The following is a 144,179-nucleotide window of genomic DNA, read 5'->3' on the forward strand; positions in this document are numbered from 1 at the left end:
GTGACATTTTACAATTAATTCAGAACACTGGGCTAATACTAAGAGGGGTTTTAATTATGTGGATGCAACCTCCTGCTTCAGGAATTCCCTTAGTTGCAGTTTGTTGGAAGCTGCAAGAGTATGGCAGAGGGAAGTATAACTCAGTATTTGCCTTGTCTTTACACTCTTTTCTTAGACACTGCTGAGTTAGTGGACAGGCAGAAATAAAATACTTAGCTAGGTGGATCTTTGGTTTGATTAGTTCTTATATATTTGCAGTTTTTTAATATAGTTATACTAATATATCTTTATTTTTATGTCTTAACAGATACAGTAAAAAAATTAGATTATGTTGGAGGTGATCTGGAAGGCTGGATAAAAAAGAAAAATGATATGTAACTATATATCCAGCTATTAAAATATTCAAGATGGTTGTTCCTTCTTTTTAAATGCAAATGCAAGAACCATAAAGCATATGGTAAGAGATGCTCCATCATTTTTAAAGCACGTTTTTGTTAATGTAGAGATGAATTATGCTGCTTTCCATAATTCAGAGATTAGATTTTTTGACATAATTAAGCATATATTGTCTGGTCTTTGAGGCATAGGTTCATGTGTTCACTTTGACTATTTCAGAAATAAAATCAGGTGGGAAGCTACTAAAAATGTTTTGTGCAAGCTCTTAAATGAAAGGGTCTGCTGAGGATTTGCATAATATCTTACTTGTGAAATGTAAAACCAGTCATAAATCATAATTCAATTTATAAGACAATTAAATGCATGTGTTTCTGTTCTCTTTTATGGTTCTTGGAAATTATTACTTTGTATAGCTGGGGAAAGAGGGGCTGAAGAAAGCAGAGAACGAGCACATTAGAATAGAGGGCAAATATCAGGCAGCCACTTCACTGGCATATTTGCTTTTTTCAGTTGGCCTGTGCTCAACTGAAATAGTGCAGCATGCTTCAGATTCCTCATCATTTCTTCTCTTCTTTAGGATGCAGATTGCCTTTTATGTCTCAGGAAACTCAGATTGTTTTGCTGCAATTAATTCCTAGAGATTTTCTATCATTTTACTGTTATTGCAGCTTATGATCCTCAGCAAATCTCTCTGATGAGATAAAGAAAATTCTCTAAAGTGGACAGAATGTTGTTTATAAAACTTACCAAAATATTCTTCATAAATTCTCATTTCAAACTGGGCAAAGGCCTCAACTACGCTGGCAGCAGCATTTTTATAATATATGATGGTCTTAAGGTATACTTTCCAAACAGCATTGCCATAAATGTAAATTTGTTCTAGCCCTACTGTTAGCCCTGCTGTTACGTCAGAATGTATCAATCTTTCGTGGATTACAGACAGATCAATTCTGGAAATACTGTTCTAAATCTAGAAATCCTGAAATAATAACAAAATACTTTTGTGAAAATGTGTGGATGTTACATTACTTGAATCTTTACATTTTATTGCATTCATAGACTTTGTAATAGAGCAGATGGGGTGGCAGGAATCCGGGAAACGGGCAGTTTGGTCCTACCCTGAGCAGTGACTATGTAAAAATGACACTTTTTCCACTCAGGACACCTCTGGTTTTACTATTATTAAACTGACTAAAGTAAGTTTTGACTTCAGCTAGTATTATAGGACTAGTGAGTTGGAGGAATGTCACATCAACAGAATTGTTAATGAAAGACTTCATCCTGCTGAAGCTGATGGGAATGTGCATTTTCTTTTTTTTCACTAAAAGTTAGACCAGACCCTTATTTCTGAAGGTGGAGAGGGATAAGATGTTCAGGAATATGTAATGACCTGGAACTCTGCTTCTATGACTCCAACACAACAGGCCTCACCTCATGCTCTAGATCATAATGTCCTGAACATAATATGCCAGAAACATATTTTTTCAAATGGATAAGCTTTTATTTTATTTCAAAGTAAGAAAAATGGCATTTTGGGGGTAGGAAGAGCTGTATAAAAATGAAGAAGTTTTTGATTCCTATGATTTAGCTTTAGTTAAGTGTGCAGGACTGGAAAGAGAAATTTACTGCCTGCAAACATTACCCCTGCATATTACCCCTAAATCTGGGCTTTAGTTTTGTAGTTCTGACCTTTGTGTCAGGTTTGATTTGGATCCTGGTGTTATTTCTGGAGTCTATGTTTATGTTCATGTCTTGAGGTTTTGGTAAGTAGAACATTATTGTGTATAACTTTTTTTTCTTTTTTATCCAGTTGCTTCACAGACCTGTTTCAGGGATATAACTAGGTATTCACTGCGAAAACTATATTCCTCTATGCTATGTGGTCAGTTCTGCCTGAGGTAACCACCAACAGCCTCTATCAGCTTAATGATGTCACTTCTTGATGGCAGTGCTTCTACTCATGTCAGAGAGTGATGTTAATGTTAGGAAAGAAAAGCAAAATCTTCTCAGCAAGCCTGGTACAGAAAACATATTATGTGTCAATGTGTTTGCTCCCCCTATTCCTCTCTTGGGCTTGATTATCAAGCCTTCATTGTTTTTATTTTGGGTTGTTGTTTCATATGTGATTAAATTTATACAAACTCAGAAGCAGCTTGAGAAGGCAGTGTTGAAGTTAGAGGTGAGCAAGCCTGCATGTTTGGTACCTAACCCATACTTCTACTAGTACAGGAATATTTTTTCAATATCAGTTACATTTCTAAGGTAACAGGGCTTCTGCCACAGACACTTCACCTTTAGGAGGATTTCTCTAATACTCAGTGTCATTTTCCCTAAAGGAAAAGCACTGCAGAATTTAATAACAACTCCAGAGAAAATCATACAAATTGCAGTTCTGTACCTCCAGGACTGAATAGTGATTAATATAACTTCCACATTCTTCTCTAGGTATCTTACTGCATTTTATAGGAAGAATACAATTTTCTCTTGAATTGTAAGGGGTAGTTTAAAGAACAAGGTTGTAACTTCCTTAACAAATGCTTGAAGACCTTCCTATGATGGTTCCTTTTTTAAATTTCATCATTTTCTCTACAGCTTATTTAGTCAAGTGTGAACATCCATTTGTGACAAAACACATTTAAAAAGGGCACTTAATGTTCCAGTTGTCAATACTTGGGTGGATGGGGTTACTTAATATAAATGTATCATACTGGTTCCAAACTATCCCAGACTTCTGGATGAATTGGGTACAATATGTTAACTCAATTGCAATGGAAACATGGATCAAAGAATGTAGCTGGGAGATCTTACTAAAGTATGAGGTTTTATTAAAGTGTCCTTGGTTTTGACTATACCGGATTAAAATGGCTGAAACTTCACTTCTTTGTATCCCTAAAAAAGAAAATTTTACTGGGAAACTGAATCTTCACGGTTTCAGACCTTGATTGTCAATTCTTTTAAAGTATTATTGTCATAAAGAGGTAAGAAAAGCCAAAGCACTCTATCCATTTTTGACACTGACCACCTATTCTAATTCTCTTGAATTTATTACCTGTTTTTGTGTGATTCAGTTTCTGGACTTTATTGATTTAGATGGAGTAAAGCATTATGGAAAGCCCTCAGTTTTAAAAACAGCTTTCCTCCTTTTAAAAGAAATAAAGATCTTTTAGAAATTTTTAGTCCTTGTCATGGGATGAAAGCACACGAAAAAGGTACAAGTTCAAATTTTCCAATCTGCAGGCCAGTGCTGAACTTTCAAAGGAAATGTGTTAATGAAAAGCAATTATAGTATGCCGTAGTGTTTAACTGATCTGTTTCTAGTACTAGTGTCAAGATGCAGAAGACGCATATATGCTGAGCACTAGTATCAACAATTATAGTCCTCTAAACTGAAAATAATCATTGTAAAGACATCTGACACACTTGCTCTTTGGTATATAATAACAAAATTGAGATAAAAATCACTTTTCTTAATTCGTTTATATCATGTCAACACTTGTTTATAATTATATTAATATGGTAAATGAAGCACCCCCTGTTGTGCCACACGAACAGTAAAAATTTTGCATATTGCTATCTTGCATATGTATTACGTTTTGCACTTGGTATTGATAAGGTGCTATTTAATCTCTCAGCTAGGTCAAGGATAGATCCCAGTGCTGTCACTGCTTTTGTGGTGAAGAACTCCCACTCCCTAGGAACTAGGGCTTCAACTTGCAAAGGTAGGCATGAATTTGGAGAAACAAGTATTCAGGAGCTAGTTTGATTTTATGCTGTACTGTATGTGTATTCTTTGTATTACAGTGAAAGTAAAACACATAGCATGCATTTCCACCACTAGTAGAACATACTTTAATCGCAGTGATGAATTTTTTTCATCAGTTTCCAATGTTACAGGTCTCACCACAGATACTGACAGACTCAGAATGAGATCAGCAAGGAAACAGTTTATTACAGATAAATGCAGAAGAGTTGCATTCACTTACAGATTGTTTGGGGGATTCTGAAAGATCCTGTTAATACTATCTATTAAGATAGAGAAGATGTGGAGAAAATGAAATGAATCTTATTTCTCAGTCTGTCTAAGTGAGCAAAGAATTGCCTCCAAAACTGAATGGAGTAAGTCAACAAAGATCACACCAGAGCAAAAAGACAAAAAGCCTAATTTTGCATAATCGTGTCTGAATCACTCTAGATTTGACAGAATGTGTTCCATTCCCTCTCAGCCCTAAGGCCTTATTTACATGGAGCACCATATTAAATATACTGACTGTAATGTACTCTTTCTGGGGTAATCTAAAGTCTCATGGGATATTATTGCAAGGGGACAGCTTACATAGTTGAGTGGCTTCATTGGTTTATATTCAGTTGTTGTTCAGCCTACTGTATAAATGGCATCAAAAGCTATGATACCGCACTGTCAGATCTCTTCATGTCTGTTTATTCTTTGGCAGCCTCCTCATCTCTCAAATAGAGATGAAATTAGAAATATTAATGTGTTTCTAATAAGAGAGATATAAGGCTTAACCCAGGAATACTTGTAAATTGCTTCAGAGGACACCTCAAAGTGCCTAATGTCATAAATTATTGTTTTATATGGTATTTTATGGAGGTGTAACTTTACATAATGGAGGTTCATGGTCAAGCTTTCATGAGTAATATTACCTGCACAATTTGAAGACAGAATTTTATAGAAACCTAGAGGAATTTAGCCATGCCCCATTTCCTTTAGTAGGGTAAGCTACTCCAAGGTTGCTTTTCCTCCTTAAGGATACGAAGCTAGAAATATCATGACACAGATTCTCTGAAATCACAACAATGTAGTTTTATCTGAATGAAAATACAAAAATTTACAACATTTCCGATATCAATTAACACAAACTATCTTCTAGTTATTAGCAAATTAGAGCGTCTTAAGAATTAAGAATGCCCGTAGAGCATCCAAAACTCCGCAGCACCAAGAGGCCTTAAAGCTGTAAGATGCTTAGAAAAACAGCTCAACTTCTCATAGCCAAAAGCGCAATAAATCAAAGAGCAAGTAAACTTTCTGGATAAGCTGGAGCTGATTAAACCCATCTACAGCAAATGAGGAACCATAGACTCCATGCTTTCTCCATCTTTCTGCCCATTTACATCTTAACGACTAAACTGTTTCAGGTTATTTATTCAGCAAAGAAGGAATTGATTTGCAAGCTTTCATTTTGAGTGGTTCTATTAATTCTGCAGGACTGTTCAGGGCAACTGAACACAGCCTTTTTAAGGAGTTTAAAGATTAACAGACCTTTGCAACATTCCAAGGCTGGGAAAGAAGAAAATACATATATTTTGCATGTCATTAATGCAGTTACTACACTGGTTGCTTATAACAAATCTTGCAGTTTATTAATTGTGATACTGCTTTTTCACTTAAAGACCCAAGTTATGAGATTATGAGGAAAAACTCAGATTTCATTAAAAAATGTACTTCTAGTCCTTGTGTTTGTTAAAGTCTTAAAATGTGAAATGAGCTAATTATAAAGGATCTGTTGTTCAGTTGTACTACTTATGCCTGAAAGTGAACATAGCTTAGGGTAAAGCAGAGTTTTTAAAAGGATATGATACAACTATGATTCTTCATGATTCATATATATTCCACTAGGAATAGCCGGTTCTGCTTCTGAATTACTAAAGTTTTTTTAACTTTAAATAACTCAAAAGGTTGTTACATTTTCATTAGTAATACCAGGAAATTAGTGTTATTAATAAAGTACTTCAAGAAAGATTTTTCTATCTAGCATTATCCATTTGAAGCACCAGGTCCTCCATCTCCAAGTCAGACAGATGTATAATATGTAACATGACAATAATGCCATGACTCATCTTTTGCCTTCAAAACGTCTAGGGCTCACTTTATCCTCCACTAAATTGAACACCAGCCCCTTGCCAGCGTGCACCCTTAACCCTGCGAGCTACACGGGCAGCACTCCTGAACCCGGAGCCGCCCGAGCCCTCTTCCGTCCCCTAGAGCCCGTCAGGGGAGCGGGTGATGGCGTCGGCGGCGGTACCGTTATTTAACGGCTCCCCGCGCGGAGGCGGGCAACTCCCCAACCGCCACCCCGCGGGGGACACCCCTCCCTCAGGGGGGTGCGCGGGCGCCGTGAGGACGCCGAGCCGCGGGTTCGAGCCCCGAGGGGGGCAGGTAGCTCCGGGGCGGGGAGAGGGGCAGTTTTACACCGGCATCGCGGGGAGGACGGGGCCGGGCGGCGGGTGGGGGGTCCCGCCCGGGCGCCGCTCGCCGCCGGCGGGCGCGGGCCCGGGCCCAGCGCACATGTGCGGCCGCCCGGCACATGCTCACTGCGCGCGGCGCATGAGCAGAAGCGGCGCGAGGCCATCGGACATCTTGGGCCGCCCGCACGGAGCGGGGAGCGCCGCCGGGCCCCGGGGCGGGAGCAGCCCGCCGCCCCCCGCGCCTCCCGGCTCGGCCGCCCGCCCCGGCGCTGGCTCCCCTCCCCCGCCTGCCCCCGGGCTGCCCAGCGCACCCCTCCTCCCCCTCTTGCATTTGTCTTAATTCTTCTCAGAGACAAGATGGCAACGCCGGCGGCGGTAAACCCTCCCGGTGAGTAGCTGCTGCTGCCGTCGCCCGCTGCGCCGCAGGGAGTCCGTCTCGCCCCAAGTGGCCCCGCCGCACAACACGTCCCTTCCCTCCCCGCCCCCGGCCGAGGCGCCCGGCAGGGCGGGCCGCGCTGCCCCGCCGCGCCGCCGTTGCGTCGCCCTCCCCGGCACCGGCGCCGCGGGCCGCGGCCGCGCCGGGGCGGGCTCGGGGGTGCCGCTGGCCCGCGGGGGTCCCGGGGGCGGCCGGGGCGCGGGAGCCCGGCGGCCGCGGAGCCTCCTCGCGCCTCCGCTCCGCTCCGCCCCGCCCCGCCTCGCCTCGCCTGCCGGCGGCTCGCTCCGAGCCGAGGCGCTGCCCGAACCTTGGCGGCTGTCGCAGCTTCCAGGGGTCCCGCCGCCTTCCCGCCGCTCCAGCCTGTCGCCGTTGTGCGGGGGCAGCGGAGAAGTCAACAGTTTCGCATAAGCATAAGCCACCAAATGGAAGGGAAAGCGAGACAGTGTGTGCTGCTGAGCAGGAGCCAGCCTGGAAGAGTGTCGGTGCGGCAGTGAGCTTTGTGCGCCGAGCCGAGCCGGGCAGGGCTGGCGGACCTGTCTTTGCCCGGGAAAATGAGCGGGGTATAGGAATTTCCTGCCTTAACGTTGGCCAGGTTTTATTGTCGGGAGACATAACTGACTTCGTGAAGCGTTGCTTGGGCTCAGAACAGCGTCTCAAAACTGCCCCGAGCCCGTGTGAGCTCTGTGCCGTGGTTTTGTTTTTTTTTGCCAAAAGGCTCAATAAATGCTTTTTGTTGATATCCATTTATTAAGAGAAGAAACTTATTTAAGCGTTCTCACTGAATTTTTCATGGGGGCAGTCATTCCTTGATGTGACATTCTGTGTGTGTCCATGAGATGCAGCACCTACTTTTGTTAACACAAGTGCATAACGGAGTAAAATGGGTTTGTGTGAAATGCAGGAGTGTGTGTTTTAGAGATGTACTTTGGTCAACTGAAAGTATCCAACACTAAAATCTGCTGGTGTCAGTACTAGCGAGGACTATTTTTTACCAAAAGTGGATTCCAGTTTTTAATTGTTTTAATATGTGGTCACATTTTGTCATTTTTCATACAGTCAGGTTCAATTCTAACAGTTAAGAGTGTGCTTGAGTAAATGAGGACCGATGTTTAAAGGTTGTTCTTTAAATTAAATCCTGCTGTGCTTACTCTTGTGAGTTGTCATGCTGAAGTAGGTGTAATGATATACGCAATTAGTTTGGTTCAGTGGGTGCCAATGAAGTGAGCAGGACCAGACCTTTGCCATTCAGATTAAGTTTTAATATCCGAATTCTACATATTAAATGAAAAACAATATTTAATAAAAGGTTATTTAATGAATACTACTTAGCTTCCAGGCTACTGTGTCATGTATGATAACGGAGAATTTCATTGCACGCACACATAGCTGAAGTAAGTGAGCTGTTATGCCAGCAAAAGTAGAATAGGAACTCCCTTCTTTGGTTTAGATCTGGTTTGCTTTTCTCCTGTCTGCTCTTCCAGGCTATGCACTAGAGGAATAGCTGTGACCCCTTAGAGGTGTATGCTGAAACCACTGAATTATAGTAAAGCCATTGCACTGACCCTTTTTCACCTTCTGTGTTGACCTGCCCACAGTGGAAGTCACAGAAAAGTGTGGTTGCAAGAGATATGCTATGCAGGCACCACAGAGCAGCCTCAGAGCAGTGCTTCAGAGCTGTAACCTGTGAGCCTAGAAATACTCGTCTTGTGAATTTGAGGTGCATTATGAAACTATTGATGAAGCATAAAAAATATGAGGGAAGCAAGAGCCAAGTGTGCTGACTGTATGCATCACTGTGCAACAATTTGCTACGGTTAAAGCTGATTTGCAGTGCGGTCCTCAGACTCTCTTAAACACAGACTGCCAGACCACCGGAAGGATGAGGAAAAGCGTTGGTTTCCTGAAGTGAACCAATATGTACTTCTGTGAGGTTGAGGTTACAGAGCATCTTTTCACTCCTCTCCAGGCAGTTGGAACAGATTTGAGCTGAAAGACAAATTTGCTAACTGTTAATGATCTTCCCACATTCTCAGTACATGAATGTCGCTGTCAGACAAATGTAGCTAAGCATGGACGAAGTCAAAATGAGGAGGTTTTGAGCCATGAAGAGGCGAGAACAGTAGACCTGCAATCTGTATGGTAACACTGTGCTTGCTCTACCAAGGACAGCAGTAGATAAAACTGTATGAAATATCTTGATTTATGCTGTATTTTTTAATATGATTGTCTGTTGCTTGTATTATTTTTTAGATTAACTGCAAAACAGAACAGACAAATAATTGAAAGCTGTAGTGAGAGGATTTTAAGACTGCTTTTTTCTTTTGGGTCTGGATCCTCAGTTGGAGTAAAGTGAAGATAGCTCTATTAGTATTGGTGAAGCTGTGCTGTCTTACGCCACCTGACTTTCTGCTCCCTGATGTTAGGGGAGCACAGTAGAGAGATTAACTTGTTAAGCATCTTTAATGATGATTAGAAATTACAATATGATTAAATTTTTATTAAGCAATTGTCTGGGGTTCTAATAACATTTGATAATTCAGGCAGGACATTAACCTACAGCTACCACAATACAAATACATGTGATTTTAGTCATATTCTAGGTAGCAGAATGGGGAGTATCAGAGACAGAAAAGCTGGGTATTCTGTAATTATGGATGTGGAAGTCTTTAAATGTGGGATGTCCTGTTACCAACAGTGCACTGCTGAACAGAGTGTCATCCTCCCTCTCAGGTTCAGTGCAGTTTTATTCATTTTGTCCGCTGACGATCTTGTAATACAGAGTTTGAATTATGAAAATTCCTAGAAGTAGGAGCAGTTTGGAGCCCTTCCTCGCCAGGGCTCCAGTGGAGTTGCAGTGCCAAGGACCAGACCGGGGACGTGACAGGAGCACGACCGCCTGTGTGGGGCTCTTGGGCTGTGTTTGATCTGAACCCGTAGATCTTTGTGGTGAATGTGTTCATCCACAGCTGCCACTAAACGTTGCACTAACAAAATTGGGGGCTCTGTAAGATCATCATCTTTCTTCCTCTTCCCTCACATTTAACCTTGGGAACGGGATCTGGTTAGAGGTACTTTGTTCGTTTGTCGTAATCTGGATGACTAACTGAAGAGTGAAACACAATACAGGTGTGTGGGAAGCTCATCTGCATTGGCACAAAGCATCAGAGTTAATTTATTTCCTCCTGAAATAAGATTGGCATATTAAATGGGATTTAAGAACAAAAAAACTGTGGAGGTGTAACAGGCGTTTCATAAATTACTGCTTGCAGCAAAGTAACTTGGTGCCATGTCTGTTTTAAATGTGTATATTTTTGGAACGCAAACTTGTCCATAACTGTTTGCTACTTTGGGGTCATATTTTGCTTAATTTGCAGTGAAGTACATGGTATGGTAGTGTTTATAGTAGCCAATTTAGGATGAAAACATAAAACTTTTAGATCAGTATTTTATTTTCCTGAGACATTACTTGCTTAGTCTGACAGATGGTCCCTGGGGGCAGCTTTCTGTCATGAAAGGTGTTGTGAAATGAGCTGGTTGTATCACTTCAGTTCTTCCTGGTGAAGTATCCCTATGTGGAACGGCCAACCTGGGTAGTACCCACAGCTGTACTGCCAAATGCAGCAAACTTGTAAGTCAGATCAGAAGAAATCATGAGATTTAACAAAGGTTATCTAGAGTTACATTGGAAGGCAGATCGCTTTGGATGTGGTTTGGCCACCTTTTAAAATACTGTGACTCATTGGGATTGTATCCTTATATTTAACTTAGAAAAACAATATCTGAGTTGTTACATAATTTCTAAAGCTTGGCTGCTGATTTTTTAATCAGAGAGCCTAACGTCTAAAAGTTTGGAGAATAACATGCCTGGCCAGCAAGGGCATCCACTTGAGGTGTCTTGACACTGAGCAAGATGGTGGGCTGACTGTGGGTACTTTTAGCTTATGGGTAATGCAAGATAAAAAGTACAAGGTTGAACTTCGAAGAAAGAAAATTAGATGATTTTTTTATTTTTTTTTTACTTTCAGTTTGTAATGAGTTAATACCAAATCTTGTGTCTTATCAGTGGACACTTGGTAACTCAGCTCTGTGCCTGAGTTCTCTCTTAGGCAAGCCCATTGCGTTTGGGGAGCTGAGTTTTGTTCCTATCTATTCATTTATCTTGGGAGTTAAATATGGAGATAAATCATTCTCCCCTGTTTCAGTTGGACGTTCATTCAGCTGGAATGAAGTCATTTGTTAGCCAGTCTTATATTTGCTCTCAAGGCACTCAGATACTGGGTGTGTGGAAGAATTTTTATTGATGTATTATTGATGTATTGATGTACTACCGTTCTGTAGTCCTGCAAAGGATTTTGCTTTCTGAAGCTGGCAATCTGGCAATTATTTTTAGCTTTCATACAGCTTTAAAATTGGTGGTTAAAAAAGTCTGCTTCGGTGTTTTAGATTTCAAAATCGTCTGTTCAGCTCTGGAGTCCAAAAGTTACTGTGTTTTATTGCTATAGTAGTAACACCTTTGCTCTTGATTACAATGTAGACTAACCAGTAAACTCCAAAAACAATTTAACAGCATCATGGGGAGTAAACAGAGTGTTACAGTGATGGAGGTTATAATGGACTATAGTGGTTCTGGGATGCAAAAGCAGGGATCTTTTTCTCCTCTGATGTTTCTGTCTTTCTTTCTACAAAATTGGTCCTTATTTCAGTCAAACTGTGGTGTGAGATTATAGCACCTATTGAATTGTTCTGTGATAATGTTTTGACCTTCAGAAGTGTGTACAGAACAATAACTTGCATTAAAGAAATGTATTTTTCTAATATTTCTGATATATAGGGTATGCCAAAGATTTCATTTCAAAGTAGCTCTTTGATCACAGATTATTTCTTTAGATTCTTCATATGCAGCATGTGTTTTGTTTCAAATATTGCTTCAAATGGAATAATGTTTCTCTGTGCCTCTTAATAAAAATCACAAAACAAAACAGATATTGCTGATTTCTGTAATACCAGATGGCATTGCTGATTTTTCTTTCCAGTAAGAAAAATTGCTCTAGAGATTAGGTAGACAAGGAAAAAATAGCCGTTTCAAAACAATCAAGGCAAAATAACACTGTTGATGTGGTGATTATTGTTATTAAGAGGACACAAATGGGGCTGTCATTATGAAGATGAATTCAGAGATTATGCTTAAATGGCGTGTGAAGATCAGATATGTGTATAGTTTAGGGTAATTTTTTTAGACTTATAACTTCATAGCTGCCAAGTGAAAGTGGAAAATGCATTAATTCAGTGCTAACTGAAGAAAGCATAATGTTATTAAAATTTGCAATAGAAATGTGAAAGAGGGGCCTTGTGGCATGGGGATTTAGACATGGGGATTTAGATCTTAGCTGTTGTTGTAGATCACCTGCAGATTTTCCCATCTAACTAGCAAAGTCTTTTTGATGACCAATGGTATTTAGAGATAGATGAGCCAGCTCTGAACAAGTTATTCTGTCTACCAAACACTGTGAAACGCAGAGATGCTGCTTTGGGTGCAGAAGTGGGCAGACACCAACTCAAGCTGGATTCTTTGGTTGACCATAGAGTACGCTTGATAAAGGTTATTTGGGGAAGAAATCGGAAAAGGTAGAGGTGCTTCTGCACCCTTCTGTGAGATACTTTGTGCAAAAAATCAGGTTTATTAGGTCAAACAGGCAAAAAAATTGTAATTTCAGAAATCTGGGATGGATGTTTGGTGTATAAACAATTGGTTCAATTTACTTGTTGCTAGCAGTACTTGCTTTGTTCAAATGTAAAACGTTTCCTGTCACCCCGTGTGTATCCAGCATTCTATTTAATGAGGAAAAGAACAGTTCTATAAAGCTGCTTTTGTACATTCAGATGGCTTCAGTTTATAATCCAAAAAGATAGGTGCACGTTGTGAGTAAACATATAAAGTTAATGGTTTATCATCTTTCATTGTTTAAAAAAAAAAAGTATCAGAATAAATCTGTACTAATTTAGATAACTGCTTATCCAGATTATTATATGGAGTGTTTACTTTATATTTATGAAGTAAAAAGAATTACTATGTTTAGTCACCGTGGTCTTGGAAGATTTTAAACCTGATAGCTGTTTCTTTAACTTTCTTGCTTTTCAACTCCAAATTGTTTTTCCTTTTGACAAGTTAGTAATCCAACTGAATTGATTGAATAAACTAATAAACTGACATGGAGAAAATACCCACTTCTTGTCTACTCCAGAAGGAGCTGTTTTGTCATGAAGTGTTACAGGACTTCAGCCAAGTCTGGTCTGTAAGGTAGATAAGTTATATGGTTTGAAATTTTAGTACCAAACATAGAATGCCAATTTTTTAGCAAGTGCTGATTCAAACTAATTTGGCTAGTCAGGATTTCAAATGGGTTTATGTTTAAAAAGACAACATTAATAAACTTGCTTTTATCCGTTTTGGCTCCATTGTTTACATGGATTGATGGCTGCAGTCATGCAATGGGTAATGCATTAGAAGCAGTTCTCGGAGTAGATATAATTTCCTTTTTTGTGCCCAAAGCACACTAGTGGGCAAAGCAGACTTCACATGGAGAAAGAGAAATCCTTTGTTTTGATACTCTCCATATTGATAACTATTTCTAAACTTTCTGCCTTCTCTCCTTTTTCTCTGCTTTTATTTCCATTTTGCCTAACTTCTGCTTGTATTTCTGTCCTTTGCTCTCAATTCGTGTTCCGCTTGAATGCCTCTCCCTTTCTTACAACTCCTGCAACTACCATATTTCAACAGTGGTGCTGTGCCAGCTATGTTTTGGCCTCTCAGTTACTATTGTGTAAGTGTAAATGAATACTGGCATTGTACTGCTGCTTTTCTCAAGTCTTTCAACAGCTTGTAAGTTCAGTCTCTATTCTGTAGGTAGTGTCTAAATTCTTGCTTAAAGAATAGTGGTACTTTTTTCTGTTCTAAGTATTAACTGTGCTGCCTTCCATGAAACCCAACAGGTGCTGCTAGGTATAATCGCTTTCAAATTAGGAACATATATTATCCTACATCGGCCCTGTATGTATATATGTTGCTATTTTGTTCAAGAACAGCTAATAATGTTAATTTAAAATGTTTAGATTTGGGCTGCTGCTGTTTTTCTCAACTAAATGTCAACTGCATATGACAAATAGAATTATACAAAATAATTATAATTTTTTCTCTAATCAAGCCAAAGGGGTGTAGAATTGTTTAATTACTGGCTTTGCCAGCATACAGATGCAAAGGCTTTTCAGGTAAGTTGCTCATACAGAATGCCTGAAATGGATAGTAATTAACAACTGGCTCTTCATTGGTATGTTAATTACACTGCCATTTGTCCTGGTGCCTGTCCTTGTTTAAACGTTCAGTTGCACTGAACTGGAGCGTTCACTTCCTGGCAAACACAGAATGTATCAGAACAGTTTGACTCTCAGATATATGCAAATATTTTATGGGAAGAGACATGCCAGTAAATCACTGAGCTGCAAAGAACAAAAACACTGGATATTTGTATTCCTCAGAGGTAAAAGCAAAATCTGTTTTTACAGAATATACAGGCCTGACTTTGAAAAATGGCCCCCAGTACTTTCTCAGTAATAATCAAGAAACACAATTTTATACAAGGAGATAATTTTAGGGACTTGTTACTTCTGGCTCTGTCCATTAGTAAAGGCAGGTGGACATCTGGATGCTGTAAAATGCCCTTGCAATTCATGTACTTGTAAAACTCCATTCTCTGTAATACCTGGATGGAAAATCAAACTGAATTGGAGATGCTTTTAAAAATGGGATGAGACAGATTGTTTTGAATGCAAGGAGAAGTAAAGTAACTTCTTATGATTAGATCATATGTTAGTAGTTTCAGAACATATTTAATTTACAGTTTAATTCCTTTGAGACTGCAAATTATCTTTTATTATTTGTATGATGCTTTGCACAGTGCTGCCCCAATCTCCAGATACTACTGCAATAAGTAATAATCAACTACATCTAGCGTTGTTCTTTAAGTTATTCAGTAATGTCCTGAAGAGGGGCAGGGTGGTAAAGTTATGTTACTAACCAGCATGTGAATATGAGGCTAATATTTTAATTTTCTAAGCCTCTGTCGCATGGAAAGTGGTTAATCTTCCCAAAACAGAATGACCCTCATCACATGGCAGAAGTCAACAACCCCTGAAATTGGGCGCCAATTGTGACAGTAGCTGTAGGAAGAGGATTATAGTCATAAAATTAGCTATAAAATGGCACTAGCTACTGTGTGTCAGTGCCCTCTGAGTCACGTTTGATCTGTTTATTGACAGAAAACTTTTATTACTCTCAGTGCTGCAGAGCCAATACAGCTGTCAAAGTAAGAGCTGGATTTGCATGTTTTTTTGTCCAACAGGCAAAGTTGCTAGCTCAGTTCTGGGTCCAACTTTAGGACTTAAAGTGCTGTCAGCTAGATGGCTTGGTTTTGAAATGCTAAATTCTTGTATTCCCAACCACTGAGAGGCAGCTCATTTAACAGCAGCCACAGGAGTCTGTGGAGACTGGCCCTGTGACAGAGGCCAGAAAAAGAGAGGTCAGTGTGATGACTACTCCTGTGAGTCATGTTCACATCACAGTACATGTGGACACCAATGGCTTCTCCTGACTATCTTTTTTAAGAGCATCTTTGAGAGATTGCCTGGCTTTTTGTGAACAGCTGTGCCACCCTGAAAAAGCTCTGTACTTTCTGTACTGAGTAGTGGTTTGACCAGGAGGAAACAAGGCTCTATAATGAAAACCTCCCTCAATTTTTATGGGATTTTCAACTGCCTCAGGAATGCAATACCAAATTATTGGAGGTGTGTAAAGGTTTTAGTGTTCCTGGGATAAATACTCATTCACCAATTTGTCTTTTTGGTGTTTTCATGTAAAAAAAGATGAAGTTTAATTTATTGGGCAGTCAGGTTTGTGGGAACAGCAGCTGTGTCTTAGCTGCATTGCATTGTGAAGGCTTGAAGTATGCATTTTCAGTTTTGAAATTAAAGTAAATGAACCATCACTGAAAGCAATACCGGAGCACTTTCAAACTCTCATATGAAGACTGGAAAATAAGAATACTTTTTAAGTGTGCCCACATGTTCAGAGGTGGACTAGAGTCCTTACAGTTATTCTTCAGCTCCTTTCTTGTGGAAATCTATCAGACCAAGTTTCCATGAAAATAGTTTTGGTGGGAGTTCAGACCGTTAGTGACCATGAAACATAGTTTAGATTGAAGAGATGTCTGTCTGCGCTGCAGGACTTGAGGTTTTGATGGTTGTCCTCCTGCAAATAGGCCAGGACAGCTTGCCTGCCTCTCCCTTCAGTGTTACCGTCCACGGTGCTGAAAGGGCCAGAGGGGCGTATGCTCCATCTCGGCTGCTCCACAGCTCTGATGTAGTTTAAAGGCTAACAGAGGTGGGTTTGAACTACATCTTTGAGTGGTAACCATTAGCAGTTGAGGCGTGAGGACACGTTCTGTTCTCCTTGCTCTCCTGTAGTGGTGGTGATCTCCAGCAAAGAGAACAGTGGACTGCTGGAATTAGGAATGTCTTAAATGAACTTAATAATCTTCCCCAAAGGCCACATGTTAAAGTCCACAGAATCCAGATGTGGAGGTTTCTGCACAAGTACTGCAAAATGTGTAATGGCTCTGCAGATCCTCTGCCAGAAGTTGTCTGATCAGTGACTTAAGATTGATTCAAGTGAAACTGTTTCTCTTGTTATGTAGAAGGTGAGGCTGAACTGGATTCTCACTAAGAACAAAACTGTTAATGTACTGGATGAGACTTGTGCTATGTGGAGTCCCTTCTCCAAAACTAGCCAGTTGCAGATGTTTTAGAAGAAAGTATAAAATTTCCTTCATGGATACTTACAGTAAGACACCAGTAGAAAAGTTTCTTCCTTATTTGTCATTGATGGACATCCTGCAGCACATAGGTTTATACGAGTCTTTTTGGGTCCCCTGTAGGCTATTCAAGTTTGAGACTTGGTTCTTGAATGATGCCAGTTGTTGGTTTTATTTCTTCTAAATGAAACAGTGTTTCTGCACTTGCTGTTGTCTGTGATATCTCTCTGATGTAATAAATGAGCCTGTGCTCTCTGAGATATAGCTGTCTTCTGACTAAACATGTTTCAATACCCGTTTACTCCCCAAACAAGCTAATATTGGAAGTTTCCAATGTGTTTGCTGGCTCAAGACTTAATCTTTTTTTTTTTTTTAAAGGGTGTCCTTCTTCAGCTCCAAAGTAAAGCTCTTTGGTTCTGCTCTGTAAATGAGACTAAGATTTACAAAGATTTTTAACATTTTAATGGACGTTGCCAATCTAAATTTCTTTTGCTTTATTCCTATGGCCTGGAGACAGACATTCAAGCCACATGTATGCTGGCATCACAGCTAGCTTTCTCCATATTCTTCCCTTTTGTTGCTTGTGTTTCTCCTTCCAGTTTCCCTGTGTTTTTAAAAAGGAGGCTGTGTAAATGTATAAGTTGAGTTTGAGGTTAGGCAGCTGTGGGATATCACTGTAAAACAAAATCTTAATGCTGTGGTGCGATAACCAAATTAAAAGATCTGTGGTTTTACTGGTTGGCATTTTGGTGGGGTAGAATCAGTTGGAGATGTGTGGGGGGGTGGAAAGAAGAACATTAACATGAAATTCATGCTGAATTACGTTTTGCTTGAGGAAAACTGTTCATTACTCTCATAGCTGGTACATACTTTTTTTATTCCTTAGCTAAAGAAGTTGTACCTTACTACTTCGATGGAAAGACTGATCTGTCATTAAGAAATTGGTTCTGCCTCATCTGCTGATGATGTGCAAGAACCTTCTCTGCCCTTGGCAGAAGTGAGTAACAGATGGGCGGAATGCCAGCCCTCATTTCACCCTAGGAGAGGCACATGTGTTTCAGAAGATGCAGGGTCAGGGCTTTATCTCTTAGGATGGAACGTGTGGAGGTTAATAATACTGCTTCTGAGTTCAGCTCCAGAGCTCATTTGTGTCTCCACCTATACCCCTGTGTTGGGATTAGTTTTTCAAGACAGGCTTTAGGACAAAATGTTCTTTCATCATCGTTCAATTTAAAACGTCTGTGGTAATTTATGAATAAGAATATCCGAGACCAATAAATTCTCTCTCTGCAAGAAAATTCTTGGCTGTTACAAGCTGCCTGCATTTTTTGGTTTTATTGCTGGCTGGCTGTCTCATGTCTGAGAAGTGGCCAGGGGAAGAGGACAGTCTTGTGATACAAGCACTAGGCAGGATTCGAATTTACCACACAGATTTTCTGCTTAACCTCTGACAAGTCCTGTAATACCCCATGCTCCAGTTTCCAGTCATCTGATTTTTGTTTCCATTTCTCATACCTTCAGTTTGCCTGTCCGAAGACCCTGTATTCTGGGATGGTCTTTCCGTATGCATCTGTGAAATTGGTTCAATTACAAGAGGGTTATAAAATGACCTATTTGTGGTCAACACACATGTTTCTGACCTATTTGATGGTGGAGGGTCTGCCCTGGGGCAAAGAATATATATTTTTTCATTGTGATGCTGTAATTGATAACCTTGTAATAATAGACTTCTATTTCAACCAAATTTATGTTGAATTAGCAAAGAATTTTTCTCCCCTTGGGGAGAAGCAGAGATATAAAAGCAGAACATGCAGCTTATTTCTCCTTGGAAACAGCAGATATTATTTATTCCAGGCACATTAATAACCGTTAACTTGTCTTTGCTTTATACTGTAGGTATGGTCTTGGGAAGATGTAATTTTTTTTTTTTAGTGTCTTAGTAAAATATAGGTGTAAGCATAGATGGGTAGATATTCAAGTGCTGAACTACCAGTGTTCTACGTAACAAGATCTTAATGCAGGTTTTACAACTCACTCTTTACTCTCTTGATTTATGATAGCTTTTGTTACTTAATCTGCCTTTGAAAACATGTTAGTTTTGTCTCAACTAGATACAGTTTGAATTAAAATTGAGAGCAAAATATTCATTGCTTCATACACAAAAGAAATGATTAAACCATATGAAAAATACAGTTCACAGAGTGAAAATGATGAGACATTTTTCAAATGTTTGTTGTATATTTGAGAGCTGAATTTAAAAAGGAGGAAAATACATTTTGTGGGGGGTATTTGGGTCATATGTTAACTCAAGCTGCTCTTTAAATCAAGTCAATGAGCTGTCACTGAAAGTAAATACATTTTCAGAAATGTCCCCATCAAATCATAATTCTTTCTAATGTTGAAATGTAATGGTAAATTATTTGTGGTGATTTCTTGGTAAGTGCATTTGGCTGGTACCAGTTGTTTGCTGTGTCATGTAGAGTTCCCTTAGTACCTGGAGCCTGAGTGCCAGGTCTGCATTCAGAGTAATTTTATATGTCCTTTGTACTTCTCTGTGCTGCTCTTTAGTCAGCAAATACAAATGTTAAAAATTCAGTTTGGTCAATATTTGTAGACAAATACTCAGCTTGTTTTTAACAAACATTCAGTTTGTTTGTAGTGAGTCTTTTTCACTATCGTTCTTTACTTCACCGTTTGACGTATCCACAGAATTGTCTGTATACTTTGGGGAACAAGTGGCTGTAATGGATGTCAAATCATGTTTAATATGAATATGGGGACATGGAAAATAATATTCTGTTATTACATATTTTCATTTGTTTAGTTGTTCACAGATAGAACCTCTAGTGAATTCTTATATTTTGTAATTCAGAAAAAGCAATAACAGCATAGCCTTAGCAGCTGACCATTTCCTCTTGAAAGCCTAGCAAAGCTTACCTGGAAATATAATTCTCTTTTATTTTAAAATTGAAAATTTTGACTAAGACAAAGTATAAGATTCAGTATCATAAAAAGTATTCAGGAAATAGATCTTTGTGAAGAAGTTAGGCAAAAACAAGTGTTCCAAAACTTTTGACAGATTTTTGGGTGTGTAGTAAACCTAAAATAACACTAAGGAATCTTCTGCTGCAAAGCATAGCAGTATTTCTTATTTCCTATGTGCCCATAAAGATTTCCCTTGCACCATATTCCTGGGGTGCTCTATTTGGAGCATGTGTGAGAATAAAAAATTTTAGAAAGTAATGTTAGAAAATGCAGCTACCTTGTGAATTTCCAAACGCCTCTGGGCTTTTATTCTGTTGTTGTTTGCAGACATGAAAGATACAATGCTTGAAACTACCCACAGGAAAGAATGTTCTAAACAGCATAATTAATGGTCCTGGGGCAGTGAAGGGTAGAAAAAGCATCAAGTCCTTTATTTGGAACTTTTTTTTGCTTACAGAAAATTTCAGCTTCTGAGGAGCTCATCTTCAAAGACGAGGATAGCTGCTAATACAGACTGGTATGTTAGAGCAGGTAAAATTTCCAGAGAGGTTCTTAAGGCTGACTCTGCGGAGGCGAGATTGAACATACCCAGGTCTCCCATAGGTGCCAGCTGTAGGTTGAGGGAAGGTGTCCTGCTGAAGTCCAGTTAGATTTGAATCTGCAATTTTCTTTTTCCCAGCCCTTTTCTGTGGCCTGAGAGCTAGGCTGTAGTGCTTGCCAAACTGTGCCTGGAGTTCAGAAAAATATGGTTTAAAGTAATAGCTTACTCAGCCAGCCTATTCTTTTGTACATCTCTATTAAGTCATATGGGGGGTTTGATCCTTGTCTCTGCTATGGAAAAGTGAGGTTAGTTGTATTCTGCCATCTGTAGGGAAAAGAAAAAAGAGAGATGCTAATCAGAAAATCTCCTTTTAATTACTGGAAGCTCAGTAAGGAATAAGAGGAAATTAATATGCCAGATTTGGGCTGGATTTTCAAAACTGGAGTTAAATGTGTGTCCCTGTTCCCCATCCCCAGTTCCCCCCCATTTTTAGACAGAGAACATAGATTTAGATATCTTGAGGAAAGGCAGAAATGAGTAACCACACTTTATTTTTAGAGTATGTGGCGATAACTGCATAGTGATTTCTTTTCAGGATATTTCACGTAAATATTCTTATTCTTGGTGGTAAACTGGGAGGTAGAAACACCTGAAAAGCCAGTTAATTATTATAACGTCAAATAAACATCACTTGCTTGTTGATCAAGCAGAACTGAAGTCATCAGTGCTATCAATAAAATATTGTTTAATGAAAACAGGAGAACTCTAATTACCCAGCAGTGCCCAAGGACACTGTAAATATACTGATAATTAAGTATCTGGTAGTACAGGTTGTTGTTCTGAATGAAATTTTAAATGAACATACCCTTCTGAGGTACACTTTAAAAAATCTTTGTAATAAACAACAACGGCTGGGTGTCTCTGTATGTGCAGGGATATCACAAAGGGCTTGGAAAGCCAGACAGCAGGGCAAATCGGGCTCACAGGCCTCCTGCTCGGCAATAGTGCTCTATTTAGGTAGTTTGACAGTCATCACTTCTTCAGAAATACCTGTTCAGGTCTTTCATGGTCTTCCTTAGAAGTCCCCCTCCATAACTTGGATCAGTGAAATGACCACTGGAGATGATTTCTCTGGGTATTCAACCAATGCTCTGGTGTGGTAACCCCTTCAGTCACAAGGTACCACTTCTGTCTCAGTCTGGCTCCTTACAGTAACAAATTTTTAAATTTAGTGTAAATATTATAAATAGTTGCACCTGTGAAATTAGACCACACTTTCTGTGCTTGTCCACCCCAATGAAAATGGATTATAAGAATATTTATGTGAAGCAATTGTAAGAGGGGACCAGGAATGGATTCATTTACAAAAAAAAATCACTGCTTGTTATTTAAGAAATAACGTGTCAAAGTTCTTCCAACTTGAGCCAAAAGTTGCAGTTGCAAATATTGCCTTGTGCACACATGAAGTCTGATAGCCGACTTTAATGTAATCAGCTTAACAGAAAATATGGACAAAAATCAAGTAATGTTAACTCTCAGGTCACATAAGATGACTTTCATGTGAATTTGGTGCATTTCTAGGTAGGGAAGAAAAGAAAAATAATCAAGAAAAGGCTTTGGATGCCTAGGAAAGCTAGGCTACCCTTGATCCATTTGTTTAAGATCAATCGTAGGTAGATTTAATACCCATTACCTTGAATTCATTGTTTATTTACAGCTATTCAGTGTTTTATGAAGTTGATAGGAGTTGAGAGCACTCAGTATCTCTGTGGGTGGAGTGCACTGTTGTCTTGTTGTGATGGAAACTCTGGAGAACCACAGAATTGATCTTGGTGGGGGTTTTCTTGCACATACCATTGTAAATATTTTGATGGCAGTTTCAAAACAATTGCTGCAAATTGACAGTTGAACTTGTGCATGAGCAAAATAGATAAGGTAGATAATCAAGCATTGATATTTGGCAGGAATCTAAACCGACTTCTACTGATGGAAAAAAATGGCTAGATAGACAACAAGACTACTCCATAACAGTAGTGAAGTATTGATTTTAAATAAATAATAAGATGAGGGAATAAAAATGAAGTTTAAAAAATGGTGACATAGTAATGACAACATAGTAATTGTTCAATAGTTTATCTGCAATTCCTACATAACTGCTTTCTAATAAATAAGAACAGGAATTTATAAAAGCACATGAGCTTGTAAACACCTTTGGACAATTATCTCAAAGATAACATCACAGAACAGGGAAATGAAATGAGGAGTTTGGGGAAGGTCAAATAGTGACAATGGCATCAAACTAGTAATCGGTCATCTAGAGCAAGGATATACTCTGACAAATGTTTAATTTGATTATTAATGAAAGAAAATAATTTCGGTGGTTGGTTAATTTCTTACCTTTGTAGGAGGAGCAAACTTGAGAAAGGTTTTGTGTCTTGCTCATCATGTAAGAACTTAAGAGTAGCTGTCCTGGGTCAGACCAAAGGTTCATCTAGCCTAGCGTGCCTTTTCCAGCACTGGCCGAAAGCAGGTGCTTGAAGGAGTATAAAATCAGGGCAAGCATGTGCGGTACTTCCCGGGTACCTTCCCAGCCTCCAGCCGCGTGTGACCCGGGCTTCTTGAGCCAGGCATGGCATTTGTGCATTTAGTAGCACTCAGTGGATTTCTTTGTTACAATTTTGTGCAGTCTCTACTAAAACCCATGTAAACTGACATCTACAGCTACCTGTTGCAAAGAGTTTGGGGCATCGAGGGAGAGTCATGAGTGGTCAGAAGGGCTTGGCAAAAGTAGTAAGGGTGTAGGGGGATCAAAAAGGTGAAAAGGGACGAGCTGTGGGACAGTTTGAAGGTAGGTGAAACAGTTTCACTTTGCGACTGAGGAGCAGACAAGCTTGGGATGGTTCTGAAGAGGGGACAGGCAATGCAATGGGGGAAGAAATCTAGATTTAGCTGTTCTATTTTATCATGTAGTCATGCAGAAAGCCAGCAAAGGACATCACACTGATCAAGACAGGAAATAAGGAATACTTGGATGAGAGAGTTTTTTTCTTTGCAGGCAAAAGTTCAGTCTTAGCAAGTTTTAGCAATGTGGAGGTAGATGCAACAGACTTTGGCCATAATTTGAATCACAGTAAAGCTGTGTGCAGTGGGTGGTTTGCTTTTCTTTTCCGTTTTATTTTATTTTTTTTCCTTCTACTTCCTCTGGAACAAATTCAGAGTTACCCAGTTGTCTGTTTTCTTTTCTACTGAGCAACAAATGTCAGAATCTTACCAAGTCTTTTAAACTAATAACTAGTGATAAACTTCTGGGGCAGCAGCACATGCAGGTATTTCATCTAATTCAGTATTATGATCTTATTCAGTGTTGTTGTGCCTGGCCTTAATGTAGCTTTAGTTTGTCTTAGAGCTTCCACTTTACCTCCTGGTGTTTTACTGCATGAAATACAGCAAGCTTTGTGTTTTAAAAAGGGAAAAGATGTCTTGTACATGAATTTCTAATTGAATGCCAACCAAAACAAGTTAAATGAAATAGACTTGTTAAATGATGAGTTAATGGACTGAGCATGATCTGTCTCTGGGAAACTTGAAGGAAAGTCATTACACTTCATTATTTTTTCTTCTTCTTGTTTGTTTGCCCAGGCTGGGCGTATGCTTCTTCATTTTTTGTGAGTTCATTAATGGGTTAGCTTTGGTCCCTTTTGCATAACAGAACTGCCATATATTCTATTTGCTAGTTCTGACACAGTAAGTAAAAATTATGGAAAATAAGTTTGAATGTTACCTTCTGTTTCTTGCACACAACTTATAATTATGCAGTTATTTTTGGCAAATACAAAATGTCAGAGGAGGAGGGAGGATCACCATTCATTTTAAATGGAAATGATGCATTGTGTGGGAAGTCTAATTTTTTTGTAATGCAGAATCATTTAATTAGTACTGTTGCCACGTGTCACTAATATCAATAAAATAATATCTATAAAGCCAGGTCAAATTAAGGCAGAAAATATTTAAGTGAAGAATCCTATCTGATGAGTGCATGATTATGTATGTAATGACCTAAGACCATATAGGGTCAGATTCAAGCAGTATAAATGATCCTACTGCTGTTAACTGCAGTTTTACTGTGATTCTTCATGTAAGCTAAAGATCTGCCTCTCTAAATACTCCATCAATTCCTGGAACAGCCTTTCAAAGCCAGATTTTATCCTCTCTGCAAACTGGTCTATCGCAAGTGACTACCCTACTTTCCTGCCCAATTCGCTTCTATGCTTTCCCACTTGCAGCTCTACCTGGTGACTATACTGTCACCAAGTGTTTGAGGCTCAGGTTATGTATTCGATACAGGGTTAGTCCAGGTCTTTGAATTTGCTCCTAGCTTGCTTTTGGTGCACCTGCAGACCTTCCTTCTAAAATGTTGGTCCATCATAATATACAGTGAAAATGTCAGTGATGTTCAGCTTGAGCTAAGTCCCTACTTCTGCAGTGAGGATGGAAACTAGGATACTGAAGTGCTGGCAGCCCTGCAGTGCCTCCTCCCCTCAGTTCCTTGAAAAAGATTTGTGAAGTGTCCCACTTTACTGTGTTATTAGGAAGCATAAGATGGGTCCCCAGATTCTTTTTGTGGAGTGTAGCAGAAATACAGTGACCCTGTGGTAACACAGGTATGGCTTTGCAGTACTCATGTTAGAGGCAGGCCAACATGGGTGCTTAGGTTCAGGTTGACAGTCTTCCAAGTTCATTCTGCAATGAAGATACAAGGCTAGTTTTAATTATGAGGGGGTTTATTGTATTCAGAGATGACAGACAACCTTTCAGAACAGGAGCCATTAAGGCCTCATTTTTAAATTTCCTCCTTATTTTGAATTCCAGAAACCTCTTTGTAGTTAAGGAGGAGGGTCAAAGTTTGTCAGGACTTGTCAGCAAAGTTGGATGTATTGGCTTATTAGAGTGTGTACAAGAATAGCTCATCTAAGCCAGAGAGTGAAGATGCTGAGGAGAAGTAACAGGGAATTATGAATGAGAAATGGAAAAATAGCCAGGGAAAAAACATGGGAATAAGTGAGAAGCTGAAGGTGAATTGGTGCCATGCCATTTGTCAGGGAGACAGGGAGGGAGGAAGGAGCAGGTACCCTCGCCCTCCTTCCCAAACTAGCCTTAGATAGTAATGTGCATCTTCTGCCTGTGCGCCAAGATGAATATTTTCGTCTATAATGCTCTCTGCACTACTTACAGAGGTATGAGTCTAAGCATCATTCTGTTTCATGCAAAAGGGTATTCTGAATTTATTCAGCTATATATAGGCTGTTGGTCATTCAGACTGTGAAGGCATAGACAACTAGATGTGAATGCAGTCCATATCCTTTCCTTACGCCCTTTCCTTATGCCCTGATATCTACGGAAACTGCCATGCCTTTGACCACAGGATATATCTGGATGAATGTGATTATCACAAATGACTGGAATGAAAAAAGTGAATAGCATAAAATCTGGAGGTAAAAATATGAAATATTTTCAAAGTCACATTTAAAATCACCTAGGAGTACTGTATACAATCATTTTCTGTGTTACAGATCATAAGATTGACATTTTCACAACTGTTTTGCGTGTCATGTTTTCTGCATGCCTCATTTTGGATACTTCAGAGAACCTTGATTTTCAGACAGCATTGGCTGCTCATCCTGCAGAAATTTGGCTCCTGTTGTCTCTCAAGCTGAGCATTTAAAATGAGGATTTCCCTGAAGTAGACCAAAACAGTCTTGGCCAGGGTACACTTAATTCTACCTCTGTATCCTATCTTCTCTTGTATGTCCCCTTGATGTCGTTGAGCTGCAAGTTATGCAAAAGAGTATGGTTTGTGCTGAGATTCTAGGACTCCACAAATGCATCTTGTGGACACCACAGTAAAGAATAGAGGCACCATAGAAGTTCTCAGGTCTTTGGCTTTGCAAGCGATTCTCACAGCCTACAGATGGAACATGCAATGGATATCCTGAGGATTTTTTACATTGACCTAATGGCTGTTTAGTATCTCTTACAAAGTCACAGCAGAAAAGCCAGTGGGCAAGATAACTGGACCCCACCCTGGACATGGCCTCTAAACCACCAGTTGGGCCACTTTCTTAGCCTATTTCCGAATGTTTCTGCTGAATAGCCAGTCCCCCAAAATGGTTAGCTTAATTGCATCATTTCCTCCCTTTCATATCAACTTAACGTTCACCTGTGATGCTAGAAGGCTGATGAAGCTCTGATTTTTATTTTTGAAAAGGGAGCATGTCTCTAGTAACTGACAGTATGCCCTAATTTTTCTTCAAGCTTGTGGGGGGAAGCCCCCCCCCCACCACCACCACCAAAGTACAAGGCATCTTGGTGGAGGGGAAATTTTTAATAAAATAGGATTTTTATAGTATTCATAAAAGCCCTATGTTAGTAGCTGTTTCCAGAACCTAAATGGTTAATGTAGAAAATGTTAGTAATTTTGCTGCAAATAAATTGATCAGTATGCAAGACGGTTGTCACTGGCTGAATCATGGTCCACAGTTAAGGTAAACAGATCTGTGATGACATTTTCTGAGCAGAATACCAATGCTGCTACATTTCTTCCCAGAGGTTTCTGACACTTCTTATATGCGGATAAAATTTCTCTCCAAGAAGGTTTTGTTCACAGGAAAGAAATAACATCTTTTTAAGGCTCTTCTTTAAAGGTGGGATTTATTACATTTACTGATTTATTTGTTATGATAATTTGTGTTAAGAGTATCAAAAGGAATGTTTTTGCTTTTCTGCATATCCTGTCTGTACAGTAGATCTTTCTTATGTGAAGTCTATTTTAAAGTATCTGGCAATGGAATGCAAGTATAACAGTATTAATAGAGTTGTCAGGGAACAATGAAAATATTTTTTTGTGATATTCTCTGAAAGTGATCTCTGTTTTTATAGTCTCCATAGTAAACATGCAAAAGTAATGACTAAATATACAGTTAGGTTTCAGCATAGGTGTTTCTGTGGAATATTTTTGGCTGTATGATTGTTTCATATTTTCATTGGCATATTCTAAAGTAAGGAATACAATTTAATTTATTCTTAAATGTCCCTGTGTTAGACAGATAAAACCCTGTGCAATTGACTGCAATCAAAATCTTATTGCTGAGATGCATCTATCTCCTGTATGACTTTAGGCTATAGAAAAATACAGTTTCCAAAGAAGTTCTTGAAATCTGTTTCTTAGAGCATTTAAAATGTGTGTGTAGGTTTCTCTTCACAGGAGAGGGCACATTCTAAATTCCGCATTTACCGTTAGATCTGCATTTACTTTGAGGTGATTGACATCTCAATCGTTTTATGGATTAGCAGTTAAAAATCTGTCACATTTTTATTTATATAACTAGAATCTCATAGGTTTAATCAGATGCTGGTATCTGACTTTAATGCAGTTTATTACAGTAAATACTGGAGGATAAAAGAACACAGGAAGGAGCATGCTCAGTGATACCTGACATGTAATAGAAAACCTGGAACTGGTCATTAAAGTTAATGTCAAAGAGATTCAGATTCCACTGAAGTCAGTGAAAGGATTTCTGTCAACTTCAGCGGACTTGATATTTAAACCTAGCCCTGTTAATATTTTGCACATGTTGATGTGAAGAACATAGTTTGGAATGATTGAATGGCTGAAAATAGTGTGGCTAATAGGTCCTTTTGTGAGATGGACTTAGGAAGTCTTGTCATGCACAGAGTCTTGTTGTATTTCAAGGCTTCACAGCAAGGGGATGTACAGCTGCGGTGTGTTTAAAGAAGCAAAGCAAAAAACATCATCTCCAGAGCTAAATGATTCAAGCTGTGAAGATACCTGACAAAATAGCTGTGCCTCTCTAAAGGGTATCTAAGCAAGTGAGCCAGTTATATATTTGTGCTAGAGAAGAGTTAGAGCTGGATTTCAGTCCATGGTTTTGGGGTGGGGCTTGAGATTTGAAGTTTGGGCTTAAGAGCTGTAGTTTAGTAATCATCCGACTAAAAAGAGAAGTCCAGATTCATCCCTGCATGCTGTACCATCCAGTAATTCTTGTTGTGATTGTGGTTCAGACCGTTAGTTTTACAACTGAAAACAACACCTTCAGTAGTAACAGTAATTTAAATACAGTGACTGCCATGCACATGCATTTTCAAGAAGATATCTTCATGCAATATTTAACCTGTTTTTCATGTTTTGTTTTGGAAAGTGTTTTGTAATCCCTATAGCTAAGTTATATACAGAGCTTTGTAACAAATTTGGGATAAACATGGGATTTATTGGCAATTTGAGGTTAGCCCTATATTTAATGTACATTTGCAGATTGTCTTTTATTTTGAAAAGACCCCAAAATATTTTGGGGGTGACCTACATGCAGTGCTGGAGAACAGCATCATATCAAAGCTTGAAGTGTTCAGCAGTCAGTTTAATTCTGGACAGAAATGTAGGAACTAATTTTGCTGCTTTTACATTGAGCACTGACATTCTCCCAGGATCTCCTCTGGGATCCTCAAAAAGAACATGAGTATTAGTGGCAGAACCAGGCTTGTGGGTGGCATGATGGTGATAAGATCTGTTAAGTCATTAATTTGTAACTGGAAGAGTACTCACTAAAAAAGTCAATGTTTTGCTAAATTTTATTTAATACCATTTCTGTATTCTTTGGTAGATATCTAGGTAGCTTTCTAACTTTGAAATGAAATACTGTGTTTGGTTTGTGTTTTTTTTTTTTAGTATAAAAGCAATTTCTGTTTGACAGTAGGGAACTTCTTTTAAACAGGTATTTTCAGAGTGATGCCATCGTGGTTCTAGATGACTTTCATGAACATTCAGCCTGATCTAATTTTATTTTCTCATCATTACTCCCTCATTCTTCTGTTTTAATTTTGGATTAAGTAAGCAACATTTGTCTTATTTCTGTTGGCAAAAGGGAAGTCCTTCCAACCTGAGAAAGAGGACAGCCTGTTTCCTGATACACATTGCTGCTGAAACACTTCTGTGAGTATCAGGGTTAACATCTGTCTGGATGTGGGTGTAGATGGGCCTGGAAACATAATCTTTATGATTCTTTGTTGACCAAGCAAGCCTGTGTCTTTTTTATACAACCAACTTGACACCTGCTTCTGCTGTGCTGGGCTTTCATTCTAGTTTATGCTGCAACAGAATAACTTCAGTTACCTGCAAGGGGTTGCCCTAAATTTGTTCTGATGTAATTTCAGACAATTGCAGGTTATTCTTCTGATATACTTTTTTTTCCTTTAGGTCTGTTTATCTGATGTGCACTCTATCTTTTTTATAGTACTAGGCTCCTTGGAGTACCTATCTACCACAACATTTCTATCTGAGATTCCAGTCTATTGAAAAAAATTTTTTCTCTCTCTCCTCAAAGCATGCACAGATAGTTTACTTCTTCTCTGGCTCTTCAGTGCTCAGAGAAGCAGCTGACTGTCCCATCATATTTTCTGTTTGGCTCTGCCTTCCCAAATTGGCCCTTGTTTTCAGAGAGAACATGTTTCTACTTTTGTGACCAGCCCACCTTCCAGTCATCCTGCTCTATCTATAAAACCCCTTTTGGAACAGGTAAAAATAGCATCAAAGATCTGGTTCTTTTAGATGCTTGATGATGAGTAGAAATGGAAATAATTTGGGAAGCAGCTTAAATCTGTTCCATCTTCTCCCCAAATGTTCTTGTAAGCTGTAGGGGAAAACAGGGTGCTGCTTAGTTTGTGAGTAGAGTTTATAGCCACAATCTAGTGCTTATGTTTCTGAGAGTCTGTCTAACTTCAGTGATACAGCTGCCAGCGCCCAGGAGACTGCAGCTGAGGGATGGGGCTGCTTTGTTGGCTCTGTCCCTGAAGTCTCCCTTTAGTGCTCTGGTGTCACTGTTTGCACACTGTGACGGGTGTGAGGTTTTGAAGAGGATGGTCCTCTCTGCTGCTCTGGCTGCTGTCACTGATGCTGCTGCTCAGGTCCTGAATGGTCCCAGCTGAGGGGCTTCTGGGAGCTGGTTGCTGCCCTTGTCATTGCTTTCCTTGCTATGTTTGTTACGCAGCTTGAAAGGGACCCGGTCCTCCTGTTTTCTCCATCTTCAGAGCTCAGAATAATTCTTTTATGGTAGGAAAGAATATTGGAAGGGTAACTGCTTTTGTTAGCAGTGTATATCCTACATGCTTGGATTTTATGAAGGCTATAACAGGTCACACAATGGTTAGTGTCCCTTGGGCATGGCAAACTCAGAAGTGGAAAGGTAAATTGTGGGATTTATGCACTGATGTGTGTACTGGCCTGTCACACCTTCGGGGGGTTACAGAATGGGAAGTCTTCTGATTTTAAGGGCCTAAAACTTTCCTCCCTCTGAGTTCAGATTTCTCATAGAGCAATGTGTTTGGAACCCCTGATTTTTCTTCCTGTGTTTATATGTTAGAAATGGAAATTTTTGAAGACACCCTTTTAAAGCAATCAGCTCAAAGAACTCGGTTTTGTTCTCCCAGCATTATGAGGACATGTTTGAAGGCTATTTTGTGTAGAAGTTGCCTTTTTCACTGTACTGTTTTTGGTGTGCCAGCCTATAGATTCTAGATACCTCCATAGTAACTCTTCAGGTTTTTCCCTCATAGCTAGATGCTTCATTTGCTTCAGATTTTTTTTTCCAGGTGTTTTGGACACTGACATGACTCAACCTGTGGTTTGGTCATTTCTCTATCTGTGACCTTTGTTTTTCTTTTTTCATTTAAAAAATACGCAGTTCCTGTTTCTGCATACCACTTGAAAGTCACTAATTACCCTTGCCTTTCATGTTTTCATATATTAAATGCTGAACAAAACATCAGAAAAACAACTCATTCTGTTTAGCCATAACCACTTAAATTAGACATCTGATTAAAACTATTTGTCCAAGTTTCCTGAGCAGTCAGTGGCAAGAGCAAGGGACCTGCAGAAAGTGGTTTACTCAACGTGTTTTAGATACACTAAGCATGGAATGCGTGGTTGTGCAAGGATGGCCCTTCATTTTCCTTTGAGTGAACTATAAAGTTACCTTGAATAATGAGCTTTGCCTTGTGGACCACTAACTTTAGAGGAGACTAATACACTCCTTGGCTTTTTTTTTCATAGGTTTTTTGTTTTATGCCTGAGGATATGCTATGCTACAAGAATTCCTCATCACAAATACAGTATTACCTTTATTCTCTTAAAATACAGCTTAGAGTTGTTTGATGTTGTTTTAAAATTAATTCTTAAAGACTGATCCCCTTGATGATCTACACAGAAATGTGTTTCTGAGTGACAGGGACACCTTGCAAGTAGATTTATTAGGGTTTTTACCATCTACTTCAATAAATGAGTCAGCAGAGCATTTCAAAATGGCCTTCAGTTATATCCATGAAATGTGAGTTTCAATGTTTCAAGTGAATTATTGGCACTAGAATCCTAAGAGTACTTATTTTGGAAATAGTGATTTACCAGTTGTTTGGATGTATGTGCTGTTATTTGTTTGTAAATATGCTAATGTACGTTAATGTAGTATTTCCACATAGCAGAAGCTTTGGATGAAGCAAGGTGCTCCATGCTATGATATTGTGGGCAGAGGTCTCATTGTTTGTCCTTGAACACTTTATTGAAAAACATTGGATGAGTACTTTGCTCTGTTGCTTTTAGTTGAAGAGGAGTTAATAAAAGTAAATGTACTAGAAGAAATTCATGAAATCGGTGAACAGAAAAAATTATATTATTTGAAATGCATAATATTGCATAATGGATTTATATAAAGTATGGCAGAGATGAAGTGTTCTCCAGACTTAATGAAAGAACATGGATTCCTGTTGCATAGTTGAAGTTGTTTTGTACTGATCTGTTGGGGAAGAATAACAAGATTTTTAAACAGATTTGCTTTCCATTAGAAAATATTTATCTGTAGCTCCAAATACTCTGTCAGGTTTAAAAAAGAAAATTTAGAAAGAAGATGTATTTTCTGTCATGATAATTAAATGTTGTGACTGTAGATTGTACCTCCAGAATGAGTAAAGCTTATCTGTGTTAAAAAAGTTTTAATTGCTTACATTGTTTATGAGAGTTGCACAGAGACAAAAATATACTTAATCCATGGGAAAGGAGAAAATGATATATTAAACTCAAATTTTCTTTTAAAGCATAATGAAATGTTGTTAATAGATTGTCAAATTACTTGCCATTAGTGGTCTGAAAATTGTGGAGTAAGGTGCTGTTCCTCAGATCAAAGATTTGAGGTTTGGGAATCTGATTAACCTGTAGTTATACTCCGAGCACTGGCAGAATTATGAATATCAGCCTGGATTTCAGACACAGTTCCATTCTGCAGGGTGCTACGCAGACATGTAGGAAGACTTGGGACTTTTAAGTTCAGTCCAGTCCTTTGAATAGTGCAAACATATAAATATTAAAAAAACAGCATCACCTGAAAATTTATCCCTGCTCTAAACTCTTGATCTCACTGGCCAACTGAGGAAATTATGAAGTTTTATTTTTCTTGGTAGCTCTGTACATGAACCATAGCTTAATTTGTCTGAGGAATTCAGCTCTGAGAATCTCTATTGGGCAGTTTTAACTGTTGTAAAAGATCGTTAGTCTTTATCTGATAGCCCTTGTGAGAAGCAAAATTGTAGCAACCTGATAGGTAAATTGAAATACAGAGGTACCCATCTATACATGGTGATTCTCATTCTCTCCCAAGACACTTGTAATGGCTATTGACAAAACTGGGCTTGTAAGAGAGCTGTGAATTTGCTACCCTTTGTCTAGTCTTTGATAGGAGGCTTTACTTTTGCTTAGAAATAGAAAGGAAAGCTTTCTCTGCACTGCTTATTTTACAAAAGGCCTTTCTCTAATTTTGTCATCACAGTTTCTCCTTTTGGAGATGGATTAAAAGACTTTTTCTCCCCTTCTTCCGCCCTCCCGTGTGTTACAGAAATGGCGTCAGATATTCCTGGCTCGGTGGCCTTGCCAGTTGCACCGATGGCAAGTGGACAAGTGAGAATGGCAGGATCCATGCCCTCCAGAGGAGGAAAGCGCCGTTCTGGGTAAGCCATTTCCTTTTTTTCAGGGCTAAAACTGAAAGCGATTTGTATTGAAAAACTGGAAATATACATATTTATATTTATGTAATGTTTATGTATGCAAACTGATTACGGCATTAGTCACTGATGTTTTGTTCTTCTACAGTATATATGCTCTTCCTGCAAGATCGAACTTGCTGAAAAGTGTATTGTGTTTGTTATTTTGCACGCTTCAAAAGACTTTCAGATTTGGCAAAGCATCCAGAGATAGAGTTTGGATCCTGTGGCTGTTGTTCATATAATGAATGCGTGTTACCTACCTCTTTTTAATCTCAAAAGGATTTATCATGTGAATAAGGGTAGCAAGATGCTTTCCTACCTGCACATGCAAACTTATCCAACTTCATCTGAAAATTGGACTTGGAATCTCTCAAATAGATGCTTTCTGTTAAAAAAATGTTTTCCTTCTAGTCCCAGGTACAGAAATAGCATAAGCAGTCACTCTTCCAAGATTGTGGTCTATCATCTTCTAGGCCTCACTGGATATGCAACATGGTCTCTCAGATTCTGGGAGAAAAGGCCTGATCAAAGCTCAGCTCTTACACTAGCTGAAAGTTCTGCTATGGAAAAAAAGAATATATATATATATCCAAATATAGAGGTTCACATGGTATACGGTTAGTTTTTCCACATACAGATAGTTCATTGGCAACTCATAATAATTGTCTGTATTGGAAGAAAAGTACATCAAGAGCTGCAGAGAGGCAGAAAACTACTTTCTAATATTTCCAGAAAATACTTGCTTTTGTAAAAGGTTGGTCAAAAGATAATGGTCTTAAGGTGATCCTTTCCCAGAGGTATCTCTGTTAGGAGAGTGCCTGCAAAAGAGATTGATTAGTCTTACATTTTGCCGTAAATATGACAGTGGTAGGACTGGACAAGATCGATAATGTGCATAAAATCTTTGCTGATGGACATCTAATGAGAGGCATTATTCCTTGTGAGAGTTACTCTTGGAGTTGTTTGCCAAGGTATATTGCCAATTTTGGGTGTTTGGTCAAGTAACAGTGGCCAAGATGCTTGACTCTCATTCTTGGAATGAATTAAGAAAGGAGAATGAGCACCTCGTCTTGAATGTGGAATTAAATTGATGTGACATAAAGACTCCTGAAATATTTTTCACAGGCATTACATTTTTATTTCGAAGCTGTTTAATTAGAAGGCCTATCCAAACATGCACTCAAAAGAGAAAACAAAGCATTAACATCTCTTCATTGCTACATAACAAATACAACCATTTATACTTCTGAGTAATAGGATAAGTTTGGAGGGGGGGGAGTGTTTTTGTTTTTAATCATAAGCCAGGTCAACTCTGAATACAAGGGTTGATGCTGCTGACTGAAATCTTATGATTATATTAAGTACAGACTTGATATTAATTGAAAGCTGTTTTAAACATTGCATTTTAAGTAGCATCTTCTGTTTGCAAGGAAATGAAGTGGAGGGAGGATGGGAGGAACATAAAATCAAGTTATTTGAAATGTATTTAATATGCAAATTCAGTGAATAGTACAGATTTGCGCTTATATCCAGAAGGTATATGCAGAAGTGCACTTATATCCAGAAGTATTTTGTGTGTGCACTATAGTTCTAAACTAATAGTCCTCCAAGCTTGAGAAGGGAGTACATTTATTTCATCCTGTGTGTATGTATCCAGACCTCGAGGGAAGGAATGCCTGCTGTGTCTAATTCATTGTAGTTTCTCTTTGAACAAACTTGCAACTAACACTTGGTCCTTTCATTACTGTCCTGGTGATATATCTTTGTACACCTAAATCCTTGGGCATTTTAGAAATGAATGCTTTGTATCAAACATAAAGGAATATAGCCAGTGAACACAGTCTTCTTTTCCAGCTTCGGTTATCTTTGAAAATTGTTTCTTTTCCTCATAATTGCTGAGGCAAGCTGGCAGAATAATTGCTGTATGGACTTGAATGTAGATCATTTTAAACTCATTGGCTACCCAGAAGGTGTTTCTGTGGTGTAGGCATTCAGCTTCACTGACAGCTCAGAAAAATATTTTTCCTTTCTATAAATTATACCAATTGTTTTATAGGAAAAAAAGAGATAGCCTGGTAGTGCTTAAAATAACACATTGCTGAGGTTATATTGACTACCTTAGATAGATGTAAAACCAATTCTTTAAGGTGGTTTTCACTATTTTTAGAAGCTATTCTATAAGCTCTGTATATGAGTCTTTTTTTCCCTTCCCTGGTTATCTATACTCAGGTTTCTTGTTTGTTTGTTTTACAAGTTTTTAGGTTTTGATTTAGTTCAGCAGATGGTCTTGTCTTTTCTCTGATGCATAATTGTAAGATCTGAGGGGATACAGCGAAAAAGAGGCTGTAGCCCACCATTCTCCCTTGTTGGACGTACCCCCTTATATTGTGTAGAACAAAGGGTGATAGTGCAGTTCCCCATGTACATCTCAGCTGCATCTGCTCCTGAGCTTTCCTGCCCATCCCCTTCCTGCTCTGTTTAATCATAGCAAGTCATCCTTTGACATTTCTCTGCAATTTTACATTAACCATTTTTGTTACAAGGTTCAAATCCTCATCTCAATTTTTTAATCTGTGCAGGACAACCTTGTTTTATTCTTCTTGTATGAAAACGTTTCTATTAAAAATAAATAATTAAAAAAAATTTTTGTCATGTTGTCTATGAAAATCACACATCTTTTGCGGAAGATTTTTTTTCTTTTTACAAATACCTCATACATCAGGCCTTTTCACAATTGACATGAACAGTATGAAAGAAGAAAACAAGATTTATGCTGTCTCTTCAAAACAAAAGAGCGTAGTGCAGCTCTTTTTTTAAAGTCTGTTCTTAATGGGAGTTTTAAATGAAGATAAAAGATACTGTTTCTGAAACTTCTGAAATAATGTCATTTGTCTTCTTGGAGGCTGCTTATACTGTTTTGCTAATGTGCAATATATTCTATCTGAATGGAAGATCTTATCTGTCAGGGTAAGAGGGGTTTGTTGGAATATTATTTTTTATGTGCTCTGCTGTGTTCTGCTAAAGGTTACAACTGATTCCTTATCTTTTACTTTGCCTTACTGTAATGTACTTGAAATGGTTCAGGCAGGAAGTTAGAATCACTCACTTTAAACCTGAGGGATTTTTTCAGATTTTGAGAGGGTTTTTCTTTTCCTTTTGCACAGTGAAGTATGAAAATAGGAAACTTGCTTATTAACAGACAGGCAAATATGCATTTGCAGTTGCATTTTTACAAGTGTTAAAATTTTATATGAACTTTATGTTCAATTTTTAATTTTTTCATCTTTTTTATTTGGAATAAAATCAAGATTTCTAGGTAGTTTAACAAAGCAAAGATGAAAAAAATATTTAAAGATTTAGTCTGTCACAGTCTGGTATTGCACCCTAGGCGCTCGGATTCTACAGTGATGAGCCAAGTATAAGTATAGTAGGTATTACCTATGGATATCAACCTAAGGAAATATTATAAGATAAGAAGCTGATATCCAGCTATCTGGATAAGTAGATGCGTTTAGTGCCACTGGTTCCGTTGGAACTATGTATACAGTGCAGACAGCAGGATCAACTCTTAAATTAATCAAGTTCTGTGTTATCTGTAATTCCGTGCATTCCAGTAATAATAAACTATCCCAAACACAGTAGAGTCAATGTTTGATTTCTCTGGGAAAATCTCTTTCAGCCCCCAGCTGGAGTATTTGACTGGAAGCTAAGAAGTCTACCAAGGCGGGGGATCCTAGTGCACTGGAGCAGAAGAGAAGGAATTACAAAATTAATCTGTCCTAAATTAAAGCAGTGTCTTACTAAATGCCCTCCAAGGAAAAGGCTTTTCCTCAGAGTAGGCATGTATATTTTCTACTGTCCCCTATTCCCTGAGTTTGAAATTCAGGCTTTTTCTCAGTTGCATTTCAGTTGCCAGTGAGACCAGGAAAAGATATGCCTGACAGATGATGATTTTGCAAGGGGCGGACACAGCCCAGTGCCTGCCTATGTGTTCTGCCTGTAAACAAACAATTCTCATATGACATTGATTTTCACATTTTCGGTGTAGGTAGAAACATTAGAATTGAAGTAATACAGACATCTGTTTTGGGATGTCACATTATAGGCACTTTATTATGTGTGGAAGAAGCAGGTGGATAACGTGAGAGCTTCAACTAGATGATAATGCCTAAGTGTTAAATTGCTAGGAATATTTTGTGTATTGCAGGTCTGAGGAAATTCAGGGTGTTTGGAGATGGTAGCAATGAAGGCCATATTTTGGGGTGATAGCACATTGGCTTGGTCCTGGGTTAGCTGTAAGCACTTCTGTACAAGTGATAGCTTGCTGGCCGCTGGAGGTCGGTGTTGTTCTACAAAATACAGCTGAGAGGTCGCTGGCAAGTGAAGTGTTCTTAAAACTGGATTTGGTGATAATTAGGTGAGCAAAATGTAATTTATAGTGAAAATTATGATTGCATCAAACCTCAACCAAATGAAATAAGCATCTTTTCTTAAAACCCTTTTGGGAAAATGGTTTTCTCCCTGCTTCCTGTAGAAATGAATAATCACTGTTACCATCTGGAAGATATTATTGTGTCTTATACGGATTCAGATTGCTGTGCTTGTATCCTGAACTGATTGTACCTAGAGGTCTGTGAGCCGGAAACATCTTTTATAGAGCATTCTGACTTTGATATCAAAATTAGCAAGTGGGGCAGTGTTGTCTAACTGGCACTCATACACTATATGTTCTGTTCTTCATCTAATTTTAAGGAGCACTTTTACGCCACTGTTCCTACACTCTTAACATATAAGTCTTCATTTTTAACTGGTAGATTTTTTTTTTTTTTTAATATTAAGAAATATATAGTATTGTCATTTTGCAGGGAGGTTTTTTTGCCTTTACTATGACATATCAGTTGTTAACATAAAGAGTATTACCAACATGGAATATGCAACTGTATAAAGTTTTATTACACTGAAATGTTATAAAGCTTAGAAGATTAAAACAACCCCACAAAAATGTCTGAAAAAGAAAACAGTAATTTGCTAACTACATGAATTGACTGTTCAAGGTCTGTATATTACATTAATATATCTTCTTATTAAAAATAATAGGCTTACACTAATACAAAAATTGTATGTGGTAATTATATATTTGATTGGTTCTTAGTTGTCTTTGTTACCACAGGCACTTCCTTATAATTAGGATAAATATTTGTACACCTCTTTTTAGAGATATAAAAATGTATTAAACGCTTTGGAAATGATACTACTTTTATGTAACTTTGTAGTGACTTAATGTCATCAGCAGAAAGGGGATAGTCACAGAATCACAGGCTGGTTGAGGTTGGAAGGGACCTTTGGAGATCATGTAGTCCAACCCCCCTGCTCAGGCACAGTCACCTGGAGCAGGTTGCCCAGGACCCTGTCCAGACAGCTTTTGAATATCTCCAAGGATGGAGACTCCACAGCCTCTCTGGGCAACCTGTCCCAGTGCTCAGTCACCCTCGCAGTAAAGAAGTTGTGTCTTATGTTCAGACAGAACTTCCTGTGTTTCAGTTTGTGCCCACTGCCTCCTGTTCCGTCACTGAGCACCACTGAAAAGAGTCTGGCTCTGTCATCTTTACACCCTCCCTTCAGATATTTATACACATTGATAAGATCCCCCTGAGCCTTCTCTTCTCCAGGCTAAACAGTCCCAGCTCTCTCAGCCTCTCCTCATACGAGAGAAGCTCCAGTCCCTTTATCATCTTAGTAGCCTCTCACTGGACTCGCTCCAGTAGATACTATCTAACTATGCTATCATACTATCTAATTAAGGGTGGCCAACTTAGGAGGTCAGTCTTAGATTGGATGTGTAATTAGTGAAGAAAGAGGTTCCTGCTTTTTGTGGCTCCCTGGAGGAGCCTAACTGGAGGGCTGTGATTTGGCCCAGGGAAGAGCTCTTCTCTTCCACTGACTTAAGAAGAAGCTCCAGGACACAAGCCAGGTAAGTTAGGTGCGGGGTAGACCCATAGCTCCTTTCGGTAAGGCCTTGGTTCAAATAGCAAAATAATTGCTATCTACAGACTGGTCAGTAATTTGTGTGAAATGATTAGGATAAGTCTAGAAGAGGTACCTCAATTTAATCAATAGAGGTGAAGTAAATAATCCTCTTTGCAGAGAGGCTGGGAGTTTATTCTACTCTCCCTCTAATGTACTTTCTTTAGATTGGAGCAGTAACAGTTGCTTCATATTTATTATGTATCAACTTTAGAATTTTATTCTTTTTAGCTTAATTTCAGTCCTCTGACATAGAATCTCCACTGATTTCTCTAAACTTCTATTAGCACTAAGTGATATTACTCCTGACTATTTCACAAGAACTGCGTTCATTTAATGTTTCCTTTTAGTTGTTAATTTTAGCAATGCAGATTGACACATATATATATTTTTTAACCTGTGTTGTTTGGACTCCTGGCAGCTGATGAGCTATTTTTAGGGAGTCTGGAGAATATGGGCAAGGCTGGAAACTAGAGTCATTAACACCTCCAGTCAATAACATAGATCAAACAAGGCTGAGAACTACTGACTTGAATGTTCAAGTCATCATTGCCACCTTCATGATTAGTAATTTGGAAATCTTGCTCTTACAGAATGGACTTCGATGATGAAGATGGAGAGGGTCCCAGCAAATTTTCAAGGTGAGCATTTATAAAGAGTTGATGAAGTTGCTAACCTTTGTTCAGTGGAGAAAGACAACTGTCAGACTACTGCTGTTTTATAAGTCTGTATGAATATGAGCTGAAGAAATTGCCAATGGTTTTACCTAAATTCTAGTTACTGTTTCTACCAGCTTCCTCTGCAAATTAGGCATCCTGGTGGAAATCTGCTTAATGTAGTTATTGTCTTACAAAGCTGACAGTGTGTGTGTCATAATTTCTCTCTACAGCTATATCAAATGAGAAAATTTGTGACTTCTACCTACAATATTTCAACTGCTGTAAATGAACTGTGATTATTTCTTGTCGCTGAAGTTGTCTTTTTGCCACTGAAAATCAATTTTATATCGAATTTAATTTAGATGTTAACAGTTTATTAAGAAAATGTGACTGATCATAGAGGCTTTTTTTTTTTTTTAAGATTAAAGTTTGTTATGTATCATTAGTTGTAACTGAAGAGTAAAATGGCCAAAATAAATGTTAGTTAATGTATAATATTCCAGACTACAAATGAAAACAAACATTGAAGCATCATTGCCATTGTTCACTCTTCCTTTTGTTCTGGTCACACTGTTTGCATTTTTCCATCAGAAACCAATGGGCTGTGGATAGATATGTTGAGGCCTGCAGATTATTTTTGATTATTTAAATTCTATCTAATTGCAAGTGTATAGCAGCAGCCATATTTGAACCCATCTATCACTGCAGGGTTTTAACATGATCTTTGTAGTCAGTCTGGAAGATGATAGTACACTGAAGATGTATCGTAACAGCATATCATAACCTACTGTACAATGCCAGCAGCTCCCCTGTTTAGTTGATGATATGTGCAGAAAGAATATTCCACACTTTGGTTTTAAAACTGGTGATCTGAGTGCTAGTCCTGATGCTTGCTAGTAGATATGTATATTAAGGGAACAAGATTTATGAATACTGTGACCTGATTGTGTCTGCCTAAGCATCCAGGTTTGTAGGCACAGTAATGCACATGCAGCTAGCTGTCTCAATCCTGGCTTCAGCCTTTGAAAATTTGGTTGTGGGGAGGAGAGAGCCAATAGTTCCTTTACCTTTATTGGAGAAACATGCTGTGCTGTACTTAGAATCAGTTCATTTTAGATGTCAGATCGAAATCAGATACTTAAAAGCTCTAAAACCCCTGGATTGTTCTGCTTTTAGAGAGGGGACAGAAAAACTGTACAGAGGTGCCTAGGGCCATGTTCAGACATCCTCTTCTGGCTATGGTTGTCCTACCAGGAGATGTTATTCCTAGTTGTGCCATCCTATTAGTGCTTTTCCCTTCTCCAAATTGCTCAGTTGACTGTTTCCTAACTTATCTTGGTCAAAATTTGGCAGTTAGCAAAGACCTGCTATTTAAATGTTTAAGCCAACCTAGCTTGCTTTGACCGAAGTACCTCAAGGAGCATGCACACAAAGAGGTCAGCTGGAAGATTGCAAGGGAGAAATGAGTAGTTGGAGCAACATCTTCAGCCCAGCCAACCAGACAAGGGTGGGTAAACAATCCCCAAGCTAGCATGAGCACTAGAAGCAGTGGTGTTAGTATGGTGCTCCATATGAGTTTACACACCCGGCTTCTCAGAGAGTTGCAAATCCAGCTCAGGTATCTCTGCATGGCATCTCATTGTCACATGTAGACGTATGCATGTACTTCTCATATGATGGCATGTGGCCATTCCTCATTGCATCTGTCTTTTTGTTTACAATTTTTTGGGGCACGGTCTATTCCCAGGGCAGAGTCAGGTGATAGAAAAGGGGCATTTTCTCTTGGATGTTTTGAGAATACTAGTGTTAAATGCAAGGTAGAAAGAGATACAGCTTAAATCTCACTTAAGTTTTATCTTGAGAGTTTGAATGGGACTCAATGAAGAAAGCAAATATGAAGCCTTGTAGAGGAACTTGCACAGTTGGGTTACATAAAATTAGTTTTAATTGATTTGAGAAGAAAAAAAGAAAATGAGTTTTTAGAAGAGAAAAGATGCTTAATTATGCTGTATTGCCTTATTAGCTAATACATGGAAAATTCACAGGATCTCTGTTGTAATAAATTACACTTTTTGGAAAGGGATAATTCTAATACAAAATCTCACTTGACTATTCTTCAATTCTAGAAAAGCAATTAGTCCTATTTTTGTATTCCCTATAACCTATGCTTTCTGTTTTGGAACAAGCATTTTAAATTCTCAAAAAGCAAGATCTTTTTCAAAAAATTTGTATTTTTGTAAATGTGTATTTAGTTAAATTTAATTTCAAAGGATGAGAATGTTTTTAGGAAAGGAAAAGGAGGAGGAGAGTGTCATTTTTTAGTAAAATGTCACATTGCTGCCTGCCTTTGGGACAGTGCTTCAGAAATAGTGAAGCTTTAATCCCATGGGTCAATAGTCCCATTCATCTGGATTTCCTCCAGAACGTAGCTGGCGATACCCTGCAAGTACCTGTTTGGGCATCTAACTTCTATTTATTTTGGTAGGAATCAGGTATCTGCCTACTTTTAGGGATTTAAGCCAGTTTTAATTTCTCTTCTATTTACCCAGCAGTTTCATCTGCCTGACTGACTTTTGCCAGTACTTTCAACAGTATATGTACCTGTAACAGTTTTTTTCTGAAGGGATCCTTATATAATGAATTGCCCTTAAGTGTGTCTTTATGTCCCCCCCCCGTATTATCTGTAGACCATCAGTGCCCTCTACTGAATAGAGTGGGTTGTGGTTGCAATCTGGAAAAGATGCAATTCTTTCACTTTCAACACAGCAATGAATATTTCATGAGCTGCTGTCAATAAAGTGCAGTTGTGTTTTCTGTAATGGTGCTGGTTGTTAAGTTTCCCAAGCAGTGAGTGTATGTCAAAGTGTTTGCATAAATCCAATGAAATGTGTCTTGAACTTTTTTAAATACACAAAAATGATGTTTTGAATTGGCATGGCTTGGAATTTTCATCAAACTACTATTTTCCTTGCTTTATCATTCTCATGTCCTCATTTGTAATAGTTTGCAGTTGCAAACCTCTTTGCTTTCTGTTGTGTGTTGACTTTTTGTGATGCATAAACCCTGTGAATTTACTTACCATCTTTTCTTTATAGGTATGATGGTGATCAAATCTCTGGTGATAAGGAAAAGTTTGCAAGGTAGGCGTGTTCTGTAGAGATCTTCTGCTGAGAGAAAAGAGGGGGATGGTCGTATCCAAAAAATCCCAGTATGTGTACCTTAGCTTAGAGGGCTGGTTATTTTGTTTCTAGGTGGGAAGATGATCAAAGTACTGCTGACACAGAAAGGATGGCCAGGTAGGAAAAAGGAAAACCAAATATGATTTGCCCCCATTTTTATTTTATATCATGCTGTTCTGACTGATCGAAAGTCAGAAGGGTTGACTGATCCAAAACTGCTTGAAATTGGTTGTGGTCTTTCCACTGACCCTGGACCTGAGTGGATTTCGATCAGCTCCCAGTCTCCCAAAATTTAATGTTCTTCCAAAACTTTCATATAAAAAAAACAGTTAGAAAACACAAAGTTAGGACATCATTCTGTGTACATGTTTATGAATGCCAGGGTTCCTATGACAGACACGGAAGAGGAGCACATTCCATCTACTTCTTTAGAGTTCAAATTTAAACTAGTTTCAGGATAGTTTCAGATTTCTGTTTGAATGAACCTTTTCATGGCCAATTTATAAATGTAGAATTATTTTTTAGCCTTTATGATCATAAACGAAATGGACTACTGGATATTCTTCTCTTTCTTCTCAGAAAGTTTTGCTATTTCTGTTTACTTTTTTATAGTGACTGTGTTTAATGATCAAACGTATCAAAATGTTTTAGTAGCAGACAATGGAATATGTATTTACAAATGTAAAATATATGTTGTGTATGTATGTTCTTTGTCTCTCTCTCTCTCTTTTTTTCTTTCGCCATTTCTGTGAAAATGCTGAACTTAGAGCAAGCTTTTGTCATGTAAAAAGCATGTTTCTTCCCTTTGTCCTTATTTATATGCATGCACATGCTGATAGGTATGCACGTGTGCTCTTAGTGCATGTGCATTGTCACACAAGTTCTTCTCCTTGTGTTTGTATATATGATTCAAGTCCTGCAGTTCCTGACCTCTCCTACATCTGTGCAGACCCACACAAGAGCTGTTGATCAGCCATTTGAGATGGAAGTATTCACTATTAAGATGTAATGAAAAACTTCAGTAGATGGTGACTTTAGCCAAGGCACTGTACGTAATTTACTGAAACATCATTTGCTATCATTGCAGAAAACCATAGCTGAATTTCTTGAATATTGGTACTTTACTCATGAAGTAGGTGTATGCATCAGTAGGAATAATAACTGTGCATGTAGCCATAAAAGGTGGTATTTCTGGAAACAGTGCCTCATGCAGGTAACATCTCCATGTGCAGGGGACAGGATACACATTCTAAAGCGGGGCAAGCCAGTGCATTCTCTATTTCATAAAACAGCATACTACAGCTTGGAGCCCTCCTTATATTTTAAGAAAAGGCTCCGTTGTTAAAAGCAGCTGAAAAGTGTGCCAATCCTTGCTTCTACTTTCATGATCACTTCATATCATTCAGCCCCCCAAAATGCTGCAGTTTCTTTTAATGTTGTGTATCATACCAATCAATGCTAGTGGACTCTCCATGTGATCACCTTTTCACATCTTGTTGGATCAGCCAGTGATCCCACAAGAAAATGCCATGCACGGCTCATTGAAATCAGTGGAAGATGCTGCTTTGACATCTGAAGCATGATGTACATGTCCTGTACTTGTATTTAGCTGCCACCTGACAGGTATAGTATGTGGAAAGTACATGCTAGGCACTTCAGTTTTCTAGGGTCCATCTGGGTCCTCTCTCTCGGTTGTATATGTTGCTGTAACATACTGATATCCTTGATATCTGATTTACCCTAAGGGAAAACTGAAATCCCAGATTTTCAGTTATGAAAGATTTTTGGTGATTGTCAATTTTGAGAATTCTCAAATTTGACTCACCAGTTCAGTCATATGTTTGCTATAAAGGATGAGAACATTGGAGCTCAGCCTGATATGGGGCAGCATCAAGCACTGTCATTGTTATTTCCCTGCTGTGTTAGATTGTTCTCTTACGTAAATTGTCTGATCTGTTTCTGACAAGCCAGATGTTTGCTTACTGTCTTGTATTCATTTTATTTATTTACTGGGGTTTTGTTGTGTGTTTACTGTTATACCATATATGGTCCCAGTCCTGCAATCTGATCCTGTAGGCATGTAGTGTCTCCCTGCAGGCATGTAGTGCTGCACAGGGATGGAGGACTTGCCAGACAATGTTACAGGACTGGAGATCTATATACTAATTACATGGGTTTTCTTGTTTTTGTTTTGTTTTGTTTTTTTACTGTCAATCAGAACTGACACTTACTGCTGACCTGATCCAGCTGTTAGCAAAAACAGAGAGCTTTCTTCTAGAAGAGACTTTATAAGCAGGGCCAACACCTTGAGCAAGGACTGGAAGCTGTGAGATGTGTCACACCTTTTGCAAATTTGGGGCTTGGGCTGGAGTTGGCAGGTGTCAGCACCTCGCGTCTCTCTTCTTCCATTTTCTGACCTAAACCAAAGGAGTCTTCACTGGTTAAGAGATTAAGGCCAGAAACAATAGACTAGAAATATGGGTTCTTTTCACAGTTATGGGTAAATCGTATTTTTCCTTCTGTGTCCTGGATTCTTTGCCTACAAAGTGAGGGATGATAATAATAGTGCTTATCTCTGTAAATACTTTGCTCTCCTGGGGTGAAAAATACAAAATAAGCGTGAAGTATTATGACTTATTACATCCGATGGAAATTCTTATACTGATCACATTTGCTTTTCTGTTGGTTTGGTATTTCTTTAAATGTTTAGGGAGAATCATAGTGAAATTGAAAGACGCAGGAGAAATAAGATGACGCAGTACATCACCGAGCTGTCTGATATGGTACCCACTTGCAGCGCGTTGGCTCGTAAACCTGACAAGCTGACAATTCTCCGGATGGCAGTTTCACACATGAAATCAATGAGGGGTACTGGAAACAAATCTACTGATGGAGCTTATAAGCCTTCGTTTCTTACAGAACAGGTAGATTTTTCACAAATGTCTGTTTTCTCTGGTTTGTGGACCTGAATGATGTGAGCAAGTGCTGAGAGGAATAGTCTGTTTGATCCTTCACTGTTTTTATCGCTTTGTGTTGTAACTGGTGTGAACTAAAATCTCCAAGATATGAATGCAGACAGTTTTTTTGTGACTGTTTGGAACTGATCTTGATCATATGACAAATTCCTCTCTCTGAAGCAGCAAACTGGGCACTTTAGTCCTGATCACAGCAGAGGGTTCTTATCACTGAAATCTGTCCATCTGAAAAGAAGTCACTTGCTGTCTCTTGTCGTGAAGAGGGATAATCACCCCCAGAAAACGGTTCTTCCCGTCCTAACATAGATTCTCTAAAATAGGCAAAACGAATCTGTAAAGACTCGTATCTTCCTCCTGAATTTAGAGGAAGAATAAAAAACATGTTTATTCTCAATGCCTAAGTTCTAGACAGCTGAACTGAGATGAGATGAATTGCATCTGCACTGGCTGAGATACTTCTCTCTCAACATTTTTGATGGAAGGAGAAAGATGCACCCAGTACTCAAAGGAAGACTGAGTTCAACTGAGCACACTGGAAATTCATACCACCTTCATTGTTTTTGAAGTCCTAGGGGTGTAATGTGCATTTTTGTGGCTGGAACAATTTAAGTACTTACACATGTAGGTTATGGCTAGAGGCAGTGCTTCTTTCTGATAGACAAACAGCAGCTGCTGCTGACCTCTCTGTTCACATCTCCCTTATTCTGGCTTTCCTGGAGTGTGCTTCTGGAGGCATGGTGTCATTCAACCAGTTTTCTGTAGGGCAACCTAGACACTTCTCATTGCATCTTGCTTTTTGAACCTTGAAGAATGGAAGTGTTTTTTTATCTTCACCTTTGTTAATATTATTATTAAAACAGGTCTCATTATCCTTTGTATAGTGCAGCTAGCTGTGCACTGAGTGTTTATTTGTTTGTTTGTTTGTTTTTAAGTAAGTGTTTCAGAATATATATGCTTTCTCTACAATGAAGAAATAGAAGTCAATAGAAGCAGACGGTCTATTTAAAGTGTTTCTCAAGATGAGTTATGCATTTCTCTTGGGCCTTAGAAATATTTATCCATTTATGATCCTCACCTTATCAGCTAGTATCTGCCACTTTCACACCAGCATATTGTGCTCTCTAACCTGCAGCAGGGCTTGGATTGTCCAAAACTCCTTGTCTAAGTTTCAGATGTAGTAACTTGCTGGTATACTGTAACAAGTTCTGGTAGTCAATGGAGCCACCAAGCTAAGGCTGTGCAAGCTTGTTTTTTGTGAATGAGGTGAAAGTTGTCTTTCTTGGACATGAGAGAGCACTAAGGTTTTCAAGCTCTGTTAACCATAGGTAGCATTTTTATGATACATGCAAACAGCTGTTTGCATATGCAGTTCAAGGTACTGGATGTCCAGATCTAGTGTCTGAAAGTGAGGCACAGAAACACTTTGATTTTCAACACCTACTATCCCCCTTCCAGTCTGAGGTGGAATCAGGTCTCTGGGTGCTGTGTCTCAGGAGGGTGCGTGAGTATGTCAGAACAGAAGTGCCTGTGACCCTGAGTGGGGGACCATATAACAGCAGTGTACTCAGTGGAGAGAACAGCCAGTAAAGAAATGCTAAAGACAAGGGCACTCCAAACTCTGTGTCTCTGAAGCTTCATATTCAGAGGTTGGAAAAGGTAAGCCAGAAATGATACAACTTTCTTGTTTAGTGGCTTGGGTCCTCTAATGGGAGAGGAAGCTGGGGATTCCTGTCCTCATTCCCATTACAGTTCTTTCTTTTACCCAGTGCCTGTTTGATCTACAAACAGAGCTAGTCCAGGGCTGGGGGTTAAGGGAAAGGCCAGTTGGTTTCTTTCCAATTAAATTATCCAGAACATTTAATTAAGGGATGGGATTTTTGGCTCTTCATTTCCTTTGTTTGTACTCTTAGATTACTTTTTTTTTTTTAATATTAGATACCCATCACACAATATGCCATAAGTTTTAGTTACTTAATTTTCCTAAAGTGCATTGAGATCACCAGATGAAAGATAATAAAGGAAAACAAAGTGGTGTTTGTTATTGGGATCGGCAATTTATGTCTTGCTGCAAGATTGGATGTGTAGTTGCATCAATACTACGTGGAAAATGTCTGCCTACATTGTGATCAGCTACTAAAATCACAAGAAAATGCTACTGTGTGGGGGTGGCAGATGTGTTATTTGATTTCCTTTTCTTGCTGGCATTCTAATCAAATCCTTTCTTTGGAAGGAACTGAAACATCTTATCCTGGAAGCTGCAGATGGGTTCCTGTTTGTAGTTGCAGCTGAAACCGGAAGAGTAATCTATGTATCAGATTCTGTGACTCCTGTGCTGAACCAGCCACAGTCTGAATGGTTTGGCAGCACTCTCTATGAGCAGGTTCATCCAGACGATGTGGAGAAGCTGCGGGAGCAACTATGCACATCTGAAAACTCTATGACAGGTCAGATATCTGATGGTGTACCAGTGGTTCTTTGTATTATGGACCCCTCCAGAGTTCATCTGATATCCAAAATGTCTGTTTTAAAAATCTGGTAAAAATAAAGTTCAGCAAGATTAGACTGTCTTTTTCTTGCAGGCAGTGCAATAATATAGGTCCCCTTTTGCATAACTGCGTTCTGTCAGCTACTACTACAACTGCAGTCAGTGTGTAAGCCACCCTCGCGTAGCTCTACCTTCAGACTTCTGACTTGGCTAGGTTTGGAATCTGGATTATTTTCAGGCTTGGTCTAGAAAAATGGATTGTTTTCTTTTCATCTTCAGCGAACTTGCGACTTCTTTACAAATATGCCTTTCTTTATGACAGTGTTTGTTTTGAAGGCAGCAATCATATTTTAGGCTTTTCCATTTTTGTAAAAGTTCCTTGCGGTTTGTTAACGGGAATCCTGGAAAAAAAAATCAAGTGTTTGGCAGCTGAAAACTTTGTGTGGATTTTAAACAGGAGGTTTGCTCCTGAGCAGTGGTGTAAGTTCTTTGCAATTGCTTTATGTTTCATTTGAACCATAAAACTAAAATGCATTTATATCTTCATATTGTAACTGTGGTTTTTACAGTTATCCAAGCTCAAGACTGCCAATGGGAAACCACCTTGTCTTTAATAGAATATGTATATTTTAACTCAAACTTGGAAAGGAGAAAACTCAACTTCTCTTTTTATTCTTCCACAGTGTGTTTATAGGTAAAGGAAAAAAAAATAGAGGAAAATACATATAACAAAATCCTCTACCATGCAAAGTTACATAATTTCTCTTGCTTTAGTAATTCAGAATCTTGACCTGGTTTGATGGAAGTTTTGTTGTGTTTCTTAACTCAAAGGATAGTAGTGCAGTTCTGAGTGAACCTGCATGCTGTTTACAGCTTCCATATCAAAACAGTGCCAAATTCATGGTTTCCTGTGGTTTGGATGTGATGTGGTTTTGGCAGAGCTTTCCTTTGTTCAAATTGGACACTCAAAGCAAAATTCTGTGGTGAAAATCCAGATGAATCAAAACCAAGTGAACAGTTAGGGGAACCTGTGCAGAACAAAACAGCTGACTTTCATACCACTTCAAAATGTATGTGTCAAACTTAATAAAAACAGTGACTGTGTACTTTATTATATAGCATTCTAATGTATGTACCATCTTCCTGTAAGAAGTCGTTGCTCCAGAGCCTCAGTGAACCATATTTATTGCTCAGTTAGTAAGCTTAACCTGCTCAAACAAGAGCAAGACTAGACAAATGCAGAGCACTTCTAAAATCCAGCTCTTCCTGTATTTCAGTTTGAACTATGTGCTTTTCTTTTACACTGAATTTGTCTTTAGTCAATGGAAAAAGAAGTTCAAATAATAATATTGGTAGGGCTAAATCTTTCTCCTGCTTGAGTCTTTTGGAGTTGCCAGACTGACACAGAAGGCTTTTAATCTGCCATATATGGACCGCTGAAAATTTTCCCAGTGTGAGGAAAGCATCAGCCTGTGTAGAGCCAGGGTTGCTTGCTTAACTGTGCTCCTTATGGTGCACAGGCAGGCCAGATGTAGAAAGATGCTTTTGAAGGGCTGGAGAGCATGTGGAACTACAACCATTTCAAGCAAGTACAAATACAAAAAGGTTCGTAATCACCCCTAACTGTAGTGGGTACATTGTGCAAGTTGCAAAGTTTTCACGGTTACATGTACGGTGCGATTTTTTGGTCAGCAGAACATCTCACTAGCCATAAGCGTGATCATCAGTCTGCCTCTGAATCAAACATAAGCATGTAGTTGTACGAACATCATCTCTCATAAGATCATCATAGAAAGAACAGATTTTTGTCTACTGGATTTTTCTAGCTTTTTTTAGTAAAATTAATGTAAAGTAAGTAACATCTTAACATAATCCTACTTTTTGAGTTGTTTTGATGTAAAGATGCAACTGATGAAGTATGTTTAATTAACAGTAGTTTTGTTAAAGTCTGTGAAGCATAGAAATAAATGGAAAGCTCTCTAGTTTTGGTTTTAAACTTGAAATTTTTTGATTCTGTAATGTACTATTAAATATAAGGAGCTCTCTTCTTTAAGGACTGTTGGTTCAGTATCAATTCACTTATAAGCCGTGTGCAATGGGACTTCAGGAGCATCACTCTTGCTCATTCCTTGAGGTACCTTTCTGTAGACAATGTGATTCTGGAGTCTGTTAAACCAGTTACATTTCCCTTTCTGTAGCACAAGCCACACTCAAAGTAGCAGCAGATTGTGACAAGTATGATTAAAATGAAATAGTGTACTGAATAGAAATAATAAGTGACTTAGTGACATTTTAAAACAAGTTAAGTAGGCAGATGTACTTCTTTAAGTCTCTGTTTATCAAATCAGTTGGGCAGTCCCCAAATCTCTCTTGCTTTCCAGGGTTACGTTTCATGCAGAACAAAGGGCAATGCAGAGCTTGAAAGAGATGCAAACTGCAAGGCAGCCAGCTGTGTGTTGGGGGTTTTTTGTTTGTTTGTTTGTTTTCCCCTCTACTCAAAGTGAAGTTCACCACAGGCAGCAGGAAAACCTTCATCTCTTAGTGACCTCCACTGTTAAGCACAGGGGCTGCTTAGGGAGAAAGAGGGACTTTGAGGTGAAAGTGCAATGAATATTACAACTTTTAGTTTTCTTCTCCTCCCCACCTTCTCAGGACCCATTTTCTCAACCCTGTAATCTTGAATTAGGGAAGCAATGACAGCGTCTTGACAGAGAAGAAATGTCACCCGCCTTGTATCAGATCAGAGCAGTGGCCTTTGACTATATTTGTGTTGCCCTGTTATGAACGCTGATAGTTATCACTACTTTACTGGGATTTCCCCAGCACCCCTGAGCAGTCCTGCTGCACAGAGAAGCTGCTCCAGATCCTGAGGTCTTGTGAGGCTGCCATTGCCAGAGGGAACCAACAGAGAGCAAGCTAGTGGAGAAAGCAGGCTTCCTCTTGCATTTCTGCCCCTAGGAATAAGACTGGGCTGTGGTTGCATGAGTGTTTCTTTGGCAGTCACACCAGCTTATGCAATCCTCACCTCATTTTACCCTCTCTTCCTTTGGCATTGGCGTGGTACTACAGTGAGTCACGTGAAGAGGGCTGACCTAGCTGAAAGCTAACCTAAGCAAAAAAAAAGCTTGGTTTTTAGTAGAGGCAGCTTCCTGGCCTGCTTTATTTGTAGGGTTGCATGAACTCTTGTGCTAGCACAAGAGAGGAGGGGGAAGTGAATAGTCAAGGGTAAGGAGAGGATGGGACTTCAAGAGCAGTAAAAGTGTATGCCAAATTGGAGTGATTGTTTAACTATGGCTTAAAATACATGGTGTGTTTTGGGAGTTAATTGCATGCTCTATTTTTAATTCTCTGGTTATGGGGAAGAATGGTTGGTTTCTAATTCGTTTTATATCCTTGGAGATTTTATTCCCTGGATATGGTAAAATTGTCTACTTGTTTATTGTATGTAATTGCTAACACATTGTAACAACAGGAAAGCTGAACTGTGAAGTATATGTATGACTCAAAATGCTCTAGAAAAGAAAGCAGCTGAGACTTTGATGATAGCAACAAATGGTGTTCCCAAGAAGACTTTATGTGCGTCATGGGCATGATTAATCAGAATGGGGCACATATTCAGAGTAATAAATTATTTTCCTTCTTTGTTCTTGGAAATCTCCAGAAGGAAAAAACAAATCACTTTAAATATGGATGAAGATCAGATCCCACAGTAGGATCCATTAGCAAAGACCTCTTTGCTCTTAGGATGCACTGATGAAACTTGGTGGATTTGGGGTTTTTGATGTAGGTTCAGGGGTGGAAGTTGTGGAGTGGCTGAATAACAACACACAGTGGAATCCTAGTGCAAGTGAGAACTCTAAACAACTGCAAGCAACAAACCTCAAAGGGGAAAAGGATAGACAGTGCTAAGAAAGAATTAAGCACAAAAAACCCCCCACAACTTCTGAAGAAGACCTCAGTTACAATTACTCTCCAAAAAATGACTGAGTAAGTATTGTTGTAAACTCTCCTTTAGTTAAAATATAACAATCCAGAATGCTTTGCCAGATTGATTTCTGCCAATCTAATTATCCATAAACAGTTCATGAGGGAGTAGAATGAGGAATATAGGTACCTCTGTATGGTTCCATGATGTATCTAATTCAAGGCTGTGAGGCCAGCGTCTCCAGTGGTGTAAATGAGAAACATTGAAGTTTAAATTCAGCACTGAGCTCCAGTCAGCGTGGCTCATAATAACCCAGCTATACTGTCTTCCTTCAGCCTTGCTCCCTATAGCTGAGACAAGTCAGGGAGCAGCATACAGGATCCTGTTTGTGGCACTGAGCCTATCGGGACCCTCATGTTCAGAAGGAATCCTTGCAAACTGTTTTAACAAAATAGTTAAGGGGGGGCTGAAACTCTGAACCTGTGACTGCAAGAAAGTGATGAAAACCAGAACGCCTTATTTAAATATAACTAAGTCAAGTTAGTTTGCTAACTGAAAAGATGAATTGAGGTTACTTCTGGACAGAACTTGTATGCCAAGTTTAATCTTGGCACAGTGTTTTATTGCCAGATTTTATAAGTACAAAAAAGTAGAACTTTACGATGGAAATGGTGACTGACCACAGCAAGAGTTGAGCTGATAGGTACCTTTCTAGAAAAAAAGGCCATTGTGTGACAACTTACTGTGGTTCATGAGCATTATGGAAACGTCACTTCATGTTATACAAGCAGAGATTTGGGCTGTGAAACCTGTCTCGCAGAACATTCAAATAATGTATTGTCCTGTGATGATGGTTTCAGTATCTGCTTTCACATGCAGTTTCCAACTGCAGTGTCCAACTGCAAAGCTTTCTGTTACCAGGCAGAGTTCGTACACGCAGCTACAAAATCCAAATGCTGTAGCTAGAGTCAGATTGTCTGTAAAAATGAGAAAAGTAGTGTTAAACTCAAAAGAGAACTATGTCAGAGACCAGTGGAGAAGTAAAGAAGAGCTTTCAACAGCACTGAACAGGTGGGGAGTGCTCAAAAAATAATAAATAGCCATGTGAGAGGGAAACTTAAGAATAACTTTTCTTTCTGAAAATCAAAGCAGAATTTTTCTATGCTGTAAGTTGTCTTACACCTCCATGTCAACTTTCCAACTGTGGTTTCTGCATGATCTTTTTAAAAAAAAGGTTTTCTTTTATGCACACAACCAGTCTGTGAATGTGACTGTTATTCATAATTACTGTTAACTGACTTGAACTAATGATTCAGAAGAGACCCCAACTGATATGAAGGAAGAGTTGAATGAAACTCTTATTTGGCTGCATATGCAAAATTATCTGTAGAGAGTATTCAGAGACTAACTTGAGGCTGCCCCAAAATTCAGCTCTGGTAAATTATACCTTAGATGTTGTCATCATCAGTAATAGTAAAAACTCATGATTAATGACAAAGTAATGCATTATGAAGACATTTCATTAATGAGATGATTTCTGCAATATATTGGCAAATCAGGGAGCTTCTTCAAATCCAGTGACAGCTGAAAATTGGGTCAACTTCACTGACACTATTTATAAAAGAAAAATCTGCTATAAGTATTGGTGTATAATTATTATTATTGGTACATAATTTTATGCCAAAAAGTATAATCTGTCAGATGCCCTTTCTTTGTGTGTTTTGTTGAAATTAAGATACTTTCCAAAAGTGGATGCTTTCCTATCCAGAGCTGTTAAGACTCCTTGAAAAAGGAAGGTTCCCTGTTGTTCAGATAAGCGTGTGCTTGTTGAGACAGTTGACAGAACTAAGAGCTGTAGTAAAGCTCCTTTGGGTTTCTGTTCTCCAGCTCTTTGGTACTGAAGAGCACATTTGTCAGAGGTTTGTGTGTCAGAAAGGTACTCCACGTGTGGAGGGCTGCTTCAAGTGACAGCGTTTTCTTTCTTTCTTGTTTTTTCTTCTGTGAATTCTTTTAAGTACGTGAACCCTAAAGAACCATCTGCCTCTGAAATGTGCCCAGCCCAGCAGCTTAGGAAGTCAGAGTACAGAGAATTAAAACCAGATCTCAGTATTTTGCATTTTAACATCTTAGCACAGACTGTCTGACCTGACCTAGTATGACTGTTAACCTCTGGACAGGTAGGGAAGGAGCTGTAATATTTTTTTTGTTATAGACAGAGAGTTAATGGCTACATGTGCCTTTTATCGCGAGGTAAAACAGTGGTTCAGCAGTAGCTGTTTTCATTGAGCGTCCATAAAATGAAAGAACCTATACTGTGAAAAGAAGCAGACATCTAGTAAATAATATGGAGCATAGCAGGCAGGTGGATGATGAGGAGAGTAAGTTTCCGTATACATTATGTGAGATGTCCTGAGATCTTTTATGTCTCTGTAGGGTTTCTGAACCTTGGCTCTTAAAATGTCATGTGATTTTTATTTTATTTTTTCCCCCCTCCACACGCAGACCACTTCATTCCTTGGAAGGGTGGAGGCCCGAATCTGCTGTGCCAGGATTATTGCACCTGCAATGGAAGGGAACAGAGAGATTTTTGAAAACAGAAGCTCTCACACTGAGTTTGTCCCGTCTCGATCAGGACATGAATTCTTGGAACATATTGTTGCCGTGTTCTTTTATAAGATGTATAAAAGTGATTCATGTGAACCGAGTAGTTTAGATTTCAACCTGGTTTTGCTGTAGAAAAAGCCAATTCTGGCAAGACATCTTTTCCTATTTTAAGTGTGAAATCTTGGGAGAGATTTGGCTCACTGCTGGCAACTACCAAATCACCATGTGATACCTGTTTTTCGGTGAAGTTATGCAGTCCCACTGGCTTTGCTGAGAAGGAAGATGCAACGGTTTCCATACACACCAGCCTGTTGCCGTGCCATTGTTCCAAAGAAAAATATCTGCCTGCGGCTTTGTGGACTGTTTGTTCTTGTAGCAGGAAGGTTGCGGTGCCAGCCCGAGATAGCCTTTGAACTTGGGCAGTGCCGAACATAGGAATTAGTGATTTTTCAGCTTCCTTTTGTTCAGCAGATGAGGTTTTTAAGTGTAGGTTGGAGAAAATGAGTGTTTTCTTTCCCCCAGCCCCATTCTGTTCTCAAGCAAATGAATTAGTACGGTAAATACTCAGGAGCAGAGAAGAAAGCTGTGCCTGTTTGGCATGTACGTCTTGGGCATCCCCCTAGGATTTGCTTGGAAGTGGTGCCTAGAGCCTGGGTGTTTTCAGGTTCTCTTTTGACATTGTTTGATTCGGTCCACTACAGTTTGACAACTCCGCACAACAAAATAGAAAAGCTTAGTGGATGAGCGGGCTGTCTGAGTCCCAATGTGCTGAGGTCCAGGAGGAAGACAAGGAAAGTTTTAAATATGCTGTGTATTAAATTACATATACTGGATTAAATGTTTCCTTTACAAGTGAATTGCCCTGTTTTTCACTTGAAGTGTATGAAACAAATTCTTCCTTTGGTTGTGGCTGTGTGACCAGTGGCAGGGGTCCAGTAATCTTGCAGGGGTGAAAACAGAGGGTGGAATTTGGCTTTTTGTGTTGGTTGTGTGAGAAAGAGGACTTTCAGCTTTAGAGGGGCCAAATTTCTAATGCCATTCCTACCCTATGAGACACTGAATGTTACTACAGCAATGAGAAAAACCTAGTCTGCTGTCAAAAAATAGGTACTTTCAAATGATCATATTTTAAATGTATGGTACATTTAATCTCTTTAATTTATTCCAAGAGAATTTTGTTTTGCTTCAGTCTCCAGGGCTTTTTCCAGGGAGGAAAAAAAAATCCCAAATGTTGAGAGAAGCCAGCTATGTATAAAACAGTTCATAAAGCAACTCCTACACACACACAGTGATCCAGTGGTCTCCCTGCTGCTGAGGCACTCTGTTTGGGTGGGTAGTCCTGGCAGGAAAACCAGTGATAATAAATTGAATTTGTAAATGACTTTGCTAATTGTCACGGTTGTTTAAAGAGGTTAGTACATGTTTTTACCAAAATAAGGAAGCAGCTATAGCTTAGACCTACTGCACCTGAATAGCATTAGGGAATGTTTTTAGGGTGGCTTTTCAGGTGTGCGGGCATGCATGTGCAAGCGAGTTGTGCGGTTATTTCCCTTTAGTCTTCACTGTGCGTTTCTCACTTGGAAATTGTCGTGTACTGAAGTCTGTTATCACAGATGTTTGACTGGATCAGTTTCAGTTGCTGGGTTTAAGGGAGTTTTGGGGGTATTTTTTGTAATGTTCAATATTTATTCAACCTGCTCTGTTTTGTTATCCTGTATTCATGCATGATGAAATATATGAGTTCAGCAATTTTTTTCCCCCCTTTAAAAAAAATTCTAGTGTTCCACAAATGCCTAACAAAAATATTCAAGCTCTTTGGTTAACATATTTCCAATAAAGCACTCACCATGTGCCTCTAAAAGCCTCATGGTGCTGGGTCTGCTTGCAGCCTTCTATAAATCTCTCGTGCTTCACTGCTTGCAATGGGAGTTCCACGGATGCTGGTAGGGTGCAGTATTGGCCTTAACATCTGTCCTGTGGAGAAACAGCTTTCTCTTCAGCCTAATTTGAATGTTACACTGTCTCAGTTAAGCTCATATAATGCACTAATGTATGTTGTTATATGTGTGATGAGTTGCAGCATCAAACTAGGGAGGCACAAGGAAGGTGCCTTGGAGTGACAGTGTTCCACCCCCAGTATCACTTGTTCCAAAAGGAGAATCATTGAGCAGTATCCCATACTGGTGTCTGCCTTCCTTCTGTCCTTAGCTCAAGCTCTCCTATTTCTTATTATTGGGACAGCAGAGGCAGGACTTCCCCCATTCTTTGTTCCTTCCCTAGATGCCCAGCAGCTTCCTGGGACCATGGCACCCACTTGCTCCTACCTGGTATCCTGCACAGAGTCACATGGAAGGAAATGCCTGCCATGCATAAGCACATCACCAGGGTTGTTGTATGGCCCATTGTCAGTTTTCTGTGATTTGTTCTGTTTTCCTTCATTCCAGTTATATTTAGTCAAGTGTATTAACAGGCTGATGGCAGATATAAACAACAAACAAGCAAAAAACCTAAGAAGCAGGCTTTAGTTAAAAGAGATGATCTCAAAGAAAGCTTAATGCATGAGACAGCTTCTGCCCATTTAGCTTTCAGTGAGGAGCTGGAATGGGAGTACATGCAGGTAAACACAAGCTCAGGATAGAGCTGGTGTGCGGTTGTCTCCAAGGGTACTGATTCCTGTCCAGATGTAGTTGAAGTTATTCCAGGGCTAACTGTGAGTTCGGCTCTAATGCTTAGGCCTCAATAAGAAGTGGCAGCACCACACTGTGAATTTTTCAACCTTTATTTAACACTCCCTGAGGATGTGTGTGATCAGGTTCAGTTTCCTCTTTTGCCTGAGGGGACTTGAAAACGTTCTCCAGCTTCCCAGACAGGACCCTAAATACCAACTTCTGGAATATTCTGTAAGGTGAAGGAGATGGGAGACTGAGCTCTTCATCTCTCCCATTTTATGCTATCCTACTTCATCAAAGCAAAAATGACTGTAACCTCGTTTTTTCTAATTGTGTATTAAGCTAGGTAGACATACACTGCAGATAGAATCAAGACCAAAGTGTGTCTTTGTCACATTAAACTCATCAGAGACTTTTCCTCAACAAAATATAGTTAGACTATACACACGTCATGTTCCTAACTACTATATATAATTCTACATTTAGGTGAGTAGGCAAACAATTTAGTCAAGTATTAGAATTTTGAGAAGACGGTTAATAGCAAGGATAAATTAACATTTACATTAGTTAAAAATCAATAGAAATCGCATTATTTAAAAAAAATAAACGCTGGTCTGATACTTTTGTATCTTTACAGCTTCGGGTACATTTCAGAGGGAAATGAAAAGCCCAGGTGACTGGGTACCTACTGGTGGGAATTGCTCCCCACTGCTACTGTTTGACTTACTAATTGGCAAAAAGCAGGGCTCAAGGAATACAGAACAGTCACAGGAGAGTCTCTTCTCAGCTTGTACAGTGTGGCACCATAGATGGTATAAATGTGATTTAAATCCTGCTTTAAATCAGCAAAAAATATAGAGTCTTGATCATCTATTTTAATTTTGCTTTACATTTGTAAAAACTATTATAAAATATTATAAAATATTATTATAAAGTATTGCCGCATTTCAGCTGAAGGTGCAGAGGGCTCGGAGATACCACATTCCTGCAAGTTTCGTGACATTTGTAGCTAGGTACAGTTGAGAGACCTGATAAGTGACTGCACAGAGAAAGGCAGACATATTAATTTCTCGCTTTCTTTGATGCTTATCAATGAGAGACAAAACCGAAAATGGTGAAGGTTGCTTTGTCTCAAATTCATGAAATACATTAATGCCTTTGGGCACATATCAGAAGTGGATAAAGCTATGATTTTAACTAGTTTTGTATTGTTGAATACAGTCAAAACATGCTTTGCATTTGAATTTGATTCATTCACCAATTGCAGGTGATAATCCTTCAGCTTAATGAGTGGACTGTTTCTGGCAGCCAGGTATAGCTGTATTTTAGAACCAATAGCTCTCCTTACCATTAGCAAACAAGAAGAGGAAAACAAGTATATCCTTATTTTTTTCTATTCCCAGCTGGTTGAACAAACCCATCATCGAACTGAACTAGTTGAAAAAAGAAAGTGAATAAGAAATTGTCTTTATTCCTGTGAAAATGTCAGATATTTTCAAGACTTGGTTTAGACCTGTATCGAGTTCTGGGTCCATGTGCTGATTTGTGATCTTTCACCAGTTCAGTGGTTTGACTGTCTTCATGGTTTTTTTGGCAGAAAATATGTATTACTTCAATGTGGCTACTTTACCATAATCCTGTCAAAATATAAAGCAAAAGGCTTTTTGATACATTGATTTTATAAAAGGCTTGTTAAAAAAAAAAAACAGAAGTAAATGTAAAATCCATTAAAGGACTATTTTTAACTAGCCTGCAGAGATATACTGGTTCTGAATTTTGAGGGGGAAAACAAATGTCACTATACAGTAGAACTTTACAGTGTTGTCTCAGGCTATAGTTTAACATCACCTGAGGATTTAAGGCACTGTTAGATCTGAACTTACATCAGTGGACATTTGCTTTTTTCTATTTTCATAGTATGGAGACTTTTGCATATAATTCACATGTCTTGAGTCTTCAAAAAGAGCATTGAAACGTATAATGATGTTCTGCCCCATACGCCTTATTTTAATTGAGCTAAAGCAGTAGTCTGTTAAAACAACCAGACAGCTTCCATGGACCTTTTGTTCTTCTCTCTCCCCCCCTCTTTCTCTCTGTCTTCCCCCCCTCCCTCCTTCTTCTTGTGTTACAACTTCTTCCCACAGCAAAATATCTCACAAAATCATCTGCGGCTACTACCATGTTTTCTAATGGGCTGTTTCATGGTGTGTCACTGGCTCACATGGAGCAGACCACAGCAAAATTTTGGAACCGGGTGATACTTGTATTTACTTGCTAATAAAGCATATAACCATGAGGGTTACCTGTTACTGGAATATAATGAAGCACAAGTAATTCAAAATGCAAGGAGCTGAAGCTTTTTTGGCAGAAGTGTTTTTCAGTAAAGCTTCCTGCTGAGCATTCAAGTGAAACAAATAGTTTAGTTTAAAAGCTACTTACAGCCTTTATGTATTTATTTGTTATGCAGCTGTGAATGGTAAAAGATTGAATTATATCATTATAGAGTTAGTTTGGATGGCGATCCTGTCGTAGAAATCTCTGTAGAGGGTACTTTGGAGTAACTGTTTCTGGGGTTTTAGATCCTTTTTTTAGCTAAAGAATCTCTGCTCTCTCTTTTTTTAGGAGCTATTCATATCTTGGATCATTGACAGGCCTGAGTAGTATAATCTTTTCCAGTTCAGGTTTTCCTTCAAATGCATCCGATAGGGTATCAGTCTGTTACAACTAACTGCCCATTATGTGAAATCATGGACTTGGTGATGTTTATTTATTAGTGACTGAACCTAAAAGTGCCTGCAGAGATCACAATGTGTTATGCTGCTTTGTTATGCCTTATACAAACCTATAGCAAGATAAAGCTGCTGCTGCCAAAAGGGTAGAGGGACAATGCAAGGATGAAAAAAGAGAGGATCGTTTCCCACTTTACAGATGAGGAACTGGAATATAAGTATAATGCTGTTGTATTTGTGTCTAGAGAGCGCTTACACATCTGTGTGCTCTTGTCAAAGCTGTTTTATTTATTATACTGAATTTTTCCCATATGTAAGATGACCATTGTAGAGAGTTCTGAATGCATTTAGTCCTTAGAATATTTTTGCTTTTTTATGTTATAACTTAACTTTAAACATGTGCTTTGAATTATTTGCTTCTTTATTTTGTCCAGTTTTTCCAGGTCCATCAGGAGAGAAACTTGCATGTGATCTGTAACACTATCCCTTCAGATAGTCCCTTAAAATTAACTGAATAGCAAGGCTCAAAAGCCTACATAGTTTCCTTTTTAATTTAATTAAAATGATGCATATTTGCCCAGCACTGCAGAGAATTACATGATGCAGACTGGTTAGTCAAACATGAAGGCAGACACAACAGAGACCTTTTGCCCTTATGAGCTTTTATATGAACAATTTGTATTAAGCAAACAGCTGTGTAATGTGGGGGTTTACTTCCTATTAAAAAACAAGGAGGGGAAGAAAGCTTTTCAGTTCCCTCCTTGCTGGTCAGTGTCTCCGGTTGGTAAGTAGGGGACAGACAGATTTTTAAAAATAGCTACATTTCAATTGCATTACTTTTTATGACTTTGATTGCTGTTGATTGGATTGGCTCTTCATTCTATTGTAAGAATGTCATAACTTGATGCTAATGCTTATACAATGCCTTTTGCAATTAGATGATGTAAACCTTGACACCACTAGAGAGGTTAAAATAGTTCCCCTGAGAAGGCAAGCCAGTTAGGGGAACAAGCTTTGGTGGTTTATATTTGTAAGTGGAACATCATCCATCATTAAGGGGTAGGTAGTTCAGAAATTTTTTCATGAGTGCTGAGAAAAAATGAGCTATGTGAGCATGTGCTGGTTCTGAGTAGCATTGTGGAAGTGTGGGTGTTTGACTCAAGTGAAATCTCCTTGTTTCAGTTAATTCATTATAGGTTCGACACTCATACAAGAGGTTATCACTGGTTATAAAGAAAGATAAATCAGCAGTCCAGGCTGTATGCTTTCTGTTTGAAGTGTAATCATGCATATTTCTCATTTATGCTCATAATGTCCTGATAAGCATATAGTTCATTGTGAGATGTTACAGACTTTGAGAATTACTGTAGGTTGTGTTACTGAGAATTATTATCTACAGCTACAGTATGCTGAGAACTCATATTGCTTACATGAGATTGGGCTCTGTCCTAACTGCACCTTCCACCTGCTGGCTAACCACAGGCAAGTCAAATCGCTCCTTTATGCTTCAGTTTCCTCATTTTTAAAATAGGAATAAAGGTATAGATTTCCTTTGAAAGTTGCTTTGCTGACAGGAAGTCCATGCCTGGAGCCAACTATTGTTTATTGATATATTAGTGATGCTTTGTAATGTAGCAATATGTAGAGTAGGCGGTGTATATGGTGCTGCTTACTGCTGCACCATGAAGCAAGCGCTCAAGAGCAGTGGAGCCCTATGCCAGTGAGAGCTCAAGCAGTCTCATAACATTTGTGTGGAGGGTGCGGAGCTTCTTGGTTGATGTGTGTGCTGTATGACGACAGCTGGCAAGTCCTGTGCAAGTCCTGATTTTTAACGTATTCTTAGATCATCTGGAAAAATTTTTATTTTTGGATCCGTGGGGAGAGTGTATATTTATTAAACTTAATAGAGCTTAAAGCACTTGCTGAGCTGCATTAAATGTGAGATAGTCTTCCCTTACAATTGTAAGGGTCTAACTCTGTTTTAAATGTTTTTTTTCTTTTTATTGTTGAATTAATACATAATAATTGCTTTGCTTTTGCATGAGCTTATTATCTGTTAGCAAGAGTAATTTAATCTAAATTGATCAAATTTGGACTATTTAATCTTCTTACTGAAGACATTTTATGTATTCATAGTGTATCCATTGCTTTCAAGAGGAACTCTGCCAGTTGAGTACCCCAGTCAGTGTAAAGTTGAATGTTCAGTAATAGGCAGTGCATATGCATAAACTGATAAATGAAAAATAAGCAAAAAAAAAAAGTTTCACTTAGTTGTCTGCAGCTTCATTGTTTATGCCAAAGCAGTGGCTAAAAGCTGGTATCATTTGGCACTGCTGGGGAGTGTCAGTGCTCCAACCACTAATGCTGTGTTCACACACGCATTTTATATACCAAGGTACAGTAGTAGAAAACCTTTTTTGATACTGCTCTCATGATTGGTGAAGATGCTTTTGTGTGATGGGCTGGCACCTAGAAATTTTAGTTGAGAACATACATCCTAAAGATGATCTCTGCTGCTACTTTCTAAAGTCTTAACATACTAATAAAGAGCATCACCACAGAATAAGTTCTTTGTTCACTGACCCTTCAGTTTGAGGATCAGCTTACATTTGGAACTATATCAAGAAGCATCAGTACCCTGACCATCACTTTGCTTTATTTTTAATTATTTCCTCTTGTTTTTCTGCATCCCTGTCTTTCTTTTTTCCTTTTTTATACTAAGATAAAGATGTTTTTGGTTTTCATAAGAATTTTTGTTGCGGTATTCCTGTGTTCTGTTTGTCTTGCCTGAGTAGCCTGTGGAGTATTTTTGATGAGCACAAAGTCATCTTTTGTTATCTTGTCCAAACCAAACTTTTAGTTTATCCTTTATTTTATTTTGCCTGGAAAGAAATATGTAGACAGTCCAGTGGCTGAGAATAATTATAAAATATCTAACTTGTGCTTTGTAAGACAAGACACTATCATGTACAGCATAAAGCTTGACGAGTTGCTAGAGGTTATAGTATTGAAGGCATGGTGAGACTCTTCATGAGTTCAGACTGTTCTCATCAAGTCCAAGAGTCTGTGCAAGACAGCAGTCAGTCTACTGATGAGTTAGAGGGAAATGGAAAATTTTATTGTGTACTTTGCCGACAGTATTTCAGTGTGCATGAGACCAAAATAAGTCTCTTGATCTTTGAAAACAGGTAGTAGACTTGTGTTGCAAAAGAGGGGTATTTCCAAGCTGCAAACTCCAGTCCTCGATCTGGATATTGTCTGATTGTTTTCAAGAGATAGACATTTAAAAAGAAAGATACACTGAAATTTTTGCAGAACACCACCCTCGTGTAGCAAGGGTATTAATTACAGACTGTAGGATTCATAAGAATTAGGAATCAGAGAAAGCATTTGTGATAGAATTAGGTTTAGCAGCCTGCAGAGTTTTGAATCCACCAAAAAATGAACTGAAGAAAGTAACAAAGAACAGGCTGTGCTTGATTATCAGGCTGTAAACCTTAGCATGCAGTGCTTAAACACAGAGGACCAAATTTTCTAACATGCTGGTGCTATTGTGTAAAGATGGGTTTGAGCCAAACTCCCATATTTGAAACCCCATGAACTTCAGTAGGTCCAGGCTGATCCTTGGCTTAGGTTCATCTCAAACATTGCAGACGTAGAAAAATATTTGAATATTCACAGTAGCAGTTGCATGCCCAAAAGGGGAAGGTACATGCATAATTCGTAAATTGTTTCTGTGTTGCACACACAAGGGGCACGTTAGCGCCAGTATGAAGATTTGTCCCCTTAATGATTATAAGAACATTTTTAGAGCGTCTTTGAAAATGTTCCCTGGCAACGTTTCTGGCATGTATCCTCAGTCCTTGAATTGGTGACTACCTAGTCTCATTAGTGGCAAGAGCTTTATATGGCTCCTGTAATTTTACCCAGATAATTAATCTCTTGCACAGCCTCCTCACCTCTGTGGGCCACTTTGACAGCCCTTTCCTGTAACAACAGCTGACATCAGGTTCCTGGGTCGCCTGGTGGATCACTGCTCAGAGGTCAGCTGGTTTATTACAGGTTTAAGTGAAACTGCCTTCTGCATTTGGACTGTAATGGATAAATTTCAATACATTATCAATTATATCCGGACCAGAGTGATTTATGCGTTGGTTTTAATAAGCATTCTGCTCATTTATTTGTTTACTCATTTGCAGCAGATTAAACTGCGGTTTCCTCTGAATTGTGCAGCTGCTGTAAATAATAATAAGACAGCAATGTCAGTCACAGTAGGGCCATGACTGAGAGACGCATTCTGTGTTTGCTGTATCTAAGGGTTGTATTTGGAGCTGGAGAGGGGAGAAATTTAACATAAAAATGAACTACGTGCAATTATCGATTTATGTGAAATCTCATAAGGGATCCAGCTGGTGGTGTCACTGGGTTGTGTTTCCCTTTTAAAACGGTTCTGCTAAAGAAACCAGAAGAAGAAAGAAAAAATGCACAAGTGCATTATTCAGTTATAGGAAGTTGTCATAGTGCCCTAAAATATTTCTTATTAATCAGAATATAATTGCTAATATTAACATCAAAGGTATTTTGTGCATGTTTCCTGTGGAGAAACCTCAATGTCCATTTATCAACGGGGAAGCAGCATTAGTGTAAAAGATGCAGGAACCCACAGAGATATGAATATTTTATGGCTCTGTTACAGAGCTGTCATCGTAATATACCATCTCCTTGTATTCGGCTGCGCATATGACATGGAGTTGAGATTTGTTTCAGTCTGCATGACTGTCGATATGGGATCCACTTGGGTGCAGTGGACTGTAGCTCGATGATATTAAAGCAGCTGATGATCTCTGCCACTGATTTGGCACTCACAAAACCTGGGTCGGAAGGAGATCTTAGGAGTCCTATGTGCAGCTTGCTGAGGGCTCCCAGTCAGTGACTTCCTGGGAAGAACCAAAGAAACAGCGGTGGCCGGGGCCCTGCCTGTGCTGCCTGGTCAGTGCTTGCCGGGCAACGTGCCACAGGTCACACGTTACAATCCAGGACAGCAGGAGATGATTTCTCAAGGTGGAGCAGTATGGGCCAATCCATTCCCCAGTCAGGCACAGAGTGGTTAGTAGTCCAGGGAGAAGTTAAGACTGTGATTTTTGTCTTGATACCAGATGACATTGTATTATTGCTGCAGTTGTGGATTTTCACAGCAATAAGAAGTCATGACAAATGTTGTGATACAACTCCAGCTTGTTGCGACTTCCCTTTTTTGCGTCTGTCTGCATTTCAGTAGAACAATCTGGTAAAAGCTAAGTGCTGTAAATCTAGGTGCAGAAATGAAGGGGGGGGTTGTTTGTTTGTTTGTTTGTTTGTTTTTTGGGAGACATTCATATGAAAATAAACCAGGGGTGTTGGGGGGAAAGACACTGTATCCAGATTGCCTTCATTAAACAGCTGAACAGAGAAAGCTCTAACTGTAGTTAGTTTATATGCAATACTGTGGATAGACACAGGGTGCAAGGACTTCCAAGAGTTATGTGGTTGCTCTTTCCACAGCTAGCATTTGCCTGTGGGTCCTGCATCATGGCAGGTGTGCTCAGCAACATTAGTTGCATACAGATCTCATAGCTGGCTTGCTTCTTGGTTTACTTTCACAGATACTGTCTACATACCTGATGTCATCAATATTACTAATTTAAAAGCTCCAACAGAGTTGTTATGCCATGTCTTAGGAGATCCCAGAGAGTGCACTGGCAGGCTGGTTTGAGCTAAATTGAAAGCTCTGTCCTTAATTTATTCAACTGTAATTCTTCCCCTCTTTACTATAACGTGATCATGAACTTCTAATAATAAACAAGTCACAATTGCTTGTTCTGTATGAAAAGCTGCAGCGTACTGTTAGAGCTCTGCAAGGTTAAAGCACACACATGGTGGACTCCTGAAAGAAGCTGCTGAGAGCTTTGTCATAACATCTATGTTCCAAACTGTTCTCTGCCTCATTTCCCACCCCCCGCAAGTGATTCTGTAAGTCAGGGCAAAATTTAGACCACTAATTTTGTTATCTGGTGCATCTGTTTAAGACATTGCCAAACAAAAAGCTAACTTTAAAAAAAGTGACTTTTGTTGTTGAGGGGAGGGTTCCAAGCTTGCTGAAGGAACGTGTGTCAGCAATTTTAAGCTTGGCAGCCATGTAGTTCTGAAATGTACTTATATTTATAGATAGTCCTTGATGATAAAAGTTGAGACATTTCTGTTAGCTGTTTGAATTACGCTTTTGTCACTGCTTTTTGATCAGTAGTGTCACGCTAGGAATTTCTATTGGTATGAAAAAAGTGCATAGAAAACAACTCATATATATGACAATGTTATTGTGTGCAAAGAGGAAAATGCTTTCAATGGTTTGATGTGGCTTGCTCGCTCCTGTGGACAGCCATTGGGTCCTGCACGGATATTGTGACTTTATTTGCACTGTCATATATTACCTTTATCTATGAGTCAGCTTGCCTCTTGCCTAGTGACCTTCTGTTTCTCCGAATTGTGGCTATTAGTTGAGCGGATGGGAAAATAGTCTGTGGCTTGGAATGCAGGAAATAGGATGCTGCCTCTGTGCAAGGCTTTCTCTCATGCAGGTAAGGAGTGGTTTTGAACCTTGACTCCATCCTACATCACAGAGCCAGTGTAACCGAGCTGGGAAATATGGTATTGTGATTTTCTTCCAGCTCACATCTGAATCATGCATTAATACATGCATTATATATACATCTACATTAATATATAGCTCAAGAAGGGAATCCTTCTTCAGAGGAGTGCTCTGAATTGAAGCATCTTTAGGAATTGTTCCCAGGCTGGCCAGTTTTTTAAGAATCTGAGTTACATTTCTGAGATATACCAACTGACACAGTCTAACCTTATGTCAAAGAGGATAGCTTTTCTCCAGAAGTAGTTATCTTTAATAAACCTTAAGAATAAAATACTGCTGCCAAGTTCTTTATTTAAAATTTTAATCTTTAAAGTGTTTTGTAGTGATTTTACTCCCATTCATGGATGGAGGTAAATATTTTCAGTTAAAATAATTCTGAAATGAAAATGTTTGGCAGTAGAATTATTTCAGAACTTAATTTTTGGTCAGAGACTTTTGATTAAATCTGATGAGAAAGGCTTTAAATATATTCTAGATTATTTCTTCTGTTTCCTACAAACAGGGTGTGGTATCTTATATTGCTGCAAATTTGGTTATTGTTATATCACAGTAAAGGCTTTAATGTCATAGGTTTGTATAGCTTCAGTTATTGAAAGATACTGTTCCCATCCTAAACATGTAGGTCTTGCTCATGGCTGGGCTTACATGGCTGGGTGATGGAGTCTAAGAAGACTGGAGGCCCCGTGTCCCATCAGCGCTGGTGGCTGTCCTTTGATTCTATAACTGTTGTCCTACTGCATTCCTCTTGCCCCCGTCACTTTTGTGGCTGTATCCAGCCCTGAAGCATAGTATATCTAGGTCAGTGATTCATTTCTACTCCAGGTTACTAACGTGCAAGATTTTATATTCATCTGTTGGCAATTGAGTTGTAGATGCAGAAGTCAGTTCTGTCCGTTCTTTGCCGGTAAGCAATAGGATTCTAGGTGATACCTCTACCCTGATCTGAAGTTTTCTGTAGCACTGCCTTCTGTTTTCTCTCAGGAGTATGGAGAGATTAATCTGTGCTACTGCTTTGCTACCTTTTTCAGTGTTTTTTGTTTGTTTGTTTGTTTTGGAGCTCCCCCCGCTCTACTGTAGAAGTGTCAGCACCCTCCATCCTGTCCTCTCTTGAGATGCCCTGACATAGTCACTGTCATCTCTCTTCAACTCTGTGTCTTTGGGGTGAGGTTCAGAGGTCCATGGTCAGCTTATGCTGATCTGCAGGGTTCCACCACTGACCTTGCGTAGGCTTCAGTGTTGCCGTGGGGTGAGTCAGATCATCTCACTGATCCGGCTGAAAATTAATCTTTAAAAAATGCTGGTGTGTCAGGTTTCAGTCTGATCAGCTCTGAAAGGGCCTCGCCACAGGTGCTGCTGTGACACATTCTGTATCTAATTGGCAAGAAGAAAAGCTTGGTCTGATGTATTCCTGACCGTCGCTGCAGCCCTGCATATATGAGGTGCTCTTATAGTGAGGGCATTCTGGATAGACCTGAGAGAACAGCAAAAGAAAAACAGCTCTCAAGGAAATGATTCTTTATTCACATTTCTGGTAAGGAATGGAGAAAGCAGACAAGTCAAAAAGCTATTCTTGCTGGCAGTGTCTCCTCTGCCTTCAGGCATTTTGACCCTGCCTTGGAAATTGGCCTTGGACCAGCATAAATTAGAAAAGTGCAGTCAGTATTGTGATTCACTGAAATTATTATTTAAACCAGCACGTAACTTATTTCAGAAGAGCAAGATCAATCTTTTTTTCTTTTTTTCCCCCCCTAAACGGGCCGATTAAATTTAGTTTATGAACATATTGTCGTCTTATATCTACTACATCTTGTAGTAAATGGGATTAAATGTATGTGCTACACAGTCACTCTCTTTGGCTTGTCTAGGACGAATACTGGACTTGAAGACTGGAACAGTAAAGAAGGAGGGTCAGCAGTCCTCAATGAGAATGTGCATGGGATCAAGACGCTCTTTCATTTGCAGAATGAGGTATGCATTTACTCTGTGTTCCTGCAATGTTTCCAGATCCTTCTCAGATTATAAACATCAGACATTTTGTTGACTAATTTGACTGTTTAAAAACCGAAACTGTAATGACATACTCCCATTAAGCATTTCCAGAATGCTTGCTTTTGTAACTGGAGTATAGCTGAAACCTGTCTTTCCTTGTGATTAATGACTAAGTCAGCACCCCCTATATGTGTAGCAGTTATTTTTATCAGTGTGGTGTGTTGTATACTTTCCCCAGAGAATTTCATGACAACTTTACCCCTGGAATGCAAATTATTGTCTCTTTGAGTCAGATTATTCGAATCAATACTTTGGGAACAGCTTTCGCAAGTGTAATGAAAGCCCAACTCTGTGTATTTTTTCAGCAAACCAATAATATTAAAAGAATCTTGCAGACAAGTAGGAATTCAGCTGCAAACTTGCCAGCAATGTAAGAAATTAACCTAAGCCTGCTCTGAATTAACCAGATGTCAGCTGGTCAATTCTAGATAAATGAGTAATTGTTAAAGGTTTTATTTTGCAGTTTTCCAACTTCTCCTGTATTGCTTGGACTTCTTAAAGAGATGTGTCTGCCTAGTGCTTCTGACTAGGACTTGTGGGTACTTGTGTTGTTATAGTGCTAACTAGATAAAAATGTCTGTTGTTATTGCAATAAGTTGCTCTCTGTCTGGTTAATGGGGAAAGTACGTAATTGCATCTGCATTCTGTATCCAGTGCATATGCTAAGAACAGATGATGCACAATTTGTTATGGAGCAAAACACACAAACCAAAATATTTCATGCATTACAACAGATGCCCATACTTCTGTTTATGTGGTGGATGCTCTTCCAGGCACAGGAGGAGGCTGAATGTATGGCTCGTGGGTGCCTTTGTTAAGGGGTTTATATAGTTTACCATGCATGCAAGATCAGGCTTCAAAGCTATAGATCCTATTATGCCTAGCCATTCTTGGTCCATGCAAAGAAGCCATGTGCTCTAGTCTTCGCTCTGTTTTATGGAGATATATGCAGGAGAATGGCCATAATTTAACCAAATTATCAGTGTAGAAGGGTGCAGTAGGAACGCTCTGTCTCTGTGGGTAGTGTTCATCAGACAAGGAGAACATGTCAAAATGGCAGCAAAGGGCTAGAGCACTACACAGTATTCAGATTTTTTTTGTTCCTTCAGTTGTAGCAGGCTTTTTTTTAAGAAAAGATGGCCTGTTTTCAAACCAGCCCCTTTTCTCAATGCTCCACAGTGAGTGAGATTACAGTCTGCAGGAATGGAAACTAAATTTGTCTGTTGAAATTATGAATCCAGTATAAAACACACATCCTCTCAAGTAATATTAAAAATGTTTTTCTCTGTTGTAGTTTATTAGTCAATAAAATGGGATATTCAGACAAAGATTTCTTTAGAAAGATCACGTCTGATATTTGCCTATCAGCAGGCATCTTTTCTTCTCTAACAAGAGCTCAACAACCCACAGCCAGTGCCAAAGATGGCATGGAGTTCGATTTTTGGACGTCACTTAGCAAGGTTGATACAGGGCCAGGAGCTAGAACATGTCTTGAGATGCATTTTTAGGGGTAGCAGCTCTCAGTGAGTGGCCAGAACAGGCAAGATGCTACTGACTGGCAGCAATTTGTCTCTTTGAAAGACAGAAGTGCCCGACTCCTGTAGTGTTACTACCCTTAACTACTAATTTCAGGGAATAAGAAATACAGCCAGCAGAGAAACACTTGGAACACTGCTTACTCTTCCTCTAAGCTGCACATAGTGATCATGGGAGGGGGACTTCTTTGTGCAAAGAAAACCAGGTTTAATGTCCTGTTTACAGAGGTTCTCCAGCTTTTAAAACAACAAATCAAATCACAGTTATTTCCTAACGCTCTGATTCTGTAAACTCCAGTGCATGAGAGTAATTTTATACATGCCAGTAGCCCCATTGTTTTTCTAATTCTAAATCTTATTGTAGTTGTTCATTCCTTCTCCTTGGCAGTGACTGGTTTAAAAAAAAAAAAATCCTTGTGGGAAAAATGATCCTCAAATAATGTGCAAATAATGTGAACTTTCTTTGTGATTACTTTTCATTGTTATTGTTCTTCTTTTTCCATTGAGAATGAGCTCTGTTTTCTTACTTTGAACTATTTACTTAGCTTCAAATGGGTTGTTATAATTATGCGGTTGAGCACAGTTAGAAATATCACAAAATATACAGGAAGAAGTGTTAAAGTTACTTAACATTATAAATAGTCCATTCTTGCAAAGATTAGATTAGTGTCTAATATGTCATAGCTGGTGTATGACATGCATAATTTCTCTGTCTAGGGCAGTTATCGGTACACTGACATTGTTTTGTGTGGATATTTTATTTGGGGGCCTGCTATGTATTCTTCTCTAGTTTTCACTCTTGTTTTATAATATTTTGAGGTGTCTTACAGTGTATCTATTCTTAAACAGTCTTGGAATTTTCTGTTTCAAGCTGTCTTTAAGTTTGGGGGGGATTCTTTATAAAACTTTTTCTATTTTTCTTTCTAAAATCATGAAAATATTTGTGTTACACACAAAAAACTCAGACTGTGGAAACAGCAAGTTCTAAGGAAATGTGTGTCTGGGACTTCCTGTCAGAAATAAATATCTATTGCTGTGTGCTTGTATGCACTAATAAAGATGTTAAAATGCATTTTCATCCAAGGCGTTTATATTCATTTTTGAGCCCTTTCAAGTGTGAATTTATTTCTAGGTGTGGAAATGCTCCTCTGGATCACTTACCTCTGAACAGAATAACCACCATGAGAAAAAGATACAGGTACTATTACTTAATTTACCACTACACTTAGTTGCCATAAGCATGCTCGTTTTCCCCTGGGCTAGTGCTTAATTGAGTAGTACTAGCTGGACGAACATTTGTATGAGCATAAAGCATACAAATAGCACTTGGTCACAGGAGAGAACTTGCCACTGAATTCAGCTGTGGCAATGTCACTGGATCCTGGTGCAGGCCTTGAGAAAGTCATTCAACTTCTACGTCTTAACCATCTCCATCGGTGAAATAAAACTAATTATCTTCCTCCCAGAGGTGCTGTGGAAGACAGATAAGGCTTGACTAGCGCTATAATGGAGCTGACTACAGAACTCTAGGTTGAGGGTTGGTTGTTTCTAATGTAACTTACAAATGTCTGTAAATCATTAGTAGACGTTTAAAAACATAAAGCTCTTTTGTGGGTCAATCAACTTTTTTTTTGTTTTGTTTCTTTTTCATTTAGGAATGGCCTTGGCCCGGTAAAAGAAGGCGAAGCACAGTATGCTGTCGTCCATTGCACTGGCTATATCAAGGCTTGGCCACCAGCAGGTGTGTATCTCATTTAAGGAAGTGTGTGCTGTACTCTCTACAAGATGGGAGAAAACCTGGATAAGGATCCATTTGCTAATACAGAACCAGGCTGAATTTCTGTGGGGTAACCGCATCTGTCTCATCTTGAGAAGCTTTTGATATCAAAAATCAGCTGCTGTTGCACACTCATGGTCTCCCAGGCTTTCCGTATGAAACTGTTCTCAATTTCATTGGCCCAGAGAGCTATAGGAGTTGTCTTGAGTAATGTGGGATTACAGCAACTGAGGTCAAAGATTTTCAATCTGATAGCCTACATAAAAATGGCCTGATTTTAAGAAGGTAAACACAGAGCTCTTGTACCTCTAAACAAAAGCAACTAGTGGTTTTGTATTTAAGTATTGAGTTGCAAGCGCTGATGTATGAAAACGTTTAGTTTCAATTTAGGTGCGTGTGTCTTCACTTCAAAGTGGTGGTGTTAATGGGGAATGCTCAGCCTTTGTGGTAAGTTCTGTTTTGAGGCTGTTTTTCTGGGAAACAAGTCTTGGCCTGTTGCTTTGAACTACAGAAGAAAAGCATTTACCTACTGTTACTCAGTATTACAGATGGGAATATTTCCATTTGGAAAATTCATAGAACAAGGGGAGACAGTGGAGTTCATCCAGGCATTATCCTGAACTGGGTTGGCTGACCTTGGCATTTGCAGTAGTTGAATAAGTTGTTTTTAATATGACTGTGCCTCCTGGCATGAATCAAACCATGAGTTCTCCTATTCTTTTGTGGTCATATACCACAAACATAAATCACATTTATGCAGAGATTAGGAATGCTAAAAGTTGGCTTGTACTGAATGTATACAGCATTGTGCGGATTTCAGCATACAGATGTAAACTTCTTGTTGATTTCCTGCCAAATTGCAGTTTCACATGTTAAATAATAGTTTATTACCAGTGTTTCTCACCTCACACACGAGCACACGTGTACGCACACATGTATACACATATAATACAGACAAAACTGAAGCTTATGAATGTTTCTATAATTCGTGCAGCCAAGCAGAATAAGGGTAGTTTATATCACACATGATCTGTGGTTCAGAACCACATTGCAGACAGCAAAAACCTTCCTTCCTCTTGCTAATAAATTTAATATACTTCAGTGTGCTATAGAAGTCAAAATGTTTCAATTTCATTTCAATTTCAGATGAATGAACAGAATGGTATGTGTAAATTGCTCTGTCAAAATGAAACAAAACATTTTGTATCTTTCACCAATAGATTAATTTTTCTACTAGTATGTTCAAATGTAAGTGAATTCAGCCATGATTCACGGAATGTCTCTTCAGAAAGATGCAAGTCAAATAAGATTCTTGCAGCTCCTTGCTCAGCTAAAATGGAAAAGCTGCTGCATGTGATTACGTATGTATTCTTCTGATACAGAGCTGCAAACAGATGAACTCGTGACAGAGCTAGGTAACGTGTCAGCAGTACAGCCTATGGTCGTCGTTTTTATAGGGGAGTGGGTAACTGCAGTAAAGGAGCACAGGTTGAAAAGGATCTTCTGGATCTTCGAGTGCCCTGTGGTTGGGTATCACACTGTAAGCGCCAGTTTAAATAAGTGAGGTGTTTTCCCCTGCTCCAGCTCTTTCAAAACCTCACTACTCTGTCACGATTAGAAACCTCTCTCTAATTTCCGGTCTTCATTCATTTATGAGCAGTTTATACCACTGTATTCTTGGGCTAATATTTCCCTTAAGGTCAAACAGGAATTTTCCTGCCTTGTTTCTCTATCTCTCTCAAATGTTCTGGTGTATTTCCAGGTAGGAGTTACATCCTGTCAGCCTTGACTTTGCTCAGTTAAACAAACCTGCTTCTACTAATCTCCCCTATTGTGATGCATTCTCTTTTCTTCTCTTTATCCTCGTGTCTTTTCTCTGCACTTATCCCTGTTTTAATTTAACTTCTCAAAATGTGGATGACCAAAACTATACTGTACACTCTGTTCCAGATGAGTTTGTAGTGGCATATAATGACAACGGAATTTCCTATCTTTCCTGTCAGTATAGGATATTGCGTGTTTCTCTTTTATATGGCTCATCCTGCTTAATCCTGAATCACCTACTATGCATGCAAGGCTACCTTCTTCTCAGTTGTTCTCAACGCAAATCTTCCAGTTCATAGCAAAAATCATTTTCAATTATGTGATCTTCTGTTTAGTAATATACACTTTCATCCCATTTCTATTGCTGAGGTTATGGCAATTGTTAGTCCCCGAGTGCCTGCTTGTGCATTTAGTAATGTTGAATTTCATTCCTTTTCTATTACTCTACTCCTCAAGATCACATGATGCTCCCCTTATGATATCCCAGTGCTCCTCCAGAATGTTAATGCCTCCAAACTATATCACACTCCTAAGGGATGTCATAATTTTTGACACTCTTGTGTGGAATTTCAGTGGTCTTTTATGTTATCGTCCAGACTGTTACTCATCACAGTCGTGCTTGGGTGCCTTTTTCAGGGTACATAGTACAGAATCAAGGCATCTTTCATAAGTGTTCATTTCCCTTCCCATTCTTCCCCACTTTGTGCTGGTGTTTGTCATGTATCCCTTAACTTGGGGAGTTGAATGCAGATATCTAAGGGCTGAATTGGTCCCCAATACATTTGAGTAAATCAGTGGCAACATCACTGCATTTGTTCTTATTTCCAATGGTAATTCAACCATAATGTGCAAAGCAAATGAAATAACTGTGGGAGTAATTGAATTTGCTAAAGCTATTCTACCCTCTAATAAAATTACTTTTGTTCAAATCAGGTAGAGAGTAGCAAACCCCTGGGCTTTTCATAGTCTCTGGGTCTTTGGAAACAAATGGGTTTATGCCAAATCACATATGTTTTAAAAATCAGCCGGGGAAAGGTTCATTGTCATTTATTTCTCCATTGCCAAGTGGACACTCTAATATATGCTCCATATCCTTTTCTTGCAAAGCATGCAGTGTGGCACTTGAGTTATGCAGCTAATATACAACACTTAATAGAGTAATACATACTTTCTTAAAAAAGGAACACGTATTTAGCAAATGCACTCAATCTGCATTTGTTTAGCACTTTCTGTTTTCTCTTTCTGGGTTACGTTGTATTGTCTGTGGCCAATGGGTTACGTTTTTGTTTAGTCCTACAGCAAGTATAACACAATCAATAGTGGTACAGAAGTATCAAGACAAGAACTGCTCTGTGATCAATATTAATATGATAGATCAGCTGATTTGAATATCTAATATGATAGACCAAGATTTGGAGATGTTGCTGCTGTCTGTAGTCCATGCTAAATCTCTGATTAGTCTGAATATTTAAAACAGGTAAAAACAAATCAACCAGACCAGCTGGCATCAGTGCGGCATTGTATTTTAAGGACTGGGGTTTTTTGGTTCAATGGCCTGAAGTAGAAAGAGAATGATATCATGGCTGAGGTCTGGTGGCACTGTTTGCTCCCAGCACAATCCCTAAGGGAATTTAAGAACAGTGTCAGCATGAAATTGCTTTTGCGCATCTGGCTACCCCTTCCCTTTACGGAGCAGCAAGGCTCACTTACTCATTCGACAGCCTGCCTTTAGCCCTTTTTCACTGCAAGAGAAACGGGCGAGGAAGCGCAGGAAGTGTCATGCCTCGTCCTCTGCGCAGAAATGAACACAGAGCGAGTAGGGCCCACGGGCAGCACCTGCCTCACTCGTGTTTCCTAGCAAAGCAGTGCCAAGGAGCGCTGCAGCCTGCGCGTCCTGCGCGTTGCCCTGGCGAAGGAGCCGGCTGGCTCTTCCCTTGGCGCGTTGCGTTTGCCGCTGGCCGAGGGAGCGACAGAGAGAAGACAGAGGCACTTTGAGGAGCGGATCTGTTCCGGCTGAATTTGTTAATGGTCCGTTCATTTTCCTTCATTGTGCCTGCAACAGAAGGGTCAAATTAAGCTCCGTACAAAAGCCCAGCATATGATACAGGCACACCTGCACCCTTGTGAATTATCTATTGGCGTCCTGGGGACTCTCTGCGTTGGGGTAAACTTTGTGGGGAGACGGATGAAGCAGAGGTCAGATACGGCAGCTCGGCTTGCCAGCCAGTTACAGTGTTCGTTTCTTATGTGGAGGGTGCGTGAGAATAAACAGTGACAGAGCAGCGTTGGATTGTTCTGAAGGAGGTAAAAATACCCCTTGTTTGAAACTGGCCAGGTGCCAATCCCAGCCTTTCTTCCTCTGTTTTCCATGAAGCAGAACAGCTAAAAGACCTTGTGATACTGAGCCTAGAGAATGCTTCGAACTCATAACCAGTCCCAGAACTTAGAAATGCTAACCTTTTCCTGATCGTTTAGTTTTAAACTTAAGCAAGCATTTACTTTTCTTTTTTTTTCCCCCTCAGAGAATCTTATTCCTGGAAGGAAATGAATCTTATGTGGTCCATATGATATTTTCCTAATAGCTTGCTTCATGCCATAACAATTGATGGAAAATATTTGGTTGAGGGAGAAGCTACGGTCTGTCAGGATGTTGCTAGTTTTTTATAAATCAGTGCCAGGACCTGCAGAAAAAAAACATTCTGAAGAAGAGGCTTAAATGGATACTTATTTTGAAAACTTCAAATAAAAAAAAAAACAGAATAATGGTGAATTCAAATAATGTTGAATTTTTTTTTTTCCTCCTTAGCTTTTTTTAATCTTAAAAAAAGAAACATATTAGTTTTCCAAGTCAGACTTACGGTAACGTCTTAACCACAACATGCCAAAGTTGTTAGATTATTTTAAAGTTTTGGCCAGAATCTGGACGTTTGTGCAGAGTACTCCCATTTCCAATACAAAACAAAATAGTTGCTTGAATATTTGTTGCAGAGCTGTCATCTTTAAAGCTTTATTTTAAAAAAAGAACCTCTTTTTTTACTGGGATTTTTTTCATGAGATTTGCTCCTTGGTCTGCTGTAAATATCCACAGAACTTTTTATGAAAGCCCTTTTTCACTGTCGTGTAGGAGAGGCTTCTTCAGGAGGTAGCATCATGCGGTTTTGCTTTATCAGTAGTTGTTCTGAAGGAGATGGGCAGTTTCAGGGGATTGCTAGTGACCATTGTGGATTTAATTCTGCCTTTGTAAACACTCATAAATCATTTATTTTTCAGTGTAGTGAAGTGAAACCACAAACCCACTAACACTGTTCTGTGTCTCACTGAAAATACAGAGCAGAAGGGTGGAGGTGGAAGGCAGAAGATGGAGCTGTTCTGTTGGTAGGGCCGACCGGAAGCTCAGTGGAGAAAACTAAAAAGTAACAATAATAATTTCCTTATGTCCACCCAAACGCATGCCATTGCCCTGTGGGATACTGTTAGCTGGCGTCCAGGGACACTAGGAAATTAAATATAACGTCTAGCTGCACAGCGTTTTATTTATGATGTTCAGTTGCAGGCTTAGCTTTGCAAATTCTTGATATTAACCTGAACAAGCATAGCACTATATTTGTTATCCAAGAGGAGCATATATTTGGGGTTGAGAAATAAAGCCTCTCTCAGGGTAGCATGTGAAGAATGCGAGTAACTCGTGTTTATTTTGCTTATGCTTTCTAAAAGGTCAGTTTCATGGCCTTGCTCCTGGATGAACTTTTTTTTGGAAATACTGATGTCTCGATGAACTTACGGGGCAATATTACGTTCTGTCAAGAGCTGGACAAACCTGCATTAGGTGCAGCGCACGTATCTTTATTTACCTGTCCTTACTGGAGTATGTTCAATAGGAAGTATATTAAAGCAAAAGTAAATCTCTCCTACAACTGCATCCTCGTATATAAGCACACGCACAGTAGAATCTTTGTAGCTATCAGCAAGAGAGTAAAGAAAATAATTTCCATCCATGGTATACTGTCAATAATAGCACCTAAATTGCAGGTGAGCGGGCAATTGTTTTGGCATCTTTTTGCTCTAGGCACTTAGGGAAGGGTTAGCAATTCACTGGGTCATGTATTGATTAATTCCAGGCAGATTGTTTTTTATTCATAGTGTGCCTTGTGGGATAACGCAACTAATAAATTTTCCAGTGCGTTATACAGACTTAATGTAATCCTTCTTGGAGAAGGAAAAAAAAAAAAGTGAAATTTAGAACAACAGCTTCCCTTGCCAACATTGAGTTCCATCAGGAATGGCGTTTCTGAGCTAGGTTTAATTTTGGAGATTGTTTATGTTGCTTTGAGTTTATTTGGGCAGTAGCAAGCCTGAACCAAGTTCCTAAAAAGGAAAGTGTTGTTGAAAGCTGCAGCAAAAAGATTATGCAAAGTGGAAGCCATCCAGCTGAGTATCTGTGCTGTCCTTTGCAATATACTGTGCCACTAAGGAAATGACTGAAAAAGCTATTGAAATGAAGGGAAAATACTTTAAAATTGTCCCTTTCAGATAGAAAATTCCCATTTAAAAAGGGAACTTTTGGTTAACATTATCCAACTAGAATGCCTAGTTTAAAGAAAATAATTTTAGGCAATGGAGTGCCTAAAACTATTTTCTTAAAGCCATGCTTGGGCCTCTGTGTTTAAGTAGCCTAATCTTCAGTACCAGCCATCCGCTCAGAAGAACTTCTCAAGTTGTCAGGAACTAGCATCACTCACCATCTTTCAAACCACACTACTGTACTGAGCTGTCTGAATGTAAATGTGATTACTTCAGGCACCAGCTTTTAAAATGCTTGTTCTTTTGGCTAACGGTTAAACTTGCAAGTTTGCTCTGGTGCAGGGTTCAAGCCTGGAGGAGTGACAGATGTCTCCCTAAGGGATGTAGTTCCTACAGCCATCTTCCAGCCAAAATGTTACAGTCAAATCTTCCATCGCTCCAGTTCTTTCTTTCCTCCTTTGTTTTTTTTGTCCACTGCTGCATTTCTCTCGCATCAGATTCAGTCCTCCTCTCGAAACTGCCACATCATTTAATTTGTCCTACTCTTAGTTCATGCTTCTGCTCACAGCTTTGTAAGGTGAAACAGCGTTGGATTCCATTAAACATCCCTTGAAAACTGCATGTAATTCTCAGTTAACCATTTTCTATCTCTTTGAGATGAAAATTGCTCATGTGCTCATTGCTTAGTTTCTGGAGCTCACCCCCCCACACACACACATGTAGGCAGATAGCCACACGTCTGCCAGATTTTTGCCTTATGTGGAGAGTTTTCAGTAGATATGTTTGCTGCTTCTTTTCCAGGGTGATTCTCTCTCTCTCCCTCTCTTGTCAAGAGGCAGCCAGATTCTCTTTCTTTGCATATTGTAGCTGTCGTTAGCTGATTATTGTCTTGTACTGAAGAAATAACTGTGCGTGTAAACACAGCAAGGAAAGTAAAAATACTTCTGTAAAATGCATCTCTTAACTCTAGTTTAATGTCGGTGTTTCATACTCAGTGGTACGCTGGTGTCTCAGAGCATAAGGCTTATTTGTGTTTGGAGTCTATTTTGTAGTTTGTCTAGTACATAACGGAAAAGAAACTGGAATAGCGGTGTGCGAAACATCAAAACTCTGCTTTGTAGTTTAACTGCCTGAAGGACCTCCTCCTTATCAACTGCAGGCAGTGCAAAACAGTCCCGCGGGAAGTGTACCTGCAACCTGTGTTCGTTTTGGGGGATGTCTTGCATAGTCCAAATCGGGTGAAGGCTCTTGAGTAAAAGCTTTGGTCCCTAGTAACTCAGGGAGGGGTATTTATCAGAAACACAAAAGGAAAAGTTCAACTGAAAAATAACATGCGTTGATTCAGCCCAGTGTTATTTTTAACTTCCGTGTTTAATGAGTGATTTCTTAACGTGTGCTCCCAAGGTCATACAGTGCTACCTTGATCTTTTCATAGAACTTCTATGAAAGCATTTCAGATGAAGTATCCTGGCTTTTAATGAGGGATATCACAAAGATTTAGAAGTTAAGAAGTTATCTAGGGCCAAATTTGTATCTCTGGATAGCAAGGTTCTAGCGTAAAAAACAACAGTTCTGTTCCCAGCTCTGTTACTGCATGTGACATTGAAATTCTTACTCGCCTCAGTTTCCCACTTGTAAGGGACAGTAATGTTCCTCCTTTATAAAGCTCTTAAGATCCCCTGATAAAAGCCTGGTTACCTGTCACTGGCTGTGAATGAGGTCAGGCCCCAAAAATTGTGAATTCCATTGAAAATAAAGTTTGAGGTAATAAGTATGTTGTGCAAAGTATGTTTTTTTTCTTTCATGCCTTTGTACATTTTGCTTCATTACATAGCTTGGTGAGAACTGGAAAATGCCTGTAGAGTGATATTGAGAAACTGATCATCAGATAAGATTGAATTCTTTTGATACAAAATAGTTCATTAAGAGACTACTTCAGTTCATTTACCAGCATTTATAGTCATTTTTCAGAGGCATCATTCAAAAAAGTTGTATGCTGTCATCCTCTGCATGGTCCAAAGATTGACTTGTACTGGCAATTATAAATTTTGTGGGGAAAAAGTTGCTTTTGTTTCATAATTGGTAGCTGCTTTGCAATTAAATTTATTAATGCCTTAAAGTACATTTTAAATGATTCAGTGCCTGTTGTGACTGAATTCCTTGAAAAGCCTCGTAAAAGAGTTTACAAATCCCTTAAAATAAGTCAGCAGTGTTGCTATTGGAAGATGATTTTTGAAATGTCTCATAGGAAATGGCTATCTTAAAGCTTTAGTTGGGAAATAGCCTTACTAAAGACTTAGCTGACTAACAAGTAAAGAGCTAATCTCCTGAATGCTCCTATTTGTGAAACACTGGGATGGAACACAGTCCACATGTATGTTTTGAAATTATTCATTTGTTTGTAACAGTTACTCCTCTTACACAACTGAAATGAAAACTCAGGAGAGCATCCACATTTTTTCAATCTTTCAACTTAATGACCCAGATTTAGTCCATTATAGAAAAAAAGTAAAACCGGCTGTTAAGTGTGGGCACAAAGTTAATGAATAATCTAGGCTGTGCCTGGTTTTTAAGGATAATTTTAATATATTATTTGCAAAAGAAAACTGAACACAGTGTGTATTGACATAACACATTAAGTGACAACATGGTTCCAGTAACATGCTGTAGAGCAGTAGTCATGGGGATGTTACTGTCCATTGTCCGGTGTAATGGAATTGGCATATCTACTTTTAATACAGCAGCCAAAGCTGCTGAAGATGCCTGTGAGGTGTGTAGGACAGAATATAACTGAGAAAGTTTATCTGATCTGAACCCAGAGATAACATCTGAATCCTAGAGAAAATGATATGGTTATTTTGTATGATTCAGAATACCTGGAATTATATCAAACCAAGCCAGCAGCATCTCTATTCATTCTAATTTCCTAACTGTAACAGTGTTTGTTATTGTTTTCTTTAGGAATGACTATACCAGAAGAAGATGCTGATGTGGGGCAAGGTAGTAAATATTGCCTCGTGGCAATAGGAAGGCTTCAGGTAATGGAAGTGTTCACTTATATGAGCTACTGTTGAAAGCATCATCAGTGCTGTAGGTTTAGCTGTAAAGGATTTGTGCAGAGATTTGTGTTTTTTAACATGTCTCCAAAATAAAGGGCCCTGATGTCTGTGTACAGCCAGTGACTTTTTTTAGAACCTGCCAGTAAAGCAAAATGAAAATGTTATTTTGGCCTGAATTTCTATTCAACCCAACAACAGTAGTGAAGATGCTCCTGGCACATGAACACGTGCACACATGCCATTCTCTAAGGTAGTGCAGGGCTGAGATGTTCTAGATAGTGAGAAACCTAGGGATACAGGTGCTGTAGACTGTAGGTTAAAGTGGCTCCCAAAGACAGTGATATGCTCCCCACTGTTCTCTCTCTCGCACACTCACTCTCTTTCTCTCATTAATCGACTGCTTTGAAAACTATGATTGCAGAGGTTATTTTGAAACTGATAAAGATAAGACAGTCAAGAGGCACTTCCCAAATCATAGCTTTATTCTCGATACGTAATGTATTGCGCATTCAGATGTGATGTCAGTGGAGGGAACTGTGGGAATAAAATTTTACCTCCTTTTTGTCATGATTATTGCAAGTGATATATCTTCTTCCTTTTCCATTGCTGATAAGAGGTCTGAGCTGGAGCTAGAGCAGTTGAGGTGAATCTCTTTTATCACAGCAGTGCACAAGCTAATTTTTATCTTCCTGGCCTGGGAATTCAGCCATTAGTGAAAATCTTTGAGCCTACTGCAGGATCTCTTGTTGGCCTGCACTCATTGCCATCTGTTAGGATGGCATCAATCCTTCCTACAAGGTAAAATGACCCTTTCATTGGAGCCCAGGTGCCAAACCAGTTTTGTTTGAGGTGAACGGCCTGCACGTTACTGAAAGTGCCGGCACTTCTGCAGGGTTTGTCTCCATTGTGGCAGAGCTACAGGAATGTTGCATGATGTTTTTTAACTTAATCATACTTTTATAATCAAGAATAAAATATTCCACTAATGGAAAGAAGGAAGTTACGGGGTTTCAGATGTTACAGCTGCCAAAAAAGATAGTTTCCCAGAAAATCACATTAGTAACATGTGGAGTGTCAAAACATCTGTAACATAAGAGAAGCCAGCAGGCGCTATGTGAGGGAGGGCAAGAGGAGGCTCTGGGGATGGGTTTAATCACAAAGGAGTCAAGGTGCACAAATTAAAAACTGTGCTCTGTAACAGCAAATTGAAATTCTGCGTACAAGCTATTACGCTTCAAGGCAAAGACCAAAAAAGAGAATTTGTTCTTTTTGCATTTGTGCCTTGTTAAGAGAGATTGCCCTGCAGGTTATAAGAAAAAGGATAGTCTCATTTGTAGCCCCTCTAGGAAAGGAGATGAAGTCTCCCGATTGCACAGGTTTCGGGTGGATAGCTGGAAATGCTTCATTCTTTCTGATGAGCTTTGAGGAGCATTAGATAATGATAGATAAAAATAATAGATAGAGCTGGTAATGAGGTAATGAGCTGGCCTTCTCCAGATAGATAGATAAGATAATGAGCCTGCCTTTTCCAGAGTAGCCTACACATCCTAAAATAGGTTGGTTGACTTGTTCTCTGGAAATCTGTCACTCTTGGTTGAGAAAGGTGGCCATCAAGATGCCTAGCTTTAAGCTGCTTCCACTGTGTGAGGTGAACCCAGCCTTACTTATATCTCTGCTATATCCTTCCTTGTTGGAAATTTCTCATATGTTTGTTTTTCTGCTGTGCTGTTAAGACTAGGTAAGTGCCGTGAGGGGACATATTTGAACTGCAAACTAGACTGAAGCCACTTCTATGTCATATATATGTGCTGTTTTTTATTTATGACTTCCTCCGGTAGTTAGCAGTCTGCCAACAGATTTTCTTCTTTAGCTGAATAAGAAAATTTGACTTACGATGACTGTTCTGTGAACTAAATTCTGTGGACTTGGTTGTTTGGTCTTAGGTAACCAGCTCTCCGGTGTGCATGGACATGAATGGCATGTCGGTCCCAACCGAGTTCCTGTCTAGGCACAATTCTGATGGAGTCATCACCTTCGTTGACCCCAGATGCATCAGCGTCATTGGCTACCAGCCCCAGGTCAGTAAATGCAGAGACTGGTTAGAACTAATGAAAAAAATTCTGTTTGCACATTAAGAACAAAAGCAGCAAAGCATGAAATATTTCTAGCTGATTATTCATATGCCATGTGCTAAATGCTATTTACTTTTCTTTGCTATTCATGTCTCTGTAAAATTTAATTTTCCCTTTGTCATGTGGGAAATCACTTTATCCCTTTTAAGTCCAATTTGAATTCTAACAGCAAGTTGCTGTAAAACTTACACAGCTTCCCAGTGAAGACATTTCTGTGACAGAAAGTTAGCAGTGCTTGGAGAGGATCTTAGGCCTGTAGATCTTAGCTTCTAACAATTTATTGAACAGTAAGCAAACATCATTTATAGCACCTGTTTTCCTTTAGGCTTACATCTGCTCCTTTGAATAAAGGCTAGTCATAGAACTGAGTAGAATAGTAAATGAACTCCTAATTACCGCAACTCTCTCTGATAACTACATTTTACCTTTTAATCCCAATGATTACTGTTTTCTGGTCTCAAAAGTTGCAGTTTACAGGCAAAAATCATTTTGTTTCTAGCTCATTTGTTCTTCACATTTATATTGATTTTAGGTAGCTTTATAACAGCTATTTTTACAAAAAGTAGTGCTGTAAAATGAGCTTTAATAGAAGATGTCAGACTCTTCAAGACACCATTTTTCAGATATTACAACTTCAATTAAAATCTATTTGTAAATACATATGTCTGTGCAATAGTATAAATACAATGTGGGCCATGATACCTACAAACCTTGTTTGTAGGATTTGTCCCTGGTTAAGTGAGTAGTCCCACTGAGGGTGATAGATCTGGTGTTTGCAAGGATTGCTTGCAGATATGCACATGGATTTGTACTGTGATTTGGGTTTTTTACACAGCTTTATGTTTCATTTTTCTAGGATCTTTTGGGGAAAGACATTTTAGAATTCTGCCATCCTGAAGATCAAAGCCATTTGAGAGAGAGTTTCCAACAGGTACTTCAGCCTGGTCCCTTTCTCCCACCATTTATTTATTTCTTTGTTACTTTTTTGTCCAGGGAAGTAGCTCTTATTTTTCATTTCAAGGTATTTGTTCTGTTATGCAGGAGGAGGAGTAGCAAGGTATGAATCAATTTCTGCTAATAAATTAATGATCAGTTAAACTGCATAAATGGTAGTTTAAACTACAGCACCTGTTCGCTGTATTTTCAGAAATATGTCAGTTACACATTTTATTTTATTTTACTAAAAATTAAATGAGTGTTCACTGCTGAGTTAAGCTGTTTTTTTGTTTTAGAGATGCCTGCATAGATCCCACTGGGGTTAGTGGGAACCAAAAGTATTTACCTTCAACAAGATGGGCTGTTGATTTGAAAATAGCTACACTACTCTGTAATATGGGATGTTTTAAGAGGGGAATATCTGTATATGCAGAGACTGGCATTCTCAAATTTGCTTAACACTGGATCTTACTGTGTTCTTTCTGAGGTCGCTGAGAATTTTACAAGGGACTTCAGTGAGAACAGGGTTAACTGAAACTCAGTGAGTTTCAAATTATACCTGTAATATAGTCTGTGACCTAAATTCTCTGCTAGTGTAGACAACGACATGTTCCCTAAACTTTGGTGGATTTGCACCACTTCACATCAACAGAGAATTTGGCCCTTTTCCCTACTGGGGAATTGAAATGCAGACAGATGTAACAACTGAAAGGTAAGAACATATGGAAAGTTACTGCTCTGCATTCATTTTTGCAATGGACCACTGTTACCTCAAGTATATCAAAGGAGTTTGGTGTGTTGTAGAGCTTATTGTTTCAGATTGATCTGGGATGTACGGTAGGAGTGCTTTCCCCAAGAATTCTCTTTATTATTGGTCTTCTCAGTGCCTTCCATTCTGCACTAGAAAGCGTTGTGTATCATGTTTAAGCAATTACTGAAGTTCAGATTTTCTAACAACAACCTTTAGATTAAGCAAGTTTTGTTGATCTATCATGTGTTGGATGTTGAGATTTTCAGCTGTAAAGCATGGATATGAAGTGAGTTTTAAAATGATTTGTATAGCCAATTATTTATTCAAGTATAGCATGCAAAAGTGGAGCTGCAAAAACTTCTCTGGGGAAAATAATAAATGCATTCTGTGTTCATAGAATAAGCTGTGAGAAATTGAGGTTATGGTCTCTACAGAATTGTTTGGGACAGTGTAAGATATCACTGCTTTGTGACCACGCTGTGTCTGTGTCAGCGTCACATCAGTGGACTGTGTTCAAACAGCAGCTGAAGAACTTTTAAATTTAAGATGTTGATTCACAGGCAGGGACAGATGGATGCTGGATGCCTGAAATAGGTTATGGCACCCCGTCGTTTTTCCTGCCCCACCTTGTTGGGGATGTGATGCTACAGCTACACCTACCTGATGGTTAGCTGCCACCAAGGGGGAGGTCCTGCTCCCTTTTCTCTCTCATCCCTGACCTCCTCCCCACCCTTCCTGCTGTCCTGACACTAGCACAGATGGACTTGCCGGGTGAGCTAGCTAAGGGACTAATCACTTTTATATGGGGCTAGTTTTCAGATGGTTCAGCTCCCTGAACTGGTGCCTGACCACACCAGTGGTGCGAGAAGTGCAGTGAGAACACATATGCTGTTTTTTCACTAATGCCCAAGTGATTGGTTCCACTAATTTATCTGAGAGACAATGACAGAGAGCTGCTGGATAATAACTTGTCAAATATCCATCTCTGAAGTGATTGTCTTAACACAGCCGGAGGCTCAGAAGGGCTGACTAACTAACATTCAGGTTAATGACTTGATCCTCACTGTGTTCAGTGAGAGCGAGATCAGGCCGTAAGAGGCTGCTGTTGTATCCCTGAAGTCAATTGCTGGGGACTTCCCTGTAACTACTTGATATTAGGCATACGCATAAACGATTTGCTGGATCAGAGACCTACATGATTTGCTCAAGGTCACATAACAAGACAGTGGAAAAAGCACAGATTAGAAGTGAAGAGCTCCTGTTCCCTGGACCTGAGTTCAATATGAAAATACAGTGCTGTTTCTTTAGTAGGCAATTCCTTCTTTGTATATTTTTGTTCAGTACAGTAGCAATATGATCAGGGCTGTTATTCTGATCATGAAATAAAAGACTGAAGTAAGTGGTTTAGCTATGCACCAGGTGGTTTTTATTCCCGAAGAATGTAAAAAAGTAGAAGCTAAACATTAGCTTTGAAATCTTTTTTGTATTATCCTGTTTGTGTGCACTGGTTTAAGACAGTTCAGGATTTTCCCACCAGACATATCTGTGCTTTATATATTATTACAGAATTAGTGTTTGTTTAATTCATAATTCAGGACAATAGATTATTGCAATTTGTTTTATTATCATTAGTTTGGCTTTAGAAATCTTTTCATTAGAAAGGTAACTGTGATTTCCAGTAAACTTTTTTTCTCAAACCGTCTGAAAACTTGACATTTCTATTTTGCTGACAGTATCAGAACCGGGTTGGTGTATAACAGTAAGAGGGAGGGAGGGTTTTGCAGTTTTTGGTCAATTGCCAGCATCCATCTCAAAGCTTTTACTTCCTTGGGAAGATAAATTCATTCATCAGGCAGGGTGGGAAAATCAAGCCAGAATGAGATATTCTCAAGGCCAAGATCAACAAATAAAGTTTAGTATCAAAGGTTCCAGAAAACAGCTATCTGATATCCAGTGGATGCTGTTCAGATTGGACACTTCCACGCAAGTTCTGTATTCTTTTCTCTGGGTGTGGTGGTAGAAAATTGCTGATAATAGAATGTGGCTCACTGAACTCAAACTACAAAAGCATTTATTTAGAAAAAAGCATTTACCTCAGTATTATTTTGAACTTTTCTGGGCATTACTGAAGATTTTCTCTCCTCTTTGCATTCTTTCCATTCAATCCTGTATCCAGCTGATCAATCTGAAATACAGGCCTTTGGGGAAGGGGGGTGGGGGTAGGGGGAAGAATTGGAGCATATCTCCAAACCCAATTACTTGTTAATAAAGACACAGGGTAAATACTGGCTTTCTGCTAAAGTAACTACTTTTAGGGAAAACAGGCTGTAGATAGCTAATAAAAAATAAATTCCAGTGGTTAAAGATTAAGACTCCACAATGAGATGTGGCATTTATTTGCAGTAGACCTTCCCCTTGCTTCCCTGAGGCACCCCTGAGATAGCTTGGTGAAAAAGCAATAAAAAAATGAATACAAATAGCCCAGGTAAGTGCCAGCTGAATGACTTTAAACCTTATAAGTCTTCTCCTGACCTAAACTAAGATTCTTTGATAACATATGCAATGCAGTGTGGAAGTATTTATTTGAGCATACTTCTTTGGCTGGCTGTTTCTTAAATTCATCCATGCTTGTTGCATAGAGGGGATAGATCCAGATCTCAAAGTCTGGAGTAGGCCATGTATTTCCAGAGTTCATGGGGCCCAGGACCTGTTTGTTCAGTTTGAGACACCCCATGGTTACATCATCTTCTTTGCCATCAAAGCCTTGGTTTTGCCCATGGTAGTTACAGTCTGGTGGTAAAATCCCTCACTTTTTACCCAACCGTTGTCTTCAATGAAACTTTGGCAATCAAGGACAGAATTTGAACTGGGTATTACCAGACATCTGAATTCTGATTTAGCTCTAAACAAATAGGCCATCCAAGTGAAGAATTCTCACTCCATTTTGATTAACGCTGTAAAAATAGGCATTAGCTTATTGATGCTGTCTCCATTCACATGGTGGCTCATTCTTTCTCTTACGAAAGTTAGAAGCATTTTTTGTCAGCACTCTGCCATTCTGGCTTTTTTTGGGTAGGCTCACAGATATTCTTTCACCTGATTTATTGTGTCATCTGTCTATTTTTAATGCAAAGATGCTAGGTTTCCTCAATAACTGTCTTTGATTGTGATGCATAAGCTCTGCCTAGCTTTGTAAAATTGCTGAAACTGTTTTTAAGTCGATATTCTTATTTATTTACCAGCTTCAACTTAGCTCTTTGGAATGGGGTGTTTTAACTTTGGCAGGTATCGCACTCATAATTTTCAAGGCTCATTTCAGCAAAGCACTGCAGCATGTACCTAACCATAAGCATGTGGTAGGTTCATTTATATTCAATTATGCCCTTAAGAGCTGTTTAATTTAAGCACATGCTTAATTCCCATTAGATTGAAAGCTTAGCATACTGCTAAGCTTTTTGCTGAATCTGAGACAAAGCACTTGTGACTTTTTCTCATCTATAATTATCTCTTTATGTATCTTGTTTCCATCCAACATAATTACCGGCTTTTGCATATTCTTTGTGAGTTCAAACTCCATGATCTACTTCATTCATGCCAGATCTTTCTGGGTTTATGCAACAGTGAAAAACTCATCTACACATCAGAGACAGACCATGGGGCTATTTCTTTTTCTGCTGTTTGTCTTTCCCATTAATTGTGGTCTAATTAATTGATCTTTCCCATTTTTACTTATATCTTTATTCTTCTTCTTTCATCCCTTTAATTATTAATGGTTTCCCTTTTCTGATCCTTTTTTCTTCTGGTTTCTCACTCAAATATTTTCTTGAAGAAATGTAGTGAGGTTCTTCTTTATCCCTTCTCCCATCTGTTTATGGTATCTTGGGCAGTTTAAACACTGCTTTTGGTTTCTATGTCTGAGTTTTGCATTGTTTTGCTCCTCTCCTCCCACCCCTAGTAATTGCATCATTGCTTGCAGGGGGCTGAGGGGGCCTCCATATCACATCATTGTATAAATATATATTGTGTATGATAAATATTTTTCTCTTTGAGCTTGTTCATGACACCAGTGTTTGAGTTCCCTCTCTTGGTGTTCCCTCAGAGCTCTAAACTGTTCTTGGGGCAGTGTAATGTTATATGGCAGTATAATGTTATATGTTCTAGGGCAGTATAATACAGCTGGTTATACTGAGTGCTACCTGTTCATTTGTTGGCAAAAATAAGGTATAAGAGGACTTGTCTGCCTTTAGACAGGGAAGATTGTTTTAAGGGAACAGGTGCACAAGGGTGATGTTTTAAAGCATTTGGTCTCATTAGAGAGAGCCGGTGAAAGACAGTTACAATGGAGCAGATGCTCAGCAGAGCTCTAGCTAGGTATGAGACCAAGGCACTGAGCAGGGACTTCTGGAAATGGCTTTATTGGATAGTCTTACTTAAAAATAGCCCGTGAGCTGTGTCCCCTGAAGTTTCCATAATTCATCTTTTCTTATTCTTCAAGGACATAGGTTATAATGTCTTCCCAAGTGGAGATGTGAGCAGACACTTTTTGAAAGAGTGCATTTTTGAGTAACTCTGAGTTAGTGTGGTGGTGCTTGAGAAGAGAAACTGTGTCAGGATGCGACATCAGCTCACCAGGGTCCAACTGCTACCTCTTAATATGACGGCAGAAGAGACGTGCAGTTCAGAAGATGGGCTGATACATCATGGCTGTTGTGGCAACAGAAAGCACAGCCATCCTGAGCAGTGCTTTGAGGTCTTTCATCTTGGAGCGATTCTGTCTTTAAGCAGCGTTCAACAGAGATGTCTCGTGAGTTCTTCCAAATCATGCTGGGAGAGTTGAAGGGCCCCCAAGCTGTCTTCCCCAGCCCTCTGACAAACCTTACTGCCCTGTGAACAAAAGGGCTGAGCTGGCAGAAGTATCTCCTTCTCAGCTACCACCAAGTTAACATCCAGAGCCCACCATCATTTTCTAGTCATGTTAATAAGCTGGTCTGAAAACTGTGGTGACTGAGCACTTCTGTTGGATTTGCCTGGAAGGGCTGTCACACCCTGTGGAGAGAAGAAGTGACAGAGATAAATGCGGCAGGGACATATAAATCAGAATCCCCGAGGATGCAGGCAGGCTTTAACTGCAAGGATGTGGAACGAGCACCTCTAGGCACTTGATAGGCAATGTTCAGAATGTTTCAGGAACCAGATATCAGTCATCTGAAGACAGATTTTGGCACTAGCATTAAAGACTGTCGGACTTCTAGCATCTTTGGGGAAAAAAAACAGCCAGATATGGTTTCTAAAAAACCATCTTGCTTAAATATCATCCTAAACTTTGATTCTAATGTATGATTTGGGATGTCACATATGTGAATTGGATAGCTAAGTATCCAAGAAGAAAAGGAGATAGGTGACCTCATAAAATGTTTTTTGTTGTAGGCTTTTGTTTCAGGTGCTGCAAAATTTGGTTTATGATTTACATATAAATATTTAAAAGATGCCTCAGTTTGGTTTTTGTCAATGTCTCTTGATAAACATTCCGCACTAAAACCTTCTTAAAGCTTCCCTGTTGGGATAACACCACAACCTGTTGTTTCCTGAGTCTGTATTCTTCTTATATGCAAATTGGAAGAGGACATTATGTACAACAAAGCATGAAGGTTTCATTCTGAAGGAGATAACTGCTAAAATAAAATGAATTTTGTTTATTCTCATTATATTAAGAATATCCCTACTGTTTCCATATCTTCCTATAATATAAGTCTAAAACACACCAGTTATGTTGTTTACTATTCATTTGCGCAGCAGGTAGCAGTCTGCTGTTAGTAACCTTTCCAAATGATTTTGCAGGTTGTGAAACTGAAAGGTCAAGTCCTGTCTGTGATGTATCGTTTTCGTACCAAAAACCGGGAATGGATGTTGATCAGAACCAGCAGCTTCACATTTCAAAATCCTTATTCCGATGAGATTGAATACATCATCTGCACCAACACTAACGTAAAGTATGTGCCTTTCCAGATGCTCACGTACATGGTGTTGAAAGAATATAAACATTGCTTTTTGTTGTAAGCAATGTAAATGCACATTCAGATTTTTGTGGTAGCCTGTGGTAGCCCGTTTCCAGTTGCATTTGTTTCCTCTATAACGGTACAGTCTGTAACAGAGGTTTTCTGCATCAGAAGTACTTGCAGCTACAGCTGTTTCTCTGTCATTATCTTGTGGTGCTTCCAGGGCCTGGCTGCACCAGAGATAAACGTCAGTTATCTGTTATGTCTCTAGACAAGCCCATTGATCTCAGTCCAAGCTGCGTTAGCTAGCACAGGGCTTCCAGCAGCAGAGCAGCTCTCATGATATTGGAGAAAGGTTAGCCTGGTTCCTAAGCCAGACGGAAAATTGCAGGTCCGTGTTTACAAGTATCACCTGTAGGCAAGACTCCTGCTTCTTGTGGACTGTGGTCGTAGTGTGTCATAGTCCTGGTCATCTTCTCCTTGAGTTAAGTCTACTCTTACAGCATATAAAAGCAGGCAAAAGTGATTTCCTAGCGAGCTTGAGGGGGAAGGACTCTTAATACTCGGTTAAGATCTGGTGGACTGTCCTCAAGTCTGGGGACAGATCCAGCCTCATATTAAGAGGGGAATGAAATCATCTTGTCTTTGAATAGTACTTTAAAAAAAAAAGTCATTAAACCTGTTAAAAGGAGGTTTAAATAGTGCATGTTCAGTTCCGCAACTCATGGAGCTGCTTCTAAAATAAAAGTCACCCTAGCAGTATAATGGACCTTTGTCACTGTGTAACGGAGTAGAGAAGCTTCTGATGCCTTCTGAATTCTGAGCTAGCAACTGCAGAAGCTAATCTGGATTTGATAAAAACCATTGCTTTACAGATTATTATTATTTTTTTAATATTTCTTCTTTCCAATATAAACTTAAATCTATTTCTAAAACAAAATCTGCTTCTGGTCTGACCAGAGGTTCTTTTGCCAGGTTTTTAACCCAGAGGAAATTATTGGATTTAAGGTCTCAACCTGTTAGAGTGTATAATGGAAATGCTGAATGAGCAGTCTACTAGTGGAGATGCACACTTGCAAAACCAAACCCCTGGGGCTTTGGCATTTGAACCTAGAAAGCTAGTAAGTGTCTCTCTTAAGGAGCAAGCTAAGGAACAGTAAAGCTGTTTGGGTGTGATGGATACCTGGGCTAGAAGCACCCTGCTTTTAGTCACTTGAAACCCAGCATAACACTCAGTTTGCTCATTTTTCCCTGCGTACTCTAACAACTGGGCTTAACTGAATAGTTCAGTTCCTTGAAACAAGTAAATGTGTCTTCAACTCAGACAGCTGATTATCTCCCTGTCAAAAGAGATATTTCTACATTTCTGCTGTCCCATTTTTCTTTTCATAATATTCTGTTAATGTGAAAACAGGTCTGCAAGATAAGAGACAACTGCTGAAATCTGTCCCACACTGGTTTAATTGTACTTGATTCCCAGGAGTCCAGAGGTCAGAAAGTGTGACCTATAGACTCCGCTGTGTTGACTCTGGGAATGTTTTTTTCTTCCCAGACTTGACTATACTGTTCAGCTTGGCATCGCAGCATTTACTGTAATAAATAAGATTGTGCCAACTTCTGACTCTTATTATATCTGTCTTGGTAGGTTTGAATAACAACCCAGAAATGTTGACCTAATATGGAAGTTGCCTGCTGCTACTTTGACGGAGGATGTTCCTTCCTTTCTGTCGTGTTCAAAATGTTCTAGCCTTATGGCAAGATACAAACCGTTATATGTTTGTTTTTAAATAGCAGAAAGAATGCATTATTCAGACTTTTTTCTCTTTTTTCCCCCCTGTTCTCTCCCGCTTCTCAAACAGATGTCCAAAGAGGACTTACTGTAATGCAGGGCTGTTCCTGTCTGTTTCTGGATTTTTTGGGGTCGGTTTCTAAATTCACGTTTCCTAGATGCCTTGGGGAGGTGTATATGCTGGTAACTGTTGATTTCTGCCTCCTCATTCAGCTCTGGCTGGGACTGGTTATTCTGCACGGACCCCAGTGCACGGGGCCATCTTTACGTGTCGGTGGGTGTCAGGTGCCATGGATCCAGCAAAGTGCTTGCCCTGGGGACCAGGCAAGGGTGTCTTCTGTTGTACCTTTGTAGGCAGTTTTGCATAGAGGCAAATACTGATTTGCCTATAATTTTGAGAATGTATCCAGCCCCATAAAATACAGTTTTAAGGCAGTTAAAATTCAGCATGAATTTTAAAGACAAGGCACCTGATAAATCTATGCTTAAATGTGTTTTTAACTTAGAATAGTTTAAACCCCCAGTGTGCACATCTGTGTGTCTGCCTGTTAAGGGGAAAGTTCTCAAATTTTGCGTTGATCGGGGAAGAATGTTTTTCAAAAAGACTGTAGAGGGCAGTGGTGGTTCCAGTTGGGGGAGGGTTAATTAATTTTTGTTGTTTGTTTTGTTTTGGCCTTTTTTCTTCTTTTTTTATTTTTAAGGATATTCCTTTGGAGCTTCAAACAGTAAGCTTTCCAAATTTGCCTTTGGTGTGGAAGGATAATGAAACATTAGGTTCAAATGTTCACTTAGTTCCTTGCAAAAAAAAAAAAAAAAGAAAACTTCTCTCAGTTTTTCTTGGGTGCAGTCATCCAAGAGAAACTTCCTGGAGAAATGAAGCATTTAATGTTTAGCATTTGTGCTGTGTTCTACTGAAAAGAAGAGTCCCAGTTAGACCACATCTTCCTGTTTAATTGGGGCTGTTTGAGTTCCAAAAAGAAATAATAATTATGATTAACATTTATATAAGAAACACAAAAAGCAACATTTGAATAAAATCATCCATCATGGTGACGAATGAATGATGTCTTAAAGACTTTATATACATAGAAGAAAGATCTTTTTCTGACCTCATAGAAACTTTGATGTCTTCGTTTTTATAAGCCCCAAAGTCCTATATTCCACTGCATCCGTTTATGAATTCTGCAGTTGTGCTGGGTCTCAAGATTTTCATCACCAAGTAAGCTGGCATAGGTCGCTCCTGGGGGCAGAAAGCCGGATGAATCAGCCTGCACTTGTGGCAGAGATACTTTCTGTTTCTGATTCTCAAGGGCCAAAATACCAGCGATCAGCTATTCTGATAAAATTCCAATCTGTGGTAGTGGAGTTACTTTCTCATGATCCCTCTGCCATCTGTGGGCAATCTGACCTCTCAAGGCCCATGTAAGGCAGGCCATTTCGTAGTGGTGACTTTGAAACTGCAATCTAAAAGAGAGAAATTTTAAGAGTAACTGAAAGAGAACTTTAAAAGCCTTGTTGCAGCCATTGTATTCGTCCCTTTTTGTCCAAAATAGATACAAAAAGTATGTGTGCCAGTGTTAAATAAAAAAGGCTTGGTAAGGATGCAGTATTGTTTCTTTCCCACCAAAGAGTCTGTTAAAAGTTCAGATCCTTTTTGATTACTTTGATGCCTGGAAAAGGAACAGGTGACTTCAGTGTTCAGGCAGAGAGAGAGAATTCAGCTAAATACTCTCCAGAGTCAAAAAGAACTTTTGCAGTATCTTCCCTTCTCCTCCAAATACATTTACTTAAATAAATTTGAATTAACTATTGAAACCTTCCGCTTCAGTGAGCATTCCGTGTTCAAGCCAGGGGGTTTCCTGGTTTCCTACTGAACCCCCGAGTGAGCCAGGCATTCCTGCAGAGCGTGCAGAATCCTGTGCCGACCCAGGCAATACTTTATTTGCTGGGTTGGGTATCGTGTAGAGCCTGGAAATTTTTCTTTCTTTTATTCCTTTAAGCCACAAAATAGAAATCAAAACCAGGGATGATTTGGATTTTGATCTGAAAGTCAGAAGGCAGTCTGAGTTTTGTCCAAATTTGTTCTGTACCATTTTTACGAAAATGATCTAGAAATTGAATGATTGAAGGGATTTGCGTGTGTTGTTCTATCAGAAGAGCTGATTAGATGGCAGTGTCGGAAGTGACTGCAGCAGCAGGGTTCAGCTCTCCCTGGTCAGCTCTACCCTGAATTGTTGCGTGGCTAAAGCATCATTTGGACCATTTATACAGTAGCAGCAATCAAGAGCAGAAAATGCAAACCTGTTTTTGCATTTCAATCAGAATCAAGTGCAGCATAGCTTACAATTCAGTGAAGATATGCTTAAGTATTTGGTTTTCATAAGGAGCGGATTTGGTAGGTTGCTCCGTAAGTTCAGTGCTGTTGACACAATGTGATATTTATATTGTACTGTAGCTTAACGAGTATTACAGATGATAGAGAAGAGCGAAGGAGCACTGAGTTAGAGAAGTGCCTACAAAACAAATAACTGGTAAGTATGCTGTTTTGTTTGGCTCATTTGTATGTATATGGCTGAATCAAGAAAACATACTTTATACGGAACAGAAGAGACCTAATGTGCTGTTTATTGACACACGCACCGAGTCACTGGTAATAAAAACAAATGAAACAGTGTAATTAGCTTTCACATTAACAACAGGATTTAATGGGTGTTTATCGTCCACAGGGTGGTATTTAGGAAAACTTCCCCCTAGATTTGCTGTGATTAAATTACCTCCCATAGTTCTGTTGAAAAAGTAAGCATTTTATGCTTGCAGAACAAAGAACTTCTTTGCATTCCAGAGGTGATTTTTAGGTATTTTTTCTACTGGTTAAAATAATATGGAAAATTCATGGCTCTTTGATAACATGGAGGATCAACTTTTTTGTGTTTTACTCACAATACAACAGTGATTCTTTGTATTATGTATCCTTACATACTAAGGCTTGCAGAAGGTCTTTGGCGGTCTACTCTGATCCTGTGTGTGTGTTGCCAGTCACAGAATTTTGTCCAGCTTGCCATGGAGCCTGGTAACAAGTGCCTGAGTAAAGCGTCTTCTAGAAAAGCACCGAGTCTTGGTTGAAAGGCATCAAGGGATGGAAAAAACTATTAACTACTTTAGTAGCTTGTTCTAGTGGCCCCTCACCTTCACACCAGTTTGATTATCCAGAGTTTTGAAATCCACAATGTTGGTTATTTTGGAACATCTCTTCTACTATTACCGCCTATCATACCGTAATATCTCTTTCCGGAAAAAACCCATGTGGTGAGTAATTCCTGTCTGTTAGCTTTCTCCTTCAGAAAGAGGCCAGAGGCATACAGACACTGTGACAACTGTCAAATCTTATTTACAGACAGTTTACTTTCTTGTCAGGACAACAGTTTTATGTATTTTCTTTGGTAACCGAGCAGAGAGCATCATACAGATAGCCTGTTGCCTGCACATCCTCAGGCCAAAAGTCATCATGCTAATATTGACCAGGTGACAGAAAGCAGCAGTTAGTGGAAGATGCAAAACATTTTGATAATTTCTCTGTAGAAGCAGAAGTAAGGTGTTATCTGCAGCACTTGAGACAAAATATTTGGTCACAAAATATTCCTGTTCCACTTCTGTGAAGCTAAAAGCTTAAACTGAAATGCTGTGCAGTGACTCAGGTCTTCTGCCTCAGGTCAAACCCAAACAGCTTTTTTGAATGACTGTTCCTGCACTTTCAGAGTCAGAGGTGTGCCCAAAAGTCAGCCTTCTCTTCTGTATTATTTAACATTTATAGAGAGCATTTAGGTGAGCTGCTGGGAATGGGCTTGGATGATAGCAGCGTGCTCAATTTCCTTTTTCTTTTTATAAACAGGAGTCTCTACTGGTCTTCCCTGTGGCCAGTAATTAGATGATTAACAACCTCCTCCAGTGGCGTCCCTCCACTGGCCCCTCTGCCTTCGACTCAGGATAGAAGCTGCTCAGGTTTTTTTGTTATTGCACAACCTGGCCTTCTTGAGACTCTGCAATGCCAACAGGTGCCCAACTAGCTCAAAAAAACAAAATCCATCTCTTTCTAACAGCAAGTAGCACCCAAAATACTGCACACCCAGTTGATGTCTTGATGATCTGTATATTTTAATTTTGCCCTCATTGTTTGAAATGAGGTTGCTCAATTTCAGAGCAGCTCCAAGAAGTGTCAGATGGAGGAGTCCATCTGCTTGGCAGCCGTGCTCTTCCCTGTGTTTCATCGTAGAGACTGGTTCAGTGCCCTTCATGGTATCAGCCTCTGCTGCTCCGTGGCAGTGATGCTTCTTCACACGAAGGCCATGGAGGAGCCTTTCCTTTTTACAGGGAGACACCAGCTTGTTGCACCTGTGTATGCAGACCTGCTGGCGGCAAGGTGCTTCCAGTGCAAAGCTGTGAGGTTAGGGGGCTGCTGTGCCCCAGCAACTCCAGCCTCTTACTTGATCAGGCTGGAGCCTGGGCGCAACTTGAACCCAGCGCTGGGCTAACAGGATGGTGCAGCTCTCGCACTCTGCTGTCGCAGCTCAGACTAGGGTTCATCTGTCTGCAGAAGATCATGTAGACATATGCTCAGACAAGTGGGGTTCCTAATGACCCAACTTGTGGATGGTGCAAGTCCAAACAACAAAGCATAGGTTCATATTTTACGGGGCAAATTCTGGTCTTAATGCAGAGTTAGCAGTTTTGCTTTTCATTTCAAAAGGGTTGGGTTTTAGTCCTGATAAACTTTATTATGCAGTGGCATTTTGTGTTGAAGTTGTTTAGTTACAGCGACTTCAAAATTTCCAATAGCATTCATTACTATAACTGTCTCTGTTTTAAAAAAAAAATAAAATAAATACTTGTTTAGGAGCTTTGAGTTTGGGAAGAAAAAAAGGCAAGTGAAAAAACTGATGCAGAAAATCACTGTGCTAGATATGTTACAACTGTATAAAATATCTGTGCATTTTGATAAACACAGTCAATATCTGTAAATGTAGAAAGTCAATATGCCTAGCTTAGCACCACTTGCATGTTGTCCCTGCAAGTCTTTATCCATAAGAAATGTCGCCTGCAAGTTATTTCTCACAACTTCCAATGACTTTATCTGTTGGTATTTGGCTAGTTGTTGTAGTAAAGTAACAGTGCCTGACACTAAACACAAATCAAGTCTGTTTCAAGGATCCTCAGAGTTTTCAACACTGAACTTCTTCATTCTGGCATGCTTCCCCTAAAGTTTATTGCCTCTTTCAGTTTCCTTTGAAGTATTTTTCTAAGTTCTTATAATTGAATTAAGGCTGTTACTTCCAGTGATTCTTATCTCATTTAAAGAACTAATTTTTTTTCATATCTTATCAACATGAAAAGGAGACTTGTGTTTTCTGTAGCATTTGTCAACACAAATTGATTCTATGTAATGTCTTGATTTTATGTAATGGTACGAGCAATTTATTTCTTGAGATTTGCTGCCTTAAAAGCTTTCAAAAATTAAATAGAATCTGGACTCTGATCCTGAGGAGAGTGAGCCAAATCATGTTATTACGAAGGACTTAATGCAGTGCTTTCTCCTTTTCTTCTCCTATTGCCTTCTAGCTCAACAGGTTGTTGCACTTAGTCTGGCATGCTTCACACAGAACTGTGATCAGTTTTTCTTGTTGATTAACATGATTCTGCATTAATATTACTGGGAGTTTTCCTATTTACTTCAGCAGGATCAGAGAAAGTGCCTGACGTATTCATCTTTAATGTGCAGAAGATGTCGGCATCTTAACAGCGAATCCTAAAATTCTTTATGAGGATGTTGTATTCCATCCTCCATTCCTTACCCACCTGCATTTCTGAGCTATTACAGAAAAACTTTTCATGGTCCCTGTTACATTCCTGTGGTGTAAGCGTTCTCAGTTAGAAATCTTTAAAAACAGATGAATCTCACAAGAAAAGACTTACTAAATCATCTGACAGGCATTTCAGTCTGAGTATAAAAGAGAAGACCATGGCTGTTCCTTTTTGTATCTTAACTTTTTTTTGTAACTGAAGTAATTTTCTCTCTTTTGCAGACAACTTCAGCAGCAACAGGCAGAGCTTGAAGTACATCAAAGAGATGGGCTGTCATCCTATGACTTATCTCAGGTGAAATTTCTCAATAGTTCTTTATTTTTGTGCCTCTGATCTTTTAAAATGCAAAGCAATGGCAGATCTCAGCAGAATTAAAAATACATTGTGATTATTCTTGAATTCCTTTTTGTCAAATATGATGGAGGGTATTACCTTCCTCTGCATATCTCAACAGGTGCCTGTTCCAAGTATACCAGCTAATGTTCATGAGGGTGGAAAGTCTGTCGAAAAGCCAGATGCTATCTTCTCCCAAGAGAGAGATCCTAGGTTTGCTGAGATGTTTGCTGGAATAGCTGCTTGTAAGTGAATGTCTCTGCTATTTAATTTTTAATATTATGCTAAGCATGGTTACATGATGTGGAACACAGTTTTTGAAGAGAATGAAGAGAAGGTACTATGTGGCAGAGAAATTTCCAGGTAAAGTCAGTCTTTCAAGACTGTTTCCTAGAATTTGTCTTTAGTTGGTATTTCCCTCAAAGACAATGAGGAGCAAAATTCCAGGAGTGAAGGAACTGCTGTACTGTCACTGGAGTTGCTTGAGTTTGGTTCTCTTTTCATTTCACAAGAGCAGCTTAAGCAGTGCAGCTCATAGATAGTAAACCTACTGGGCAGAACTTCCAGCTTCTAAATATGTATTTTCTTAAACAGCAGATGTCAGTTCATCTCAATAAGTAGACATGGATTAAGAAAGCTGCTAAGAAGTCTTAAGATGGGCCTGCATTTTTTTCTTAAATCACTTGCTTTTGCTTTGAAGTTTTCAGATGCATATGCTGCTTTCAAGTGTAATAATATCCTTGTTTCCTAGGGAGATGAGGCATCTCCAGTCATTCTATCTGTCCATCTCTCTGTGAGTCCCATATTCTTTTCCCCACAAATTTTTAACCTGTTGGCAAGTATTTATAAGAATGATAGGAGTCTCAGAAATAGTAAGTTCTTATACGTTTCATGGAAATTACTGCGAGGATAGAGAGTCCTCGCTGAGTGCCCTCACCGAAGGATTTCTCAGCCCTGTTCCAAGAAGTAGCAGTAAACTTGTCAGTCGTATAGATGTAGCCTCAAAGTAGCCCCAGCTTAGCTGCCTGTTGCCTGAAGAGACAGGAATCATTCAGAAAACTGGCAGCTGAATGGGTCATCCAAAATATATCTGTAGGAAACCAGGCTCATGGAAGAACTTGTTAATTGTTTATTGTTCTTAACTTTCCTCACTGAAAAAGAAAAGTTTTTACATTTGTTTTAAATAAATCAATGTTCAAGTGTCACACAGTGCATGAGGGAAACAACCCACAGGGTTTAAGTCCAGGGGTGTTGGGAGATGACCTCACTGCATTGGTTTCTTATGTTTGACTTGACCTTTTCAAATGGAGAAGGCAGTGTAGCTGCAAGAGAGACTTGATATTCTGTCCTCCTGTTGCTGGGACCTTTGTTATTCCTGTTCATTGTTGTCTGTCTACTCTAACAGTGAAGTCAACAGCTGAGGCCATAAAAGGGGTCCATTAGAAGGTAGCAAGACTCCAATCCTAAACACCAGAATATGTTTTTCCAAGCAAGAACATCTTGCTTTTTGGCTGCCTTATTGGCTCATTTTCAGGCAGTTCTCAACTGTTTGTAGGGACGGGTTAGGGTTAAGGGTCTATCAAGCTGTGAGGTTATGTTCTTGGAAATACCATTACTCTTTTCAGTCTTATCAATTTACAGGCTATGCTTTTTTTGGGACATTCACCCTGCCTGAATTTCTCATGGGAGCTGTGATCAAGGTCTTCTCTGAATGATAAAAAGGGATGGTTCTCAGTTAGAGGGGAGATAAACTGTCCAAAACCAATATTGACAAACCTGCATGCTGCCTGCAAGACATTTGCATTATGCTGATACCAGATCCGATTCCTGGCTATGTTTTGCCTTTTTTTTTTTTTTTTCTTCAAGGAACTGATAAATACAGGTTTGACACAGGGAGATTGATGCCATAATCGCATGCAGTGGCCACACGTAATTAAGCAAAGAAAGAGGGGAGAGAAAGTCTGGCTTCACCCATTCATGCAAATGCCTTGAGGCACAGGATGATGCAGTTGCTAAGGACATATTCATTCTACAGGTAGAAACACTGGTCCTACTAGGAGAAGAGTACATGACTGACCAGTAAAGGGGCTGCAGTACAGGGAAGGGGTTTAGAGAGAGAAAGGACTGAGAATCCCAGTAAAACACCAAAACAAAATAGATTTTCAGTGCTGTAGCAAAGGTGACAGTAAAGAGATAGAGTGTATAATCCCGAGTGGGAATACATCTGGGAGAGATGTGGGTCAGATTCAGAGATGTGACTAAGGAGCATTTGATGCAACTCAAGCAAGAGGTTTTAAAGGTGATTTATCTGCTGGTGAGCTGTGCCATTTCTCTTAGCCTCATCTTGGAGTACAGACCCCAGTAACTGCCATGGCAACTCTGATCCACTTGAGGAATTCCAGTTCATTTAGGGCATTCTCAATTTTGCTAGTAAGTCATTCTCAAATATCTAAAGCACCTGCAGGATTTTGGCTCTCTTCCAACCCTGAGAGCTTGGCATCCCAGTAAAGGATGGCCCTAGAAAGGGGAAGACCTCATGCAAGAAAGACATTATTGCAAAAAAATCAAAATCACTTATCCTTCCTCTTGAAGACATCCTTATCCTAACCCATTCTCAACTCTTCCTACCATATCCACAGCCTTCTCCTAGCTCTTATCTCTATTTCTTTCCCTTCTTTTTACATGACAGTATAGGTTCGCAGCCCAGACTTGATCTCTGTGCTGGGCAATATGTAGCCAGTGAGGAACTGAATGTCTGTATTACAGAGGAAAAGCAATGACAGCTTGCATCAGTGGCATATACACTCCTTCTCTGAGGCTCTTGTGAAGTAATTTGAGATGACTTTTTTTCCTTTGGGAAGGAGAGCTTGGATTCTCACTAAGAACATAACGTAATAAGAACTTAGAGACAGCTAACAGAGAAGAGTTGGTGTGTGTTGGAGGCCTTTGCGGGGCCAGGCTCACCAGGTCTTAAAAGCTCAGGACCTCAAGCAGAGTCTTGCATTACTTGCAAGTTGAGTGGGCCTTGCATCCAGGAGAACATCTTATGAAAAGGGAGGGGAAATTGAAAAGAGCAAAGGGAAAAATGAGGCAGGTTTGATAACAGATGGTTATGAAGTGATCAGCAAGTTGCGGGGAGTTTTGTACTTGACGGATGTAGTAAGGGAAGATGCGGAAAGCGATGGAGGAATGGTGGAGCAAAACCTTTAAATTATTCTAAGGAAAAAAGTAATAGCAGTGAGGGTTTCCCTGGACTTCAGAGTAATCCAGTGTCAGAATATTAAATTAAAGGACTGAATGGCATTTTTCACCCAGACTCGTTTCATTCAATTAGAGATTGATCTCCAGTGTTTTTGTTGCCGTGTAAGGCTAGGTCATAAAAGTTAATGGCATCTCCGTATGTGTGTTATTCACTATGTTAGACTGTCTTCCACCCCACTGGGATGCATGAATCCTATTTCATGGCTCCCTCAAGCATTAGATTTTATAGGACACCAAAGACTGTAAGAGACCAGTGTTTTGCTTTGCTGCAGATCATGTACATAAACAAGTCTTGCAAACACCCTGGAAGAAAAGTGCCTCCAGCCTCCTGTGAGATAGCAATGCAGTCAGAGGCTGCAGGATTGTCCAGGTTTGCAGGTGGTCACCCTGATTTGCAGGCATGCCACCAGACTGCCCAGGAGAATCAGGTACTCTGCTCCTGCCGTCCTAGAGAGGAGGAGACTGTCAGCAAGTTATGACAGGGGCTCTTTGATACCGTTCTTGTGGAGTGCTTAATCCAACTGGGTGTGGGCTCTTAGCTGCTACCTCAGTACAAACAGGCTACAATAACAGCAGCAGCACTGGAGTGCTTCTCCTGGTGCCAGCAATGTACCCTTCCCTGAGGCTGTTCTCAAGTAGGCCACGCAGGCCCACACAGACCTTCTTCAGGCCAGGCTCATTTCATATGGCCTTATTCCATTTCCCCTGGCAGACTCTTCCATCTTTATTCCAGAAAAGCTGCATTCCCCTTTCCAGTCTACTCCTGGGACTTGTGCACCCATCACTTCTCCTGTCATCCAGAGATACTCTTTCTGTCCCGTTCCCCCTCCTGCCTACATGATCTGGAGCAGCTTCCAGTGGGGACACAAAAGCAAACTGTTTCAAGGTGGCATTTAATCCTTTGATGTAGCTTTGTTGTTAGTGTCTGGATTGAGTGGCCCAGAGGACACATACCAGTATTATTTTCCATGCAAACAATAGCATTAATTAAGTACATTCTGGGAAGGGGGTGTGAAAAAGACACAAAACAGCTGTGACTCCAGTTAACATACTGAAATGTCATATAGCCCTTTTGTGTATTCCATAGGGCTTTTTCATAAATGTTTAAGAAGAGAACAACAATCTCTGCTGTGTATATACATTGTGATTTCCATTAAATAATTATGCCTTCATTTTATCACGCCTAGATTTTTTCTTTTTGTGATTTGTTTTTCTTTTATAGCAGATAAAAAAATGATGGCCTCAGCATCCACAGCAGGAAACCAGCAACTTTATTCCCAAGGAAGCCCGTTTCAGCCAGGACATTCAGGAAAGACTTTCAGGTACTGTAGTCCAGATCCTGAAAGTATCAGCTTCCGAAAGTGGGGACAGTTCCACTTTGATTTGGTAGAAACAAAACAAACCTAAGGTTATAGGGCTTTCTTTACAACATGAATGATTTTTTTTCTTTGTGCATACTTAACTCTTACATGACATTTCAGCACTTGGACTAGGCTTAAAAGTTGAGAAGATTAGGATCTCTCTGTTAGAAATAGTGAATGGTAAATAGATACTTGTTGCTGTGATATAATTGGAAAAAGCTAAGAAGCAGCAACAAAATCATGAGGGGAAGTTTTAAAGGTGATTGGGGCCAAGCCCACAGATCTGACTGAGGAACATTCAACCGAACTAGTTGTTTTGCACTTCAAGTTCTCAGTAGTTCTTCAGTCTGCAAGCTGCCTTGGAGGACACCATCTGTCAGTGATCCAAACCAGCAGGGAAACCACTAGTAGTGGGAACAAGGGACGTTTCATCCGTAGTCTCTGATGAGGCCTGGATGCAGGCAGGAACAGTTTTCCAAGGCAAATTCAGAATACATATAAGGTGGCATTCTGATATTTTCTGAAGCATCTTTGAGTTATTCAGAGTGGATGTTGCTCCCTACCAGCTGGCAGTACGGATTTGGCTAATCTGAAATTTAAGAATTTGCATGCACTTCCAGTGACTTTTTTGAGAATGTGGTAACAGCTATTATATTTACCTCAGTATCACTATTCTTAGTATTCCAGTTCTAAGACAGTAATACTGAAGTTTATTCTCCTGTTTTAGATGAAGCCAAGGTTTTGAAAGTGAAGAAAAAGCCATTCAGAGGCTAGCATTGTCAGTTCCAGGCATTAGAAATCATCTTCAAACTGTAATTTTGTTTAATCAATGTGTTCTTAAAGTTGTAATTGCTAATAATCTCAGTGGGGAGAAATAAAACTTCTGTGTTCATGTTTTGTCCAAGTGAAAACCAAGAATAACTTTGGGGGGCAATATAACAGTAAATTAAAATGTCTTTTAATTGGATATTGTACATTACTGGACGGTTGACTTGCTGCCTTGGGGTTTGGCTTATGGTTTATTCATTTCCTTTGTTAATTTTCCTCATGTTTAACTGTAGCTTTTTTTATACTACATCTCTATTACATCAAGCAGTGACACATCTGCCAGCATTACTGCCCTCGATAAACTGTCCTCCGTTAATGTTTTGCAGGCGGGAGTGTTAGGTTACTGAGCCTGGGCAGACTTTAGGCACCATCTTGCAAACTCCCGGTCTGCAGGTGTATATTCCAGGTGCAGTGCAAGCCCGTTAGGCAAGGCACTCACCAGCCTGGTTGGGAAGGTGCTGGCAGCAGGGCCAGCGCTTCCCAGCAGCTCTTGTGTGCCTCCAGAGTTCAGCCACAGTTAGATGGACTTTCCGATCCAAATTTCCCTTTTTGGACACTCTGTGGTAGTAGAAACAACAATAATAATACAGACTCTGCAAAGAATTTCTAAACAGACATTTCGCTTTGGGGCAGCTAGAGAAACACAAAATAGCAAATCTTCAGTGCCTGCCACATTTTGCTTACTGCTCTGGGGGGATTCTGTCAGTCTCCTTAGAGGATTCAGGATTCCTGTTTCCTCTCTGCTCAACTTTGTTTACTCTTTTTCCCAATCGGGTCTCCTCTTTCTCTTTAAAATGATTGTGAAAATAGACAGTTGGGATGGGATTGGAGGAAGGGCGAGCTATTTTAATTGATATGCAAATGCATTTGTACAGGTTGTATTTTTATATATGTATATATGCACATTCACAATGTGTGTTTGCATATATTCAGTAGGACAGAAGACTTCCATGAGAAGCAAATGGTAAAGTGAAGCAGTCCCTTGGATAATTTTCCCTCTAATGAGGAATTTCAGGGGAATTTCTCTGTGGTAAAACTCCGTAATTAGGGAACAGCTAACACATAGACAAATTCCTTTGGAATTATTTTTCTTTTTAATTCCAAAGCTTTTAACCCTAGTTTATTTTTATTCTTTTTTATTCTTTTGCCTGGATATATAATTTTATGCTGTTTCTTAGCATCAGGTGGTGAAAATAGGAATTAAAACACTGCATTTTTAATATATAACACACTTTTCTTCATTCCCCTAGCAAGAAACAAATAAAGAAGTATTTATGCATATCTTCTTGTGCATCTTAATGGGGGAATGGTATTTAAGCAAATGCTTAAATACTGTTGACTGTAAGCACAAGTTTAAAATGAAATACCAGCTTGAATACTCTCTGCACAGTTTCTTTAATGTATTAGAAAATAAATTAATATGTAACTAAGTGTTTATGCACCATGTGTTAGACTGATTTTATTCTTGCAGGTCCTTTCAAAGAGATTATAGAAGTCTAATTCAAAATAATTTTGCCCTCTGTGTCTATTTGAATAAACATTTTAGCATGCCAAAATGTTTGGTAGTTTTTTGATGGTCTTAAGTAATTTTTAATTAAGACAAATTGAACATACTGATGTGATGATTATCAAAATTTCAGTATCTGGAATACAGTAGGCTCTGTTTTTGCTTCCTTAGTTCATCCGTGGTACACGTGCCTGGTGTGAACGACATCCAGTCGTCTTCATCAACAGGCCAGAATCTGACCCAGATATCTCGCCAGTTAAATCAGAGTCAGGTTGCCTGGACAGGAAATCGTCCACCTTTTCCAGGACAGGTATTGATTAAAGGTCTTTTTATTTTCATGGTCATTGAAGGTTTGCAATGTGTACTTTTTATAAAAGAATTCATACATCCCATTTATAATGTGATTAAATATACTTTGGCATTATCATTTGTGCCTGGAGAGAAATCAGTTCCCTCACTTCTGTTCCTTGACAGGTTATAAAGCTTGAGATGGCTGCCCCGTGCATAACTGCATTTAGTTTGTAATAGTCTTTGTAATAGTGGCACTTGCTATGCTGTCATAAATCCCAATAGAAGGTCTCAGTCTTGCACTTATTTTTGTGTGTGCACTGAAGTGAAATAAGCAGGACAGCTGTTAGGCTTTAATATTAAGCCTGTGCATTAAATCTTTCTTGGACCACGGCCTAACACCTGGCAATGTTACCACTGTTAGCAGTGTCACCAGAAAGTGGAGCATACAAATCCAGGCAGCATGAATCCACAGCCCGTTGCCCTTTCATGAGCACTGCCCAGTGCAGCTCACGCAGCGTCGTGTGCCGCAGAGTGAGGCACCGTCTGCTCAACAGCACAGGGCTGCGAGCCCTGAAATCCCCGCTAGTTCTGGGTAATGGGAAACACCCTGTTCTGAAACTCTTTTAAAGACAGAGAACATAAAATAACCACATTTGATCTAGCATTAATGCTGTTCATAATCACTGTTGGCTTTCCATTGGTCTGTAGGCTAGAATGGCACACGAATAATGGCAGGCACTAAATAATTTTCAGCAATTGAATTATTTGCATGTTAATTACATTGCTGCTGCCCAGCCCTCACTGTGCCGTAGTTGTTCCACCACACCTGTTTAAAGAAATTCAACTGAAACATTGACACATTTTTCATTTTTGAAAAATATGGAAAAATTGCTAATAATGACTTGAAAAAATTACTCATCCCTCTGATTGTCCAGGTGCTGTCCTAGTCAACAGAATTTGTGTGTGAATGTAGGGAATTTGGAATTCCTTCATTCATCCTAAATAAAATAAAGCAAGAGTTAAGCCTTGCAGAGGTGACATGTCGTGCACCCATTGTCATTGTGGGAACCTTTAGAAAAGCATGATGGCTTAGCTAGGAATAGAGCTGAAAACTTAATAAGCATCTTCATCACATTATATGTCTGTTGGGATCTGTTCCCTCGCCCCCCTGCAACTCCTCTGGGTTTGTCCAAGCAAATAGCTCTGCTTGAGTGCACTGATTGCCAATAACAGTGCACATCATTAAAAGTACCCAGAGATGTAACCACTTTTAATTTCTATTTGTGGAACTGATTAGGCAGTGAGTTTTTCTTGAAACTGCATGATTTGTTCATAAGGGGAGAATTGGGGAATAATTTACAAGCAGATTCTATCTGTAGCATTGTGTATTATTGTAGTACATGGTTTTGGGTGAGACATTTCACCTCTCTTAGTCTCCATGTACCTCTTTCAAAGCAGTTTTGTAGTGTTTCATCATTTGTGTAACATTCTTGGAGATCCTGTGACAAAGCTGTTATATAGATGAAAGTGACAGCAAGATGTTTTTTAATGCCCTTGAATTAACTCAGATGCCCACTTAAAGTAAAATTAGACTGTTTCCTCCCTCCTCCCAGGGTTGGTGATTCACAGTCCTTCCCAAGCCTTTTACAAGGCAAGATAACTTTGCTCCCTGTACTTCTTAAGTGGGGAGAAAAAGCAACTCATTAACTTTGTAACTTCTTTGGCCATTTCCAAGCACTGCAGACTGATCATCTGAAAACTGCACCTATTCTCTGGGAATTTGGGTAACTGGGATTTTACTGTGGCACTGCAAAAATCTGGCAAATAGAGATAAATTCTTTACAGCTGTTCAGTTTGGGCTTAATTCTTAGAATAGAGGTGAAGGAAGTCAGGTTGTTGCAAACAGCTCTGATACTGAGTGCATGTGAGTTGACCAGTGGGAGAGCTGTAAGTGCTGGTTTATAATCAGCTGTTTTCCTCATGCAGCAATAAGTTGGTTTTGACAGAAGTTACATATTGCTGAAACAGGGATAATGTGCCTGCTCGCATCTGCAGAGTTTATTTAGCCTTTGCTTTATGTTGTTAAACCTTGAGTCTGCTGTGCTGCTCCTCAACAGTAAAACTCATTCCTTTATTTCACCCCTTTTTCCTCAGCAAATTCCATCCCAGTCTGGCAAGGCTCAGTCGTCACCCTTTGGGATTGGAACAAGTCACACTTATCCAGCTGATCCATCATCATACAGCCCTCTTTCCAGCCCCGCCACCTCTTCTCCAAGTGGGAATGCCTACTCTAGCTTAGCAAACCGAAGCGCAGGGTTTGGTAAGTTCTAAATGACACAGCACACAAATGCACTTAAAAATTAAACTCCAGTATTAACTTCATTTGAAATCATCAGGCTTGTTCTGGTGGATTTGTTGTTGGGAAACCCTGAGTGTAAAAAGGGTTTTGCTTTCTCCTGTTGAGCACAGTGGTCTGGGATGACCTGTTTTCTCCATACTACATCTCTACCACATCCAACAGACTTCAGAATGTTGTGATGTTTTGTGATACCATAGTACTTCTTTTTTTTCTTTAAATAACATCATGAAAGATTCAAAGGTTGCTTACTCCCCTAGTACATGTCCTCCCAGGCTGTGACTAGAAGGTTTGGTCCCTTTCCGTTTCTCAGGAGAACACTTAAATGGCACAGGCCAATTTTTTTATTTATTTATTTTTCAAATTCCTGTCTGCACGGTGTTGTCCTTTTGTCCAGAGATGACTTACTGGAGCTTAGCAGGACACAGGATTTTCTGTAGCCTCACTGTACCCCATCTACTAACCTAACCAGAGAAGGTGGCACGTTTTAAAATGGTTTTATTTTCCTGTTATATACTAATTTAGTGGCTTTCAGACTATGACTCAATGAGTGAACCAGAAAGGCTTGTTAGGTTTTCTGCACTCCACCTGCAGAACCATATTCAAGAGTAAAAATTTATAGACCAGTTAGTGATAAACACATGTGGAGTCCATGAAAAATGTTGCTAGTTGATAATCTGCAATTTCAAGAAGCTTAGGTAGCATTGTGCTTATTTATGTAGTTTCTCCCTTGTCTATTGAGAATAAAATTGAAGTTCTCTTGCAGATTAGCCTCACTCAAGAGTGTAGACCTGTGCTGCACTGCCGGGACTAAGTGTATTGAAATGGAACGCTTCCCACAGAGCTTATTCATGACTCCATTTCCACTAGGCTTTGTACATTTGTTTATGAGACAGCCTGCATTTCAGGCCTAAACTACTTGGCAAGAACCCTTTCACCTAATGAGAAACATTTCCTGACCTACATCACTTTGGATTCTATTAATAACACAGCCTTTACAAAGACAAATGTCTTGAACCTCCAGCTGGCAATAACCATTTTGCTGAAAAGAAGCATCATTTGCCTCATTGAGTTAATTTCAATATGTTGTTCCAGGGAAAAAGAAAAAAAAAAAAAGTTGCAGCTTTCTTTTAAAGGATAACTTAGGTGAATTTTATTTTGACCAGCAAAATGGCTACAGGATTTCTGAGTCAACTGAATTATTTGTTGTGGTAGGGTCAGTAAGGGAAGAGATGTAATTATCTGCCTCAGGTGTGTTAGAAATAAGCCACTACAGCCTGTTTATTTTCATGGAAAATGTTTACTTTATCTGTTTTGCTTTAGCTGGTAGTCAAAAAAGATTGGGTTAAAGACGAGTTCTTATGTTTTCTGTAGCAATGACTATGGAGTGGTGACTGATTTTTCCATTCTTTCTATCATTCTTTGTGAAAACTGTAGATTCTGGTTACCAGAGACCTGACATAACATGGCACATGGAAGCATCTCTGTCGAGTCACTCTTACAGAGATCTCAGCTCTTGGTGGAGGGTGCCAATAATCTGGGAGAACCAGATCAACCAGCCTTGGTTCTTTGCAGGGAGGGAAATAGGCAAAAATAATAGGAGTTATTATTTTTAAAAAGGGGGGAGAAGGGAAGGGGGAGAAGAGAAAATGTTTGGAGGGAAGGCAAGCTTGCTTGCTTGCATGCTTGCCTAGCAGCAAGTTTTCTAAAATGCTAACTCTTAGAAGACGACACTGCAGGTAACTAAAATAGAAAGAGAACTACCTAAATGTTTTATACATTTGGAGCCAGTCTGTAGAAGTACAGGGTAAAATCACACAGAATCCAGTTAAATGTGAGTGGTGACTGTACTCATAAAAAGTGTATGTGCAATAGGTGACTGAAGTAATGTGCGTGGCATCATGTTTTTTCCAGTAGACTATTTGAAAGAAATCCCTGTCCCTGAAACGATCGTTTTAAGTGTATCTACCATAAAATCTTGCTGTTCTCATTACTTGCTCTGAACTTTAAATGGCATCACACTTTTAAGAAACCATCAGCATATGAACAGGATAATAATTTAGCTGTAAGTTGCATGTTATAAATAAATCATTTTGCAGCTTTAATATTGAAGGACAAGATAGCCCTGCAAACAGCACTCTAAACAAGTTAATGTCTGCATTTAAGACAGCAAGGCTGTTGATATTATTGTTTTTACATCCCTTTACAAAGTCTGAAAGCATGCTGCTTAGGTGAGTAGGTAATACTGCTCCCACTGCTCTAGCAAGAAGGAGTGTTTAAAGAAAAGGAGCATTCAGACACTGTATTCTGTTTGGTTCTTTTAGTCAAATGACAAATATTCCCTCTTAGTGATTAAAAAACAGTGGGAGGATGCTAGAAAATTGTCTTCCATTGCCTTGCTTACAATGTCACTGTACATGTTGCTGTTAGCAATTTACTTGCTGTGTCTATGCAGCCATGGCAGTGAACTTTGCTCTCGGGCTGCCCTGCAGCCTGCAACCAGTGCTGAAACTCCTTCGGCTTCCAACCTCCAGGGGCAGGTGGTCACTCAGGGTCTTTGCTCTGAAACTCATTTACAAACACGAGTGTTGTTAAATGAGGTCCCAAAGGCAGGCAGGCATTTTGAAGGAGCTGCTCTCTGACATCTGCCTTTTCCCTCCGTCCAGCCGAAGGTGGTCAGAGCAGCAGCCAGTTCCAGGGGAGACCTTCTGAAGTCTGGTCCCAGTGGCAGAGCCAGCATCATAACCAGCAAAGCAGCGACCAGCATTCGCATCCACAGCCCAGTCAGACTGAAGTGTTCCAGGTGAGGAGAGTTCGTTGAGCCCAAAGTCCCTGTAAGAAGCTCTCACTGCTGATTCGAATAACACTGGCCCTCAATGAGCTGGGGTGTTAACAGGGCTCGTCACAAGTACCTTTTGCTGTGTGCTGCCATGGGTTTGCACTGATAATAACTGATGTTAACTAGAACTTAGACAGTTTTGTTTTGTGCCGAAACGCGGCAACATTGCTGGTTTAAATTGCTTTGTTCCCTTCTTTTTGCTCCTTTTACTTGAGGCTTCAGCATTTTGTAGAGAAGCCATAAAATAGTCCTGACTACAGTTACTTTCTTATCCTGGTGCTGACCTCTAAAATCCCAATTGAGTCCAATTAGGAATCAGTCTAATTCTCTTTGACAGTTCAGGCAGGAAAGGCGTCTGATACTGCATAGAAGATAGTGGCCACTAATTTTTTAATGCTAAACACAGTCAGATATCATACAGCTGGCAAATAATCTTCTTCAGCTACTTTTTTAGTGTTAAGTGTAGTTTTAAGCCTTCACTACAGATGGAGCAGGGCTTTATATGTTAACTAATAAGGTCCCTGTCCTGGTATAGCTCATTTTTCACTTAGATTAAGAAGACGTTTTGCTACAAAATGATGCAGATAGATGCAGAAAACACAGTTCAGGCCCCAAGCAAGGTTTAGAAGTGGGGCACCTTATTATCTTTTACTCTTTTTAAAGAGAAAATTTGCCTGCAAGATCAGGCTCATGCTCAGTTGTCAGGAATGCAGCAGAATAGGCATTAGCCTGAAAATGTTCCTGAGTGAACCATTGTTTCGCACAGGAACAAATAAGATCACTACATCTAGAATAACTACCTGCATGTTTTTGCCCTATGGCCCAGGTAAGATAAATCAAAGTTGCTTCTCTCTGTATAAGCAAAGTGTAGTCGCTTTGCACATACTTTAACCCAAAAGCATATACAGGTTAATTCCAGTGGAACCAGTGGCAGCATGGTTCAGAGTTCATAGAATCAGAGGGCTCCAAGGAATATCTTGCTTTTGTTTAAGGCAAATGCTGTGGCCCAGTGAACATCTTACGAAATCAGTGGAAGGGAAAGAAAGGAAGAATTGGACTTCACCTGCAGAGTTCTTGGAGGTGAATTTGCATTTGGAGGGAATTAAGCTAATAGCTGGATGTGCTGAGAAAGTTGGATGAGCTCAGTTCAAAGGCCTCCAAGAAGTTGCTTGGACTATTTGTGCTGAAGCCAGGCCTGGCTTGGCTGGACATAAGGAAAGAGGAAAACTCAAAAGGGGAGCCACCCTGCTGAGTCTTTACCTGGGGAGACCTTGGCACAGAGGCCCCAGCAGCAGAAATGCCTTCAAAGATATGGAAATTTAAACAGGGAGAGGCAGCTACAGCTTCTCCTTAGCTGATGAGGAATGTGGGAAAACATACAATAAGTGCAAGATTTGGTCAGAAAATGCAGATTGATCCTGGCGGCTGAGAAACTGTGCCAGCTCTGTCCATTGCCTCTTTTATCACCATTGACAGGGGTGCTAAGGATCCTCAGATGGATTTCAAGTTTTCTTTATTTTGGGGTAACTCTTCGGTACGCAGCTGCTCTTGCTGCTTATTCCTTCACAGAGCAGATCTTGTGAGCTTTGTATTTGCTCTTTAGGTTTTGTTTTATTGTAAGGATAATGATCCATCCCTGGCAACACTTGGCTTTGCAGTAAGAGCTTATTATTGTAAGGGTTGACAGGAAAAGCAAGCATAAATTCTGGTTTTCTCAGCAAGGGATGTCTTTTCCCTGTGGCTTCAATCTCTGGCTGGGAAGGAAGATTGAGTATTTTTGAAGCCTCCTGCAGGGACCTCACTTGGCTTAAGACACGTGGGAGCAATTACCATGAAATCCCCTTTCTGCTGAGAAGTTTCCTCCATTGCCTCTGCCTTTGTGAAGCACATGAGAGCTGCTTGGTCAGCTTGTTAGCCGGGGGGAGCGTCCAATCTTCAGCATTTTTCAGAGGACAAAGAGCAGTAATATGCTTGCTTACAGAGTGCTAGTGAGAAGGTTAGACCCTCCACAAACCTGCACTGATATCAGGGAGCTCCTTTCAGTGCACACTGGGTAGTTCTCCAAAACCAGGTCCTTGAATCAAATTGAAAAGGGGAGGGTGCAGTAGGGCTCAGGAAATGACCTGCTTTTAGTGCTTGCTTGTATGAGATGTTGCATACTTCCCATATCGCACTGCCCTCAGTGAAATCAGAGGGCTGTCTTCAGCTCTCAGAAGGATTTCAGAGCCCATGAGGAAAAGGGACAGAGGAATAACAAGTCCTTTCTAGTAAGCCCACTAACTGCTTTGTGTTCCTAGAGGATATCCCACAGGACACTTCCCCTCGTTCACCTTCTGCACAAAGACTCTAAGGTGATTTGGAACACTTTGCCCTGAAGAATAAGTGAGATGCACAGGCAGAATTATCAAGCATCTGTTTAATGTCTTCATGTCATCAAAAGATTTTATTTCCTATGCTGAAGAAATCACTGGGAGGGTAAAAGCAGCTTCTGCCTTGCCCATATCCCTATGGCTTTGAAGTTTGTTTAATTATTAGTAGCATAGCTCCTCAGCCTCTGTTAAGCACTTGTCACTCCAGAGTGTCCTTGAAGTTATCAAGTCCAGTGATTTCCCATATCTTAGCCTGTTGCCACAGACTACTTCCGTTATGTTTGGGAATTGCTTCAGCCTGGGAGAATTGTATAGGGTTGCTGAAATCTGGCTTATTCAGAGGAGCAATCCGAAACCTCTGTACCACTGAAATCCCACGTGCCTTTCAGAAAAGCTAAAGCAAGACATAAGCAGTGCATAAACCTTAACCCAGCCCCCTGCACAGGTCTGTTTTTCGCCTTATTTATGTAGCCTTTGGTCTTTTCTGGTTTTACAATGAAAAGATGAACAGGAAACAGTTTGTGTCTGGATAACATATTAGAAAGTGACACTTCACTTTGATTTTCCTTATCATGCAGGACATGCTGCCAATGCCGGGGGATCCAACGCAGGGTACTGGCAATTACAACATTGAAGATTTTGCTGATCTGGGCATGTTTCCACCGTTTTCTGAGTAGCTTGTGAAGCAGAAATGAAGTTCTTCTCCAAGGCCATTTCAGTGTATTTTTGGCTCTGCTTTTTCTGTGTTGCATTTCTGTAGAAGCTACTAAAACAAAAGTCACATTTCTCATATATCAGATAGTGGTGTAGAGCTTGCTCTCTCCTCCTTGGGGTGCGTAAGTGCCAGCAGAGGAGTTCCAGCACTTGTTGGTGTTCATTGACAGTTCCTTTTTTTCATTTGTATTTTATTGTCATCTACCTCAGAGATGAAAAACTTTGCTTGATTTAAAAAAAAAAAAGAAGTCTCTGAGTCTTAAATATTTGAATGTGAATGATACCTAATATTCCCCTTGGTAATTTTTAAATAAATAAAGAAGTAACAAAGACTAACAGAGAAAAGGTAAGGTAATGTCTTGTTACAGTGCCTACCGTTCAATTTCGATGCCTTGCTTTAAACTTAAGTTTCTGGAAGCAGACACAATATGCTGTTTTCTTTGATCCTTGTAGTTTTTAAGTCAGTTTAAATGTGAGATTAACCAACATAACGTAGGCCTCTGACCAGAAGATTCAGCTCCGCCTTTTCTAACTTAAACTTGAATGTGTGTACATTTTGGTACTTTATGTATATCTTGTGCTGTATGAAGTGATTTCCTGTACTGGTTTCTTTTGCCTTTAAAAAGGGTCCATTCTGGAGCATACTGAAAAGGTTGGCAATGTATGTGGAGGATTTAGAAGCTGGAGGATTCTCCATCACTTCACATAGTTCTTACTTTTAATTCAGGTCGTTCTCTATTAAGAACAAACATTTACTTACATAAGCTATTAGTCTGTTTTTGCACTGAACTGAGGCCTATAATTCTATCAATTTCTCACTGGTTGCTTTAATTTTTATTGTTCTTGCTTTCCCAAAATGATTGCCTCATAAAAATGACTATAAACACATCCAGATCATCATTTCTGTTTTAGTTGCATATCCCTTCTGTGAAATACTTTTTTATACTGTGAAAGCTCACATTTTAACAGTGCAAGGTGGTGGCCTATTACAACAAAATCATCCGAGCTCATTTGCTACAAGCAGCGAGGTGGTTTTGTAGTGTACGATGTTTTTAGAGCAAGTTGGTAGTAGATATCAATCATACTGTTGTCCTCTGATTACACAGTGATGATAACCTGAATTTTTGCTTGGATTCCCAAGCAGTCCCTTCTGTTTAAACCTACTATATGAGATTTTCAGCTTACCAAGTGCTTGGAGGCTCTGACTATTCTGAATGCTATATGCTTTTCTGCAGAGGTAAGCTAATTACCTTCCTCTTGGGCTAATCATCTACTATATATATTCAAGCAAATTTGTTAGAAAGATTTTTATTTGATATTGCATATGCATGATGAGTTACAGAGGTTGGGTTCTAAAATCAATGTTTTTATCCATACCGGTTCTCTTGGGATGGGGGAGAAGGAGTCACTCATAAACAACAAGGAACCCAGGATTTTTTTAATAACCTTTGAGGTATGAAAAGTTGTAGCCAGCCTTTGCAGAAGGGGGAAAGTGGCCAGCTTCCCTAAGCCTTTGCATATTCAGGTCTGGCATCACAGACCTTGAAACAGCAACAGGAGGGCTTAGCCCCCCACCTAAAAGATCTCAGTTTCTGCAGCGATTCCTAGCCTCTGTGGTCTGGCTTCTCATAGCTCCTCTTGAAGTCTGGGGTGTCTTCCAATGGGAAGGGCCACACATGTTATTGCAGCCTGTCTTGCCAGGATAATATCTTGAAAAGCCACCAGTCCCCTGTCCTGCAGCCCACTTTGGCCACACAGGTTCCATGCTGAAAAGCAGCACAGGCTGCTGGGCCACAGCTAACGTGCCAAGGAGACACTGCCCTAACCCTAACCACTGCTTTAACCGTATGGTGCTTTTCCCATCCGACTTCGCTCTCCTGGCCTTCTCATAGAACAGCATGTAGTTTTCAATATCCAGGAGGAGTCTTTCCTACTGTTTTTCTTGCTATATCTGGAGCCAGTTTCTTACCCTACGTGCAAGTGGGGCTGGAGGGTTTTTTTTTTTTTTTTTTTTTTTTTTTTTTTTTGAAAATTAAATCTGTTGTTGGGCTACAGGCGCAGTACTGCAGAGGCCTCAAATCCTCTGCGCTCTCGTTGCCTCACCAAAATCACACTGAAAGCAAACAGAATAGGGATCTCTTCTCTTCCAGAGATAGGGAAAGTACCTTCTTAGATGAGAAAAACATGCGTTAATCATTTAAATACATTCTCTTGGAGCCTTCTCCTTTTCTGCTCGTGGCGCTTGGACAAATGACTGCTCGTTGAATTAGATGAACAAAGCTCTGCTTTCCTTAGCATGAAATTCGCTGATGTCTGTAAAAGATGCTTATATGCCTACAGGCTGAAGGGAGGCAGTCGGCATCTGCACAACGGGCACGCTTGTAAAAGGAGCAGCAGAGTCTGTGGCATGTAATCATGAGGGAGAGAGCAGTAATGAGCACTTTGTATCTCTGTACCGAAGGCACTTGACGTGATGAATTTCAGTTCTTCTACAATTTTTCAAAAACATTTCTCTGTAAAGCAAAAAAAAATTGAAAAATGGTGTTCCTCTGCTTCAATTTACCTGACATGTTGCTCTAAATATATTTATAATTTACCTTTGATCCTGAATCCAATCTAAAAAAATAGGTTTTATTTATGTATTTTCTTCCTCCCAATATCAGTGCAGATACTTTCCTCCATGTATCATGTTTTTGTGCTACCATAGAAGGATTCTCATATACGGAATTTGATTGTGCAGTTAGAAGTGCACTGTTAGCAGGAATTCAAGAATGTCGTCGTCTTTTTTTTTTTTTAATACGGTATTATTGCTTTGAAGGCAGTATGCCTGAGGCATCAGAGCATGGACTGCCTGTCATCTTGTAGACCACTCCTGCCTTTCTGCTTGGGAAAGGGGATGGCTACTACGTTAAAGGGCAGCCTGGACTAGTGCCAAGTCTGGGATCTCGTTGTGAGCCGTTGTCCTTCCCCGTTTCCATCCTGACATGCTGAGCCAGCGCTCTCTCCTCGGTTCCCCACGCTTCCCTGCATCCCCTCCAGATCCCAGCCATCGCGCCTCTGCAGCGCTTTCCCACGGGCAGGCGGGGTTGCCACTTCTGAGCCAGCGAGGAGGGAGCGCTTAAAGCCTTCGGCACCGTTGTGCTTCAGACCAAGCGAGTGGGCAAGTTCAGCGTTTGCTAGTGCTGCTGGGCATGCTGCAGTACCGTCGCTGCGTGCGGCCGTCGTGTCAGTGGCTAGCGCCTTCGCATTGGCCTCGTCCCAGTTGCTGTGGCGGAAAAAGCTGTGTCGCATAAGCTGTGCTCTATCTTTTTGTCACGTGTTTGGGTACTAAAGCAACTTAGTTGCATTATTGCTGAGGCTATAAAGTGCATTTGGAATGCTAACGTTTTTATTACGTGCCGCTAGTGTAACTGCTGGCACTTTGGCTGCCAGCTTGCAGAATTTTACAGGTGGTGAATTTCTTGCTGCTTTTTTTCTTTTTTAACTTGGAATTAAAGCTGTGAGTTTTGATCAAACTGTGTTGCAAGCACAGTGCTTCTTGAAACTGAACCTTCTGATTTTTAAACTGGTGGAGCAAGAAACTGCAAATATTTATGGTCTGGGTGAGTTATTTCAATTAGTGGGCATGTAGACTGAGAACATTTTAGATACTGAAGTATTTACATTCATTCATTCAAGCTACAAATCCTGTTTAACAAGAGGGACTCCATCACGCTACTTGTTAAAAGTGCTACTGGCAGAACGTACGGTGATGCTTTAACCAGATAGTTCCATTAGTAGCTTTTTTGCCTTTTTTTTTTTTTTGAAGTACAGTATGAAACTGTAAATACTTCTTGCAGTACTGCCTTTTTAACTCTTAATTACTTTTGGCACAGTGTTAAATAGTGTTGGATTTACCCAATTGCTATGACATATATTTTTATACATAGGTGTACTCTTTTTTCGAGAATAATACAGCCATTTTGTCATTAATGCCTTATCAGTGTCATACTGCTGTTGCTCTTTGTTTGCAAGGTATCGAGTGGACTAATTTCTAGTTCAGATATTTTCACTTTCCCTGGCAGTGCTCAAGTTTGGATTCAGGTGATTTTTGCTGGAGTCCCATTTTTCATGGTTGTTAGCTTTGAGAAGAGGAGAATGAGGGTTTGGGGGTTTTTTTCCTTTTAATGGAGAAAAGAAAATGTGATGGCATCTAATTGTCTTAAAAGGTCAGTCTTTTCCTACTCTAAACCAGAGTGTATTTCACGGAATTGATGACTGTGGGCACTGATTACTTTGTGTAGATTAATGGTCTTTTTTTAATAAGAAATTAAAAAAAAAAAAAAAGAAAACAACTCCAAAAAATGGGCTTCTGTCATTGTTAGGCACTTGGTTACTTATCTGTTTAAACTCTTCATATTGATGTGAAATTGTGCTGTGGATAAAGTGTATTTTGTACTTCTGAATGTTCTATATTTATGACTAACAAGTACAGAATCAGTTGTGTGTATGTATAACTAATAACTGCCTTTTTAAATTTCATTAAAATAAAAATGTCATGAGCTGTTGTTAATTCTTGTCTTTCTGTAAATGAAAGGGATATGCTATCGGGAAACATCAAGCAGGAGAAAATCCTGAGTGATGAAAGTCATGCCAAAAATCAGAAGATGAGGCTTTGCCTCACCTTTGTCTTGGAGCTCTCCGGGTGAGAGTTCCTCCTGCTGTGTGGTGTGGCTGTGGACCTGAAGTTCCCGTTTTACCTTTCCGATATGAAGGCTGTCCAGAAGGAGAGGGATGTTAGTTTGAGACCTCAACTTCTAAAAGAAGTTCCAGAAAAGCATTAATTAACAACCCTGTTCTGCTGATCAAGCTGAGATGTGTGAGTTGGTGTCTCTATTGTGTAGTGTTTCGTTGCCGCACAAATGGTTTAGAATTAGTTCACAGTCTGTGGCAATTTTTATTCACTCTTTGGGGCAGCAACGCAGTGGTTTCTTTGTCCACCTTTTAGTCTCATTGTACGAATGGAAAAAATACAAGTATCCTTCCCACAAATATTCTGGTGACCTTTTCAGACTTCATGTAAAGTGTGTTTGCCTTTCAGAGTGGTTCTTCATTGTATTTATACTGCATTTCTTTGTCTACTGATACGTTGAGAGCACAATTTACCTTGCTAATAAATCCAAAACGCTGATGACTGGACCCCTGCAGGAGCTGACGACGCTGTGCTGGAGGGCTTGCATTCCTGTTGTGGGGTAGGTGGTGTTTGCACAGCCCGTGCTCTGTCATAAGGGCTCTGCCCATGGAGCGCAGACATCCGCTCTGCCGGGACCCGGCAGGACGCCGCTGTCGGAGCGGGAGCAGGAATGTTCCTGATCAGACACGCGACCAGCCCCACCGGCTCTGCAGGCTGGCCTGCGACCTGCTCGTCCCAAAGGGAGAGGCAGGGTAGCTGCGACAACTGATCAAAAATGTTCATTCGCGCTGCTTTGCTAGGAAAACTGGATTTTCAGCAAAGCAGTGTTCTTTTATTGCAAGCGTCTGTGGAAATACCAATCTTCGCAAATGAGTATGCCCCAAACCCTAAGCTCCTGTTTGGAAATGCAGCATGCCTACACCACAGGAGCTGTTTGGTGCTTTTATTTATTTCTTTTCATAGAGTCTTAGTTGCTTTTGAAGGACATTATGCAGACAGACTGGAGTGCACAGAGTGGGTGGTGTGCTGGCACCAAGCAAAATATGGTGTGGTTGGGCTGGGTTGGGATCCCTCCGAGTGCTCCTTTCACATTGGTAGTTGCTAACCTGTGCTCTTAGGTGCTAAATCAAGTGTGCTTCTGGGCACCAGACTGACAGCTGGGTGTGGAAGTGCTGGGAACTATTAATTTTGGTGTGGAATCTGGGTTTGGAGATGCTGGATGTGAAATGGAACCAAATGTTCAGTCACAAGTCACTATAGCTTGGCACGCTCAGACGCTATGGGAGGAATCCACACGCAAAGACTGGCGTGCAAGGAAGAAGTGCATTTGAGGCTCCCTGTATCCCTACAGTTATCACCTTTGGCTCTATAAACTGGCACTAATGACTCACAGTAACAGCTTAAGTCTTCATTATGATGACAGAAATATTTTTTTTCTTAATTTTTCCATGGGAGCAAATTCTTAGCCATATTTCCATCAATATACCATCATAGTTCAGGAAGTATTACTCACTTAATTTTCCCACTCTCTCTCCAAGTTGGATGTAACGGGGACAGATACAGGATGAATTCTTCCATCCTTTTTTCACCAAGATTTTCAGCATATTCCTGGTTGGAAATACTTGGCGGCATCTTTCTTCAAACTTTTTGTTCTGTCCCACATAAAATAAAATGGAATCACTTGAACTGTATTAATGGATTTGGGATCAGATCCAGAGGTTGCTAGGGCATCTTTTCATTAGCTCTGGAAAAAATTATCTTCTAATTATAGACTGGCACTAAATATTAATATACAAAACGTGTCATTTGGGACCCAGTTGAAAAAAATGTCAACCTAAGGCCAACACATGGAAGATGCACATGCAGCAGTGCTTAAGCGCAATTACCATGGCTGTTGCAGACAAAATATAACAGCTGTGCACACATTACTGTAATTACAAATATGCAGGCACAATTCTGAGGGACAGAGAAAAGCCCCAACTGCAGCTTGGAAATCTCTTCCAGCATACATGCCCTATTAGAGAAGATTAAAATTACCCAATGCTTTGGGGTGTGCTGCTGCCTCTTATAAACAGCAGGTTCCTCTTTTTAGCTAAGAATGTGATTTTTTTAATATTTGAAACATTTAAAAATTTGAAGTGTAGAAGCACTGCAAGGTTAAACTACTTTGGTGCACCCTATCATCTAAAATATGTTTTGGGTAGCTCACATGAGCATTTCATACCCAGACTCTGCCCATGCCTCATTGCTGTGGCTAATGACTCCTTTGCTTAGAGGCCAAAACTGTTCTGTGTGAGGCCCTGACAGGAGGCAGCTTTGGTCTGCAAAATAAAATCACAGTATAGTTATTTTCCACTTAACACTGGAATTACTGGCTAGATGGTCAGGCACGCTGTCACTGAAGAACAAACATTTTGAAGACCTAGACTGCTGCTTTCTTTTGGTTTTGATACCTCTAGCTTGCTAAACATACAGGAGAAAATCCCATCCACACAAACATATGTACAACCCACACTGTCTTCAGTAGATGTAGTGGGAGGCAAAGATTGGATCATAATACTTTCCACTTAGAGAAGGACTTTGTATTATGGGATTTATGTCAAATGCAGACCTCCTCTCTTCCTTAATTTCTTTGTTCCACGTAATTTCAGCTTGGGCCAAATTGAGGACGTGGCATGAGTGGAGGCCCAGAACAAGGGATACCAAAGCATGACTCACTAAGGAGGCATAAATGCTGTGGGATTCCTTCATTTCATCTGAATGTCCTGACCTCGTTTCTGGTTCACGTAATTGAGCAGAAGAAGTCAGGAGGCAACACTGTGTACAGTACTGGTGTTGGGTTTTTTTTTAAGGGGGTTCTTGATGGGTATGTCACCACCTGCCTTCCTCTCCAGCCACCAAGAGAGCTCAGAGTAGTGCGTGTGAAAATTTAGGGTCACTGGAGGTGGTCTGGACCGGTCTGTGCATATGAGGGAAAGATGCAAGTGTGCTGCCTTCCCAGGCAAGGTCTGCTTGTGGGAAATATGAACCCCCGTGCAGCGTCCTTTCTTCGTAAAGGAGGCAGCCAGGAAAATAGCTCCTGACTCCCATTGCAATGTCCCTTTGGCACCAGCTTGCAGAGCTTGGTGCACTTCCCTCCTCCCTGTTCGCTCAGGCTGGTGTGTGACCACTCGACCCCTCTTGCCCATGCAAGGCTGCTCATAATGGAACAAATTAAGCTATGTTTAAAAAAAAAAAAAAAAAAAGATAATCTGTTTTTAGACATATGTTTTACAAGGCACCGACTAATCATAGCCTCTTCCTTTAATACCACGCACACGTGTCATCATGGTTGTCTCGTGTAGTCAGGGAAAGCTCTTATCCGATGATTTATTCAATGACCTATGAAAGGATCTTTGTTGTTTTACCCAATGAATCTTAAACACTAAAGTTTTGCATCTATTCTGATACAGTGTGAAAAACAGCAAACCCTTTTAAGTGAAAAGTGCCTTGATTTTATTTCATGCAACCCTAAAACTAGAAGGTTACAGCTTTATGGAGAATTTGCAGGACTGATAGTTTGTTAACTTTAACGATTACATTTTCCATTGTCTTTAAAAAAAAATGCATTGGTTTGGGTTGAAAAAGAAATGGTATGCATTGAAATTAGTGAAATTCCTATGAAACATGTTTCAGTTATTGAGAAACTAAAGTGTTCAAAATAGTGCAGTTCCTTTAAATCATGGTAGGCTGTTGTCTACCTAGACTTCAGCAAGGCTTTTGACACTGTCTCCCATAGCATCCTCATAGACAAGCTCAGGAAGTGTGGGTTAGATGAGTGGACAGTGAGGTGGATTGAGAACTGGCTAAATGGCAGAGCTCAGAGGGTTGTGCTCAGTGGCACAGAGTCTAGTTGGAGGCCTGTAGCTAGCGGTGTCCCCCAGGGGTCAGTCCTGGGTCCAGTCTTGTTCAACTTCTTCATCAATGACCTGGATGAAGGCACAGAGTGCACCCTCAGCAAGTTTGCTGACGATACAAAACTGGGAGGAGTGGCCGATACGCCAGAGGGCTGTGCTGCCATTCAAAGAGACTTGGACAGGCTGGAGAGGTGGGCAGAGAGGAACCTCATGAAATTCAACAAAGGGAAGTGCAGGGTCCTGCACCTGGGGAGGAATAACCCCATGCAGCAGTACAGGTTGGGGGTTGACCTGCTGGAAAGCAGCTCTGCTGAGAAGGACCTGGGAGTGCTGGTGGACACCAAGTTAAGCATGAGGCAGCAATGTGCCCTTGTGGCCAAGAAGGCCAATGGTATCCTGGGCTGCATCAGAAAGAGTGTTGCCAGCAGGTCGAGGGAGGTGATTCTCCCCCTCTACTCAGCCCTGGTGAGGCCACATCTGGAGTACTGCGTCCAGTTCTGGGCTCCCCAGTACAAGAGGGATGTGGCACTACTGGAGCAAGTCCAGCGAAGGGCCGCAAAGATGATTAGGGGACTGGAGCATCTCTCTTATGAGGAAAGGCTGAGAGAGCTGGGCCTGTTTAGCTTGGAGAAGAGAAGGCTGAGAGGAGATCTTATCAATGTGTACAAGTATCTGAAGGGAGGGTGTCGAGAGGATGGGGCCAGACTCTTTTCAGTGGTGCCGAGCGACAGGACGCGAGGCAATGGGCACAAACTGAAACACAGACACTTCCATCTTAACATGAGGAAAAACTTTTTCACTGTGAGGGTGACAGAGCACTGGAACAGGTTGCCCAGAGAGGTGGTGGAGTCTCCTTCTCTGGAGATATTCAAAATGCGCCTGGATGCAATCCTGTGCAATGTGCTCTAGGTGACCCTGCTTGAGCAGGGGGGTTGGACTAGATGATCTCCAGAGGTCCCTTCCAACCTCAGTGATTCTGTGATTCTGTGGTTCTATGGTGATGCCTGTTACACGTAGATGCTTCATCTAAAGGGTTCTGAATTGGAGTTTGTTTAGATTCTTAACATATTTTTTTGTGACCTCCATGATTTAAGGTCAGAGACCACAGCAGGGAGTCCGTGGAAATTGTTGCTTTAATCATTTTAGTTCTAAAGATTCATCAAAGTTAGGCGAATTGACCTAAATTTTCAGATCCTGCTGAGGGAGTGGGGTTCTGCGCTAACCTACCAAGGTTGACCTGGATATATCCTCTGGTAATGAAATACTGTAGCAAACCAACTGAAGCAAGTGTCAGTTACATAAATAGGGCTACTAAAAGACAAAAGCCCAAATTCAGTAAATGGTAATATTTGGTATTTATAGATTGCTATAGATATGCATGACACTTCACAGCAGACTGCGCCCACTCAGCACAGCCAGCAGATTTCCTCTGACAGGTTTGTAAAATCCCTTATTTTCCCCCTTGTACCCTCGTGTCAGTAAAGGGTGGGTGAGTAGATTTTTTGTATCCGTGCTAGTAAGATGTCAAGAGAATTTTGCAAGACTGTTTTAAAACCAATGAAGACTTCAGCACTGAAAGGAGATCTTTATTAGCAGAGGTGGGAATATCAGATACCACATTCCTGTTTTTCTCTTGTTTTCTTGCTCTTTTTCCCATCAGGGGTATGTTTCACAGCCATTTAAAATGCTGGAGCTGAGCTTCCAGCAACAAGTCTGCTAATAACTCCTATTTCCAGGGGGTTCTAAAATTGGGTTAAAGATACCCTGAAGGCTCCAATTTCTTTGCTGCTAGTCTGCCATCCCGAAGAGAACAATCCTTTTAAAAAAAGACTTTCATTTGTTGCAGTTGTTTCTGATGAAGTGAACATGTGCCAAATGCTGTGCTTGTCCAGTTTTAGAAAATCATTCCCCATTGCCTATGAAAATAACTGCAGATTTTGCAAACGCATCCAGAAACACTGCTGAAACGCTTGCTCTCTTCCTCCTCACCACGCTCAAGAGCTGTGCAGGAACTGAGGAGAAGGTCTGATTTCTGAATTCAGGATCGCAGCCGGCCTGTGCAGCCACAGCCGCACACTGCCGCTGGGGAGGGTCGGTTTGGCCATTCGGAAAAGCTCTTCCCCTTGCGGAGTTACGGGAAGGGGGTGCTGCGGGGCTGCACCATCTCCAGCCCCGGCCAGCCGCAGCCGGGGCCGGACAGCCCTGCTCCCGCGGGCGGTGGGACGGGCGGCCTCCATGCGTCCCCTGTCCAGCCTTCCTGTGCACGGAGGAGCCCTGAGAAAGTGCTTTGTAACGCTGCTCTCCAGACTTTATGTTGCCCAGCTGTTCCCACAGCAGTCCTCCTTTGCAGAAATTTGCTTTACAAAGAGCAGACCAGTTCCTTAAAATGACTCAAGCTGCTGACAAAAATCCCCACAAGCCGCTGACAAAACCCCAGAGATACAGTCTATCAGCTAGGCCATTCCCTGAGTTGTGCCAGCAGCTTTTCCTTTTTATTACAGGCACTGAGAAACCAAAAGAGGGAAGAAAGAAACTAGAATGAAGAAACAAACTAGTTATAGCCTGATTTGGAACATTTTTTTGCTGGATGTTCTCCAATGTTCCATTAAATGAAACCTTTATTAACAGCACAGTAAAACACAAACAGAGCAGTTACCAGACCTAACAATAGTGGGAGAAGTAAACAACAAGGATGTTTAATGGGTAAGATCACAGTTTAGCTACCAGCTAAAATATCTTCCAGTAGGATTAGTTCCCCCAGCATCACCCAGCAGCTGTATAGGTTGGTTTGCACGTGATTCCTCGGTCAGATGTGAAGTCTACTCCGTGATCTCAATGCTATAGCAAAAGTATCCTCAATTAAATGCCTGGTTCAGATTATCACAGTAGGGGCAATGCTGCTAAGAAGGAAGGCTATGATTTCAGATGGTGTCACAGTGTAGGCTCGGGTTCAGTATAAATTTAGGCTTTATTTGATTTCTAACTGTCTGAGCTAGAATTAGAGCCAGTCATTTCATGGTACTTGCAATTCCATCACCCTGCAAGCTGCTGTTTGGGTGTAATATTTGATATGTTGATCAACCTTTTGGCAATTGATGCTTTTTAATCATAAATGTTTCTGGGCTGAGTTAGCACTGGTATTTCCTCACTTTTTCACCTCAGTAAGGATCCGCAAAACCATGGCGATCTTACCAAGAAGGCTTGTGTTCCTTTGCTGCTAGGAAAGTGAAAAACTGTTGCAACACACAGCTGACCTGAATTTGGAGCAGAATGACTTGCAAAAGGTTGCATCAGATGTATCATCTCCGATTCAGAGACCAGTGAACCTAGATCCATGAGAGGAGAAGGTAGAGGAGAAAGTTAGAGCCTGACGCACACAGGGGTTAAATGACTCGGCCAGTGCACCGAAGCAAATCACTGGTGACCCAAAATTACAACGTGGGAGTTCCTGACTCCTAGGCCCATGCTCATTCCACTAGACCACACTGCCTCCTGAGAAAATATCTTCTAATGGTATCTGGCCAGCTGTGTAAACATGTCAAGAGGCAACCGTGGAATAATGAGCTGCTCCCATTATGCAAGTCGCTTCTCATTAGTTATAGCCTATTTTGTTTGTAAGCGTAAATCCTAACTCCCTCCCCCCAAAATGATATTTGGGGAAAAAAAAGTAGAGAAATGAGGAAAAACAAAATAATTCCAAATAATTTTGATGATTGGGTCTAGCGGCGACATGATCAAGTTCATTTCTCTTTGATGATGAACCTCTTCCCTGCTCCCAGACTCAGCTTTCCAACCTGTCTTCTTATTTACGAGCTACTTTCAGGGATGGATGGGCTGATGCCAATATGACGCACGTGGAAGGTTTGTGTGCAGGGGAGTTGTGCCTCCTAAATGAATTTGATTTTCAAGGCTCTGAGATGTTCACTACTTAAGCCCCTGTTCAGGTGACTTCAGTATTTATGACCATGGAAAGTCAGTAATAAACTCATCCAATCAGTCCTGTTTCAAGAAAAAGCCAAGGCTGTTTCACTAGGAGGGTTTTGTTGGTTTGTTCTTTTCTCTCCTTTTAAGCAGCCTCTCTTTTCACTTTACGAGGTTTCCTTAGCAATCAAACAACAATCTTGCCTGTGCTTGGAAATGTGTTGCTGGAAGAATCAAAGCTATCAATTAATGATCCCTTAAACTCTGCTCTTAAATAATAATCAGGTCTGAGTGCCCCTAATGTTTGGTATTAGATTTGCATGTTTTCCCTGCACTATAGGAAGACAAAACTTTGCTTGGGTATGACATATCCAACCAACCCACAGGAGATCATCTTTTTTTTTTTAAATCCCCCTTTTCTGCCTGAGCATTGCAAGGTACAGAAGAACATGTGATATGTTGTATTTAACACCAGCATGACCCATCCTTTGAAGCGAGGTTGTAGCAACACCTGATACAATGAATTTTTGCTGTTTTCTGGCTGCATTATAAAAACAGTAAAAGGATGGATCGCCATTTACTACCCCTCCAAGAGGATCAAAAGCGGTGTTCTTGGATTTTAGTTAAAAATTTTTAGTAAAAACAAGCTTAGAGCCATTTACCAGTTCATCTTTCTGTTTGCGCTTTCCTGGCACTTTCTCTTGCTTTATCTCCCTTATTCTCACCCAATATTCTTGTTCTGGGCAGGTCATACTTTACTGTACCTCACATTACTGTTGTAGTTAAAATGTATTTAAATTCCACGTTGCTGGAGTCTTCCCAGTCTATGGAAGAACTGAAGCATCCTTTGGCTGTACTTATCCCTGTGCATTGACTCTAGAGGAAGACTAGGGGTCATGCCTCCTACCTTACATGCCTCTATTATTCCCTAGAGAGGATCTGGGAAAAATCCAAGTTGCCTTGCTTCTTTGCCCCATGAGCAACCCCATTCCACTGAACTGGAAGCAGGTTAAAGGTTTCATAAAGGCAGCTTCTTCAGAGGCCCCAGCAGAGTGCCCAGGCACTTGCTTAGATTGATTCCTCTCTGGCAAAATGTTTTAGGCTTCAGTGGGACTCACGTATGTCTTCAAAGAAAGAAGTGTTGTGTTTGCTTCCTCGTTCACTATGAAGAGTCTTTCTCTTGGCTGTGCTACAAGCAGGTGGCATAGGCACTCCAGGGCTCAAATCACTGTTCTTTGCTCCAGCACGTGAGCACAGCTGCATCAAAAAGTAGTGAAATTCATCACTTCTAAACATTACGGTTTGGGTTCTGTTGTTAATGCAGTTGCTAAGTGACAGCATTTCAGTGATCCCCCCGGTCTGTACTCGGTCTGCGCCAACGTAGCCGAAAGCTTTATCCACAGGAGCAGACTGTTACAGCATGTTTCAGCTCTGAGCTTTGCTCTCAGTCGTGTATCATGTTGTTTTGGTTGTGTTTATCAGTAGCATTTTCTCTGTTTGTTCCTCTGCAGCAGTTACATGCAGAGATGGGTTCCCCTGGGACTTCCACCCGTGCCAGGCTGGAGATCCATTGCACTCTGTTTCTGTGCTACTGACTGTACAGTTAAAACATAAAATATATATATTCGTCTTCTGCGTAATCTGCAACAGGTTTACCCCACAGGTTCTTCAGGGTCTGCTGCGATCTTCTCTGGCTGGAGGCTGAATGAAAGCAAGGTAAAGAATGAGCCAAGCAGTGCAAAAACGCACTGTCAGCTGGTTCAGATCAGGCTATTGCTTTGATTATAGATAATGTGTTAGTTTTATTCATTATTCTTTAGTTGCATTGCCTTGAAGCCTGTGAGCCCTGCTCATGCTATCATATTATGCAATGCATTAAAAAAAAAAAAAAAAAAAAAAAGGCAGTCTCTGTCCCAGAGAAATAAATGAAAGATGGCTCAGAAACTTCAGGTGTATAAATTAAGCAGAGATGCCCAGCACTGGCAGGAAGAAAGTTAGTGTATCGGGTACTAAAGAAAACATCCAAGTTGGCAAGGCTGAGAGCAGATTCATTTCCCACAAAGGAAATCATGGTTAGGGAGACTTTGTGGTTTGCTATTTCTTATCTTGGTTTCCTGTTGGGACCATCACGTCACTTTCTTTTTTTGTGATTTCTCCCTTCTTCCTTGCCCTCCCCTCTTCCTTCCCCAGCCCTTGCTGGTCTCCAGAGAGTGAGGAGGTCTCCACCCAATGGATGGAGAAAATGCCTCTCTGGACACTGAGAGGGATTTAGTTCATGTGCCCTGAGTACAGTGATTTGGCTCTGACTGTACGATGTCCCAGCATTACTGATAAAGTGGAAAAACCCTCGTATTTGGCTTAGAAATCCCAGGTGTGTTGTCCAGCTCACCAGGGTGGGCAGGTTTGGGGCTCTCCTGTGAGGCAAGGAATATCTATGAGCTTCACCCAGGCTTGAAGGCTCGCATGGTGCAGCCTGCAGTGGGGCTGGGGGCTTGGGAAACCATGGGGCACAGGCTGCAAAACGCTCCTGAGGAGACTCGGTTTGGTCCATGAGCCTGGTCCCGGATGGTGCCCGCTGGCAGCTGAACATTTCCGACTGTCTTGTCAGACTCCGCTTTTCCCCCAAGGCTGCCCTGGTGCACGTCCCTCTGCGCCTAGCGGGAGCGCGCTGGGCTCGCTCCTTCGCTGCCCGAGTCACCGGGCTGGCTCTCAATTTTGCTGAGTGGGACTGCGGTGGAGGATTTTTGCAGAGGCCCCAGTTTAGGGCAGGAGTTTAGCAGGTGTTCAGGTCTCCCTGAGGCCGGTTTCCGGCAGTCTGAAAGCAGCCTTTCAGTATTACCAGTGATGACATTGGATGAGAAAACATTTCTTTTAAACACAGTAGTTTCTTCAAAGCACGATGTGAAAAGCAAAAGGCACTTCTCAAACCAGAATTTGCTTCCTAGAGTAGAGCACCGAAAACTAATGAAAGCCAGATGCCTCGGCCTGTCCCAGGGACAGGAAAGGGAAGAAAAGCCAACCTCAGCAGCCGGTGAATCTACAATTACAGGAACCTGCTCCTGGACCCAGGGTCTTCCAAGGAACAGAGGAGTCAGGGAGGGCATGTGTGCGTAACACCGAAACAGCGTATGCAGGGAGCAGAGGGACCGTTACTGCTGACGCCAAGCGAAGCAGCTCCCGGGGCTGGTCTGCCTCCAGGATTTGCCCTGGGAAGACGGATATTGAAAGCTGCTTCAGGGCACCCAGGTTTCCAGTGCACAAAACAAAGCCTCAACACGTCTGAAAGTGTGGCCCTAAAGCCAAGTTCTTGCAAAGTTGTGTGGGAGTTTAGTGGTCCTTACTGGGTGGAGACTGCAAACAGGAACTCGGTGGTGACAGGCTGCACAACAGCTGTCAAAGATGAGCCAACTTCTGCCTTTGGTTGTGCCCGCTTCTGTGTTCTGGGCACTGGTGTCTGAGACGGCGAGAGGTTACACTCCCTTGGCGTATTCAGAGCACCATCACACCCCTCTGCATTATCGCTCCATGCCACTGCTCCTGCGAGTTTCGTGGGAAAAGAGGTAGGAGTCGCACATTTGCTGATGGAGATACATAAGCATGACGGAAATGACCCTGGGACACTTCTTTCTAAGGGGCCAAGGTCACAATGAAAGTGCATGCATGCATGAATATATGTAAAAAGTAGGTGCGTGTATGCATATAGTGTGTCTGGCTGCATATATACACACACAGAGAAACATATATGGCCTGGAAAATACTTGAAAGGCCAATGAATAATGGTGTGGTGGACCAAGAGAAGAAAGTACCACCCTTTCCACAGCCTCCAGTAGTGCTGTCCTCATGTGCCAATGCCAATGGCAGAAAGGCAAGGGGGATCTGTGAGAGCTCAGTGAAGCTGAGCTTCCTCTGTTACACATTGCAAATAAGGAAACTTGGAGGTTTGAAGTCTGTTCTTCATGAACCTTTCATTTGAACTTCCTCCCAGAAGCCCTGAAATCATACAAGCCGTGCTCACCAGCAGTGTTCCTCGAGCTACATGTAAACCTCAGAGCCTGGATTTTGTTCAGTCCTGCTGCTTTTTCTGGGTGGGGCTGAAACACTGATTTCCTGTGTCAGAAAAGCTAATCTCTTCCTGGGGTTGGTCAAAATAGTGCTGACCCATGTACACCTTCTGTTAAGAAGGAGAGAGAAACAAGCCCTGCTAACTCCAGGTTTTGCAAGAGGTGCAGCCATTGGAGAATAATACTGAGTAATGAAAGAGTGCTAAGTACTTTGCTTCAGCCACTTAATTGTTGTGCTCACTGATCCAGAGTTCAGGCATGTCTGCTCTGGTGTCGTGGTTCAGCCAGAGAGAGGCACCAGATCCAGCTGGCCACGTCCCTGCGTGCTCGGGGCCTGGCCCGCAGTAATACTTCCGGCAGGGGTGGATGAGCATGGCGCTTTGGCACAGGCAGGAGAGGTGGGGGAGAGTCTCTGCAAACATCTCTGCCTTTTCTACAGAGCTCTCCCTTCGGCACCATCCCGTGCTCAGCTGTCAGGTTTGGATTAATGATTGATCCATGCCAACACCGCACAGGTCCTCCTCTAAACGGCGCATCAGCCCAGTAGGCACATGTATTTTATTAGCAATGCAAGTCTAGCACAGCAAGCATCTCTTCATCATATATGCTTTAGCCAAGTTATTATAGCACAGTTTCCACTTACTAGCAATTAACTCAGTCTTTCCCATTCAACGGCTAGAGACATTACATTCACAGATAGACTTACAGACTTTAGAAGCTTCTTATTCTAGTTTGGAAGTCCCAGAAGCTTAGTGTGACAAACCATTTTTCCTTTCATTTAAACATTTCCTGTTTATGACTAGAAAACATTTCAGAAATATTCAGTCAACAGGCTGTTTATCTCCCGTCCGCTCCCCCCCCCCCATTTCTCCTAAGTATAACTCGAGCCTAATATCATCCAAGCCAAGTTTTCACACTCGCCACGTTCCAATGATTTTGATATTAAACCAAAGTGTGATTGGTTATTGATGGATACTGATGGATATCTGCCAAAGCTTCGTTGCACATCCATTTTTTGCCATTTTTGTCATAAATGATGTAGCAACTTAAGGTGCTGGTTTTTATGCAGAGATGAAATGTAACTGAACATGTCCTGGAAAACTCTTTCATGTATACCCCTGTATACAAGGTTTGAAGGCTACAAAAGGTAAAAATAGGAGGAGGAAGATCTGGTAGGACCTAAATCAGAACACCTTCCTTTGTCTTATATCTTACCAGGAAAGTCATTGGAGGTGATGCCTGGATTTAATGTGAATTTTTTAAAGCCTTGAGTCAGGGACCATCACTTCTCTCTTCCAGTCTCTCACCCAGCCCTGGTGTCTGTCTAGCTTTGTTATTGTTGGAATCAGCAGAATTAGTGCAGACAGGGAAATTAAGCATCAAAACCACAAACCAAATGAGGAGGGAAAGGAGGGTTGAAGATGGTTGGGTTTCCCGCAGCTTTGCAGCCACCCTTCAAGGTACCGACTCAGCAGCATCCCCCGCTGTCAGGGTAGGTACGTGAGGCTCTGACGAGGCTGCTCAGGTTGCACAGCTACAGCGATATCGAAAGTGTGCTGGCCTGTTTGACCTTGGCTAAATGGGAAGAGAAAAGTCCCCTAGGTGTGGGTCTGCTGATGGGGCAGGCCCTATTTGTTTATGTTGCAGGTTCAACTGCAAAGTCTTTGCAGCAAGAACTGTTTTCTGTCCGGCAGCTCTGCCCAGAACAACAGGACAGGATGTCAGTGGGAGGCTCCAGGGCTGCTGCAGCACAAATACCAGTCAGTCACTAGTAGATAATGTTTCCTGTCTCCAGCTTTTAAGAGAGCCTCATGGGCCAAGTGAATGGAAATGTTCCTCTCTGTTTTACTGGTTGTGGTCTCCCGTTCAGGCAGGTATAACAGCAAAGTGCCTGTTCGCTACTCCATCGGCCCTGGACGCTCTCCAGATGCCATCAGGGAGATTTGGCAGCTCCTGAGAAAGCAAATAATAAGCCCATGAAGGCTCATCTGAATGATTACTAGCTATCCCACACCTTGGGAAAGCAGTGCTATCTGTAGCTCTGCCCTAAGGAAACTAGGTAGTGACTGGATAACGGTCAGCTCTGGGCGCGATGGCCTGGCACAGCAAGACAAGGGAGCGGGGAGGAAGGAAATGAAGTCAGCCCCACGAGCCGCAGCAGATGCACGCTCACACTTTGCTGCGGGCTCGTTACCCTCTGACCACGCGGTGCCCCGACCTGCAGCTACAGCTGCTGTGGGGCTGCCGACCTTGGCGAGGACCTGGCCTCTTCCCGAAGCTCCCTCTCAGCCCCGAGGCGGCTCTTTCCCCAGGCCCTGGCGCGGGGCAGCAATGGCTAAATGAGTAATACCGGGATCAGCCTGCTCTGCCAGCCGCAGCGGTGTCAGAGCACGGTGACTTCACTGCTCGCTTGTACGGGCCAGTGCAACCCGCCCAGCTTCGCAGGGTGGCTCTTGGAAAGCCAATGCTTAATAGGTTGGGTGGGTAAAGATTACGGAAAACATTTGCATTGTTTATCAGGACACGAAAAGTCATGGGGTTTAAAGGATATATTTCACCCAGTCCAACCACTAAGTAGTTGCTTAAGACAGCTTGCTGCTGGGACACCCAAATCACAGCCTTAGGGAAAAGGGAGGCAAAGATCCTGTTCCCGTAGGTCTCCCGGCAGCAGCTGTGGCGCCGTCCCCAACTCCTGCTTGCTCCAAGGCAGAAGCAAGGCTGGGATGGCCCCAGCTCCGACCCCGAGCAGCCGGGCCGAGGAGGGAGGAGGTGAGCTGAGACGCCTGGAGTGGGGTCAGGGGAGTTGCTGGCACCAGCAGACGGCGTGCAAGAGATGGAGCTTGGCCTTTTCACGGCTTTTGGTAGCACTGATGAAAGTGTTTGAAAAGCGGGAATAAGAGGAGCAGAGCAGATACAGCTGTCGGGTAGGGGGCCAAAGCAGAAGGAGGCAAGAAAGAGGGACGACCACTGCTGGGAGGCTCGTTCAGCCAAGCCAGCTGCAGCTCTCCGCTTTGTTTTATTGATTTTTATCCTAACAAACAATTAAGCTGATCTATTTATTTTTCTGATGTTTCGCTTGTACTGAGTCATTTCCTTGGGGCTGGGGGGGGGAGGTAGCATTTTTCTCAAAGCTTTGAAAAGGTGTTTGGGGGGGTGGGCTGGGGATTCTTTGTTTGTTTGTTTGTTTTCTGTCTTTGAGTGAAACAGCCACATTACAAAAATAACTGGAAAACAAAAGCCAGAGGCTGGCAACCCCTCACCTTCAGCTCTTTGCTCTCACAAGTGGGCGATGGTATCGCGTGACCCAAGGCAGCGTCCCAAGAAAAGGATGACACCAGCCAAAGCCTCAGAGGTGCCGACCGCCTTTCGCCACACCTACCCCGAGCAGCTGATGCATTTTCCAGCTCCTGCACGTCACTTGGGTCAGCGTGGCGTGCCCGGCTGCTCGGCAGCGCACCAACCTTTCACCTGCTTTACACAGCGAAACGCACTGTTTTGGCAGCGGTTTCCAGCTTAGTAAGCCACATGCCTTTGCAGTGTAGTGTACTTAGGGCAAAGCTGGCTGTCGTCCCCAAAGCCTCAGTGCTAGTAAATGCTGTTGGTCTGGGGAAGCCTGGGGAGAAATAGCAGTCTGGATCTTTTGAGCTGCAGAGGCAAAGCTGTAAATTTAGCTAGATGTTTGACTATAAAAGTGGACATCCACAATCAAGCTAATTTGCTAGAGATTAGAGCATAATTAAAATGAAAGCAGCAAGGGGCTGTCAGCGTCAGAGCCACGCACGTGCATGCTGCAGCGTGCACTGGAAACTGAGAGACACGCTGGCATTTGGGAAATAAATAGCAGTCAACCACCCTGCAGGAGAAGCCACACCATCTCCAAAGCTCTCGAGCACCAGCTTCACTCCCCCTGTCCTGCACGTGGGTTGGGGCCAGGTGGACGCGAGGCCGCAGTGGAACGAACAGCAAAAACTTCCCTCGACATCAGTGGGGCACAGATTCATCTCATGGCCTTTTTTGTTTGTTTGTTACTCACGTCCTGCTGTGCTTGGCTCCCAGAATGCTTTACGCATAGTTTCTCAATGGATAAGGCTAGTTAAGGAAGAAAACCGTAATGCATACGCTTTCAGAGTTACTGCTTGTGGGTCACGCGGTTGGCGTGAGAGAGAGCGCTGCCTTTGGGGTAATGAAGCTGGAACTCAAACAGCGTCAGCGCAGTTGCTTCAGACCCAGAGAGGTTTATTTCACTGCGATATTTAGCCCGTTATCCTCCCTAAGTGGTACGCCACTGAGCCAGGGGCTGGAGGAAAGACAGCTTTCAAAGAGGTGATCGTTGACCCAATGAACATGGCAGTCCTAGGAAATGCCGGGACACACACGAGCAGCGCTTGATTCTGCCTCTGCTCCTGCTTTCCCCGCTCTTTCTTTTATGCTGCTGATGTTTGCTAAGGCCCTTAGCACTGCATAAAGTGCAGTAACACCTGGAATTAAGTGCTATTCTGAAGCTCTAACTCTTGGAAGTCAGCAAGCACGTAGTTGAAAACAGGCGCTTGTAAAATGTAGCCTGCCTGTTGAAAACAGCTTGATTTCCTATTCGCAGCAGACTATATTAACCCGTTCTCAGTTAAATTTGAGGGGGAGGGGGTGTTAAAATTTTAAAATAAAAGGAAGTGAGAAAATACCGGTGATGAATTTCCTCCAGTAACAACGTCAAGTGGGTCATCTTCCTCAGACATTGTTTGTTTTGCTGATTAGTCTTTAGGTAAATGTTCATATATCAACTATTATTTTCCACTGTGAATTGTGGTTTTCTGCCCAGCAGCAAGTCCAGTTTCCAGGGCAATTGGGAAGCCAAATCCTTTGAAACTACGCAAAAGATGAACCGTGTTTCCTGCAACTTTAATGTCTCTAATGTTACTGGTTGAGTAACAGCCGGACACAACAGTGTCTTTTGTAAGGAAATATGCCAACAGTTGTTGCCGAGAAGTGAATAAAACTTACTTTTTAGAAAAAAAATGTGTTTTGAATGATTTGAAGCTGCAATAACAGTCCTTTCCAATCAAAGCTTACCCTTCACAACAACAGGATGCATTCCCCTCTTTAAGCAAGCAATAATACTGGTTTTAGTCACTACACAGGCTCCACTTCCTGTTGGGGGCATTGCACAGATAATTAATTCACTACATATTTACAGATTTTATATACAGAGTTTCTTAATGCCATCTGTGTAAAGAAAATATATCTTTGCAACAAACTAGCGTGATCTGTTTATTGGCAGAATGAGCTACAGCAAAATTCAGGAAAGCACACTGAAAGATTGCATTGTTCTGCTAGTATTAGCAAAGCCACATATATTTAGGGTCTCAGTGCTTTTGACTTCTGGTCAGAAAATTTACTGCCACAAAATGTTCATCCTGGTGGTACAGGACCTTTCACCTACACACTCCCAGTTATTTAAAAGGCAATTACTGGGAGCAATGGCAAGATTTAGCCTAAGGATTTCTGTATTTGCCCCGTTAATGATCTACTGGGGTTCCGACATCCTCCAAAACATACGCATAGCAGCAGTAACACTGACGTCTTGTCACTGCTTCCTTGCTATTATTAAGAGTTTATTTCATGGCTGACTTGCATCTTGCCAAGCTGGTTTCCACATGTCAAGCCGTACTAATGAATAGAGATCAGATCCTGAGTGCTCTGTCTTCCGGGGAAAAAGCGCAGAAACTCAGCTGAAATCAGTGAAGCTCCTCCGCTCCAACCGTGACCTGGGAGCCACATCTGCCTCCAGGTGGGCGCCCCAGGGTTTTCTTTCTGTCAGGCAGCCGCTGCTGCTGCGACCCTCGTGGAAGCAATTAACATTTCAATCATTTCTGTATTTCAGAGATGCATCTCCTGTCGTTACGTTGAAGCAATAAGACGTGACAGGCAGTGCCCGATGCCAGCGTTGTCTCACGCTTCTGGACTGTGAGGCTGTAATGAGAGCGGGAGCTTCCCTGCTCACTTAGGGAAGGCTGTACCCTGCACAGCGCATCTAGTGAGGTGCTGGGGAAGGAAAGGCATCTCAAAGCCAGTGACAGCTATTTGACTTGCACATGTAAATCAAGGCTGGGCTGTAGTCTTAATTTTTTATCGGGCTATATATATACACATATATATGCACACATATATGTCAGTGAATGGTTTTTAATCAGAAAACTATGAGTATTTTCAGATCTGGACTTCCATTCATCTGCTGAAGTCAGACTGAACAACAGATCTGCCATCACACCCAAACATTTTAGCCTTTTCCTGCAGAGCTGTCCTCTACAAGAAAGAGGAAGGGTTGTTACGCCACTCTCTAAGCCCAAGGGCCAAATTCCCTTGTCGCTGTGAATCTGGAGCCTCCTTTCAGTCCAGCGGACTGAAGTAGTAATAAAAGCATGATCAGAACAGACCATGCTTTACCTCAGTGCCAGCAGTTGTACCGGTAACTGGGTCAAACTAAATAGCGCGCACGAAGGGAAAAAAGGCTCAAGGGAAACCTTCTCATCTGGACCTCACCTTTTGTCCTCTCACCGCGTGACTTATGTTCGCTGAACGCAGAGCTCAAGCAGCGTTCAGCTCCTTTATCACTCACATCCCTCTTTCCCATCCTGGTTGCTCCTTTGGCCAGATCTGTCACTGCGGTTAATTGACCTGGTTTCACTGATTTCCGTGAAGATCAGCAAAGCCTCACAAGCTGGAGAAGTAGGTCACAGTGCGTCGCTTGCACCAGAACTTTGGGAGGAGATCCACCTGAACCTCATGTCACTTCGGACCTTTCCACTGACACAGGAACCAGCATTTTTCACCCCCCTCCCCAGAGTATGACGGGCTTCAGGCGGAGGAAGGCCTGAGACTGGTGTGAGGAAAAGGAGGGCCTGGAAACGCAAAATCTGTGTGATCTGTGTGTAAACTAGTTCAAGTAAGTTTAACTGGGGACTTGCTTTGTTTGAAAGCCTCTAGACATAACACAAAAACAGCAGATTGCAACTCCCTAACAAGGGGGTTACTGCCAAATGGATGCACTGCATCAAGCGTTTACAAGCAACAAATGTATCCGAGATGGAGAAATAATCCTTCTGTTAAAAATGACTACAAACAAAAACTGCAAATGTTGCCGTAACGGTGGAAATTTGAACTGTGACAGAGTGGAATTTCCACCACTCAGAAAATTTGCCTTTTTGCCAAAATCGAGAAGCAGAAAACTTTCTTGTTAAAAAACAAACAAGCAAAAAAAAAAAAAACAAACAAAAAAAAACAGAACTTGGGGATCTATCCTCTAAAAACACTTTCTTTTTAGACCAGTTTAAAACTATTTTTAAGCTAAATGATCACCTCTGAAAAGACCTAGTCTGGGAAAACCAGGGCAGTAACTTAAAGTATATGGACAGTTTTATTCATTTCAATGGACCTATTGGACTGTTTCAAGTTAAGCATCAGATTAAGTTTAACTTTATCAGTTCAGAGCCAAAATTTGTCCAATTTCTGTAAGAAAAAATGGATCCCATTTCAGTACAACTAAAGAAGCAAGCTGTAGCTTTAAACAGTTTCCCTATTGAAATATAGACGGTAATAGTAAGTTGTGAAAATAGATCCCTCCCAGGCTGGATCACAAAGTTGCTTGGAGATAAACAACAAAATTCAGATATTGACATTTACTGTATTACCCCCATATTCTAGTGCAACACTATTCCCTAGACTACAGTTGGATGTATTTTTTTCAGTATAGCGTGAATGACAGCCCAAAAGGGCTTTTTCTCCATTCCCTCTGAGGGACCGATGCAAGAAGATGAAAACAGTGTTTCACATGGAAAGTTTTCCCACGTCCTTCTGAACTTGTCAGACCTTCCTCTCTGCTTTTCAGCTCTGCAATGCTCTTCCTGCAAACTGGCAGTGGCCATGGTTGGACTTAGAAGTGATGCGTAAGTGGACCGACAGATACTCAAAGGTATGTACCATTCCTGGTCCACCCACTCAACAGTGCCTTCACTAGAGAACATAACTTCAGTGTCAGTATGAAGTTAGTGAGCCACTGGCCTAGGTGCCACTCTGGCATTTGGTTCAGTAGCTGAAAGCCTTGCTGATGCGAATAGGACTGATAACCCGGGGGAAGCAGGTGTCTGCTCTTCGTTACTGGAGCATAAAGACGAATAGTCGGCCTGGCCACCCGTCCAAAGGGCTGTGAGGTGCCACCTCCTATGGTGTTTGTAGGATCCAGGCCTCTGCTTTAATCTGCTGATAGGTCTGGTGTGAGGCAAACTCCCTTTTGTTATTAAAAAAAAGTTAAAATAGTGATATCCTCTGGTTCTTATTGTCATGGAAGAAAAAGGAATGTGTACTAGCTGTAGTACAGGTCTTAGCAAATTGTAACCATCACAGAATGGCAGTCAAACATATGCTTTGGGTTTTATCTCCTGTACAAGCCTCTAATCTTTCCTCAGGAAATTACCATGTAGTTTATCAGTATCTTGGTGTTAATTATTAAAACCTCAAGACTCCAACCAAAATAAACTGTCAGATGAGAAATCATTTGTTTTCTTTCTTATAAATGTGCTTATTGTTACCTCATTAACTATTTAGCATCTTGGTAGGTTATCGTAATGAGTTTAGCCTGGCAGCATCTCTGGGTTGTAGCCCCTGAACGAAAATGTCATTGCTTTCCTTATCTGATACATTTTGGTTAGCAGAGATTTAAAAGAAGCAATAACAGACCCTTAGTAAGATATGTTTGGCAAGAAGATACAAAATAACTATTAAGCAAGCTTACATCTGTTTCCTTTTTCTTTCATTTTGCCTTAGCTAGACGTGTATTTAACATTACTTTGCTATCACACTAACTTGGATTATTTTGTTTCTGGGTTTAGCCTCCTTGTCACAGTCATTTAATTTCACAAGCACTACTTCACCAGTAATGAGCATACCCATTCACCTGCAATTAATGTGATTAGCAGCACATCTCTTAAATCTCACTGGCAGAGGAAGGTACAAAGAATGACTAAACTAGCTCCATTCAGTTCTAGATTGCCAAGTAGTTCATATACTTAGAGTTTGCTAATTATATGTAAAACAGTACAAGATTTTTGGAAGATCTGGTGCAAATCTGTGGAATGCTATATGCACTTCAAAAACTATCTTTCAAGTAAGCACATTTACCCTAAATTACCTCATATATAACAGCAGATGTCACACAGCAGGTTCAGCAAAAGGGGGGGGAAAGTCTTTTTTTTCATCAGATAGTAAGTAATATTTGTTTATTTTTTTCTGCTGATATGAGTCAAAAAGAAGAGAAATATTTCATCTCTTCAGGGAAATATGAGCATCTGTTTTTGCAAATCATTTTTCAGTGTTCAAGCGTAGAGCACTGACTCTGGGGGTGTGGGTTGGGGTAGGGTTGACATTTTTGCTCCTCAGCAGTGGCACCTGCTGCCCACCCATGGCCAACTTAATATGTTCTCAGGGAGACGCCCTCAGCCAGCCTGGCTGCCCAACAGCTGGGGCAGTGAGTGTCATCTGCAAAAAGGAAAGGGTCTGAAAATAAGATTAAGTGCTTCATAAAGAAAGCAGGGCTGACCCAAGCATGGCCCCTGCACTCAGCACTGTATTTGTTGGCATCTCTGCAGGCACAGAGCCTGTTGGCTGTATTAGAATCAGAGAAACACAACCAGATAAGGATGAGTGTGACATTCTGCAATGTCGGTAAGGATAATCCATCCCAAAAATATGGGGTAAAGAGCCCACTGGGCTAGCAGCAGCTGTGCTGAAAAGGTACAGGGGATTGCAGAGAGAGAGTGGATTGCAGGCTGACTGGGAGTCAGCGGTGGTACGCAACTGCAAAAAAAAAAAAGGGGGGGGGGAAAAATGGCAAACATCATACTGGGATAGATCAAAGACAGTACAGTCTATAAGCTGTGAGATCATCCTTCTACTCTAGTCAGCATAAATACGGCCGGAGCTGGAGTACCATGCCCAGCTTGGGGCTATGCAGCTCAGAACAGCTGAGGGTGAGTTGGAGAGAGGCAAAGATCAGGAATGATCCAGAAACATGAGCTACAGAGAAAAGCTGAAGGAACTGGAGTTAATCAGAAAACATGACTTAAAAAAGATACTGATGACTATGTAAACAGCTGCTGTCGAGAGGAGAACAGACTATTCTCAATATCCACTATAGATAGGAAAGCTGGTGGCAGGCTTAAATCTTAGAAACACATAGGTTAGATATCAAGAAAAAAGATGTCCATGGGAAGAATGGGGAGACAATGGGATATGGTGCCTGATGCTGCTTTGTTACAAGTGCTTAAGAACAGGTTAACAAACTTTTGTTAGGAATGGCATGGGTTTGCCTCCAAGCAGGACAAGGAGACTTCCCAAGAGGTCACGCAGTTCTATTTCTTAGGTGTATGCGCTTTGATGAAATTAGGACACTAGGGACCAAATGCTCAGAAGCCCATTTCTAGGAAACTTTTTCCCTAGATGCATAACCTCAGGATTTGACCTTTTGTAAACCACGCTGACTAAAAGGCAATGTCTGGGCATTCGGTCTGCTAGCAAAATGACTATGAGACAGCACAAGGGAACTCTCTCCATTCAGTGTCCCCTCTTCATTTCTGTGTTCCTCAGAATTTCTCCTTGAGCTAAAAACATCCAATATTTGGTTTTAACTAATGGCAATAGTTGTAGGGGGTTAGTGAGGAACAGAGCCAGGATGTTTCTCTTCTGCTGCCTCTTATCACTTCTCTGGCAGAGTATCTCTGCCCATCCACTTATTCCCCAAAGAGTTGCTTCTTCTCTTAGTCCCACATGCCTAACCTGTTCAGGGTGTCCTGCTTAGGTTTGGGGCAGACAGCAGGTCTTGCTGCCTTGCTACCATTGCCGTAGGAGGCATAGTGTCACCAGTATATAGTGACAGGTTAAGTACCCCCACCAGCATGACCAGTGAACAGGGAATATGTTCCGCAGTTCAGTTCCCTGATCCCTCAGACACCAGTAAAAGCATGTTACTAGAAGAACAGGTTTTTATCCTGGCTTTCTGTGGAAAAAAGAGGAGACAGTAGCTTAAAGAGGAGGGAGGAGAAGGGAGTGCTTGAGAGTTGGGCTACCTGGTTCCTAGCCTCAAATGCATGCTTCAGGTGAAAACATGTGACCTGTTTTTCAGATCTGCATCTCTTTCAGTGAAGCCAGGAATGTTCTCAGACTAATGGAGGTTTTATTTTGTATAATTTGAGAAAACTGAGTTTGAGTGATGTTGAGAGGAAATAACTGATATCTCTCCCATTACAAATAGAATCAACCCTGACCCTTTTATGCTTGTACTTTTTAAAAATGAAACTCAAGCTGATTACAATAGGTTTATTCCAGCTGAATGATATGATTCAAAGTTAGGATGGGAACGCTGTCTTCATCTGAGTGATAGTTGGAAATGTTCACATGCTTTAATAAAGCATTGCTCAACTGTGACAGACAGTAGTATACATAAGCCTAAATGTACCTTCCTATTTTAATTACATGACCAGAGCTCATGAACAAAAGCCTGGACTTTATCTCCACTGACCTTGAAAACTTCGTGGAGGTTTATGATGAAATGACACGTATGCTTTTTGGTGATTTCTGGGAAATGAAGAAGCAAAAAAACCACTTACTCTCATTTTGATTTTTTCAGAAAACAATGTGATATATGATCATCGCTTCTATATTACTACAAAAGAATTTGGAAGTTCTCTAGTTTTGTTCATTCAACAGACACGGGATTTGGCAGTTGTATGCGGATACACAGATCGAGATCCTAAACATGACAGTATCTCCTCCATATATTTTCACAAGCATAAACCACATTAACAGTAATTCTGGCTCTTGCTGATGAAGTAGATCATCCTAATAGATGAATTATTGTGATGTATGTCTACACCTCAGTCACATTAATGACTGTGTAGTAGTGTAGACATATACTAAATAGTTTTTAATCTTCAGAATTGGTGTAGCCATAGCAGCATGGAGCTCTGGCTCTGTCTTCTGCTACACTGAGTGCATGGACGGAGCGGAGTGTGAACCAGCTGCTCACCGTTGGTCACCACGGCTG

General features: G+C 40.5%; 1 protein-coding gene across 1 annotated transcript; it reads left to right on the forward strand.

The window, feature by feature from the left end:
• The first annotated feature begins 6,909 nt into the window (after nt 1-6,909).
• ARNT2 (aryl hydrocarbon receptor nuclear translocator 2) lies at nt 6,910-116,534 on the forward strand. The gene is made up of 19 exons (XM_067305215.1): nt 6,910-6,988; nt 33,373-33,484; nt 40,138-40,185; nt 46,093-46,306; nt 48,588-48,801; nt 69,320-69,422; nt 72,171-72,236; nt 72,694-72,779; nt 82,122-82,198; nt 84,163-84,297; nt 85,208-85,282; nt 91,877-92,028; nt 99,901-99,973; nt 100,134-100,257; nt 104,496-104,595; nt 107,141-107,279; nt 109,415-109,580; nt 112,283-112,419; nt 115,403-116,534. Exons 1-19 carry the CDS (start codon nt 6,958-6,960, stop codon nt 115,499-115,501), a joined length of 2,151 nt encoding a protein of 716 aa, XP_067161316.1. The 5' UTR covers nt 6,910-6,957; the 3' UTR covers nt 115,502-116,534.
• Nucleotides 116,535-144,179: the final 27,645 nt, after the last annotated feature.

The sequence above is a fragment of the Apteryx mantelli genome, chromosome 15, assembly GCF_036417845.1.
Source record: "Apteryx mantelli isolate bAptMan1 chromosome 15, bAptMan1.hap1, whole genome shotgun sequence".
Classification (NCBI taxonomy): domain Eukaryota; kingdom Metazoa; phylum Chordata; class Aves; order Apterygiformes; family Apterygidae; genus Apteryx; species Apteryx mantelli.

Coding starts and splice junctions, on each gene's coding strand:
- ARNT2 (XM_067305215.1), top strand. CDS start 6,958: ATGGCAACGCCGGCGGCGGTAAACCCTCCCG. Junction 72,780..82,121: donor CAAGGCTTGGCCACCAGCAG/GTGTGTATCTCA, acceptor TGTTTTCTTTAG/GAATGACTATACCAGAAGAA. Junction 107,280..109,414: donor GTCCACCTTTTCCAGGACAG/GTATTGATTAAA, acceptor CTTTTTCCTCAG/CAAATTCCATCCCAGTCTGG.